This window comes from Furipterus horrens, unplaced genomic scaffold, assembly GCF_987537825.1.
Source record: "Furipterus horrens unplaced genomic scaffold, mFurHor1.1.pri manual_scaffold_17, whole genome shotgun sequence".
Classification (NCBI taxonomy): Eukaryota; Metazoa; Chordata; class Mammalia; order Chiroptera; family Furipteridae; genus Furipterus; species Furipterus horrens.
This window is the reverse complement of record NW_028327187.1, coordinates 97,331,025-97,443,553: the sequence shown is the minus strand read 5'-3', so window position 1 is coordinate 97,443,553 and position 112,529 is coordinate 97,331,025. Positions and strand designations below refer to the sequence as shown.

At 36.7% G+C, this 112,529-nt stretch overlaps 1 pseudogene; it reads left to right on the top strand.

The window, feature by feature from the left end:
* The first annotated feature begins 8,215 nt into the window (after nucleotides 1-8,215).
* On the top strand, nucleotides 8,216-49,646 carry LOC149991669 (glycine N-acyltransferase-like; annotated as a pseudogene).
* The last annotated feature ends 62,883 nt before the right edge of the window (nucleotides 49,647-112,529 follow it).

Below are 112,529 nucleotides of genomic sequence, written 5' to 3'. Positions count from 1 at the left end.
GTCTTTCCAGAATTCGTATGTTGAAACCTAATCCTCCATGTAATGATGTTCAGAAAAGGGCCTTTGGGAGGTGATTACATCATGAGGATAGAGTACTCCTGAATGGTATTAGTGCTCTCGTAAAAGAGAACCCAAGTAGTTCCCTCACCCCTTCCTCTGTGTGAGCAGTTGATGAGAAGACAGGCATCTGTGACCCAGGAAGTGGGTTCTCACCATATGGTGCATTTGCTCATGCCTTGATCGGGGCTTCCTGGCTTCCAAAACTATGAAAAATAAATTCCTGTTGTTTATAAGTCACCAGTCTATGGCATTTTGTTATATCAGCCCAAATGTACTATGACATCTTACATAAGACCCAGATAGAGAAAAGCTTCTTACTATGTGAGGCAGAAAAGTAAGGACACTTAGCAGAAGGCAGTGTCGTCGCTAAATCAAACCTCCAAACAACAGCAAGCATATTCTAGTCCTTTATGGTGTCAGTTTGAAAGTACCTGGACCATATTCAACAGTGCCTAGGGCCTAACTATGTTTGGTTATCCATCAATAAAGTAATTACTTCCCCCAAAGAGCCCCTAAAGTTCTCCTCTGTAGGGAAGTTGAGCAGTTATGCATCGAAACAAAAATATGTCCCATACCTAACATTTTCAAGCAGAATGCCAATTCTGTCACGACCATGCCTAGGCCCTAAAGCACATAGCTCCCTTTTTTCAGCACCACAGATAATTGGAGCTTTGGGCTGTCAAAGATTTCAGCCATTAACTGACAGAACCAAGGGCTTGCCAAAATCTCGTTGGCAGCATCTGTTAGTTGCAGGAGACATTTAACTATTTATTAAGTGACAATTAGGTGCCCAGCCACACATTGTGAGAAAGCATTAGGTATTATCATGAATATAAAAACTCTGGGAAGAATAAGACTCCAGATTCACTCTGTTCTACGGAAGAGCAAAGAGAATTAAGAAGGGTTTGGCTTCTGGAAAAAAAGCTGAGTGTAATCCTAATACTAATTTTTAATTGTGAAGAAATTATTCAAGAGAAACTTACATTACACAATTTGACTAGAAAAACTAAAACAGGGATATTCATATGCCTGTAACAATACCATACCACTGGCAATTCATATGTTTCTTGTAAATATAATTTATTTATCTTATTCCTCTCTGCCCACACCACATATTGCATGAAACACTTGTAAAAATAAAACAAATATATTCTCAATAAATAGTAGGCCTTCAACTGTAAAATCCTGAAAATATTCATTTATCCAACAAACGTTTATTAATTAAACCTTATGTTCTGAGTATTCTGCTATATACTAGGTGTGGTGAGGGAACAGAGTATAATCTTGTTTTCATGCAATACACAGGTTAGTGATGGGGATAATCATGCACAATGGCAGTAAGTGATCTGTCACAAAGGAATAACAGAATGCTATTATAAGTAATAGCTACATATAATTGAGATAATGTGTTCATTGGACTTGGACAGGGACTTCTCAGAAGTTGCTATTTGAAAGGAGTTAGTCATGGATGTCAAAGCACAGGGGACAAGGAAAATAACACTGGTAACAGTTCCAAGACTTTCTCCTCTTTAGGAAATTTTATAGAATCCCTATAATTTGAAAAGGTTAGATGAGATTTTGTTTTAAATGCAAGACATTCTTCTAGGAAAATTTTATAACAATTCTGAGAAGTCCTTTGAGCCTACTTGTTTTACACCTACAGAATGAGAGTAAGGTTAGGAAGCATGAGAATGGAGAGAGAAAGATACCCGCATCTCTTCCCCCTCTTTCTTACCACCCAGTGTTTGGCATTTATAGAAATTTGGGTTGAAAGCAGATACTGGAATTTGCTATCACCAGATGCTGCTCCCTAGTGATTGATACAGGTACCATGAAAAAAAAAAATCAAAAGGTAAGGGCAATGATTTTAGAACTCAAGCCTTTAATCTAGCATCTGCTGCCATTTTTAACAGGATATGCTGAAATCAATTAGTGGTTCCTCCTTACTATTGAAATAGGGTTTCCTTCTAACACTTGGCTTGATGTTGTACCAATATCCAATCTGTTGGTATTCTCTCTCCTCTTCTCTGTGTGGTAGCTCATTCTGTATAAATATTCTCATTTCCAAAATGCTGGAGGACTCACAAAAGGTAAAATTAGGTGCCAATTCTATGAAAGGGGGCAGTGACTCATACATAACTCTTATTCCTTGGACATTGTTACCTCTAAAGAAATTTGGTTAACTGCAGAGTGATTTCTACAGGAAACACAACTTTTATTTAAAATCTTTCTTTTCGGACTTCCGGCCAAGATGGAGGCTTAGACGGACGCGCTAGGTCTCCCTCTACAACTAGAGAGGAATACAACTACTTCAAAACAAAGGATAACTAGAAATTCCAGAAAATAAAACTACACGGAAGCCCAACGTATGAAGTTATAAACCAGCAGTGCCCTTTGGGCAGGTAAGAGCGAAAGTGGGTGGTGCTGTTTGCGGTCGCACCTGGGACAGCGGCGGGGAGAACAATTCCAGCTGCAGTCGAACCCCCGGCAGCTCGCGACCCCAATGCTGGGGAAAGCAGCCACCACATCGCCTTGAACAGTGAGGCCCAGGGGCGCGGGAGGACGGATCCCGGTCTCCTAGCGGAATAACTGTGTGAATCCATCTTGGACCCCCGCCCCCAAAGAAAGCGCCACAGGGCTGCGAAATAGGTCGCGGACAGGCGCCGGTCGCTGGGTTGTGACGACAAAGCACGACGGCACAGCAAGAAAGGCTGCCGAACGGCACCAGTCGCTGGGTCATTACGAGTACACAGGCACTGCCCCCTACAGCCGGCCCAAGAAAACAAAACGCATCTGTCAAAATGAGGCAGACAACTATAGAAATCCCAGTGGCACAGCTCACCAGGCAACAGATGGAGAACCTGACAGATGAACAGATAAGAAACCTGTCAGATGCTCAGTTCTGGGCCATTGTTATCAGGTGGCTTACAGAATTCACAAAAGATCTGGAAAAAGATGAGAAAGACGCGAAAAACACTCATAATGAAAGGAACAAAACCACATACGAGACAGATGGTGAGGAAAAAAAATCCAGAGTTCATTTCAACAAACTGGAATATGGAGAAGGAACAAGCAGTCAACCAATGCAGCGAGAGGAAATGGGAAGCAACGATGAGAGGATCAGAAACCTCTGGGACAGCTATAAAAGACCCAACATAAGAATCATTGGTTTGCCAGAGAGCGAGGAAGATGAACTAGAACTTGAAAAATTGAGTGAAAATATAATAAAGGAGAACTTCCCAGACTTGGGGAAGGGAATAGGCATGCAGGTCCAGGAAGCAAGGAGAGTTCCAAAAAAACTGGACCCAGGGAGAACCACTCCAAGACACATTATAATCAAAATGTCAAAAATTAAAGATAAAGAGAGAATCTTAAAAGCAGCAAGAGAGAAGAAAAGAATTATGTACAAAGGGGTCCCAATTAGACTATCAGCTGACTTCTCAAGGGAGACCCTGCAGGCAAGAAGGGATGGCAAGAAATATTCAAAGTAATGAAAATCCAAAACCTACAACCACGAATACTCTATCCAGCGAAATTGTCATTCAGAATAGAAGGACAGAGAAAGTGTTTCCAGGACAAAATAAAACTGAAAGAGTTCATTAGATCCAAACCACTGTTATATGAGATGTTAAAGGGACTGGTTTAGAAAAAGGGGGATCAAGACAATGAAATCTAAAATGAAAACTGCATCACAAGAAAGAACAGAAGCTAGGGAATTGAAACAAAGGCAAAACTAAACAGGCAACGAGAGTGGAAAAAGAACTATAGGTACGGGGAACATATTGGGGGGAGGTCAACAGGGAGGGGGAATGGGGAGAGGGAGGGAGACGATATAGGAATTAAGGATCATGGTAGGAGGGAATGGAATAGACAGAGAGAGGTTGAGAAGAACTGTATGCACAACTAATGGACATGATCTAAAAGGGGGGGACAACTGGAGGGAGGGGGGCCACCGGGTGGAGGGGAGCAGAGGGAAGGGAAATTGGCACAAATGTAATATTATAATCAATAAAACACATTAAAAAAATAATAAATAAAATCTTTCTTTTCTATAAAAGGAAGGCAGTAGCATGGAAACAGAAAAATCTATCTCTATTTCTCATCGTAAATGCTCAAAATTCAGTAGGTTTTTTTCAAGGGAAGAGAAATTGGGCTTTTCCTCTTTTATTTGCTTTTCTGCCATCGTTTCAGCAAATGTGAAATTTACAGCTGGTCTCTCTTATGCTGTCAGAGTGACTTAGCTTTTCTCTGCGGATTTGACAAGAGGGAATAGTCCTGTCTTGATTGCCATTAATAGCAATGTTACACATGTACATCAACTATGAATGAATCCCAAATGTTTTAAATAGGTCTATGTAAAGGAAGACTTGAAGAAAAAATGAAGAGAGAGTGTTACCAAGGGAAAGGGAGCTGCATTTTTATGCTATTAAGTTCTTAAGCATCGACTGATATTCAAGTTCTTCATAACTTAAAAAAAAAACAAAAAACACAACACTCATCCTCTGTGTATGAGCTGTCAGTGACAATCACCTTAAGACTAGCTTACTTTTTAAGACAAGGATATAAAAGACTCTAAGAATGACAACTTTCATGACTACCTTTGATTAAGAAAAATCCAGTCTCTTATATCAAGTTTAATATTCATAATAAACACCAACATTTATCTTTCTCACATGGCATTCCCTACAATAATATGATACCAAACTGAGCGATGTTTAATTTTAAAATATTAATATATCCCACACATTCAAATAGCACTCCTATTTTAACAACAAGAATAATATTGTTTTTAAATTAAACACAGCGGCACAGCAGAACATTTAGAAAAGACATGCTTACATCTGATTAATGTAACACCTACTCATCAAGGATATAAAACTCTATTAGTAGTATATATGGTCACTGTTTACTGCTTAAAAAGCACCTCTTTGTCCCAGCATCAGGTGGACCAGATAACGTCATTCCTACTCTTAGTAATTTTATACAAGTTCAGCATATTAGATTTCAGCCATTGCTTTCCAGAATACCAAGTCCTTTTATTAAAGAATTTATACTCACATGATAGTGCTTATACATCCCTATTACTTCAATTAGCCTTTCAAGTTCCCTCTCTGGTTATGAAGTGCTTTTTTGTTTGTTTGTTTTAGAGTTGGGAGTATTTAGAAGCGTTGTGTCCTAGTAGTCAACGGTACATTCTCAGATTAGCACAATCTAAATTCATATCTTACATCTGGCTCTTGCTAGCTGTGTTAGCTTTATCAACTTACTCAATCTCTCTTTTACTCAGTTTCCTCATCTATAAATGTGGAAAATAGCAATAACTTCCCTCATGAGGTAGTTGTGAGGGTCAACTAAGGCAACATAAATGAAGTGTTTAATGTAAGGAATAATAGTAAATGTTGTCTTCAATTACCTATCATCGTCACTGTTATTACTATTATCAAAAGAGAAAAGTTGAATGTCATATAAATTAAAGTTATTTTCAGAATGACTGTTTCAAGAATGTATAGTTTACCTACCTGTGTAAAATTTCTACGCAACATACTAGGGAAATGATTTGAAAAAAATAAAGATTTTAAATCATTTGCTCCTGTAGACTTTGCTGAATTTAATATTAAAACTGTTTTTATTTCAGAAGTCAATTTTTGGTAGAATAAGTATCGTCGTCGGCAGCCGTCCGTCTCGAGAGACGATGGTGTAGCTTCTTAAGAGTCTATCTGCACTGCCGAGAATGGCTGTGCAGTCCGACTCGGGAGTGACACGGTATCTGTCTCCTCCCGTGTTGAATCGACATCTTGCGATGACGCTGGAGTGTCCTCTCCAGTGAAGCTGAAGCTACAGAGCCTGGGCAGGGTGATATGGAGGGTCTGCTGTTGCCCATGCAGCAGACCCCCCCTCTCTTCGCAGCTGAAGGGTCCAAGGGAAAGACGGAGTCAATACAGCTTGGCTTCAGGTGCGCCGCAGGAGTTGCCGGTGTTGACTACCAGAATAAGTATATTGTTTGCAATAACCCTCATTTTGCCAATTAAAAAAATCTAGAATATTTTTCAAAGAGTAGAAAATGTTACCAAGTTTCTTATTTCCCACAAAGCAAACAGGTTTCCTTTCATCCATTAACACAATATTCAAGTTTTATTTTCATTTTATAAGTGTTTGTGAATAAATTATGCTAACAAAGATTAAATGGAAATATGAGAAGTAAAATTAGTTTTCTATTAAACATATATTTTAAGTTCTTTTCCAAAGTGAAAGCAAGAGGTAACACTATCTAAATCAGTAATGCTCTTCTAATTTTAGAAAATAAGTTAGTTCTTATTTGATGGAAGCAATAAATATTTGTAAAGATGTGATATCTTTTACATGTTTGTAAATCTGTAAAATTCCTAACAATAACAAGGCAGTACAATTTCAGATATCCCACATAGCAATATTTTTGCTGATACATCTCCTAGGGCAAGGGAAATAAAGAAAAGAATAAACAAATGGGACTACATACTAAAGAGTTTCTGGTCAGCAAAAGAAACATCGGCAAGATGAAAAGGGAACCAACTGCAAGAGGAAACATATTTGCCAAAGATACCTCAGACAAGGGATTGATCTGCAAAATATATAAAGAACTTATATAACTCAACACCAAGAAGGCAGACAATCCAACTTAAAAATGGGCAAAGGACCTGAACAGACACTTCTCCAAGAAGGACATACAGAGGGTACATAGGCATATGAAAGGATGTTCAACATCACTAGCCATCAGAGAGATGCAAGATAAAAACACAATGAGATACCACTTCACAACAGTCAGAATGGCAATTATTACAAATCAACAAACAATAAGTACTGGTGAGGATGTGGAGAAAAGGGAACCCTCGTGCACTGTTGGTGGGAATGCAGACTGGTGCAGCCACTGTGGGAAACAGTATGAAATTTCCTCAAAAAACTAAAAATGGAACTGCCTTTTGATCCAGCAATTCTACTGCTAGGATTATACCTGAAGAATCCTGAAACACCAATTCAAAAGAACTTATGCACCCCTATGTTCATAGCAGCACTGTTTACAATAGCCAAGTGCTGGAAACAGCCTAAGTGCCCATCTGTAGATGAGTGGATCAAAAAACTGTGGTACATTTACACAATGGAATACTATGTAGCAGAAAGAAAGAAGGAACTCCTACCTTTTGTAGCAACATGAATGGAACTGGAGAGTATGAAATAAGTCAGGCAGCAAAAGAGGAATTACCATATGATCTCACCTAATACAGGAAACTAACAAACAACATTAACAAATGAGCAAACTAGAACCAGAGGCATGGAAACAAGGAGCAGACTGACAGTGAGCAGAGGGGAGTGGGGAGGGGGACAAGGGGATAAAGAAGGGGAAGTGTCTAGCCAAGAAATTAGTATAAATGACCCATGGACATGGACAACAAGGTGGGGATTGACTGTGGGTGAAGGAGTGGGCGGGGTGGGGGAGAGCAATGGGGGAAAATGCAGGACAACTGTAATAGAAAAACAATCTTTGAAAAACGAAGAAATAAAAGCAGAAATTTTGCTTAGGAAAAAAGTTAGTATCATTGCCAGAAAGTTTATCATATGAAAATTGTTAACAAAGATGTTAAACACACAGGTCCTACTTTACATGACTATTTTACCGCTTCATTTTTTAAACAATTTTTTCTACTTTGTTGTTATTAATACTCTTTGCAGTAGAAAATGACTTTCTAGTTCTCATTGATAATATGTCAACATAAAAATAAGATACAAGCAACGTAAATTCATAATGGTTGCCCTGCAATTCATAGATGATCACATTTTATGTTCAACCCACTAAACCAGAAAGTATCAATATTGCCCAAATAAAATGATGATGATGACAATTACGGCAGTAATAGGAATGCTAACATGTATTGCAATTTTACTATGTGTCAGGCACAGTACTAAAAACATATATAGATTTTTGTCTGTTTATTACAATAACTTTATAAGGTGTATATGTTTATCAATACCATTTCAAAGACAAGAAAATTAAAGCTAAAAGGGGTGATCAACTTGACTTCAGTCATTTACTAAAAGTGTTATTTGAACCAAGGACTGTGAATCTGTAAGAGTCCAAGAGTTTATTGGTTAATGTCTTATAAGTTATGGTCCTTTGTCAACAATGGGTAGAGGGATGCTCTACAGCTCCTGTAATGAAGAAGACATCCAGGTGGTACAGTATATCTTTAGCCATGCTCACCTCTTCAAGGGTAAAACAGTAAGAGTTATGTGTTGCTTCTTTTTTCCCAGCAACTGGGGGGCCCTGGTACAGTTCCTCTGAGTCTATGTTCTCTTCACATGCCCTTTAAGGCACAAAGAAAAAGGTGACTCCCAGCTGTGGTTACCAGCCACTTGGTTGCCTTAAAGGCTAAGGGAAGAACATACTGTGTCGTGCCGATTGTCCATTCATTGTTCTCTGTGCTACAACAAATGGTTGAGAAGGTTTGCTCCAATTTACAATAATTTAGGAAGTATGATTTATCTAACAGGCAGTGACATTCAAAATGTTAATACCATAGATACACACTAAGAAATTGCTGTCTTCTGTCCATTTCAGGAATTGTCTTCTGCATCTCTACAGCTATTTTATTCCCTACAATATAATCTATCATGATTATATATTGCCATATAATTTTTATGTATGCTTGTCTCTTTTTTTTAAAAAAATACACTATAATTCCTTAACTATCAGGCCTTGGCACTCTAGATTTCTTTCATATCTCCCATATCTCTGTTCTAGGAGACACTATAGTCAAAGCTTGTAGTTTTGCTTCAAAAAGCACATATTTCCTTGAATCATTTCTGTCTTTTATATGGTAGTTTAATTGTACCATGTTGGAGCTGTCTGCTGGAAGTCAAAATTATGTCCCATCATTTACTTGAACCAAGTAATGTGTTATCCAAGAATTAAAGGTCTAAAGGTCTTTTTATTATTTTTGTACAAAAATATTAATTTTAATTGATATCTTGTAAAAATTAATTTTCTAAGCCTTACTGAGGTATAATCAATATACAAAACATTGCACACAATTTATGTATACATCCTGATGAGTTTGGACATATGTATACATGCATGATACTATCACCTTAATCAAGGTACTTAACATATTAATCACTTCCAAATGTTTCCTTGAGTGCACATGTGTGCATGTATGTGTTTCTGGTAAGAACACTTAACATGAGAGCTATCCTCTTAATGTGTTTTAAAATACACAATACTGTTAATCGTGGGTACTGTGTTGTACAGCAGACCTTAGAACTTATTCATCTTGCGTAAGTGAAACTTTATACATATTCAGCAATGATTTCCTATTTGTCCCTCCCCCCACAGCCCCTGGCAACCACCAATACATTCTCTGCCGCTATGGCTTTGATTATTTGTGATACTTCATATAAGTGGACTTATGCCTTATTGTCCTTCTCTGACTGGCTTATTTCACTTAGCATAATGTCCTCTAGGTTCATCCATGCTGTTGCAAATAGCAGGGTTTCCCTCTTTTTTAAGGCTGAGTAATATTTCATTTTACTTATATATCACATTTTCACTATCCATTCATCCGTTTAGGAACATTTGGGTCATTTCCATTTCTTGGCTATTATTAATGATGCGGTAATAAACATGGGGGTTCAAATATCTCTTTGAGATCTTGATTTCAATTCCTTTGGGTATATACTGAGAAGCAGTATTGCTGGCTCATGTAGTAGTTCTATATTTAATTTGTTAAGAAGTACTGTTTTCCAAAGTACCTGTGTTCACTGTTAATAGGAATATGAATTTGTACAGTTACTATTGAAAACTTTATGGAGGTTCCTCAAAAAGTTAAAAATAGAACTACCTTATGATCTAGCAATCCCACTTCTGGGTATTTACCCAAAATGAGTAAAATCAATATCTCATGATAGCCTTTTGAAATCTGAGAATGTCACAGATAAAAGCAAGATCCCTAAAAACTGCCAAAATTGCAAAACCTACACAGATACAAATTACCAACAAGAGAATAAGAAATTACTTATTACCATACTTATGAGCTCTTTTGTCAGTAACTTTCAAACAGAATTTTAGACAGATATAATCTACCAACCAAGTGTGAGGACAATGTAGGGGCATGTTTAGAAATTCAAAAACTGAAGAAAGTTATGTCTCAGGCATCTGCTCTGAAGTAGTTGCCTGTGGCTAAACTAAGCAAATTAAGGATGAAAACCAAGAAACAGAAAGAACATAGGATTTTAAAACGACAAAATTCACTCAACAGTCAAGTGGCAAAAAAAAAAAAAAAGTTCCAAGATGACATCTCTACAGTTAACTTAGAAAGTTAACTGCTCCCCCAGCCAAAAAAAAAAAAAAAAAAAAAAGGGTTACAGTACAGCAACAGACACATGACGACACATGAAACCAAGGAAGTCACACACTTGCTTATATTTTGATAAAAGCCACATTATCCCATTGAGAGTCTGGCAGTGTAAACTATGTGAGGGGAAAATTTCCTTTATCCATAAAAGATTTTCAAATAATCTTACAATAAAGAATCACAGAGTAAAACTTTACAACAGCCTGTTTTCTCTGATGTAAACCACCTCAGCTGAGTTGATTTCTAGATCAATCCATACAATTTAACCAAAGAGCAATTGGCAATCTGAATCTAGTTGCTCTCCAATGTTACTGGTTTATGTCATTTATGTTCTGTATCAGAAAGATCTCTCCAGTCCTTTCACTAGATGTCCAATACATCCTAATCCAAAATTATCATAGTAATGCTCCCATAAAACTGTTTCCTCATTTTTTGGTGGTGGTTTTTCTTCCAAACTGTAGCTTCTTTCAGAGAATACCTCTATGATAAACTTCACAGCCTCCTTATTAAAATGCAAATGGACCATCAAATGTCTCTAACAATACATATTCATGAAAATGATAAATAGACCCTTGACCGGGTTGCGCAGTTGGTTGCAGTGTTAGCTCATATGCCAACAGGTTGAGGGTTCAATCCCTGGTCAGGGCACATACCTAGGTTGTGGGTTTGATCACATCGATGTTTCTCTCCCTCCCCCCACCTCGACTTCTCTCTCTGAAATCAATAAACATATCCTTGGATGATGATGAAGAAGAAAAGACGACAGTAAATAAATGAAATGGATTCTAGAATAAATATAAATAAAATAATTTGATGATAGAGTGTGAATAAGAAGACATAAGTTATTAGTGATGCCAGGAAACAGGCTTCCCCCATCCCAATATTAAAACAGAAAAACAATTCCAGTGAATTCAAGGGTGCAGAGTGGCATGATGAACAAGAGGGTCATGGGTTGGTGAAGCAAACTAAAATGTGTAATGATGGACTTAACTGAAAAAAATTCATTGGACCTGGAAGTAAGAAGTGCTTTCTGTGAAAGGGTTATGAGATTAGACATATGCAGATAAATATAATCTTAGCACATTACTTTGTTGTATAATGAGCCAATGAAATGGGAAATATTTTCTTTGTGAATATGTTGGCTTTTTTTTTTTTTTTTTTTTTTTTTACTTTTCAATGTCATGGGCATAAAAAAAAGATTGGGAACAATTTAATAAATACTTAAAAACAGTAAAGGTACTCATATCTATGAAGGGAAATACCACTCAAAACGACAGGTTCTTTGACCTGGCTGGTGTGACTCAGTGGATTGAGTGCCAGTCTGCAAACCAAAGGGTAGCCAATTTGATTCCCACTCAGGGCACAAGTCTGAGTTGCAGGCCAGGTCCCCAGTTAGGGGGGGCATGAGAGGCAACCATACATTGATGTTTCTCTCCCTCAATTTCTCCCTCCCTTCCCCTCTCTCTAAAAATGAATAAATAAAATCTTTAAAAAAATGAAAAAGCCACAGAGCCACAGGTTATTTAAATATAACTATACAATGACACATAAACAGAGCAATTATACCTCCAAGTGACCTGACCTATATTTTCTCAAAAATCCAAAATGGCAACAAAAATCTGATGGTTCATTGAGAGGAAACAATATTTATGAAATATACTATCCTTTACAACTATGCCATATTTATTATGTAACACGCATACACATGCACACACATGCATACACACATACCTACCTGTGTTTCTAGATTCTCAATTCTATCCCATTATTTGTCTATGTCAGCAGAAATTTTATACTGTTTAAATTGCAGTAGCTCAATTATCATGACCCATTTCTTCTTTAGTTTCAACATTCATTCATTCACTCATTCACTCATATATGCTATTCTTGCACATTTATTCTGTTGATAAACTTTACCTCCAACTTGTCGATTTCTACTAAATGCCTATTAAGTTAGCTTTTAAAAATTATTCATCCAAGTAATTTTCCATCTTTATGGAGATGTAACTGACAATATGTATATATTTCAGGTATGTTTTGCTGTATATTTAAAATTGTTGTATTTTCTTGTTGAATTCACTTTTACCATTATATGATGACCATTTTTGTCTCTAGAGACAGTTTTGACTGAAAGTGTATTTTATAAATATAGCCACTCGTGCTTTCTTTATGCTTATCATTTGTATAGAGTAACTCTTTCCATCCTTTCGCTCTCTGCCTATGAATGTCTTTAAATGTCTTCAAAGTGAATCTCTTGCAAGAGTGGACTGTGTTGTTTTTTTTAATCCATTCAGCTACAATATGCCTTTTTATCAAGGAATTCAATCTATTTACATTTTAAGTAATTAACCATAGGTGAAGACTTAATTATTGCCATTTTGTTTATTGTTTTCTGTATGTTTTGCTTACATCTTATAGTTATGATGATCTATTTTATGGAAATGACTACAATCTCATAAAAAACTCTACTTTTGCTCCTCCCATTTTATGTTTTTGAAGTCAGTTTGATTCTTTGTATATTGTGCATGCATTAAACATTTTTATCATTTAACTTTCACATTAGAGTTAAAGGTGATGTCTGCACTAACCTGGCAGCTCCATCAGCTGGGGTCAGTGTCAGTGAAAACTGCAATGGTCACTGGTGGAGGATTCTATGGGCGCCTGTGGTGAAGGTGGGGGCTGTGGGACCCCTGCTTCTCTCCCTTTTCCATGCTGGGGGAGCAACAACTGCGGCAGCTGGGACTGCAAGATCCACTTCCAAGCTATTTCCATTAATGCTTGGTGCCACAGTGTTGTCTTGCTTGTCTTTGTAGCATGTCATCCCCCAGTCCTTTCTCCATACCTTGGGCTTCTGACAGCATGTTTGTGTCATGACAGAGTTCTTACATAACAGCTGGCTTCCAAGAGTAAAAAATCTAAACAATTTCATCTAAAATCAGGATGTAAGGAGGAAGGAAAGATACAACCTACCTTCAAGTTCTGAGATGCTCTGGTATCTTCACGCCTGGGCCCAGAAACTACCTCCACATCATGTTCACCATATTCTATTGCTAAAAGCAGTCATAGCACTCTCTTCGCTTCAAGGGGATGCTAGGCTTCACATTTCATTGGGAGACATTTCCAACAAGTTGTGTCCCTATTTATTGCACCACAACATCCTAACGCTTCCAGTATAGAACTCAATCTCCATACACACTATTCATCACTGGGCCATTGCATACCTTTCCAGCATTAGTTCATTCAACATCTACCCACCGAAATGTGCTCTCCCCCCCCCACATAATCCATAAAAGGTCTCTTCAATGTAACATACTCTCCCAGCCATTCCTATATACAGTAGTCTTTCTGTATATCATGGTTCACTTATTGCAGCTTCACTGTATTGTGGGGTTTTAAAAAATATTATATTTAATTATTTATCGCTGATTTTTCACTATATCATGGGATTTTGCGGTACTGCATACGTATGTTGTTAAAGTTACGTAGGTTTAAGAGTGTAGAATAAATGTAAGGTTCCTACTTCGCAGGGGGAGGTGTTCTAGAACGTAATACCCATGATAAGTGAGGGAATACTGTATTTAGACTTCCCTGTTCCATTGAAGACAAGAACTAGCTTAATAACCATTCCAACACCAGAGTCAATGTTTTTGCCAAATCAACTCTGTTCGATTTTCCACTTAGGGATATGTGCATATATTATTCCATCTGTATAAAAGCAGTTTTAAATCAGTAAAGTCCAAGCTGTTAATATCAGTATTCAAAATAACAAATCAGTAGTTTGGAATAGGATTCTTCTAGCTATTCCAACAGGGGATATAGAGTTTGGAAAACACATAAGCTTTACGAATGGATATGATGTGCTTTTATAGTGCTACTTTTTTACAGACAATATAAACATCTTCTGAATACACAGGTGTGGAATGCCAGATCAAGTCACCTTGAAATATCCTCAGAAAGCAGAAGTAGAGAAACCCCTGAGTTTAAAACATGTTATTCATCAACTGTGAGGACAATATAAGCTTGTAGAATACTAAGCTTTGTCACTATATAAAGCTTCATGCTCCTGAAAATGAAAATCTGCCATGGAGTTCTCAATAGTGCATCCATAAGTACTAGCCCAGGTACTACACCTTATGGAATACTAAACTTCCTTTCTGTCATTTACCTTTATCACAATCTATACTGAAAGATGACAGAAATGAGTCCTACATAGTTCTACTATGTACAAGAATAACTCAGTTGTAGATTAAAAAGTTCCTGAAAATGGTAAAAACGTATGGGGTAGATTTATTATTTCTTATGAGTGCTCCTGAACTCCTAACAGAAGTTAACCAGAAACACAGCAACTTTCCCTGCTTATGAAGTTTCATGTAACATAAATTCTCCCACCAAGTGTTTCTCTTTGCTGTGAAGATAGCAGTATAGCTACACATATACTCTGTTGAGGAGTCATTACCTACATGGAGATTATGCATATAAATTCTAACTCATATCTGCCCCCAGCATACCCCAAATTCTCTTGTCAGGGTATCTGGTTGTAATGAAACTGCACTGTAGTTCACACTTAGATTTTGAGAAGTATGATCTTCAATTATGTGCACAAATTCTGACACAGACCATAGAACCCATTGACAAAATAAATACACAGGGGAACAATTTTTAACGTAATTCCTGTTGATTTCTATTTTTTTAATATTTTAGACTTAAATAGGCATGCTAATTTCAAAACTGCAGTTAGTTTTCTTCTATTGCATCAAGTTTTTTCTGTACAGCTTATCTTAACGCAACCACTCTAGGCTGGATCAAGCCTGGATGGAGGGAAGCACTCTCGTCGGCAGCCGTCCGTCTCGAGAGACGATGGTGTAGTTTCTTAAGAGTCTATCTGCACCGCCGAGAATGGCTGTGCAGTCCGACTCAGGAGTGACATGGTATCTGTCTCCTCCCATGTTGAATCGACATCATGCGATGACGCTGAAGCTACAGAGCCTGGGCAGGGTAATATGGAGGGTCTGCTGTTGCCCATGCAGCAGACCCCCCCTCTCTTCGCAGCTGAAGGGTCCAAGGGAAAGACGGAGTCGATACAGCTTGGGTTCAGGTGCGCCGCAGGAGTTGCCGGTGTTGACTACAACGTCAAACCGCCTTAGGGACTCCGGCTCCGGATTTTCTGTCGGGGTTTACTCCCTTAGCCTTTCCCCTGAAGAGGTATGCCGCAAGGCAGCGGAGGTTTTTTGGAGTCAGAGTGCTCTCCTATTGGTTAAGAGCAAACCTCTCTCAAGTGGGGAGGAGTGACGGGTGACCTTGAAGACCAGCAACAGGTTCATATTTGTCTAGGCTATTCACTTACATATAAGGCAGTGTAGTGAGAGGTTGTGTGCCGCTCTATATAGTGAATAGTATTCTGAAGTGTGGTCTGAGCTCTTGTCTGTATACAAGGAGTTAGCAGAATTCATTTTTTTAATTTACATACGTAATTATTTTCTTTCCTTCAGATCATGTCTGCCTCTGCTATTTCTCATCATGAGTGCCTAAAAAACCCTGATTTGTTTTGTTCTATTTGTGGCAATTTCACCATTCCCAAAGGACAAACTTCAGCACTTTTGTCAGGCAAGCCTATTTTGCATATTTTAAAGTAAAACTTGGTGATCATTATAAGTCTTGGGCCCCTCACAAGGTGTACAAGCAGTGTGTTGAGAGTTTACAGATGTGGATGAAGGGAACATGTGATAAATTGTCATTTGGTATACCTGTGGTTTAGCGAGAGCCCAAATATCATTCAAGTGACTATTATTTTGTATAGTGAAAACATCAGAATATAACAAGAAAAATAAATAAAAAATTGAGTATCCTAGTCTATCATCAGCTACATGTCCAGTGTCTCATTCAGCTGAAATCCCAGTGCCAGTTTTCACTGAACTAGCCTCTTTGGAAAAGCAGGAGTATGGTGAAGAACTAAGTTACAGCAACGATGAAGGTTTTGAAATTGAATATGACTCAATTCGTAAGGGATTTGATCAGCATGAGTTGAATGATTTGGCATGAGATTTGGGACTATCCAAAAAGGCATCAGAACTCCTAGCATCAAGACAGCATGAGAGAGGACATCCGGCCAAGATGGAGGCGTAGACAGATATGCTGCATCTCCCTCCACAACTAAGAAGGAATACAGCTACCTCAAAACTAGAAACAACCAGAAATTCCAAAAAACCAAACTACATAGAAGTCCAGCAAACAAAGATATAAAAAAGAAATACTCATCCAGACAGGTAGGAGGGGCAGAGCCGGGGCGGAGGGGACGCGATGTGGTGGTGGCAGCAGTGGCAACAGAGGCAGGCCAGTGGAAAGCGCAGTCCCACCTTTTAAAAAGTCAGGAGGGACACCTGGGGAGTGTTCGCAGCTCCTCACAAGACCTAGCAGCTCACCATCCCAGCACGGGGGGAAATCAAGCCTCATTGCTTCCAACTGAAGACCAGTGGGGGTTGGGGTGGAGGCAGAAACTGCTGGTCTTTCAGCAGAGTCCACTTGTTTAAAGGGCCCCCACAGTCCTAGAATGTCCGCAGACCCACTCACTCTGGGAACAACAGCCAGGGCAGCAGCTAGAGGGGTGCCAGTCTGGTGCAGAAGTGGGAGAGGTACCTGGAAAAGGGGCGAGTGTTGGGAAGGCAGCATTGTTCCATCTCGGACCTCTCCCCCACATACAGTGCCACAACGTGGTGAAACAGGTCACCCGGTACTGATGAATCCCTAAGGCTCCGCCCCTCACAACATAAAATTAGTGACAGCTACACCTGGGACACGGAGGCAAACAAACACAGGAGCCTGTCAGAATGAGGAGACAGAGAAGTATGGCTTAAAATGGGAAACATATCAAGGTTCCAGTGGGAGAATTAAGCAACAAGGAGATAGATAACCTAACAGATGCAGAATTCAAAACACTGGTGATAAAGATGCTCACAGGCTTGACAGATATGCTTGAGTATGGCAAACGCATAAAAGAAGTGAAGACTATGCTAAGTGAAACAAAGGAAAATCCACACAAAACCAATGGTGAAGGGAAGAAAACCGGGGTTCAAATCAATGACTTGGAACATAAGGAAGAAAAAGACAGTCGACCAGTGCAGAAGCAAGAATTGAAAAAAATGAGGAAAACTTCCCAAATTTTGCACAGGAGATGGACATACAGGTCCAGGAAGCACAGAGGGTCCCAGGTGAGCTGGACCCAGAGGGGACCACACCAGGATGCATCATGATTGAGATGCCAAAGGTGAAAGATAAAGACAGAGTCCTGGGGGCAGCAAGAGAGAGGTGGAGAGTTGCCTACGGGAGGGAGGTGCCTGTAGGACTATCAGCTGATTTATCAGAGGACACTTTGCAGGCAGGAAAGGACTGCCAAACAGTATTCAATGTGATGAAAGGCAACCTGCAACCAAGATTACTCTATCCAGTAAAGCTATCATTTGGAAAGCAAGGGCAGATGAAGTGCTTCCCAGACAAGGTGAAGCTAAAGGAACTCATCATCACCAAGCCATTATTATATGAAATGTCAAAGGAACTTACTTCAGGAAAAGAAGATCAAAACTATGAACACTAAAATGATAACAAACTCACAACTATCAACAACTGAATCTAAAAAATAAAAACAAAATCCAACTAAGAAAACCAGAATAGAAACAGAATAATAGGTATGGGGATCATTTTGAGGGTTATCAGCTGAGAGGGGGGAGGGGAAGAAATGGGGAAATGGTGCAGGGTATTAAGAAGCATAATTGGTTGGTACAAAATAGACAGGGGGATGTTAAGAATACTTTAGGAAAGGGTGAAGCTGAAGAACTTATATGCACGGCCCATGGACATGAACTAAGGGGGGTGGGATTGCTGGAGGGAAGGGGGTTACTGGGCAGAGGGAAGCAAAGAGGAAAAATTGGGACTACTGTAAAAACAATCAATAAAATATACTTAAAAAAAGACTGCATGAGAAAAACTTGTTTGAAATAGAAGAGAAGGTATCTTACTTTTGATCAAGAGAAAGTGCATTTCTGCAGTACTCTTGAAGTGACGGCAGCTTTGTGTATTGCCATAGCATACATGGTTTAATGGAGGAATTGGGAATTCCAATCTATAACGCAACTGAATGGTGACTGTTCATCGATAGCTCAAAGCGGAGCTTGAAGTGTGTCCTCCTCAACAATGGCAACTTATTTGGTGCAGTCCCAATCAGCCATTCGGTTTGTTTTTGGGAAGAATATGAAGACATAAAGAGAGTCACTGATCTGTTACAATATCGAAAGCACAATTGGATCATTTGTATTGACCTTCAAAATGGTCTACTTCCTTCTTGTTCAGCAACACAGGTACACCAATTATCCCTGTTTTCTGTGTATGTGGGACAGCAGAGTTTGTGAGAAGCATTGGATGGAGTCAAACTGGCTTCCAAGATCTGACCTCAAACCTGGTGATCCAAACATTCTACATGAGCCACTTGTTGACAGAAAGAACATTATATTTCCAACGCCACACATAAAAGTGGGTCTCATAAAGCAATTTGTTAAAGCTTTGTCAACTGAAGGAGACTGTTTCAAGTATCTCATTTTGGCATTTCCTAGGCTGTTGTTTGAAAAGATAAAATACCTTAATATGTATGTTTGGCAGCAGAACTTTACTACTTATACACAATTTGACTTACAGTAACAATATATAGCCTTTATATGAATAAAATAACTCTAAACAGTATATTCAGGTAATTTTTTCTTTATTTTCCTTTGTATGTACATTTTGTATGATTTTTGGGACAAACGGATGGTATCCTGTACCTTAAAAAGTTGATGTGATAGAGAAAACCTGGGGTCATTTTTGCATTCAGATGCCAAAAGTTAGTCAAAAACAAGTGTCAGATCTAACTCAATGAAAATTGTGTTCTCCAATGATATGAATTGACAGAGAATCAGAATAATTTCAACGATTCTTAGTCCCACCATAAATACAACTCACAACTTTTGCAGAGTTTATTTAATTTCTCCAACAATTCAATAGAATGGAGGAGCAGGATATCACTATTTCAATGTGCTCCTAAGATGCAAAACCAAGTTTGAGAACTGTGCTGCTTAGAAACTATCAGGCCCAGGAATGAGAAGGAACAAGTTCAAAATCAGCTTTTGTCTCTTACTGGCTAAGTGAAACACAGCAAATTATTTCAATTCTTTATACCATACTCTCAATTCTAAAACATAGATCATAACATTATCTGTCAGGACATTTTTACATTAAAATAATTCATATAAAGCAGTATCTAGTAAGTATTAATGAACAGTAGATATATACTTACTAGATACAACTTCTCAGAAAAAATTATAAGATGATGTATTTTAAAACGTTTCTTTACTATATAAGCAATCCAAATACATTCTTTTCTAATATTTTAATTTTTTCTGTGTATATGACAAAAACAGTATTCATCAACTCTGAATTTATTACCCCCTACACTATGTGCAAGGTACTGAAGATAATATATCAAGTACAAAAGTACTTCCTCCCAATGAACCCATACCTAACATGTGCAAATTACTTTACCAAAGCAGATTGCTTTAGCTCCCCACTTCCAATATGAAATAAATTGTATTATGACTATTTTACAGATGAGGAAACTGCCTCATACACGTTGAGACTCATCCATGATCTGATAGCTAATAAGAATCAGAAATAGTTGAGGCATTTTATTCCAGCTTACCTTCATTTTATTTCCCCTTTATGGTTTTGACTCTCCCAGTAGAAATAGCTAGCAGACCACCCATACTCATGATCTCCCTTCCAGAAGAGAGGGAGAAGGCTGCTGAATGAGGGCTTAGCGTTCTCACCTCCTCACAATCAGGTGAGGCTAGGTATCCTGTTCTGCCTTCTTAAATGTTAGTAATGTCTATCTCTCGAATAAAAGACAGCTGGAGCCTTCCCTACACTTCAGCAGTAGTCTTGAAGGCCATGTTAAGGAAGGTGGAATAATGGAATAGAAGAGTAAAAATCCCATAACAGCCCTGGCTGGTGTGGTTCAGTGGGTCGAGGGCCGGCCTGCAAACCAAAGGGTCACCAGTTCAATTCCCTGTCAGAGCACATGCCTGCATTGTGGGCCGGGTCCCCATTTGAGGGCATGTGAGAGTCAACCACACATTGATGTTTTTCACCCTCTCTTTCTCCCTCCCTTTCCCCTCTCTCTAAAAATAAATACAGTATTCCCTCACTTATCATGGGTATTACATTCTAGACTACCACCCCCCACAATAGGAGAAAATCCGTGAAGTAGGAACCTTACATTTATTTTAGTATTTATTTATATTTTAAGGCTTTATAAACCCTTCCCACACATTTATAAACTGTTCCCAGTCCCTTATTAACCTTTCCCACTCCCTTATTAATCTTTTTCACAATTTTATAAACACTACTTATGTACTTAAACATATTCTACACTCTTAAAGCTATGTAACTTTAACAACATACATATACAGTATCTCAAAATCCTGCGATAGAGCAAAAAATCCACGAGAAATAATTAAATATAATATTTTTTAAAATCCCGTGATACAGTGAGGCCACAATAAGTGAACTGCAATATAGAGAGGGACTACTATAAATTCTTTTTTAAAGTTCCATAACCAACTGCACAAAATTAGGATGGATAATGCAATCACTCCCTGACATCTAGATAAGACCATATCTTTATTTCCCTAATGCCAAGGGTATGTAGTTTGGGAAGGGTTAGAAAACCAGAAGATTTCAAGAGAAGATGATAAGCACTAGAACGGAGTTGAACACAGAGGGAGCACAGAAAAAGATGATGAACTCTGGGGATTTAGGAAAGATGCTAAAAGAGGAAAGGGTAGAAGAATATGTTGGTTTTGCCAGGAAGATAAAGGAAACAAACACTCAGTGAAATAGCACTCAAGCAGACAGTACTCTACAAGTCTGTGATGGTCATATTTTGAGCATAGTGCTCTGTTTGAACATGGTTGCCTTTATCTATGGAGTGTAACAAACCACAGGAAAATTGAGTGGCTTAAAACAATTATTAATTAGCTGATGACTGTACAGTCAGTAGAGCTGGATAGAGAAGGCTGATGCCTGCTCCCTGTGGCATCAGCTGAGGGGTGGGGAAGGGAAGAGCCATTTCACGGTGGCTTTTCCTTGTGGCTATGACATTTATGCTGGCTGATGGCTGGTGCTCAGACAGGTTGGAGCATCTTCTTCCTCTTCACCCAGGCTTCTTCATGTACTCTAGGGTTCCTCTGGATTGACTGAGTTCTAAGGCCAGAGGTACCAAAAAGAGAGAGCCCATCAGAGGCTGTATCACCTTTTATATGAGACCTAGCCTGCAAAGTCATAGAGTGTCACTTCTGCCATAGTCTATTAGTTGGGATACTAAAAAAAAAAAAAAAAAAGCCCATAAAATGTCAAGAAAAAGGGAACAAAAACTGTATCTCTTGACGCAGGAACGGTAAGGTGCTAAAAAGTACAATCTGAGAAAAATCTAAGGATGATAAAGTGAATTATTATCTACCTGAGAAACCTGGACTAATCCCAAAATGTCTTATCAAACTGACAAAATGAAGCTAAGTATATGTTTCAGCCTGACTGTTCAGAATTTCAGATCTGTTTTGTGTTGCATTTACCCATAGTGCAGGAGGTTGACAATATCTGATAAAGCACTAAAAACCATCAATGTAGAATTTCCCATTTGATTTGAAGCCTAGCCTGTTGCTCTGAGAAGGCTGTGGTAGATGGTTCTCAGCTTCCAAAAGGGCAAAGTAAATGTAATCATTTAACAACTATGTCATGTTGAGTGAATTTACAAGATAAGGCAGTTATAAGGCTCCTGGACACCTCATTAAAATAGTATGAGTTTGAGATACCCTCCAGAATATCTATAAACTCTTTGGTGGAATAGTATCAAATACAGTCTGAATTGGAATCGAAGAGCAGTTGCAATGGCCATAATGAGTCTCTAGAAAGATTCATCTTTCACATCTTCAACGCTTAAACTTTATGGACACACTCTGGAGTCTACATATTCAAGGTTGCGTAAGTGCTAGTCCCTTGCCTTTAGAGTTTCTAGTTTAGAATGGACAGGAAACGAGATAATTGCAAGAGGATGTGACAGGCACTACAACATGGTGATGAACAGTGTTATGGGGGACAGAGACAAAATGTGGTTAATCCTGGGGCTTTTAGAAAAGACTAAGAATAAAAGGACATTGTGCCTGACCCATGAAGAATGAATAGGATCTTCCAGGTAGAGAAGGGAAATGAACAATTAGTACGGCATCAGGCACAAGACACAGACTGCATGCTGCATTGGGTCTCTGTGACAACCAGCTAAATATATTACAAGAAGCAATTTTAGCAACATCACCACTTTTCACCAAATGGTAGAAAGGAAGCCTTTGCCATGAAATTCTGGGACACCGTCAGCTTTCCTGCTCAGAAGCCCTGTTTGACCTGAGTCCTCTCTGTGGTCTTGCACATGCAAATAAGGAAACGCTGTGTGGTGACACCAATGATAAGCAATCTGGACTGTGGAAATGAAATCATATCAGGCAGCTAAGGAACAAAGGCAGGCAGTAAAGAGAGACACACGGTTCAGTCCCTGAAAGAAACTACTCTATTACAGGAGGCAACTGTATGGCCAATTCCGTTGTTGGGAGCAAATACTATATATTTAAAAAATGTACACATGCTGTACATAGATGTATATTGACATGTGTGACAGACACATGGATTCATATCTAGAGATGGCAATTTGTTACCATTCATTTTCTCTCTTTTTTGAGAGAGAGGGAGGGAAGGAGAGATGGGGGGAGAGGAAGGGAGGGAAAGAGAGAGAGAAAGGGAGGGAGGGGGAGAGAGAGAAAGAGAGAGAACCATCAATGTGTTATTCCACTTATTTTGCATTCATTGATTGATTCTTGTATGTGCCCTGAATGGGGATTGAACCCTCAACCTTGGCCTATCTGGACAACGCTCTAATGAACTGACCTACCTGGCCAGGGCTCATTTTCTCTTTGATGTTTAAAATGAGGAAACAGATGAAACCTGATGAAGTTCTAGTGAGAGATTTAATGCTATAGAATGTAGGATATAAAAACATGACAGACTAGTGGTTTTTAAATTGGAGAGTATACCAGAATCATTTGGAGTGCTTCTTAAAATGCAATCTTCCAGGGCTCACCCCCAGTATCAATGATCAATTTTAATGACTCTGGAGTTGGACCCAAGAATGAATATTTATATTTATATTTATATTAGTAGCTCCCCGGAAATGTTGATGCTGCTTGGATTTTAAATCTGAATTAGAATCTTGACTCTATCTATTAGCAATTGTTAACCTATGAGAAAGTTCATCAACCTCTCTGCCTCAATTTCCTGATTTTGTAACCTAAAAATATAGCACGGTGTTGAGGTTCCAACCACATCCCCAGTCTTCACCCCCAAATATGTCATTCTAGTCTATGCTGATCGAGTTCTATTGCAAAAGCCTGCCACTCTCTCTCTAAGGGCCTCTGTTAGGTGCACCCACAGTCCTGGTCCAGAGTGCTAGCAAGGTAACACCCAGGGAGCAGCGCACAGCTCAGCCAATGACAGAGACTGGAAAATAATACCACAGCATCCTGCCCCTCAGCCGAGACAGCCCTTTGGTGCATCCTCACCATGTCTTCTCAAAGTTTGGTCCCCAACAGCTGCAGTGTGAACACCCAGGAACTTGCTAGAAAAATCTCAAATTCTCAGACCCAATCCAAGATATAATGAATCAGACTCTGATGATGAACCTCAGTACAATGTTTAACAAACTCCCCTGGGTATTCTTTTCTTTCTTTCTTAAATATATTTAAAATTTTTTATTGTTTATGCTATTACAGTTGTCCCAACTCTTCCTCCTTTGCCCTCCTCCATTCAGTACTCCCATTCCCTCTAGCAATACCCCCCTTAGTTCATGTCCATAGGTCATGCACATAAGTTCTTTGGCTTCTCCATTTCCTATACTATTCTTAACATCCCCTTGTCGATTTTGTTCCTACTAATTATGGTTTGTAATCCCTGTACCTTTTTCCCTATTCTCCCCCCTCCACCTCCCTGCTGATAACCCTCCAAATGATCTCCATACCTATGATTCTGTTCCTGTTGTTATTTTTTGCCTAGTCTCGTTTTTGTTTTTATTTTTTAGATTCTGTTATTGATAGTTGCCATTTTCATGTTCATAGTTTTGATCCTCTTTTTCTTAAATAACTCCCTTTAACATTTCATATAATAATGGCTTGGTGATGATGAGCTCCTTTAGCTTTACCTTGTCTGGGAAGCACTTTATCTGCACTTCCATTCCAAATAATAGCTTTGCTGGATAGAGTAATCTTGGTTGTAGGTCCTTGCTTTTCCTCCCTTTGAATACTTCTTTCCAGACCCTTCTTGTCTGCAAAGTGTCTTTTGAGAAATCAGCTGACAGGCTTATGGGAACTCCTGCCAAAATTTGGGAATCACTGCTTTTCACCATCTTCTAGAGACCACCAATGAAACTGAGCGCAAGATGCTCTGAGCGGCAACTTGCTTATTAAAATGCCTTGAATTCTCCTCATTTGCTTCTCTATTTTAACTACCCAACTCCCCTATTGGTGCTTCTAGGAACACAAATAAACACACACACACACACACACACACACACAGAGAAATCGTTCTCGTTGGCAGCCGTCCGTCTCGAGAGACGATGGTGTAGCTTCTTAAGAGTCTATCTGCACCGCCAAGAATGGCTGTGCAGTCCGACTCGGGAGTGACATGGTATCTGTCTCCTCCCGTGTTGAATCGACATCTTGCGATGAAGCTACAGAGCCTGGGCAGGGTGATATGGAGGGTCTGCTGTTGCCCATGCAGCAGACCCCCCCTCTCTTCGCAGCTGAAGGGTCCAAGGGAAAGACGGAGTCAATACAGCTTGGCTTCAGGTGCGCCGCAGGAGTTGCCGGTGTTGACTACAACGTCAAACCGCCTTAGGGACTCCGGCTCCGGATTTTCTGTCCGGGTTTACTCCCTTAGCCTTTCCCCTGAAGAGGTATGCCGCAAGGCAGCGGAGGTTTTTTGGAGTCAGAGTTTTCCTTCTCTGATGTGCCCTGACTGGAAGATCGAACCAGCGACACTTAGCTCGCAGGCCGACGCTCAATCCACTGAGCCAAACCAGCCAGGGCCGCACACAGAGAAATACATATATACACATACAGGCACACCTCAGAGGTACCGCGGGTTCGGTTCCAGCCCTCCATAATAAAGCGAGTATCACAATAAAACAAGTTAAAATCTTATTGCTGGTGGAGGGTTTGAAATAAAAGAAACCAACGTCTATGAAGTTCAGTAAAGTGCAAAAAAAAAAAAAAAAAAAAAAGAAAGAAAGAAAGAAAGAAAACCCCGAGGTTTGTCTGTACTCAAATCCCAGTCTCAATATCTGCCTCTATGGGAATTTATTATGTAAAAATGACATTAATGCTGCCTGTCTCATAGGACTACGTGCAAACCACATGTGATAATAAAAAAGTGCTTAGAATAGCTCCTGGAACATGTTACGATGCTAAAGAAAAATAAGTTACAATTGTTATTATGATTACTAATTGAAAATACTAATTTGATAAAAATAGATTCAATATTTGGATCTTCTAAATAAAATGAAAAAAATTTAAAAAAATAATTATCTTTGGCTTTTCAATGTTAAGAACCACCATAATTTAATCATAGGATCTTATTAAGCTTTTTTCAAAAATTTTCATCTGCTTGAGGTATCAAAACTGTTGTAGTTCAATTAACTCTCCATACTCTTTCAGCACTGCTAGTATTTTTTGATTTAAAAATTGTGGCCACTTTCAAAGAATGACACTCCTGGAAACATTCATTTTACAGACTTGTAATCTCATGCCCATCACTATGTATTTAATAATTGGCTTTGTTGGGAAATTGGCCCTTCTATTACTGAGGTATTATTTAAAAACAAAGCCCAGGACAATGTTACTGTGGCTTCCTAGATACATCTCACATTTGGTAATTCAATATGATAATAAGTAGTAATTACCTGATAAGTGAGCCCCAAAGTAGTCACATCTTCTTTCCTGACAGAATGATGCTTTTTTTTCTGCTCTGGCTGTAAGTCCCACACAGACATTTGCCAGAATGAAGACTCACCAGGGGGAGCAGCCTCTATTGGGAGCCTAGAAGCTCTTTCATAAATACAGATGATTCAAAGAAAATGTACTGAATCCACCAAATGAACAAATCCTCCAAATTCAAAAATGGATTTCTGAATTTAGCAGTTTAAATGATATGGAATATGCTAAGGGAGAATTTTTTCTGAAGTGTCAAAACAGTACAATGAACTCATGTATCCCTTCAAATTAGCTTCATTGACTGTTAACTTTTTGTCAAATTTGCATCATCTCCCTCTCTTTACTGAATACACAAATTCACATGCATACATACATAACAATATCGCTGAACCAACGTGAGAGTTAAAGACATCAAGATTATTTACCTCTAAATTCTTTTTTTAATAAAGAGACATATTCTAGTCTCTTTTTTATATTTTTTAAAAATATTTTATTTATTTATTTTTAGAGAGTGGGAAAAGAGAGGGAGAAAGAGAGGGAGAGAAACATCAATGTGCGAGATTTACATCAATTGGTTGCCTCTTGAACATCCCCAATGGGGAACCTGGCCTGCAACCCAGGCATGTGCCCTGACTGGGAATCGAACCAGCAACCCTTTGGGTTGCAGGCTGGCACTCAACACACTGAGCCACACCAGCCAGGGCATTTATCTCTAAATTCTAGACAATTTATTGATTAAGAATAGGGGATTCCTCTTACTTTTAAAGCAATTGACAGGGGTGGACAAAAGTAGGTTAAATTGCCAGTCATCATTACCTAAAAGATATAGTGCAAGTAAGGATACAAAATAATAACAATAATAATAATAAGAGGACACATAATACAAATATATAATAAAAAATAAATAGTAACGTAATAGTGAATTCTTTTCATACTCGCTACTGTAAACCTACTTTAGCCTAACCCTGTATTTTGTAATCTTTTTTGGTATTATCATGACATTCACATATAAAACATCTGCCTGCACATAAAATTAGATAAAAACACTATATAACACCTTAACTGTACTATTACAGGAAAAATATAAGGAAAGTATAATATCACAAAAAAAAATTAAAGGATAATCATCTACACTAGATGTAAGAATGAAAACATCATATTGGTGCTTTAAGTATTATAACCTACACTATTATCATCAGTGATAGTTTCTAAATCCTGAATTTCTGATAAAATTCTGAAACAAAATAAAGTATAAGCTCCTCTGACTATATACAACCATTGAATTATTGGAAAACTCATGGAATATTAAAAGACTGCAGAAGTGCTTTGTGTTGATGTAAAAAATAAGTGCCTGTGTTCACACATATATAAACAGGCTTCCTGCTTACATGGATATGTGGCTGTAGGGTGTCGTAAAGTTGTGTGGAATGAAAGGACAGCTCACTACTGTGCAGGGCTGAGCTGTACACTACACAGTACACCACATACCTGACTTGTCCCTCTTTCCCAGACACCTCTTAGGGAAGTACACAGCTCACAATGAGAACCAGGGACTTACAGCAGAAAAAGCACAGAAATTATTGAAAGCTACATGGCATTAACTTTTATTAACTAAAATATAGCTTTCTAAAACATATTATTTGTATAGATATTTTATTCAACAACTCATTAACAACATCAAAGCTGTACTCATTTGACAAAAACAACAACAACAACAACAACACACATTTGAGGCCTGAGACACCTATGTGTTCATGATCCCTATATACAGATAGCTTCAAGCGTTTTTCTAATATTATAAGTACCAATGATGAGCCTCCAGATGGAGCATTAATACAAAAGATTCAAGAAACTTAGTAGATCCTTCAAGTTACCTTAACATATTTGCTAAGATCATGCCACCCATCCCCCGGGCCCTGCAGCAATTCCTTTGGAGGGTATTATTATAAAACAAAGATAGAAACAATTCTCCCTTTGTCCCTATATAACTCCAATGTCAAAACAGTAATGTCGTCCCACAAATATGGGCAACTTTATATAAAATAGCTCTAGTAATTTCTCAAGAGGACCTTAAGACGAGTGCAAACTGAACTTAAATGCCAGTGAAACATTTTTTTTAAAATTATAACTACATTCCTAGTGATCATGGGTAGCAGTTCAGTATATTGGTTTAAAGGTAAATATACCAGTTATTTGAAATTCACTGTATTTGAATGATGATAATATTTTGTTTCTTCTCAAAAGTGTATTTTACAAAGCTAGTTTTGAAATACAAAATTATTCTATAGTAATCATTTTTTTAAATGAGAAACAGTAAATACACACACAGGGGTGAGCAAAAGTAGGTATACAGTTGTTTGTATGGGAAATAATACAATAACTAATAAATAATAATACAACAATAAACTCTGTAGTTCATGGACTCACAGCTGTAAATCTACTTTTGCCAACCCCTGTGTGTATATATGTATGTATATACACACATGCATACACAATGCATGCAGTAGATAATGCCTCAGTAATGTGCTCTTATATAAAATAGCAAGGGGTTAAACTGTGAAAAACAATATTACAAATACCTACTTCTAAATTCAGTGACTAAAATCACAAGAACCTAATAGAATTGAAACAGGAACCTTAATTACAAAAGGCTAAGAGGTGTCTCTCTGACCTAATTTAGGTATGAGTTTATAGTATGATACAAAGTGTTTCCTGTAACAAATACTGTATTAAAAAAATCACAGGGTAGAGAAAAAATTCTAAGTTTTTTCAAAATACTTTAAAGTAAAAAGAAATCAGTGATGTATTTAGTCACTGACTTCTATTCTTCCCTAGTTATGACTGGGGGGGGGGATAAAAATTACAAATGTAATGCATATCATGTTCTCATTCATTTTTCTCTTTTTGAATAAAGGAGAAAACAAGCTTTGGTTTTACATTCGGTAGTATAAATGCCAATACTTGAGGCATCATATTTTAAATCAATATAAAAGTAAACTATGTGCTCTAGAGCAAAATTCTGTAACAGGAATAGAGTTCCCCAAATTCCTGCTTCACTTTTGACACATATTTTTAAAAAGTCATTTGGCTGCAAAGTGTGTATTAGCTTGATTGAAACATGAAATGCGCTCATATATCCTATACATAGGTGTACTTGTTCTATGTTTCTTCCACTACAAATAGTGAAGATATAAGTATTCAACTTATGTACACCTTCCTAAATTTTCCTGAATGACATCTCAGAAAAACAAAACTATCCAGAAAACATCACCTTTAACTATACGCATACATGTATATGGGTATATATGTATATATGCATGATTGTGTATAAATAACATGTATGTAAGTATGCATATAGAGACAGAGACAGACAGAATGGAAAAAGCACATGATAACTCTGCCTCTTGTAATTCTACAAAGCGGCTTTCTTCATTGATGTCAAATGTGATTATATTTTGTGTAACATGAACATTGAATGGTAGATTGAGTGCAATAGCTTTTAGAATGCAGGTTGTGATACACCTATCACATATCAAATAGTATTACATTTGAATTTATAACCTAGAACTGAAGAGTTTTTTCAACACTTTGAACTGACCACAAGAAGCAAAAGGTTCAGAATGCATTTAGACTTTTGAGAGTTGACGCATTTAGTAAAGCTTTGTTACAGAAAATAGTTGAGAATACACAACATATTCCATGTGATGACTAAAAGAATATTTCCAGGAATCCATTTATGGCAGAATGTCATTTATCACTACAAACAATGAAGATCATATAGATAAAACTTATCACCCAAAAAGAATAATTTTTTAAAAACTTTAGATGTTATTTGTTAAAAAACTTAAATAATTTGTAAGCATAGTCACACAATTATTTATGGCTATATTATTTCATTGTAGTTCTAAAATATTAACATGTTGCCCAGGTTGGTATGGCTCAGTGGATTGAGTATCAGCCTGTGAACCAAAGGGTCGCCAGTTTGATTCCCAGTCAGGGCACATGCCTGGGTTGTGGGCTGGATTCCTGGTTGGGAGCCAGATTCCCAGTTGGGGGCGCAAGAGAGGCAACCACACATTGACATTTCTCTCCCTCTCTTTCTCCTTTCCCCTCTCTCTAAAATGAAATTAAAAAAATATTTTTAAAAGTAAAATAAAATATTAACAGGTTTATTTTTCAGTGTTGAACCTGAAAATGCTAGTTACTGGCAGAGTCTTAAAATAATAAAAGTAAAAATATTACAAAGTAACGTGCAAAATATAATATTTAAAAATATAGAATCTAAAGAGAGTGTGTAATATATAAATGAAATATAAAACATCTATAGAACTTCCATATGGAGACGATATGACAGGTAATCCTTTCCTATGCTTATCTGCATGTTCAAATGTTCTGCAGTAATGTATTACTTAGAAACAAGATAAAAGCAAAATACATAAATATCTATAAAAATGTATTTACTTTCTCTGGATATGTAAACCTGTATGGATATCACTAGTTGGTAATAAACCCAGGAAAAGTGATCAGGGTAAAGGTAAGAGCAATCAGAATTAGACATGTTTTCCAATTTGTGCCTATATTACAGTAGGGACTATCTCGTTGCTTTTGTACCCTTAAAAAAATTTACAAAAAATGATGTTTTAAAAGTCTAATTTCTCACAGTCTCTTCTCTCTATGTCTACTTTAACCCTCACCTCTCAAAAAAAATTAGCTTCCTCATCTTTATATCTTTTGCTAGTCAACTGTTGCCTTTACTTTGACGAGCAAGCAATCTTTCTCACTATTCAAGAGAAAGCCTAAGCAACATACTAAAACCAGAAAGAAAGAAAAGAAACACTATAGATAGGCCTCTTTAAGGGTATGAAGTGGAAGATTAAGTTTTAGCAGTTTCCCCAAAACTGGCCTCAGTATTCATCGCTGGACCATAGGAAAATTGCAGCTGAACTCTGTCTCCAATTACATAATATCATCTAAAGCAGCTCTAATATAACCTGCTGTGATGATGAAGAATGTTCTATAGCTGCCCTGGCCAATAAGATATTCATTAGATACATGTGACCTTTGAGTAACTGATATGTGACTGGTACTGGGTTTAAATGTTTACATTTTCACATGTGACTAGCATATCCAAAATAGTCAACTTAACATTTACTTTATGCCCTTGATGCAAAGGCAACAAGTTAATTTTAGGGGAGAAGTAAAAATTTCAGGGTATACATATGTTTAATAGTTTTTTTGAGGTATAATTTGCATACCTTAAAACCCATTTATTTAAAATGTATAATTAAATGTTTTAGTACATTTAGATAAGTGTACAGTCGTTACCACAATTTAATTTTAGATCATTTCATTATCATAAAAAGAAACTAAAAATTAACAGTCACTCCCTACTCTTCCCCAATTTCCAGCACTAGGCAATTACTAAATCACTTGTATCTCTATACATTTGCTTATTCTGGACATTTCATATAGAATCATGGAGTCTGTGTTCGTTTATGACCTACTCCTTTCAGTTAGCATAGTATTTTCAAAGTTTATTCATGTTGCAGCATGCATCAAAATGTCAGGGTTATTTTTATTGCCAAGTAATATCCTATTATTTGAATATGGCACATTTTATTTATCATTTACCAGCTGATGAACAATTGGGTTGTTTCCACTCTTTGACTAATATGAATAATGCTACTATAAATACTCCTGCACATGTTTCATGTGAATATGTGTTTCCAGTTCTCTTGTGTATATACTTAGGAATGAGATTGCTGGGTTATATGGTAATTCAATGGTTATCACTTAGGGGTCCACTAAACTGTTTGCATAATGACTTTATCATGTTATAGTCCCCCTCTTATTACTAATAATACTGAGCATCTTTCTGTGTAATTAATAGAGCAATTTTTTGGAAGAAATTTCTCTTCAAATCACTTACCCATTTTTAATTGGGTTATCTTTTTAATATTAATTGATATCAATCTTTTATATATTATGGATAGAAGATTCATATCCATTAAAATTTTTGAAAATATACTCTCCATTCTTTGAATTGTCTTTTATTTCCATGGTGGTATCATTTGCAGTACAAAAGTTTTACATTCTAATTCATTCCATCTTTTATCACTCATACTTTTGTTGTTATAGTTAATGAATCATTGCCTAACCAAGGTCAGAAAGATTTACTTTTTGTGCTTTCTTCAAGTGTTCTATAGTTTTCTCTCTTTTTTAAAAAATATTTTATTGATTGCTTTTAAGGAGAGGGAGAAGAAGGGAGTAAGAGAGACAAAAACATTGATTTGTTGTTCCACTTATTTATGCACTCATTGGTTGATCCTTGTGCATGCCTGATCAGGGATCAGTCCTGCAACCTTGCTGTATTGGGATGATGTTCTAACCAACTGAGCTACCTAGCCAGCCTATAGTTTTATTTCTTACATTTAGGTCTAGTATCCGTTTTGAGTTAAATTTCGTGTCTACAGTAAGATAGAGATCTGATGTCATTTTTTTCACATGGATATCCTGTTTGGCACCATTGTTGAAAAGGTTATTATTTCTTTCATTCAATTGTGTTGGCACACTTGTTGAAAATCAACTTATAAATATAATGGTTTAATTTTAGACTATCAAACTCCACGATTACTGTAGCTTTCTGGGAGTTTTGATATCAGGAGATCTGTGGCTTCCATCTTAGTCTTCTCTTGCAAGATTATTTTGTCTGTTCTTGGTCCCTTGCTTTCCATATAAATTTTAGGGTCACTTTGTCAAATTCTTTAAAAAATCCAACTGGGACTCAGGTAGGTAATGCATTGAATCTATAGATTAATTTGAGGAGTGTTGTCATATTAATAACTTTAAATCCCAGATTCATAAACACAAATGTGCATTTATTTAGATATATGATTTTATTTAGCAAAGTTTTACCATTTTCAGAGTACAAGTATTATACTTTATTTGTTAAATCTATTCCTAACTATTTTTATTCTTCTTGGTGCTCTTGTAAATCGATTTGTTTCTTAGTTTTATTTTCCCTTTAATAATTGCTAATATATAAGATCACTATTAAATTTTGTGTATTATTGTTATATCCTGCAATTTTGCTAAACACATTTATTAATTCTAACATATTTTGGTGTGGATTTGTTATAATTTTCTATGTACAAAATAAAAAAACCTACAAATGGAGGCTGTTTTACTTTTTCTTTTTAAAATGGATGTCTCTTTCCCCTCTTCTTTTTGCCTAAATGCTATGGCTACACCTCCAACACAATGTTGACTAGAAGCGGCAAGAGCAGACATTCTTATCTTGTTCCAGACCTTTGGGGAAAAGAGTTGAGTCTTGCACCATCAACTGAAACATTAGCTGTGGGTTCATTATAGATGTTTCTTTATCAAGTTTAGGAATTTCCTTTGTATTCCTGTTTGTTTAGTGTTTTTATCAAGAATGGGTATTATATTTTTTAAATTATTACTGTGAATTTATTAATAGGACCAGGTGGTTTCATCCATTACTCTATTAATATAGTGTATTATATTAACTGGTTTTGGGATATGAAATAACCTTGCACTCCCTGGTAAATCCCACTTGGTCATGGTATGTAAAACCCTTGTTAGATTTGTTTCCCTAGTATTTTGTTGAGGATTTTTGCACCTGAAGCAACATGATGTTTGGTCTTCAGTTTTCACATATCTTTGTTTTTGTTATTAGGGCAATACTGCCCTCATTAAATGATTTCATAAGTTTTCTTTCTGCTTCTGCATTTTTAGAAGAGTTCATAAAATTTGCCATTGGATCATTTTGAAGATTTAGTCTCCTTAGCAAAGCTGTAATCCAATTCTATTATATTATCTCCTTCCGTTTGAAATGGAGTTGTGAGTTGCTGTTGGTAAATAGCTGGCCTATTACAGAAAATATTTGCATTTGGTAGTCAGGTTACAACACAAAGTAACTTAAGCAGTTAATACACCAGCCCTTCTGGAAAGTCAGAAATTTCTTTCTCACTCTTGGCAAAGCTGTCATTCAAAGCTGGGGAAATTCAAAAATAATAAAACACCAGAACAATAGACACACTTATTCTTCAAGAAGCTGTCTAAATAAAGAGACAAAAATTTCATTTGATGACTTGTTTGCTTTTGTAATGCTTTACAAACCATCCTGAGAGATCTGATGGATCTTTAAATGGTTAACATTTAATAGTTATAAAAAAAGGTAAACTTAGAAAACATCTTCACCTGCTGGCTGTTTTAAAGGATACTCTGCCCAAAATCATTCAAATCACTTATGGAACTGATTTTGTGATACAGCCTCGGATCATGTAAGAAAATAAGAAAATATATAATGAAGCATTTTCAACTGGATATAAGCTTAATTTTGGATAATTGGCCCATGCCCTTGTGTGTGTTTAACAAAGACAGAATAGAACACAAACTCTTAGAATGGGAAGAGAAAAAGTAAGTTGTAACAGACTTGTCCTGTCACTGAACAACAATGTAACTTAACAGAACAGATGAGGAAACCATTTTCAGGCACTGGGCAGTAACAAGGGCAGGCCTGTGACACCTCAGAAAAGTGAAGCACAAAGTAAGCAGTAGTAGCTCCCTGTATTTCTGTCTAGAAGCCCATTTTGGCAGTTGGGCAGGATAATCCACCCCAATGTGTTGGCTGTCGTGAGCAGAGGCAGAGTTCTGAATTCTAAGCTGCTGAAGATGCAGAATCCATGCAGTAGGTAACAGAGAAGAGGGAACTGTGCAGAGAGAGGGCCCCAGGAATCTGCATGGGTATACACCATTCTTCCACAGCCAAGAGTAGTTATGAATGTGTAAAACTCTGGGAGCTTAGCAGAAATCACCTGCTGTTCTGTTGAGAGCTTAGCAGTGATATAAGAGGACATTTAATGCTAGGAACATGGCGTTCCAGCTGAAGTCAAGAGGAGAGCAAGACCTCACTCAACACTTTGGAATGAACCCCTTCCTTGGTCCCCCCCAGCAAGACCTTTTCTTGGCAGCATGATCTTGGATATAGCATAAGAGGTGTGGCCTAGGACTAAGTTCAAGTCAAAAATAGTATTGAATAAAAGACTCAAAGAAAAACAAAATTGTGTCAGGCTGATAAAGAATAAAACCATATCTAATACACCAAAAAAGAACTATTAATAATTTAACTAATTGCCTGAGCAAAGCTCAAAGTCCTTTAAATGAGGAGGACTGTCCGTAACGCTTTACTTACCATGTCCATCATACAACGACAAAATTCATAATACGGAAAGAACTAGGGAATGCATCCCACAATCAAGATCTGGAAGAGAATGTGAATGTCCATTCCAGGAAAACAACTCGTGCCTGAGTTCACACATGTACAGTTTCTTCTTCCATTACAGTTCAATCTTTGCCTTTTATGTCTCTGACCATTTTTCAACAGCTGGTAAAAGTACGTTCTGGCAAAGAACTGTATGCTTTCATTCAATGCATTTTATTTTGCTGAATCTTCAGTAACAGATTACTCATGGTACCCCTGAATTCATGTCACATATTCAGCAAATTTGAAAAAGTGATCATACACTAACTTGAATATGGGTTTCATGAGGACAGAACTGTAGCATTTTTCTTTTTTTAATAATGTATTCATTTTTGCGAGATGGAGGAGGAGTAAGGGGAGGCTGCGCTCTCAGGCTCCTGAGAACCATCTGTAGTTTGGACTAATTGCAGACAGAACATCTCAGTGAGCAGCTGGACACTGGCAGGAGTCGAGCCTGGGCACTGCTGGATTAGAGAAAAACCATCTGGGAATGACCTGTTTAGTGAGGATAGCGGAGGAAAAAGGGATGAGACAGGATCCCTGACTGGGGTGGCTGCCTGAGCTGTGGCTGGAAGTACACAAAGACTTTTTGGCGACCACAGGCTTCCCCAGAGAGGAGTTGGGAGGAGAGCAGATCTCTGCCCGCTGGCAGAGACGGGACTCGACCAGGTGGCATTGACGCTGGAAGATGGGAGACAGCGTGCTGTTGTACAAGTGAAAACGTAATTTTTCCTTTGTATTTTTCTCTCGTGAACTGTGGAGGGGGGAAGGAAGTTTGGAGGTAATAGAACATTCTTGAGGAGCGCAGGTGCAGAAGTGCGCTCACCCACTCCCCAACCCTCCCCTTGGGTCTCATGGGAGCACATAAGGAAGTGCCCTCATTCACTGGCCCAGGTGTACAGGGCCACGTGTCCAGGTGCCCCTCGGACACACCCCAACAGACATAAAATCAGTGACCCAACGGGCGCAGGGAGGGCCCACAGGACACGCAGAAGACTGTGCGCAGTCGCCCCTGGCCAGCTCCAATGGGCGCTAGGCCTGAGTGCCAGGCCAGAGCACCAGGCCGGAGCGCAGAACACTTGCTCAGGCTAGGCTCTGCTCCTGCCCGCCCAGGTTGGCGCAGGAACTGTGGGTGGCTGCGGCGTGGGAACAGTGTGCAGCAGCTACTCACAGACACTCACTTCTACTGAGCACAAGTGTCTGGGGCCCAGCCCTAGGAGGGGAGAAACCAACTCCCGGAGAGCGGCTTGGCAGGCCTGAGGTGGGCTCTCGGGCGCCTTGCGCACAGGGGCACCTCAGCCAACTCCAACAGGTGCCAAAGGAACACGTTGTGCAGGTCACTGTGCGCACACCACTGCTGCAAGGAACAGGAACCTCTGACCTGCCACATTAGACCAGCTGTGGACGCAAAAAAAGAAGAGGACACACAAAGGCTGAAGTGAGTAAAAGCATTCCTTTTTTTTTTTTTTTTTCCTTTTTCTTTTCCTTCCTGAAGGGAAAAAAAATTATATCTCTAATTTGTTTCATACAATCTCTCCTTCTCATCCTTCCTCTTTAACTGTTGTTTATTTTTTGTGGGTCTAGTTTAGCCTCCCTTTCACTCTAAATAAATAGAAAATAGTTACTATATAAATCCAATACTATACAATTCCACTTTCCTACTATATTCTGCACTCTTCCTTTTTTTTCTTCTATAGTTATTAACATATAATGTAAATATTACCGTCTTGCACAGTCTCAACTGTTATTAATCTCTTATCCCCTCTCTCAAAAATAATATTTTTCCTCCCTAAAAACAACTCTTATCTATTCTTCCTATAGTATAAAAGCTCTAATCTCTCTACATTTATATTAATACTGGCTCGTTGGCTAACGATAGCGGGATAGAGGGTGGGGCATATTTTTGAGGGTGTGGGTCTCCTGCCTGGGCTGTGTGTTTATGTTTTTAATAGCATCTCCACAAAAGAACTCAAGACAAAGTGGATAGAGTGACTCTCAATCAACTAGCCAGAAGGAAGATCCTAACAAAGAGCACCTGAAATATAACCAGACAGCATAAACAAACGACATAAAGGGTAACCCAAGAACATTAGGCTCAGAAGATCAAAGAGACTGCACCACTGAAACCCCCAGATATCCTACAAAGAATCTCATACCACAAAGGTGGGAAGTCAAAGAAGACAAACCCAAAAAACAAACATAAGAAGAATCCAACATGGTAAGATGCAGAAACAACCTCTCAATGAAAAGAGGAATCCCCAGAAAGAGGTAGATGAAATAGACATAGCCCAAATATCAGACACAGAATTCAAAACAATGGTGGTGAAGAAGCTCAATATACTCGACAACCTTAAAAACAACTATGACAACCTCCAAGGAAGATACCAACAGCTCCAAGAAAATTACAGGGAACTTGCAGAGAACTACACCAGCATAAAAAAAGAGATAGAAACTATGAACAAGAACCAGGAAGAAATGAAGAATGCAATCTCTCAACTGAAAAACACAGTAGAATCAGTCGAAAGCAGACTAAATGAAGCAGGGGATCGGATTAGTGAGTTAGAAGATAATGTAGAAAAAAATTCTCAGACGATACACCAAAATGAAAAAAGATTGAAAAAGTATGAAGAAGAGGTAAGGGAATTACAGGATACCATAAGGAAGAACAATATCAGAGTCATTGGAATTAAAGAGGGATCAGAAGAACAAGGAATAGAAAAACTGATAAGAGAAATAGTGACAGAATATTTTCCTAACCTGATGAGAGAAAAAGTTATGCAAGTCCAGGAAGCACAGAAAGTTCCAATAAAGAGGAACCCCAAAAAACCCACTCCAAGGCACATCATAGTTGAAATGGCAACATTCCAAGACAAAGAGAGAATCCTAAAAGCAGCAAGAGAAAAACAGCAAATAACACACAAGGGAGCTCCGATAAGGCAATCGACCGATTTCTCAACAGAAACACTACAAGCCAGAAGGGAGTGGTCAAAAATATTTCAAGCAATGAAAAACAGAGGCCTACAACCAAGAATACTCTACCCAGCAAGACTCTCATTCAAAATAGAAGATGAAATAAGGAGTTTCTCAAAGGAAGACTAAAATAATACATTTCCACCAAACCAGCATTGCAAGAGATGCTAAAGGGAATGTTCTAAGAAAAAGGAAGAGAAAAAAAGAGTAGAGGAACAGAGGTACAAAGGGAAATGAATAAATACATGTCAATGATAACCTTAAATGTAAATGGATTAAATGCTCCAATTAAAAGTCATAGGGTAACGGAATGGATAAGAAAACAGGACCCAAATATTTGCTGTCTACAAGAAACACACCTCAAAACAAAAGATTTACATAGACTGAAAGTACAGGGATATAAACAAATATTCCAAGCAAATGGACCTGAAAAAAAGCCGGGGTAGCAGTTCTCATATCAGACAAAACGAATTTCAAAGCAAGGGCAATAAAAAGAGACAAAGAAGGACATTTCATAATACTTAAAGGAACAATCCATCAAGAAGATGTAACACTGATAAACATATATGCACCCAACATAGGAGCACCCAAATATATAAAGCAAATACTAGAAGACCACAAGAAGGATATTAACAACAACACACTCATAGTCGGGGACTTCAACACACCATTATGAACAATAGACAGATCATCGAAGCAAAGAAACACCAAGGATATACAGGCACTGAGCAACACACTAAACCACATGGACTTAACTGATATATATAGAACTTTTCACCCCAAAGAAGCAAAATATACATTCTTTTCAAATGCACATGGGACTTTTTCAAAGATAGACCACATGATAGGACACAAAGCAAGCCTCAACAAATTCAAGAAAATTGAAATCATATCAAGCATCTTTTCAGACCACAATGCCTTGAAACTAGAAATCACCCTCAGAGAAAAAAAAATCAAAGACACCCAAACTCATGGATAATGAATAACACGTTATTAAACAACAAATGGGTTAACAATGACATCAAAGAAGAAATCAAGAAATTTCTAGAAATTAATGACAATGAACACAAAACAGCCCAAAACCTATGGGACACAGCAAAAGCAGTCCTAAAAGGGAAGTTTATAGCAATACAGGCATATCTGAAAAGGATAGAAGAAGCTCAAATAAAAAACCTAACCCTAGAGCTACAAGAACTAGAACAACAACAACAAACAAAGCCTAGGGCAAAAATAAGGAAGGAAGTCATCAAGATCAGATGAGAATTAAAAGACATAGAGACTAAGCAGACAATCCAAAAAAATCAACAAAACTAGGAGCTGGTTCTTTGAAAAAATAAACAAAATCAACAAGCCTCTAGCCAGGCTCATCAATAAAAAAAGAGAGAAGATCCAAATAAACAAAATCAGAAATGAAAGAGGAGAAATCACGACTGATACCACAGAAATACAAACAATAGTAAGAAATTACTACAAACAACTGTATGGCAAGAAATTTGACAACCTAGAAGAAATGGACAAATTTCTAGAAACATACAACCTTCCAAAACTGAATCAAGAAGAAGTGGAAAGTCTCAACAGACCAATAACAAAGAAGGAAATTGAAACACTAATCAAAAATCTCCCTGCACACAAAAGCCCTGGACTGAATGGCTTCACAGGTGAATTTTACAAAACATTTAGGGGAGAACTAACTCCTACCCTCCTCAAACTATTCCAAAAAATTCAAGAAGAGGGAAAAATCCCAAACTCTTTCTATGAAGCCAGTATTACTCTAATCGCAAAACCAGGTCAAGACACAACAAAGAAAGAAAACTACAGGCCAATATCACTGATGAACATAGATGCTAAAATCCTCAATAAAATATTGGCAAACAGGATCCTGCAATACATCAAAAAGATCATATACCACGATCAAGTGGGATTCATCCCAGGGATGCAAGGATGGTTTAATATTCACAAATCAATAAATATAATGCATCACCTAAACAAAATGAAAGACAAAAATCACATGATCATATCAATAGATGCAGAAAAAGCATTTGATAAAGGACAACATCCATTTATGATGAAAACACTTAGCGAAATGGGAAAAGAGGGAGCATACCTTAACATAATTAAGGCTCTATATGAGAAACCTGAAGCCAACATCATACTCAATGGACAAAAACTGAAAGCATTCCCCCTGAAATCAGGAACTAGACAAGGCTGTCCACTCTCTCCACTCCTATTCAACATAGTGTTGGAAGTCCTAGCCACAGCAATCACACAAGACAAAGAAATAAAAGGCATCCAAATTGGGAAAGAAGAAGTAAAACTATCATTATATGCAGATGACATGATAGTATACCTAGAAAACCCTATAAACTCCACTAAAAGACTACTCGATATAATAAGTGAATTTGGCAAAATGGCAGGGTACAAAATAAATATAGAGAAATCTAAGGCATTTCTGTACACCAACAATAAAATATCAGAGACAGACACAAAAAAGAAAATACCATTTACTATAGCAACAAGAAAAATAAAGTACCTAGGAATAAACTTAACCAAAGAGATAAAAGACATGTACACTGAAAATTATGCAACATTGAAGAAAGAAATTAAGGAAGATACAAATAAATGGAAGCAAATACCATGTTCTTGAATGGGAAGAATCAACATCATCAAAATGGCCCTATTACCCAAAGCAATTTACAGATTCAATGCAATCCCTATTAAAATACCAATGACATATTTCACTGACCTAGAACAAATACTCCAAAACTTCATATGGAACTAAAAAAGACCCCGAATAGCAAAAAGCAATCTTGAAACAGAAGAACACAGCAGGAGGAATCACGATACCAGACATCAAACAATACTACAAAGCTACTGTGATCAAAACAGTCTGGTATTGGCATAAGAACAGACATATAGATCAGTGGAACAGAATAGAGAGCCCAGAAATAAACCCAGGCCTCTATGGTCAACTAATATTTGATAAAGGAGGAAGGAACATAAAATGGAGCCTCTTTAACAAATGGTGCTGGGAGAACAGGACAGGGACGAGCAAAAAAATGAAAGTAGACCACCAACTTACACCACACACAAGAATAAACTCAAGATGGATCAAAGACTTAAATGTAAGCCGTGACACCATAAAAGTCCTAGAGGAAAACATAGGCAGGAAAATTTCAGATATCCCACGTAACAATATCTTCATGGATACATCTCTTAAGGCTAGAGAAATAAAGGAAAAAATAAACAAATGGGACTACATCAAACTACAGAGTTTCTGCTCAGCAAAAGAAAACATCAGCAAGATGAAAAGGAAACCAACCATATGGGAAAACATATTTGCCAGTGATATCACAGACAGGGGACTGATCTCCAAAATATATAAAGAGCTTATACGACTCAAGATCAAGAAAACACACAACCCAATTAAAAAATGGGCAAAGGATCTGAACAAACACTTCTCCGAAGAGGACATACAGAAGGTCCATAGACACATGAAAAAATGCTCAACATCATTGGCCATCAGAGAGATGCAAATAAAAACCACAATGAGATACCACTTTACACCAGTCAGAATGGCCATCATCAACAAATCAACAAACAACAAATGTTGGCGAGGATGTGGAGAAATGGGAACCCTACTTGCACTGTTGGTGGGAATGCAGACTAGTGCAGCCACTATGGAAAACAGTATGGAATTACCTCAAAAAACTAAAAATGGAACTGCCTTTCGAACCAGTGATTCCACTGCTAGGATTATACCCGAAAAATCCTAAAACCCTAATTCAAAAAAACTTATGCACCCCTATGTTCATAGCAGCCCTGTTTACAATAGCTAAGTGCTGGAAACAGCCTAAGTGCCCATCTGTAGATGAGTGGATCAAAAAACAGTGGTACATTTACACAATGGAATACTATGTAGCAGAAAGAAAAAAGGAACTCCTGCCATTTGCAACAACATGGATGGAACTAGAGAGAATTATGCTTAGTGAAATAAGCCAGGCAAAGAAAGAAAAATACCATATATCACCTAATACAGGAAACTAAAAAACAACACAAACAAACGAACTAAATAGGACAAAGAGTCGAATAGTAGTCAATAGGAGGGAGAGGGGAGGGAGAGAAGGGGTATAAGTGAGGGAAGGGTTTAGTCAAGGAACGTGTATAAATGACTCATGGACATGGACAACGGGGAGGGATATGATTGCGGGAGAAGGGGTGGGTTGGGTGGGGGGGAGCAATGTGGGAAAAATGGGACAACTGTAATTGAAAAACCAAAAAATAAAAGGAAAAAAAAATAATGTATTCAGGTAACACTGGTTAATAAAATTACATAGGTTTCAGGGGTACAATTCTATAATACATCATCTGCATATTGTATTGAGTGTTCAGCACCCCAAGTCAAATCAAGCTTGATTCCATCACCACCACAGTACTGTGGTATTTTTCCCCTGTAGGAATCTTTTTTAAAAAATTCTCACCCAAGGACATGTTTTGATTGATGAGAGTGAGAGTGTGTGTGTGTGTGTGAGAGAGAGAGAGAGAGAGAAAGAGACAGAGAGAGAACGACAGAGAGAAATATCCTCAGTTGCCTCCCATACACCCCGTGACCAGGGATCGAACATGCAACCTTTCGGTGTATGGGACAATACTCCATCCAACTTAGCTACTGGCCAGGACCCCATTGACAATCTTTTAAGCCTCTGATGAGTGCTGAAAATGAATTGGTATCCTTACTTCACACTTACGATCTTCTACTATGATACAAATTTAACAACAGGTTCAATTTAGCTGTAATCATAGATCTCTAACACAGATGTGTATACACTAATACTTATATATCTGCTAATCTCTTCATAGAGTGTGTCTTTTTTATTAATTTATTTTCTTCTTTATTAATGCTAATTGCTGGTCCTATAACTTACTAGTTAATTTTCTCCCATATGCTGTCCCTTTGCCCATATTTGACAAGTCCATAAGTACATAACAACTTTCTCTTTTCCTTTCTCATCTTCAATTATCTTTCATTTCTTTCTACCCAGGAACATTTATGACATGTCTGACTTTAAAGTCTATAGGTAGGATTCAGGCAATAAGACAGCAAGCCTAAATGCTATTTAATAAACTATTTCACTTTTTCTAATCCTGTTGTTCCTATGGTAGACTATCATGCTTAATTTCTGTAGTAAATATCTATAATTCCTTTAGCCATATCAGAAAGAAGAAGGGGGAGGGTCTAGTCAAGGAACTAGTATAAATGGCACATGGACATGGACAACAGGGTGGGACTGACTGTGGGAGTTGGGGGTGGGCAGAGCAGGGGAGAGCAACGGGCAAAAAACTTGGACAACTGTAATAGAACAACAATAAAAAACAAGAGAGAAAGAAAGGAAGAACGTCAGATAAAGTCCAAATTTCTTAGACTGGGAAATCCATGTTTCTACAATCCAAAGTAAACCACATTTTCAAATTTCAGATGCTTCCCAAATGCTATATGCTATCATAATAACACCTAAGTAATTACCATCTCTACCTCTGACCACAGTATTTTCATATCATTACTCTCTAGATTTCTAAAACTTTCAAGGACCAATTCAAATATCATCTTCTCCTGAAGCCTTCCCTTCTATAACCCTCTCTCTCCCCATTTACTCTCCACCCAAACTATAATGAACTGTTCGTATTTTCCCTGATATAACCACTCGGTTGATCATTATGCACATAAAATGTAAGTAAAATTCAATTAAAAAATCTCTCAACACCTGCATATAAAGAACATGAGAACTTGTGTGATAAAGTATCTTGCACTAATGGCTCCTCCTGACATATGCATGCTGACAGAAAGAAGTTGTTAAATTAAGTAATGGCAACAGCCTACGCTTAAGGAACTTTTAATTGATCTCAAGTATGTTTAAAATAATTTCTAAGTAAAAATAAGAATGAGAAACAAAACATTTCGTAAAAATTTGGTTCACCATCTTCAATATTTACTAAATAGAAAGCACCTACTTTCAACAATGTAACATGTTTGTTTCTCTCCTTACCTTCACTCTACATTATTTTTCACTTCTTCGCACCTTTTTATAACCAAAAGCAAATTTTAAAGCTCAAAACTCTAATAATGAGATGGTTAAAGAAGACTGTAATTTGTTTTGATAAATTATCTAAATAGAACAGCTCTGTGACTAGTGATTTACTCTCTTTTGGCACAAAAGCTAAAGGCTAGCTTCATAGTAATAAGATTGTTAGAACTTTTGCATAGTTACTGAAAAAATTGAGAGCTCTGTGCTCACTCTTTGTTCAGTTGTTTCTCATCAGATGACAGCATTTTTTTCCCCCTCTCATCTCTGATCTGCTGCCTCTCGGTAGTTCATCCCGGTTTCAAACATTCTTTGCTGGGTGTCAATTTTATTCAGTGTTCAAACCTCTGATCTGCAGCTTAAAACTAACTTATTTAGTTGCATCTTTTCTGGAAGAAGCATATTGATAAAGGGAGGAATATTGTTTTCTTTTTCACTTTCCCATTGGGAAGACAAAACTCAGTCATCTTTTTGCATAGCAGATAAAAACAGACAAATCTAGTCAAGCCAGAACAATACACAGGAGAGTTCAGCCTGCTGTCTCTGGGAGGGGGGGGTTATGGAAAGTGGATACATGTATTCTCTCTGTTCACCAATTTAGATCCAATCAAGACAAAATTGTACATTTACATGAAAAGACATAGTAGATAAAACAGGACATTTATTTTTCCTCTTCAGATGCTTCTGATGCAGGCAGAACAGGAGCATTAGTCAGCAATATATTTCAGAATATCTATTTAACAGAGCCTTACTATAACACACCAAGTCCCCTCACAGAGAAAATTTTGAAGATTTATAAAAACTATTTGAATCATGCCTTTTAAGTTGAACTCATATGCTTTTTAAAATGCATAGTCTCCAATTAACACTCAATAGTTAATAATCATGAGTATCACATCACATCTAACTATATCCTTTCTCCATCTACCCGCACCCACCCACAAGTTAAATTCTAGCAGAATCATTAACTCAACAGGAGAAAAACAGACCTTTTATGTTTCTTTTATTCCACCTGGGTAAGATCTGAAAAATGTCCATCTCTTCTGCAAGCTTTCTCCAATTCTCTCTTTCAGTAAATTACCATAAAAGCCAAACTTGGATGAATCAATAGGCTTTACCTAACATATCAGAAGTGCTGAAATGGAGACAGATAAAAAAGCAACACAAGTGATCAATAATAAATTAGGTTGTCTGCAGTAGTGACGTCAGGCCAATGTGAGAAAGTATTTCTTTCTGAGCTATTAGCCCCTCCAGCATAAGAGGAGTCCACTGATGAAAGACAAAATGTAAAAGACGATGCGATGTTTCCATCCACTCACTAAAATTATTTTTTTTAATTTTTTTGGTTGCCTACATCAACTCATTACATATTTAAAAAATCTTTAAATTGTTCCTTCCACTCAACTCTTGGTTTTAGGTATTTTGCCAAATGCCAGAAAACCACAGTGGGATAGAAGGATCACAACACAGTTTCCTACACAAATTTCATCAAAGACTCCATGAACTCGAAGAAGAAACCCTGAAGTAGTGAGAGTTTTAGGGTTTCAAAAGGAAGCAAATATATTGAGGAAATGTTGGGCGGAGGAAATATTCATAAAACTAGCTGTAGAAATCCATGAGCCACAGATGGGTAATTAAAAGACATTAGTTTGAGTAAATTATAATATGAAAGAGTCTCTCTGCTCCTAGTCACTGTTTCCACCCTTGTCAGAAATTTTCATCAATGCTGTCTATTTAAACCTGTGAGCACAAACAGAACTACAGACAACATAAGCCTCTGGAGGATGGAATGCATGGACACATAATCACGCTTATCAAGTTGCCTTCAGATCCTACATTCATACATGCTGAGTAATTTTTAAAATAACAAACAGTCCTGTCTGGTCTGGCTCAGTGGATTGAGCGCTGACCTGAGAACCAAAAGGTCACCGGTTCGATTCCCAGTCAGGGCACATGCCTGTGAGTGGACCGGGTCCCCAGTTGGGGACGTGCGAGAGGCCACCACACATTGATGTTTCTCTACCTCTCTTTATCCCTCCCTTACCCTCTCTCTAAACATAAATAAAATCTGTTTTTAAAAATTAAATAACTAATATTAAGTCTGTCCAGTTTCTTTACTACACTTTGTTACTGTTGCAATCCATTTTCATCAGATTTGCCTCCTGTGTCCTATCTCCAGAGTATTTAAATATCTATTCCACAGTAAAAAAAAAAAAAAAAAAGATTCCAGTAACCTCTCATTTATTTCTCAGAATTCTTATTCCCTCACTGTTTTAACTGACTGGCTTTCACAGAAAGACACCCCTTTTCCAAGCATCCCTCAAAAATAGAAGCCCCTCACAGGGTTATGGATCTGCTATTGTGAAACTTTTTAATGTCTATTCAACAGTCTTCTTCTTTTACCCTCATGTAAGTATCTTTCAGAACTTGATCACAGCATGCAAAAATACTGTTCATTGTTCCTTCTCCTTATTTTCATCTTTAGGTCTCTGTTGTTTCATCTCCATCAGGACTTGGATACCTAAGCTCCAGCCTTTCCACCAACTACAAATCCTTCCATCAAGATAAGAGAATTTCAATGTACATTATACTTAATGTATACACGGTCTCAATTGTCATTTAGTCCTCAGTCCATTAAAATATGTTACTCCACACTCCTGGCTTTTTGAAACCCTCCCATAAGAGATTCTGAGACACCATTTTTCTGACGTCCCACCTCTCACTCTGAATGTATCTTCTCATTTCCATTTGCAGACTTGGTTTGTTTCTTATAAACCAGAATGTCCAAGCATTTCATCTTCAGATTTCATATTTATTCAACATGTGCATTCTCCCTTTTTAAAATAATGCATATCCAAGGCTGGAGCAATCACTTCTATGCTTATTACTCCCAAAATATAACAATAGTTTCTACCTACGTTTGGGCCTCTGACACATACAATTTTTCAAAAGGACATCTCTATCTGAAGGGATCATGGAAATCTAGAAATCAATGTGTCCAAAACTGAATTCATCATCCCTGAGTACTCTTTCAGTAAAAATATTCTGGGAATCGTAAGCTCACTGAATCATAATATCTCTAATCATGAAATCATATGGAAAGATTTGGCAAAATATTATAGAAATTAGATTTACGCAGTGTTATGCTTACACACTTTTTATTTTGAAAGAACAGTGTTTATTTTATTATTTTAAGGTTTTATTTATTTACTTGTAGAGAGAGGGAAAGGGAGGGAGAGAAACATCGATGTGAGAGAGAAACATTGACTGGTTGCCTCTCACATGCCCCCAACCAGGGACCACCCAGCACCCCAGGTGTGTGACCCGACTAGGAATCAAACCAGCAACATTTTGGTTTGTGGGATGATGCCCAAACAACTGAGATACACCAGTCAGGGTACCTACACCATTTTCTAATCAACTGATTAGTAAGGCTATCAAAAGGACAATTGGTTAAATATTGACCCTTATTAGTAAAGCCATTATAGATCCCAAGTACTAATAAAGTCATAATTCATCTAATTAAATATAAGAAATATAATGATGGCCATTGGCAGGGAAGTTAGAGGGTGAAGGGCTGGAGCAAAAGGAGAAAGGACTCATGGACATGGAAAACAGTGTGGTGATTGCAGGGGAGTGGGGGTATAAGGGGGTTAAATGGTGATGAGAAAAATACAATAAAAAAAGATGTCTATATCACAAGAAACTACACACTGTATACTCTTCTCATTCCCAGAACCAATCAGACCACATGTAGAAAATAACTTCAACTTCATTTTGGCTGCCGTTTAGAAAGTATGGATAGAATGGTGAATAACCTACCATGTGAGCACTTAAAGGGGTGGCTACTAAAAGGTAGATGACTTTGATCACTATACCAATACTTACCAAATCTACTCCAAGAACCCCAAGAACTGTAAGGAATTGCTTGGCTCACCGGAAGTCGTCAACTGAAAATAGCATTTGCAGATCCAAAGTTCACAGCCCAGCCTGAATGAGGTGATACAAAATCTTGCAGCCACGAAATTCTTCAAAGCTGAACAAACACAGTGCTTTCTCTATGCGGGCTTGACACTGTAAAGAAACTGATTCCTTCCCTGTTGGATGTAAAGAACTTACCACCTGGTGATGACACACCCAAGTTCATGTAAGTCTGATAAATTCTCAGCACCACCCACAACTCTCATTCCTGAAGTATCCTCCCAACTTCTCTTCTGCTTTTACTCTGGCCTGCCTACAGTCAATATTCTTCAAAGCAGGCAGAATAATCATTTTTAGAAATGTAATTTAGACGACAGAAATATGAATAAATATAATAAATACTCATAGACATTACTTTTCTCTTAGAACCTCCAAAGCAAATCAAGAAATGTTTATACTTTCATCCCTGGATGTCACCCATGCTGCCCTGGTAAATAAATCCTGGCATTTTGGCGGCAATGAGAGGAGCTGGAGATTCATTGAGCACTGTATCCAGAACTTCCACACCTTCTGTCTGCTGGGGCCTGAAGGGACCCCTGTGTCCTGGGCCCTAATGGACCAGACAGGAGAAATGCGGATGGCAGGCACTGTGCCTGAGTATCAATCCCAGGGCCTCATCTCCTATGTTGTCTATACCCAGTCCCAAGCTCTGAACAAACCTGGCTTCCTGTTGTACTCTCACATGGACATGAAGAACAAAATTATGCAGAAAATGAGTTATAATCTGAATTATCTCCGCATGCCCTGTACCTGGAACCAGTGGCACTGTGTACCTCTGTGAAGTGTCAAGTGAGCTCAGGCATGTGGCTGGAACAGTGGGTAGATGAGGAGAGAGAACAAATAAATGGTAATTGTAATCATCATAAAGGATTGGGCTTTGGGAAGCAATGTGAATGGTCCACCATTGTGGTCCCTGCACTCAAGTCACTCACCGATGGGCTTCCCTTAGATTTCTCTGCATGGAACAATCTGAAGAACTCCACATTGTTTAGTTCCCCTCACTTCTGGGGATATCAATGACACTTTCATCGGCTACATGTTGCCCAAATGGCTTCTCTTGGAACTCGTAGTGCATGAATCAGTAGAGTCTTGCCAAATTTATCAGGGAGGGGTAATATTTCCTGGGACTTATGACTCATTTCTTTCTCTTTGTATGGCTTTTCTCTTAAAATCAGCAAGTGGACTGTGTTCATTAGGTCTGTAGAGATAATCCTCTCCTCTGATTGCTGCTTTATTGGTACACTAAACAATTATACACAAATATATATGAAACATTAGGTTAAACATAATGTAAATGATATAGCAGGGAGTTATTAAGAAAAAAACTAACTTACATTAACCTGTCCTCTCCTCTCTTCACACCAGGGAAAATAGTTCAATACTGTTTCTAAAAGCAGAGTTTCCTAAATCCATGAAAACCCCTTAACAATAAAGAAAGTGTGTGATTAATCATGAAAAAATACAATAAAATAAAATAAAAGGTAGAAAAGTCTCAAATACTGGAAGGAAGGATATATCTTGCTTCTGGTTGTAGAAAGGGAATCATTAGGACTATTCTACGGGAGGAGGAGATTACAGAAAATACAAGAGTATTGCCATTTACAGTGTCATGGTCTGCCTTATTATCTTCCAGATCTTGATGTTCTAAGGGTGTTTAGACAATGGCTAATCAGCATCTGCAAAGCTCAATGTGGAAGAATTTATTTTTTTCCCTCCGAGTCTAACTAAATGACTTTAATGTCATCTCATAAACAAGGGTTATACCTCAACCCTACACATGGATCCACATCATGTAACTACTCTCCTTCTTACCAACTTGAAACAAAAACAGGTATAACAAACTGAACATTTTCCAGAGATTTTTCATAAAAGCTTTCTTGTAAGCTTAGAAAATAATTTAGTTTAGAACAAAATTTTAGCCACAATTCATGATACTTTGAGGTTTCATCACTACCCTCCTCCAACTTCCCTCACCAATGCTTTAGAACAGCAAACAGTTCCTAACTCAGAATGTGGTCATTCCCTCACTTTATTGGGAAAGGTACAAAAAATAATAGCTTCTCCAACAGAAAGAAGTACCTTTGCCTCTAGTCATTCACTTTACCAGCAATTCCAATATTTCATCAGGACCTATAAACAAAACAGAATGTTCAGAGAAGGCTACCTATTCAATCTATTCCTTCTGCACTAAGGCAGAAATGGCTTACTCAACCACCATAGAGTCTGGAGAAAGTCAAGTTACAGTCCCACTTTACCTAAACCTTAACCATCTGGTGGTTTTCCTTGGCTTTAATCTTGAATCGTTCTGTTTTTTATTTTTTGCATTAGTTTCCCTTGCTAATTCAATGTACCATGAATTTCAATGTCTTTAGTAAGAACAATAAATTTTAAAAAGAGGGGCATTAAGTCTTTGCTTACGTATATTATTGGTAAAATACATAACTTCCCCCACCCCTTTCTAAAAAATCACTCACCTTACTTTAGGAGTCATGGTTTTAAAGACCCTATTTTGTCTTTTGTGAGTTAAACAGACATGAATATTGTCACATCCATTCGTACTGCTGATTCAGATACTTTATAGCACCTGCTGGAACACCTTAGTTTCCTTTCATCAGCTCTGTCCTCCTCCAATCTCCCTCCATCTGTGCTGCAGCCAGAATGATATTTTCAAGCCTGTGGGTCTTATCAAGTCCCACGTTGCTTAAAATGTTTCAGTAGTTTGCATCCCTCCCTCAACGTATCATCACAACCACGTATGGGTTTACCTACCCCACCATATTTATATTCCCATGCCCCACAGCAATCCATGACTATTTCCTCCAACCATTAACTTTTCCATCTGGAACCCTCCTCCCCTGATGCCCTCCTGCCCACAATTCTAGGCACAAAACACTTTATCCTTCAGGAAAACTTCAGTTTATGTCAAATTTCTTCACTATCAGTTCTCATAAAAACCATGTTTCCTATTTTTCAAAGTGTTTATCTTGGATGTTCTCCATTCATTCAACAGGAATTGTTTGATCGATGCCTATTTTATATGATAACAAAGGTCCTCAACTGTGACATCATTGACATTTTGTGCTGGATTGCTCTTTGTCGTGGTGGCCATTTTGCATGTTGTAGGATGCTTAGCAGCATCCGTGGTCTCTTTAACCACTAGATTCGAAGTAGCACCCTGCCTCCTTTCCACCACCAAGTTTTGACAATCATAATGTCTCCAGACACACTAGTATATACTGGGTTATGGCATAGTAACCAAACCATTAACTCCATGAAAGTACTGACATGTGTTTTTGCTGACCATTTTATCTCTATGCTAAGCACAGTGCTGGATTTTAGTGGGTGCTTTATAAATATTTTTAAATGATAAATGCTGGACCATGAAGTTATTTTTATAGCTGGATCTGAAAAGACATTTAGTCAAAACATGAGAACCATAAAAATGCATTTAATAATTTTTTGACTTTTTAAGTTGAATTTATTGGGGTGATATTGGTTAATAAATTTATATAGGTTGCAGGTGTATAATTCCATAATACATTATCTGTCTATTGTATTATGTGTTCACCACCCCGAGTCAAGTCTCCTTCCATCACCATTTATCCCCCCTTTATACTTCTCTACTTCCCCCGTCCTCTTCCCCTTTGATAATCACCACACTGTTGTGTGTCTTTGAGGGTTTGTTTGTTTTGCTTAAGAATTTATTTTAAAAGCTTTCAAATACTAAGGGAAAATATATTTTTATATACACAAAGAATAAATAAGTTGACTTAACTCTGCTTTAAGCATATTTCAAGAAGCTAAGCATCTTTAAAATTGATACATTTGGATTTACACACACACACACATACACACGATATATGATCTACAGTTTAACAATACCTCTCCCTTCACATTACTCTACCACTACCTACAGAAGTGCTCCAGTTGATAAAGGTAAAGTGTTATGCTTAATTCCTGCAAATTTCTTAGCTCAATTTGATTTTAAAGTCATAAGCTGAAACTTATTTTCTATCTGCCTTGATACAGAGATTGAGTTTGGGATACTAAAATTAGTAGCTGGTCTTGCCAGTGTTTAATGTTTTTAAACATTTAACCATTGAACAAAAGATTGATATTATACATGCAGGGAATTATGCCTTTATATTATATCTTCTACTCTTTTAATTCAAAATGGAAGCTCAGCTAACATTCATAAAATATTAATAACATTTCAAATGGCTTAAACCAAGAGATTTTGTTTTGATAAGAACAACTTTAGAAATCTACCTTTAATTCATCACACAAAACCCAGCATTCTGGAGGTGTGTTATTGGGTACATTATAATTAAGTTAATCATGGATATAATAGTTGTGATTTATTTGCATGTATCTGTCTACTTAAATTAATCTCCCAAGCTCTATATCTGTAGTTAATTGATCTATTCTTAGACTTGTTTGTTATTCAGAATAGGATAACCACTTCAGAGGAGACTAGACACAGTGTTCATAAAGGTTACAGGAAGGTTTTGGATACGACATGAAAGCACATATTTTACTGTATACACTGACACAGCCTTTAGAACAACAATCTCCTGAAGTGAAGGGACTCACAAATATCCTTTATGTGTGTAGCTGTCAGGTAGGCAGAAGAGTGAAAGACAGAAGGCAGAAGTTAGAAATTATGTTTTCTTTTCCTTTTTTTACCCGACTTCAATGATTTCCCATTTGTCTCTTGAACATTTTTATTTTCAGTTTAAGTATGCTAACTACAAAAAATGATTCCTGATATAACTGAAGAGGTGCATAATAGCACTTGGAAAGGAAAATATAAGGTAATTAGGTCAAAGGCAACCAAGCTGATTATCAAATGTTCTTTTTAGTCACAATTGCATATTATACTAGATATGTCTGACAAAATAAAAGGGACGGGCAAAAGTAGGTTTGCAGTTGTTCGAATGGCATATAATACGTACAATAGTAATAAATACAAGAATAAACTCTTGTATTTCATGTACTCACAACTGCAAACCTACTTTTGCCCATCCTTATATGTACCCGTCTTTCCTAGAGCTAATTTTACTAGGAAAATACAGTCAGATTGTAACAAAAGAGTTAGTTTCTGAAATTAAACACTAAATATACCCTGATGAGTGTGGCTCAGTTGGTTGGGCATCATCGCTTAAAGCCAAATGTCACCAGTTGGATTCCTGATCAGGGCACATGCCTGGGTTGCAGGTTTGGTTTCCACTTGGGGGCACATGCAGAAGGCAACCAATCAATGTTTCTCTCTCACATTGGTGTTTCTCTCCCTCTCTTTCTCCTCCCTTCATCTCTCTCTAAAAATAAATAAATAAAATCTTTCAAAAAATAGAAATATTAAAAATTAGCATTCAATATTTCTTAGAGATGTATCATGTTGGGAACCAACATTGCTCAATTAAGGTACTGTATTGGGGACTACATCTCACATTAAGTGCCACTAGACAATTTTTCCTTCACCATGGGGACAGCCGGCTGTTTATTCAGTGGGATACCTAAAGAAAGAGTCAATTAGTTTGTTCTTAGGGACCAAGCTGTCAGACTCACACTCAAGAAAGTGAAGTACTCTCATTCTGAGATGCACATGGAAATTCAGTATTCCGTGCGAACAGCAAATTCACATCTCTTGCCCCATCTTCCTCTAGGGTATATGCTCAAAAATGGGAGGAGGATAAAAGGGTCATGCTAATTTTATTTTATGTCTTCGTTCTAGAGTAAACTTTCATTTGTTAAATGCATGTTTTATCTAGCTTGACTCACAGAAATGGGTTTATATTTGTTTACATCCTCCAATCTAACCCTAAATGGACGAACTATATAAATTTACAAATCATTTACCTAGATGAGAGTTTAATCTGAAATGTATGATTTCAAACGTAAATTTGGCTTCACGCAGCACAGAATTTAGTTACAAGATTACAAAATATTAGACCGTAAGTATATAAGGTTTATTATGAATGAGTATTTTTTTCTGATTTCCAGTCTTCTTTCCCTGTAAATCCCACTCACCCATCACTGTTATTTAAGAACATTTATATGCTCTCCACTACCCATAAGTTAGATTTAAATTATGCCTCCAGAGTTTTTCTTTCTGCAATCTGATCCTCGTTTACTTCGAACCTTATATACCACTACTTCTAGAGATATAGTAGTTCTACCCTCTTTACTCATCACCAAAATATGTCATTTAATTTCTTGCATCTTCACAATGTGCTTATCCCATCTATTTGATCCTGAATTGTCTCTCCATCAATAATTTCCTATCTACACCTCACTTTATTATAATCAAAGCAAATCACATGTTTTCTAATTGAGTGATAGTACTTCCCTCCTTTTTCTTAGCTCATATGATGGCAACTATTTATGGTACAGCCTTATCATTATTAAGAATCCATATTGTAGTTGGAGATAGCTATGCTTCATATATTATTTCATTCAATCCTTCTTTATTTTTTTTTTAAGAACAAAGCAAGTTTTACACAGGTAGAGAAAAAGAAAGAGGCCAGGCATGTGTTCTACTGGGAAAGAAGTGAAAAGCATGTGTCCAACTAGACGTGGGCCAACTTGAGGGTAAGTTGCACCTCATTCAATCTTTAAAACAATGAAATAAAAGGATCGCTGTTCTTGTGTTAAAAACATGAAAGTGGAAGCTGAGAAGTAACTTAGTCAAGGTCAAAAATTACTCATATAGAGTAGCTGTGATATGAACCAAGAACTCTTTGACCATAAAGGTATACCCTTATCCATATACCCCAAGAGGTCTCACTCACTCTGTGTGACTTCCATTTTGTTTACTAAATTTGCTTTGTTGTTGTTTGGAATTGGTTTTATGTGAGCAATATCTCATCAGCTATAGTCTGATTAATCAAAATAATTTTTTGAAATTCTTCATAGTTCTGAGAACATGGAAAGTGTTTTTTAAAAATCATGGAACCATCAGCTTCTAAAAGGAATATATTGAGTTGGTATATCTCTCTTTTTTTTTTTTTTTTTGCTTATTTTCTCAGATGCTATCAATGGCAAAGTACAATAATTCATTAAGAAACAAAATAAAAGGTAAAATTCATGTGGAATCAGTTATCAGCTTTACTGTGAAAAAGTTCATTTTTCTCCCGCCTACCTCAGTTTCCTTATTGGTGAAATTAGCTTAATTCTAAAGTCATTTCTACTTTTAAGATTCTGGGCCAAACTTCCATGGTTTTCAGACAGCTCAAATGAAATAAATGTAAACCAATTTTCATATCAAATAGTATAAAAACATAAAGAACTGCTATTAATTCTATCATAGTTTTAATTTGAAAAATACTTCATTTGCAATATGTGCTAATAAGTAGGGGAGTTAATCTATTCAGTGGCTCTAGTTCTTAAAATGTGCCAGAAATTTAGAGGGCTGAAAAGTATTTTATACCAAAATGCCATAAATATATATGACAATCAGATTAAAATTCAAGCAAATATTATATATACTGTTATCAATTTTTTACTTTAAATATTAGGAAACACATTATGCTAAATATTTGTAATAGTTATTTTTCTAAATATTCTAATTATATAATGTATGTGACAAATGATACATTGATAGCACATTGGCTTTTAACATTTCATATTAAGGTTCTGTACTAAGGTTTTGCTTTGTGTTTTTAGTTAATTTGTAACAATATCCTGTGGAAGAAAAAGCCCCAAGGCATCTTTGAGAGCTTGACTTTCCCTTTTGATTTTTATACTTTGCTTATGAGAAAAAAGAACTACTTATGGGAGTGCAGTATTTCATATTTCAGTAATCAATCAAGAGCAATAAATACTGCACAACCAGCATCTTCAGAATGCACTTAGGTATCTTATTGATCCCCAAAACATTAAACCTCTTACCAGTGTTATGACTATATTCCGCTCTTGGATGCATATGCTGTTTGTTCCCAGTGACTTGATTTTTTAAAGAGCTGTGTTCATATAGGCAAGGGCAAAATTGCACCAAAAGATGAACCCTTTAACTGCCTCTAAATGTATTTTAGAAAGCTTTTATTTTATTATCTTTGTGGGATATAGCATACATGTGCTATATTTCACTGTGAGAACCTCAACATCAATACTTTAAAAAGAATGAACTTATAATGTAATGTATACATTCATTTCTACTATGCCATTTGGAGGTTGCCAAATTTGGTTAATATGAAATTATCTGTAAACAAAATAAAGTACAGTAGCCTATATGGATCCTGTAGAGATATTTTCAATATTATATATGTAATAAATTTTATGTTATCTGATTCTGATACAAAATTACCCATAGTAGGTCATAGGAAATATAAATAACACACACTCTCTCGGTGAATTACATTTGAAATCTGGGAAGGAAAAAAAGTTACAATCAGTTCTGCTATAACAGTTTTTTTGAGCACACAAATCTGTTTCAGTGTAATTGATATATTAGAGAACAATATAAGCATAACACAAATTACACGGTGCATTTGTGCAATTTATTCCATAGGAACTACTAGGTGAACTCAGAAAATTGCATCTCAGTGAATGGGAACAATGCAAGAACACACAACACATACGCACACAACTCAAAGGTGCACCAGCTATGTTGGTGCCCATCCATCCATATCTGGGTATTAAAACTGTACTTCTGATTTCACATATCCCCCCTTCTGTTGCTACACAATAACTAACAACTAGAAATCCTTCCCACACTCACTTCTGCAAATACTCAACTTCTTCAGGATGCATTAAATGCTAGGAAATATTGCACAGTGAAAAACTGTGTAATTAAAAACACATGCTCTGCTGGGCCAATAAATCTATTTTAGTAATATCGTAAAGGTTAGAATAATTTGAGTGTAAATATATCATAAGATATATCAAAAGAGATTATTAAAATAGAACAATAAAGTGAGATATTCTTTGCTGATTTAAATATGGATGTTTCAAAAACATGATGATTTATAATCTGGAACTAGATTATCACATATTTAAAATTTCTATAGAATAGTGACACAATTTGAAAACAAAATACTGGGAAAGGTCACAGATATCAGTACATATCTTTTATTCAACTTATGAATATATACTTTTCCAAACAAGATATACAGATGGCCAGCAGATATATGAAAAGATGCTCAACATCACTAGTTACAGGGACATTGCAAATCAAAACCATGCTGAGATACTATCTCACACCTGTTAGAATGGCTATTATCATAAAGAGAAGTAATAACAAGTGTTGGAAAGGATGTGGCGAAAAGGCAACCCTCCCTCACCCACTGCTGAGAATATAAATTGTTGCAGCCACTGTAAAAATCAGCATGGATTTTCTCAAAAAATTTGATAATAGAGCTTCTATATATGACTCAGCAATCCCTCTTCCAGGTATATCTACCAGAAAGTTTTGAAAACACTTATTTGTAAAGATATATATAACCCTGTGTTCATTGCAGCATTTATTCACAGTGGCCAAGGCATGAAAACAGCTTAAGTGTCCTTTGATGGGTGATTGGGTAAAGAAGATGTGGTATGTATTGCCATGACCAGTGTAGCTCAGTTAACCAGGGTGTTGTCCTACAAAGAAAAAGGTCAATAGTTCAATTCCCTGTTAGGACACATGCCTGGGTTGTAGCCTGGTCCCTGGTTGGGGTGTGTATGAAAAGCAACCAATCTATGTTTCTCACATCAATGTTTCTCTCCTTCTCTTTCTCCCTTCCTTCCTTCCTCTGTAAGAAAAAATAAAATCTTAACAAAAAAATAGAAGCAGTAAATATGTACAGTGGAATACTACTCTGCATAAAAAATGAAACACTCCCATTTGCAACAACATGAATGGATCTTGAGAGTATTGTGCTAAGTGAAATTAGTCAGATGGAAAAGGACAAGAATCATAAGATTTCACTCATACATGGGATATAAAATGAAAAGCAACAAATGAACAAAACAAACATAAAAACCACAAACTCAGCTACAGACAAGAGGAAGATGGTTTCCAGAGGGGAAGAAGGGGAAAGAGTGGATGAATAAGATAAAAGGGAATCAAATATAGGGTCACAGAAGAAGACTAGACTTTGGGTGGTGAACACACAATAGAATAAACAGATGTGGTATTATAAAACTGAACATCTGAAATTTATATAATGTTATTAACTGCTGTTACCCCAATAAAATTTAGTAAAATGTTTTTTCTTTTTAATTTTAAGTAATGAGTACAGGAACCTGATATCTATCCAAAGAAGAAGAAAAAGAGAGAAAATACTAATATTATCTCGAAGTAAAAAAAAAAACCCACATACTCAAAACCCTTCCTTCTAAAGTCCTGTAACATTTTCAGAAAATATTTCATTTAAAAAATTTGAAATACAAATTAATGAGCATTCTCTTCTATTGCCACACCTTTCTCTTTCCCATTTTAAACTAGTTACTTATATGGAAACAATATATACTTATCTCATTAATGTTAGGTAAAAAAAATTCAAATGCTATTCTCTGATTTCTAATGCTGGTTTAAGATAGCATTTTCTTGTTTAATGCAAAATTGAAGGGGTTAATCCAATTTTATTACATTAATTTTAAAAATAAAATAGCCTACGGGTATAGTAAAGCATTTATGAGGTGTTTATCTTTTGTTTTTACTATAAGCATTATGGGGGAAATGATAAGTTTTTCAGAGTATTTAAAATGGTAAAGCAATGGATCTCTTAATTTGTTTAGCACAGTAACATTTAACCACATGTTTAAATTCTACAGGTCAATAACAGAAAATCAATCACACAGCAGAAAGTATTAGATACCTATTAAACTTCATATAATTTTAATTTTTTGTTTATAAAGGAATGATTTTACATGTGTATTTATCTTCAAAAATAATTTATTAATTCTATAAATCTGAATTTATTTACCACATAACATATATACTAGGAATAAGCACATCTATATAAAGGCTGATCCACCCTTGGAATGTATATAGTGTAGTAGATTTATATATTTAATGTTACTTAAGATTTTCAATGTCTTTTAACTATATACATTTTTATGTAACCAGAGATCATTCCAACAGAGAAATAAAATCATTGTTTTCCCTGCACTGTTTTAAATCCCCCAGCACTTAAAATAAAATTCATCATATTTTCTGTCACCTACAAGGCCCTATATGACCTCAATATTCAATTTTGCTGTATACCACACTCACTTCCCACTGTCCTGCTATCTTTCCTGTGTAAGCCTCTGTCTCAGTCTCTGAAAACCATGAAGAGTGAGTTTTGTGGTCTTTTGTGGTTTCATATAAGTTTTTGGAATATTTTTTCTAGTTCTGTGAAATATGTCATTGGTATCTTGATAGAAATTGTGTTGAATTTATAGGTTGCTTTGTGTAGTAGAGACATTTTAATGATGTTAATTCTTCCTATCCACAAACAAAATAGGAACAGATTCATAGATACAGAGAACAGACTGATAGCTGTCAGAGGGGAGAGGTGTTGTGGGGACTAGGTAAAAAAAAGGTAAAGAAATTAGGCAAAGAAAAAATACTCATAGACACAGACAACAGTATGGTTAAGTACCAGAGGGAAAGGGGAGTGGGGTTGGTAGAAGAGGGTGAAAAGGTTAAGGGATTAAACAAACAAAAAACTCACAGACACAGACAACAGTATAATTACCAGGGAGGCAGGGGGTGGGGAGGAAGAAGAGGGTAAGACGGGGATAAATGGTGATGGAAGGAGAGGGTAAAATGGGGATAAATGGTGATGAGTGGTGAACAGACACTATAATATACAGATGATGTGTTACAGAATTGCACACCTGACACTTATATAATTTTATCAACCAATATCGTCCCAATAAATTCAATCAAAAGAATAAAAAGCAAATCCGAAGTATATTAATGTCAAAAATAAAAAAATAAAAACCTGATTAAGCCATTATGACTTAAAAAAAGAAAAAGAGTGACGTTCCACATGAATGTTCCAGTGCACATTAACCGCATGCTTTAGAATTGAAATTTCTGTGTCAAAGGTGATAAACGTATTTTCAAATTGGGTGAATAATGGCTAATTGTTTTCTAAAGTGGCCCTTATAATTCATACCACTGTTAGTAATGCCAAAAGCTCCGCTTCCTCATTATCACTTGACCTTAACAGAAACTTCTTAATTTTTGCTAGTCTGATGAGGGTGAAGTGATATTTTCTTTTGGCTTTCATTGCATTCTGCTTTTACAGGCTTTAGATTTCTTCATTGCAAGTTCCCAGTTCAACTATTTTACCCTTTCTCTATAAGGTTTTTGTTAGGAGTCCTTTATACATTCTGGTACTTGTCTACTAGGTTATATTTTGTTGGAAGTATCTCCTGTTCATGATTGGTCTTTCCATTTTTAGTAGTGTCTTTTGATAAACAGAAGTTCAAAAGTTATATTATACGGTAATATAAATTAACATTATGTAATAATTTTAATTATTTTATAAAAATATTTTCCCTGATGCTATTGCTTTTGAACTCTTTTTAGTAAAATACATCTCTAACCTTATGTTAAGAAGTTGATCTAAATACTCTTTTAAAATATTTATAGTTTTAGTTTTCTACCTTTAGACTTTTAATCCATTTGGAATTATTTCAATATTTAGTATGATCTAAGGAGTCAGATTTATTTTTTTATGTCGACAGCAAACTTCCTAGCCAATATCAGAGAAAGAACATTCATTATCCACTGCTCTTCACTGTCACTTCTGCTGAAATCTGTTTCCATGCTCTGTTCTGTTTCATTGATCTACTTGTCTATCCTTGTGTGAATAATGCACTGTCTTGATTACGACAGTTTTAGATGATAACATGCCATGTGGCATTGTAGAAGCTCTTCCTGTTTGTTTTCCTGCAAGAATGCCTGCTTTTCTAGGCCATTTACAGCTTGCTATAAATTTCAGAATTGGCTAGCTGAATTGTAAAGCAAAACATAATAAAACAAAACACTGCTTTATGAGTCTTAATTTTCTTGTTTTACAATCAGCTTTCAGGGAATTTTTATCTTCTGAGCATTTCAATTCATAAACAAGGCAGGTCTGTCTCTCTGTAGTTTTCTCATTCCCTTTGCTATGGTTGTGTACATCTTCTGTTAGATTGTTTCCCAGATACCTGATGATTCTGATGCTCTTCTAAATGGTATCTTCAGAGGCAATTGCTCTTGGCTGTTTCATTTTCTTCCCTGAGAATAGACGATACATATTTGGTTCTTTTAAAAATTTAATTAAATTTATTAGCATGACATTGACTAATAAAAGTATATAGGTTTCGAGTGTACAATCCTATAATACATCATCTGTATATTTTATTGTGTGTTCACCACCCAAAGCCAAGTATCCTTCTGCCATTATATATTTGACCCCTTTATTACCTCCCCTGAGTTTTCTTTCCCCCTGGAAACCACCATACTGTTTTCGCTGTCTATGAGTTTTTTGTCTTGTTTGTTTCTTCAGTTTTATATGCCACATATAAGTTAAATCATATGGTTCTTGACTTTTCCCATATGACTTATTTCACTTAGCATGATATTCTCAAGATCCATCCATGTTATATTATAGTAAATGGCCCACAGAAGACCACAAACAGCCAAAGCAATCTTGAGAAAAAAGAAGAAAGCCAGAGGTCTCACACCCCCTGACTTCAAATTATACTACAATGTGACAATAATTAAAATAACATGGTATTGGCAGAAAAAAGCAGACACATGGACCAATGGAACAGAATTAAGGACCCCAAAATAAACCCACACATAGATGGGAAAATAATTTTTGACAAAGGAATCAAAAAACATACAATGGAGAAAAGAAAGCCTCTACAATAAGTGGTGTTGGGAATATTGGAGAGTCACATGCAAAAGAATGAAACGAGACAAGTTTGTCCCCATGTACAAAAAAATAATTCAAAATGAATAAAAAAAAATAAAAATAAGACCTGAACCAATATAATACATAAAAGAAAACATAGGTACCAAATTTACAGATGTTTAATACACAATTAAAATAATATAATGTGACAACTTTGGAAATGTGATTCTTCTCCCTTTCTGAAGTTTTATAATGCTTGTTGTTTTTCAATGATTTTATTTATTTAGTTTTAGAGAGAGAAGAAGAAAATGAGAAAAAGATGAAGAGAAACATCAATGCATGAGAGACATATATGTCTCTTGCATGCCCCCAGCTGGGGACCTGGCCCAGAACTCAGGCATATGCCCTGACTGGGAATTAAACAGGCAACCTTTCGGTTTGCAGGCTGGCACTCAATCCACTGAGTCACACCAGATGTGGCTTAATGCTTTTTTTTTTTAATTATAATTATTTTTGTTTGCTTGTTTAATGACCTTCCTGAACTATTTTAATCCTAGAAAGCTATGTTCCTCATCACATGCAGCCACTGAGGTCTCTGCTCAGTTAGAATATTACTGGCCAGCTAATGATTGGACAGAGATTTCATCACATGCCTGGAACCAGTAAATCGTCCAATCTTTCTTGATGGGCTCTGTGTGCATTGGGTGTCATCTTTACCATCCAGCAAGGAAGTGTACACCTCTGTCTGATCTTTACTTCATGCATTGGCAGAACCTAAATTCCAGCCCGAAATTGGAGACTAGGGTGTTCTCAGGCATTTCCTGTGTACATTTCTGGGCATGCGCGAAGCTCTATGCATATGCATGACGTTCTTGGTTCCCAGTAAGATATTGGAGCTGTTTAATGTATCCTATGTACATCGTGTTTCCTGGATTTTTTGTGTTTATCTTGTTTTCCTCGACTTTCATCCTCTACTGTAGGTAACTACAATGTTTAATAATTGCCTCTGATTGCTTTTTCAAGAATCATCCCCAGAAGAGGGTGTTGACGCTTTTTGAGATCTGAATCAGGTCAAATAAAGACAACATTATGAGTGAGGTCTTCCATGGACATACTAAGCAGGGGGAAAAAAAAAAAAACAACTCTCTGGGTCTGGGACTTTAAGGAAGCTCCAAACTTATTCGGTCCCTGGGTTGCTGGTTTTAGGCGTTACGTCAGAAAAAAAGAGTGGAGAGTTGCTGGTTTACCAAGATTCCATCATAGTTCTTGAATAAACACTACCTAGATTGCTGAAAGCCTTTGCTTAGTTTGCAGAGTTTGGAAAATTTTAATTCTAAGAATGTTTCCCATGTTTTTATTGCTTTTATGGAGGAAGGACTTGTGGAAATGCTTATTCTGCATTTTTTGTGACAATCACCACCCAATTTTACTATATTGAAAGTTTTAAGTTCAGTAAACTTGTTAAACTTTAACTCAATCTTTTGCTGAAGATTATTTTGTTTTTATAGGAATATAGTGATAGAACCCACAAATTATGTTATTCTCCTCCAAATTGTATAACTTTAATTTCTTTTTTCAGTATTGCACTGATTAGGATTTTTGGTACCATGATAAACAGGCGTAGTGATAATAGCCATCTTCCTTTTTCAATCTTAATAAGAAAGTTTTCAGTTTTGCTGTAACCATTAAGATGAAAAGACTTCCCTTCTCATCCTAGTTTACTAAAAATTTTACCCTGCATTACTACTGAACTTTGTTATCTCTCTGTATCTTTTGAGATGATCATACAGTTTTAATCCTTTAATTTGTTAATATGGTGAATCATTATGTGTGTGTGTGTGTGTGTATGTGTATGTATATATATATATATAATTATTTGATGGTTAATCTCTCTCATCCTTCCCTGCCCCTAACCCATCCCTCCTGAGCCAAGACCCATATATGTTCAGTTGTTAAAACCAATGAACACTTCTGAATCCTCATCACACTTATAACTTCTTCATGAATTACTAATGAACTAGCACAGAGTAATGATTTAATAAGTGAAGAGAACCTCTCTTCCTCTGGCTCTCAGAACAGGAAACTTATATTAGGTCTCTTACTTCAGAACTTTTTCTTTCCAACCACCATACTTCTTTCAAGTCTCACATTTACCAGTTTTAAGACATGGCAAAGTCTTGCTCACCAATCTCATTTCTTCTCATGGCAAGACGACATTACTAAGTTTTTGTTGAAATTAATTTGGGGAAGAACATATGACTGGTTTCTGGCCACTAGACTGTGTGTGAAAGTTGTGTGCTAGCTCTACGTTCCGAGCTTTATCATCCTTCCCTGTTCTCTTTTCTTTTTTCACAAAGGAGCATATAGGACATGTTTTAAAAATGGTGATGGCACATGACAGAAGAAGTCTGAATCCATGAGTCTGTAAAACAATCACCCAGAATTGTTGCCCAAATTTGTCTATAAATTGTACATGAAATAAAGTTTCGTTGTGTTAAGCCACTAAGATTTGGGAGGTATCTGTTAAACCTATTAAGTACTTTGAGCTTAGTCAAGTTACTTACCTCTGAAAGTAAATTTCTTCAAATAAACGATGGACACAATCACATAAATCCTATATATACGTTGTCCTAAGGATTTAAAGAAAATATATGTAGTAGGCAAGAGAAGTAATTTTTAAGCACCAATAATAATAGTCTCATCTACTTGGCATTAAGTTGGGCAAGAGTGCTAGTCCTTTCTAAGTTCTGCTACACACTATCGACTGCATCTTGTCCTTCCCATATTTATTCAATGATTCATCACTGCAAATCTAGGAGATAGATTACTACTTTAATTTTCTGAAGAGAAAGCTGAAGTTGTGTGAAGTTGAGTAACTTGCTGAAGTCATACAGCCAGAAAGTGCTGCAGTGTGGTTTCAAATCAAGCCAAGATTTATCTCTGTGGCTCCTCCCTCTATGCCCTTAATATGGTATTAAGTTCTGGATATATGGTGGCCATTATTATGACACCTACTAACTTTCTTCTATTTTTACACACTCTACCTTGGTGACTTCACATTCAAGCTACAATATAAGTTATCACATCAACAAGAATGGGCTGTCATAGTTGTGTCTTTATTCCAGTGTTTTCCTAATCCACAGACCTCATCACTTTCAGGCTTGACATATGTCCCTACGATGCCTCAAACTCTGTATGTGCTTCAAACTCCCTTCTATTTCCTTTTCTTTTTCCTATTTTTACCTTTATAGGAAAAACATTTTTTAAATTGAGTATAACTGACATATAATATTATATTAGTTTTAGGTGTACAACATAATGATTTGATATTTTATGGATTGTAAAACAGCTATCACAATAAGTCTAGTTATATCCATCAACACGCATAAGGCACAAAAAAATTATAATGAGGACTTTTAAGATTTACCCCCTTAGTAACTTGAAAATAGCAATATAGTATTCTTAACTATAGTCAACATGCTGTGCATTACATCCTCATGGCTTCTTTTATAATTAGAAGTCTGTACCTTTATGCCCTTCGCCCACTCTCCAACCCACATCTCTGGCAACCACCAATCTGTTCTCTGCATCTATGAGCTTGTTTTTCTGTTTTGTTTTGTTTTTTTTCAATTTCCCCATATAAGTGAGATTATATAGTATTTGTCTTTCTCTGCCCAATTTACTTCACTTAGCATATGATGCCCTCAAGTTTCATCTCTATTGTTGCAAATGGCAAATTTTTCTTTTTTATGGCTGAATGTATTCTATTGTATGTATGTATAAGTGTGTGTGTACATACATATACATGTATATAATATGAATGGATACAATATATATAAACATATACATATATACAGACAACATATACGGCGTCATTTTTATTCTTTAACTCTTCATCGGCTGATAGAAATTTACGTTACTTCCATATCTTGACTATTATAAATAATGCTGCAATGAACATGGAGATACATATATCTTTTGGAATTATTGTTTTCAGTTTATTTGGATAAATATTACAAAGTGGAATCACTGGATCATGTGGTAGTTCTATTTTTAATTTGTTGAGGAATTTTGATACCATTTTCCATTATTTAAATGCATCCATGGTTTTAAGATAGTGAGCTATAGTAAATGATAAATCAGCAGGCAGTGATAAAAATGCTTTAGTGTTTTATTTCCAAAGAATGAATATCTGGGTACACTTAATTCCTGCAACCTGTGGTAGATAGCAATGAAAACACAGATTCAATTTTATATAAAATGTCTCCACTAGCAGCCCTAGCAGGTACCCAGAATCAAATAATTATAAGTGATGTTTGGCAAGTCCCAAATTTGTCATATCCTTTAAAAACCTGTGGTGACTGAAAATCATGTCATTACCATTAAAATAGTCAAATAAGATCCAATGATATGTATGCCCCTGCTTTGGAGAGCATATATGCTGTCTACACATTGCCTGGGTTTGAATCCCACATTTGCCACTTAATAGCTTGACCCTGAGCATGGTCCTTTTTTTCCCTGTACTTCAGTTTTCTCCTCTGTTAAGATACTAACAATATCTTCACAGAACCAGTAGAGAGATTATACTGTATATGTTATGTATTTTAAGGGCTTGGAAGAGACCCTCATAATAGGAAATGCTACTAAAATGTTAGTTATTATTATGTATGCCCTGCCTACTTTAAAAGTATTGCTTAATATGTAGATGGGTTCTATCATTGATATTAGCACCTGTTTCTATAACCAACATAGATCTTTAGTCTTATTTATTAACAGTCAACCTATTGCTTTATAGATTGGCAGTATATTATAATGTCTATCATTTAAAAAAATCAACATTGTAATTGGGAATTCATGTTTTTTAATTTTCTCTACTCCACCATTTGCTATGGTTATCTGTAAATGATGTATTGATGAGAGCTTTAGTTGATCATACAGATATATTGTAGAATTTTCAATCTCATTAAAACTTTGGAGAGTCTATTTTAGAATTTCATTCAAAATTAATTATAAGGTAGCATCGAGAATAATAGAATTTTGTTTTTGACTTTAATCCCAGATTATGAGGTAAGCTCTTCTCAAAATACGACTATAAATCATTTCAAAGTTAAGAGGCATCCCTTCATAATCATAAACAATGTTAATGCCACTCATATAAAAAGCAGGAAATAGAGGTGAATGGTCCATTGCATTAATGATGCATAAATCACACATGGAATTATGAATCATGCCAAGAAATCAAAGGATATTAGAAGCAACAATAAAAAGGATGAGGAATCTTGGAAGGTGAGAACAGCACTTGGGGGAAAACTCCCTCTGACTCTGAGTCACTCTTTCACTTTGACTAATAGCAGCTTGGAAGATAATACACCTGCCAAGGTTTCATTCAACCTTCATGAGAAAAAAATAGAAATTGGACACAATGATAAATGTCATCACGGCAGAACTTAAAACAGTGTTGGTAAATTTACAATATTTTATTAAGCATCTGCTATACAGCTGGTGCTAGAGATATAAGATAAAATGACCGACATGGTAGCTTTCCTCATGCAGAAGAGATAGGCAATAAATAATCAACTGACAAGCACACAGATTGAGTGGTTTTTGTAAATACTAAAAATAAAATAATCAGAGTATTTGATAAAGTATAAAACTGGAGGCAGGCATGTATTAAATAAGGTCTTAAAGGAAACCCTCACTGCAGAACTGACAAGGAAAGCGCTTGAGCTGAAACTTGGAAAGGTTAGTTGTAGGAAGAGCTAGTGCTTCTTTGTCAGTACTTGGGTCCTATGTGCCCAGACCTCACATCATCATTGAATCATGACACATTTTCTGAAAATACTGGATGAAAACTCAGTATCTTTCACAACCTCCTCCTCCCAAATCCACAGCACAACCCCGCCGGCATGCAAGATGAAAATTACTTGAATTCTGAGTTTCAATCACTTACAGCAATGATTTCTTTTCACTGATTCCTGATTCTATGTGCTGTTCATTTTCTTGCCCCTGTAAAAACTCTCCAGGAGTAGTCTGTCCACCCACGGTAGATTCTTAGTACACTCTTCTTAATTTTCACACTGTAATGCTACATTTTCTATCAGCCTATCTGGTTCCCTTATTCCTCAGTATCCAAGACTTGACAACTTTGACAAAGAACACAAATGTAAACCAGTTCCTCAGCCCAGTTGATACAGCTATTTTTTTTTTGAAGTATCATACATGCATCTTTCTATCTTAGTGTAATTTTTATAAAATTTGAAAATCAAACTTGTAAGCTTGGAACAGGGTATTTGACTATGCTGCTTGGTACTAGTACCCCTCCATCCTTGGAGGTGGCCCCAGAACTCTGCAGAGGACCTTAATTTTTGATTTTTTTTTTTTTTTAGTTTATTGGGTGACATTAGTTAACAAAACTATATAGGTTTCAGGTGTACAATTCTGTAATACATCATTTGTAGACTGTATTGTGTGTTCACAACCCAAAGTCAAATCTCCTTCCATTTATTTATCCCCCCTTTACCCTCTTCTGCCCCCCCCCCACTTTCTTCCCCTCTGGTAATCACCATACTGTTTTCCATGTCTATGAGTGTTTTTTGTTTTTCTTAATCTTTCACCTTTTCCACCCAGCCCCTCAAACCCACTCCCATCTGACAGCTGTCAGTCTGTTCTCTATATATGAGTCTATGTCTATTCTTTGTTTGTTTCTTTTGTTCATTAGATTCTACATATAAGTGAAATCATATGGTATTTGTCTTTCTCTGACTTATTTCACTTAGCATGTTCTCCAGTTTTATCCATACTGTCATAAAAGGTAAGATTTTCCTTCTTTTTCACATCCAAGTAGCATTCCTCTGTGTAAATGTACCACATCTTTTTTTATCCACTCATCTACTGATGAGCATTTGGATTGTTTCCAGATCTTGGCTATTATAAATAGTGCTGAAATGAAAGTAGGGGTACATGCATTCTTTGGAATTAGTGTTTTGGGGTCTTTGGTTATATTCCCACAAGTGGAATTGCTGGGTCATAAGGTAGTTCCATTTTTAATATTCTGTGGAAACTCCATAGTGTTTTCCACAGTGGTTGCACCAATCTGCATTTCTACAAACAGTGCATGAGGGTTCCCTTTTCTCTATATTCTCACCAACACTTGCTGTTTGTTGATTTATTGATGATAGCTATTCTCACAAGTGTGAGGTGATACCTCATTGTGGTTTTAATTTTCATTTCTCTGATAATTAGTGACATTGAGCATCTTGCCATCTGCATGTCCTCTTTCAGGAAGTGTCAATTCAGGTCTTTTGCCCATTTTGTAATTGGATTTTTTTGGTGTTGTGTTGTTTAAGTTCTTTATAAATTTTGGATATTAATCCCTTCTCAGATGTATCATTCGTAAATATGTTCTCCCATTCAGTGGGTGGCCTTTTCATTTTGTTGATGGCTTCCTTTGCTGTACAAAAACTTTTTAGTTTCATTATAGTCCCATTTGTTCACTTTTCTTGTTTCCCTTGCCTGGGGAGATGTATCAGAAAAAATATCGCTATAAGAAATGTCCAAGATTTTACTATGTTTTCTTCTACAATTTTTATGGTTTTGTGGCTTACATTTAATTATTTAATCCACTTTTAATTTATTCTTGCATATGGTGTTAAAGAGTGGTTTATTTTCATATTTTTCTATATATCTAGAGGGTCTTAATTTCTATGAACACAGTTGCAAGCCACAGCTCCATGTATAAATTACCTTTATATATTATTCTACACAATCAGATTCAGTAAGTCACATTAGGTGTTATGTACTCATACTGGCTTAGTAAAAATAAGATATATCCTTAGGATATATCCTGTTGGGTTTGTCAGAGAGATGTTTTTGAGGGCTTATTCAGTCTATTTACTTTTACTTGAAGCCTTGTGTACAAAGTTAAAAAAAATGTTTTCTGTACTCTTTCCAACTAGAACGTTCTAATATCTTCAATGATTAAGAGGTACCTGACTGCATCTCCCTTTGTTTTGCTTTGAAAAACTCTGCAAATATAATCCCAAGCATGTTTGCATGTGCTGATATAGGCCTGCATGTATAAATTATATTTTCCTTTTCTGCTTTGATTTGTTTATGACTTACATCATATATTTTTATCCAAAAACTGTTTACTGAACACTCACTATGTACCACAGACTGTGGTACTGACCACTGAAAACCATGTTTTTCAGGGCATGATCTGGCTTTCAGGGGCAAACTTAGAGACCATAGAGGAGGGGTGACCAATCAAATGAAACGCAACAGTTTGCAAGTGCTTTGCGTTATTTATATTTTTAGTTTTGCTCAGAGGATGTGTATGAGGGGGTGGTCCTGGAATGTCTGTGGAAAGGTGGGAAAGGAAGCAAGGTAAGCTCAACAGCCTCTACTGGCCCGGGGGACAGTCTGAAGCAAGTAAATCCCATTGGTACTGTTATATCCCCATGTGGATAAGCCTGTAAGTAGGATGCAGTGTTGAGAGAGAGAGGTTCTTTGCAGCTGAGATAATCCCTGAATGTTCTCTCATTGAAGGCTATCTGCTGGCAGCTCTCCTGCAACTAGGACAGCAAGTGCCTCCTTGGAGGGGGCTCTGGGTGGCATATATTTACGTTCAGACTCTACATAAAGGTTATGTCCTCAGAGAGTCCTTCTGATTATCCATTAGAAAACAGTATCCCTATTCCTAGCCCCCAAACACTATCCAGACCTTCTTTCCCTTACCCTGCTTTATTTCCACTTGATTTAGTATGCATAATATATACTTTTAACTGAGGTATAATTGACATATAAAATTATGTTAGTTGCAGGTGTATAACTTAATTATTTGATGTTTGTATACGTTGCAAAATGATCACCACAATAAATCTAGTTAACATCATCACGGTCTGTAGTTACATTCCTTTTTTCTTTTTTGGCAATTGCAATGATGCAACCCCTCTCAAGTGCTGTGGTATGATCTTCTGAATTTCACAATTTGAGTTACTCCTTCTCTGTCTAGCCCTGTCCGCACTTTGCCCTTGCCCCCGCCACCAGTTTCTGGAATATCTGTCCCTTCTTAGTAAAACAAATATTAAACTCTGACTTCTGAAGTATTTGTGGATATGTTGCTAAAATTTTGACCCAGTAAACCGATGGTTCTGCAAACTTACCAGCTTTATCAAAAGTCAAATTGATTTATAAAATCCACCCCACAGTCTCTCCACTGCAGACAAAACTCACAGTTATCAACAAAATGTGCTGAATTCAGAACTTAAAAATAAGGAATAGACAAAGATAATTTCTTCTGGATTTGCTCAAAGGCCTGCCTCGTGTCAGACAAAGGGTCTGTTGTTTGTGTTTATTTCCCAGAAACTGTGTCAGTAAGGGTGTTTGTTTTGTTCTGGGCACTCTCATATAGAGAATTCATTTTTACTAGGATTGTATGGAAGTACTGTCCTTTTCACTGGTTTCCCTGCTTCTCCTGTTGCCCACCTTCACAAGGCTTCACACTGCCCTCGGGACATAATATTTCATTAGAAAAGGATCAGTAACAAGAAGACCAGTGACATGGCAGCAGAATCCGGTTCAAAGCACCTCTGCGTTAGTGGATGAATATAATAAACCTTGCCTACCCAGATACATTTTAAATAGTCCAAACCCTATTTCTGTCTCACATAAGCTACCCTAGTTTTAGTTTTTAAATGCAAAGTTCCCATTAAATAGAGCTTGATGTAGTAGAAAGGAGAGAATCATTAGAGCCTCTAACCTGGCTGGGACATGTCCTTCTACAGTATAATTGGGCCATTCCCCCCTTGGGTACCTGTACCCATCACAGCCCTGAGAGTACACGGTCGGCACGACACATAGCGGGATAAGGGAAGGCATGTAGGCAGGGGTAAATCAAACAGCAAGGATTATGAATCACACAGAACTAACAATACCAGAAGGCCCTTACCTGCTAAGGCCTGAAGGGAGATTGGGAAGGCATGTTAATACTGGAACCCAGTAAGAGTTGAGCTTTCAAAGAGGTGTTACAAATCAAAAAGGGGGCTCTTTCACATGGCGCCTTGGTGTAAAACCCAAAAATTAGTGTTGAGGAAAACAGGTTTTTATTTACAGTACTCCAAACTTGAGGGAGGGCTGGGAGCATTTCAGTTTGGAGCCCTGTTCTCCCACAGTACCCAGCACTTCTCTTGCTCCCCAAAAGGCTAAAAACCAAAACCAAGCCCAGAAGTTCCCCATCCCTTATATGTCAGCTCTCTCCTTCAGGATCTGGGGTATGTTGTCATCAGCCTCTGAATAACAGTCCAGCAAAACATGCGCTGTGTTGCACTGGATCATGGTGAAGTCCCAAGTTTTAACAGAGTCATTTCTGCCTGTCCCGAGTTCCAAAAGTTTACAATTCCAGGCTTTGGAGTCCACTGGAGTTGGCACAATTAAAGCAGCAGCCAGCCGGCTTTCTTACTAGCCAAGGCCACAATGGCTTCCTTTTCCTTCTTTCTGACTGCATGGCCCCGTACCCTTTCAAAGCCGCATGGTTCTCCCTTCCCTTTCAAAACCACATGGATCTCTCCCTGAAAATGGCGGCTGCCTTATTTTTAAATTCCTGACCATGGCCTGCAATGCAGTGGGCGTGGTAACTGGTTCTGACCATTCACAGAACCTTGCGCAGGCCCAGTAAGCTCTCTCCTCACCATTCTACGGCCAAAGCCCCTCCCATCTCCTTGGGGACCCCGCTCTGTAACAGAGAGGCTGCAGAATAGTAGTTAGAAAATTTAGGAACCCTTACCCTGCAGGTTAGCAGAGAGTGAGCCAGGGTTACGAAAACCTCTTTGTCTTTCTATGCTCCCCTTCTCTCTTGCCAGTGACTTCCATTGCATCAATGTATCCAGAAGCCAGAGTACAGAGAAGCTGGTTGACAGAGCTCACAGAAGTCAGTCTCCCAGTATTAAACAAAGAGCATGGCAAAAGGCAGAGAAGAAAATTGTATGAGCAAGCAAAAAAAGAAAAACCTTGCCTAATAAATCAATTCTATTATCCAAGCAATAGTAAAAATAATAACACTCTTAGTTGCTTGGCTTTTAGATTTAAGACTAAAATGGTAGGTTTAGGATAATAATTTATAAACTCTAAAGCACTTCACAATAATGAAGTGTCAAAAAACCTGCCTATTTAGAATTTCAGAAAAAAACAAACCAAAGAAAATTAGTTTTCTTACTCTAAGTCTACCTTATTTTTTATAATAAAGAGCTTTAAAAACATTGACATATTTTGAAAACCATGGTACTAAAACACTCCTTGTTATTAGGTATTTGAATTGTTTCTTTTTTTAAGTATATTTTATTGATTGTGCTATTACAGTTATCCCAATTTTTTCCCTTTCGCCTTCCCCTCCACATAGTACCCTCTTCCCTCCAGCAATCCCTGCCCCCATAGCTCATGTCTATGACCTGTGCATCTAAATTCTCTGGCTTCTCCATTTCCTTTACTATTCTTAACACTCGCCTGTCTATTTTGTTCCTACCAATTATGCTTCTTAATCCCTGTACCTTTTCCCTCATTCTCCCCCTTCCCCCTCCCAGCTGATAACCCTCCAAATGATCTCCATACCTATGATTCTGTTCCTGTCCTGGTTGTTTGCTTAGTGTTTTTGTTTTTTAGATTCTGTTGATAGTTGTGAGTCTGTTGCCATTTTACTGTTCATAATTTTGATTTTTTTTAAAAGTAAGTCCCTTTAACATTTCATATAATAAGAGCTTGGTGATAATGAAGTCCCTTACTTTACCTTGTCTGGTATTTGAATTGTTTCTAATTTTCATTTGTGTTAATGAAGCAATGATAAACAGCTTAGCAACTAATTCTTGTTTCTTTGATTTCAATTGCTAGGCATTAGACACCCAATGCCTTTTTTTTTTTTTTGGTAAAGATTGTACCTATTAACACTTTTTTAAACACAGAATTGGTATCATTGGTATTTGCTTTATTAGACACTGATTTTCTTATATATGTGTGTGTATGTGTGTGTGTGTATACACACACACACATACACACACATACACAATTATCATGTATTCTGTTCATTTGATAACTAATTTCCCAAAATATTGTCACTTTATTGACTTTTTATACCATTTACCTGTAGCAAGTTGTATCTGCTTCAATTTTACCATATATTTTCCCCATAGTTTTACACAGCAAAATTTATCCTTTTTCACTATTAATCCATATGTAATTTATTTTGGTATGAAGAAAAGGTCTAAGAGAAACGATATAATATTTTACTAATTAGCCAAATCAGTTTCTTAGTGTCACAACTGAATATTTTACTTTGTAACAGATCTGTCGGTTTATTATATTATCGAAGAATGTATTTGTATTAGTTTCATATTATAGATAAATAGCACTTTATTTTGATTCATCTAGAAATCAAACACAATATACTGTGATTTTGCTTTGCATTGAGTCTATATTTCTTTTTTCTGAAGCATCATCTCAGGATGTTTGTTGATTTTAGAGTGAGAGAGAGACAGAGACAGAAAGAGACAGAGAGACAGAGACAGAGAGAGAAACAGGGATTGGCTGCCTCTTGTGAGTGTCCCAATCAGTGATTGAACCCACAACCTAGGTATGTGCCCTGACCCGGAACCGAACCTATAACCTTTTGGTGTATGAGATGGCACTCCATCCAGCCACCTGGCCATAGCTGATTCTATATTTCTTGAGTCACTGAACATCCAAGAAGATCTGTGACATTTATAAACAATTAAAATACATTTTAAGATTATTTTTCAATTAAAATTTACATTGCTTTGAGTATTATGGTATGGAGAAGTCTAAGAGCTCCTTGACTTTTGTCCTTAAGTACATACATTTTGTTGGTTTATTCTAGTGAAAAGTTTGCAGAAAATAAAATTTAAATATCAAGATTATTCTTCAAAATTATGAAACATTTTTTATAGTTAAATTTTCATCTCTTCCACTGGTTGTGGTTTTGTCTTTGGCAAGCAAAAGTGCACAATAAAACATTCTCCTTCATTTTATTTTCCATATCACTTTCAGGTTTATAATTCCTTTTCTGTTGTCTGCATTGCAAAAGGATTAGTTCCTCAATTTCATCCTCTATAGATTCAATTTTCTCTTATGTTATTTTTGTTAGAATCACCCTGAAGTTCTTAATCCCACCATTATGTTGTTAGCTTCCTTGTGGTCTTTACTTAATTTTATTCAAGATTTTTTTTTTTACTCTCTCTATATATTTTACATGATTTCAAATCTAGGCTCTCTATGTGACATTTTGAAATTTATTCACGGAGACTAGGTATGTGTGTATGTGTGTGTACACGAATCTTATTTCCTTAAGCTTTACTTTTGAATATGTAAAACATTAATTTCCTAAAACATTGAGACTTTTCTCATGGACATCAGGCTGCTTTATTTATTTCTCCTATTCATCCTTCCTTCCCTATGAAACAATGAAATATATCCAGACATACCATTTGCCAACCTTTGGATTGTCCTTGGAACCGCTGATATCCAACAGGATGTTGACACAATGTGGTCTTAAGTTGAAAGCTGGAATGTAGATGGATGTATGCATTTTCTGGACCATTTAGGGTTTCGATCAGAAGTTTATCACCCTGATTTTGAGGGCCTGGGGTAGTTTTCTCCTGACAGTGCTCTAAATGGTTTTCACAGTGTGCATTGTGGATCTGTAGGAGTTTTTATAGACGCTCTGGGTCACCCCAAAGAACAAGGAGGGGCTTTGATTAGTGTCGTTCTGGGAATTCTACCTCTGCTTCAACCAGATATGGTCCATTTTTACAGTTTATAGTTGATTTGGACATAGGATTTGATGGAAACGTTCTACTACTAAAAAGCAATGTCTCACCGAGCAAAATTGTTCAAAGTCAATATCAATCACCTAGTAAGTTTTTTAAATGCAGGTTTTGGTTTGTATGCCTGACTGAGGTCAGAATTCTGCATTTCTAACAAGCTCCTAGGTGGTGATGATGGCACATTTCTATGGACTACACTTCAAGTAACTAAGTGGCCTGAGAGTACAAGGAATCTCAGCTCTGCTTTAACTAGTTGTTATGTATATAAAACAGTATACATACCAGGATGCACTCTTCATAGTATTTTCCATGAAAATTACATGTTTTTAAAATGCAACATGTTGATAGTCCTGTTCTTAGAACACTATGGTGTTCCTTACCAGTATCTGTAATTTCCTTTTAATTTGTTTGCTTTTTAATTTGTTTTTGTTTTTGGTGCTGATTTGTTACAGTGGAAGCTCTCTCTCTCTATCATCTCTTAATCAGACCTACTAAGTGTGGGGTGAAATTCACCCATGAATTCTGTCTTCTAAGATTGAAGCCAATTAATTTGCAGCCTCTTTAAGAAAAGGAAAATCAGTAGATATTTTTCCACGTATAAAATTCATGTAAGTTGAATTTGGTCCATCTGCCACTCTACAACATCTTTTTATGAAAAAGGGTATCCTGCATTGTCAAGGGCAAGAAGTTCAGGGAACATAACTTTCTTTGTTTTGCAATAAAATCATTGGGTTCTCCACTTCCAATTCTAGTCAGCTTTTCTTAAATACATTTGTAAAGTGATTGAAGGTCAGCAGATTCCCTCTCTTTCCATAATAGCATTTCTAAAACAACTAAATTCAGAATGACTTTGTATATAAAATGTATACCATAGTAATTTAATGAGCAAACCAAATCATACACATTTATTTTTTGCTCTGAAAATTAAAGTAGCTTTCCATCAACGGAAGTATAAATAGTATCTTAAATATACTTTAAGTTATTTTATCTCTAGCCAGAAATCAAAGGGATAGTGAGCACAGTAGAAATATTTCTGAAGTAATGGACAATGATCTCCTGAATCTAAAAGAATGATAGAAGATACTTATTATAATCACACTTCACTCAGCTCAAGTCCACTTTCATTTTTCCTTAAATTATGTGGAAGAAAAAGAGGTACAAAGAAATTATAAAGATACATCCGCTTTTCCTTTTAAAGGTAGTCATCAGTAAAATCTTTTCCAAATTCCTGTTGTTTTTGCGAACTCCCAAGTAAGATATTATTTAAAGCAAAATTCCTATAAAGACATCACATCTGTGTCTATGAGAAAATTATGTTGTATTCAAAACACGTCATTTAACATTTCTAAAATAGGAAGAAAAATTACTCGAAAAATATTTAACCATCTATGTGCACCTGTTTGGCTATTTTTCTCAAAGTAAACTGAGATTTTCAAGTTAGGTGAAGAGTACACTTTCCATGCTATATGTTTATATGTTATCTTTTGAAGTACAATCTATGATCTATCTAATGATTCCAGAATTTTTATCATTGTCCTATTAATCATACATTCAAAATATAAAATTGCATAAACTATAAATAAAACCTGATTTCTATTCTGATATTTGGCTACTCCTTTGGAGACATAGCTCATGTGTATTTCCATATGATTCTGTATGAAATGCATGAACACTATTTCCACTGTGGATTCCTTCCATGGATGAATCTGTTAAAGGGTGTTTTGTGCCTACTGAACTGCGTTACATCACTGTTTCTTCTTAAGGTCTGTCTTAGTGTGTAGTCTTTGCAGGAGACACACATGAAATTCCATCTTCAGATTAGAGTTAAAAGTCTGTCTAGACATATTCTCACCTAATTTAAGAAAAAAAATTATAATCAGGGAGGAAAATGGGGAACTTATCTTCATTGGGGTCACATTTCAGTCCTCAGAAAACTAGAAATGGGTAGAGGATCAAATTGTGCAGAAAAAAAGCTTTATAGTTCTGTAAAACTATAAAATAAGAGGTTTTGTTCACAGAGAGCCAATAAAAATAGGTCTAAAATGTACACATACTTTTTTCACAAATAAGAAATCTCTGTGTCAAGATTCTTACAGAATAACAAGCCATTGACTATAAGTACTCTTTAAATTTCTTACTAGTTTTATCTAATAGATAAAAATATTAAACTATGAAATGATACATCTAAAGCTAATTTTTAAGAATATTTTATTTACTGAAGAAGATATATTAGCAGTTAGCAGTTTAATAAGCTTGTTTAATTCACTTTTAAAAGATAGCTAAGTAAAAAATGTCAAGACAAATGATCAAGTTTTGTTTTTTAACAATTATGCTAAAAATTAATGTGATTTTTGTATTATCCACCTAAGCTTGTATTGTATAAGTATAAATAAGATCAAATGTAATTTTTTCCAAAAGTCTTTTTTAGTTTCCAATTCTGTATTTCTTTTCCTTCCCATTTTACTCTGTAAACATGACACTCATAGTCTCTCTTGTAATATTTGTATTATTATTCCCTTAAACAATCAGCACCCTGAAGGCATGTCATAGATCTGATTCTTTAGTTTCTTTTTTAGTATCACCTGTTTGTGACAGATTTCCACCAATGGCCATGATTTATTAACCCTTCCCTATAACCACAATCCTTGCTAGGTAACTGCATATCCCTCCAGTCAAGGGCAGAACAACATGTCCTGCCAATTGACCTTGCACTCAACTATGAGACTTGCTTTGAGCAAGTGAGTATTAGCAGACATGGAACAAGGAAACACTTAAAACAAGCTCACACATGGGGCTGCCCTCTAATGTCTTTACCACTGACATGAAAACATGCCCAGGCTTAGTTTCTGGAGAATGAGAGGTGCAAGGAGCAGAGCTATATCATTCAAATCATTGAAGCCAGCCTAGTTACTATGGTAAAAATGATAGCTGACCTTCAGATTTGTGAAGAAGCCCAGTCTAAAATAGCACAGGTGTCCAATTGATCCCAGCACAGAAGAGCTAAACCCTTCAGGAAAATGAGGAATAGATGTTTACTTGAAGCTAACAAGTTTTGGGATGGTTTGTTACAAACCCACTGGTAACAGATATTTTAGAATATGTTGTAAATAGGTCGTGCTAAAAAAAATGTGGAATGAAAATTACTTTATTTAGAAAATTCATCTTAGGGAACAACATGGATGCAATACCTAAAATGAGCGATCAGACCTAACCAAATGTTTGCATTAGATTGTGGTTTGAATGAGTTGTGAGTCCTTTGTGATACATTCCCTCACATACCGCAGATATTACATTTCAGACCCCCACACACGAAGTAGGAACCTTACATTTATTCTACACTCTTAAACCTACATAACTTTAATAACATACATATACAGTACTGCAAAATCCCGCGATATAGCGAAAAATCCGCGATAAATAATTAAATATAATATTTTTAAAAGTCTCACCACGATAAGTGAACCACGATATAGAGAGGGACTACTGTATTGTATGGCTTGGGCACATTCAACTACAGGGATATCCAAATGACCCTTTCTGACCAGGGTACTCCAACACCCTCAATATGCTCAGTGGTTTGGGGGCAGATAGATAACCTAATAAAGGTTACGAATAATTTTTTGAGATTTATTTATCTTTGAGGGTACAAGCAAATGGAAAACATATAGACGCTAGAAGTAATTTTTGACACTTCAATGAAGAAGCACCATTAAATCAGAGCTATAAAATATGCCTCCTGAGTGCTGTTTAGTCATTGAATAATAAACAGGGCTATAATATTGGGTTGTCCAAAAAGTTCATTTGGTTTTTTCTGTATGGAGGCTCTAGTAGTGTTTAGTTGTCTTTAACTTCATTCAAAACAATTTAGTTTGATTGTCAAACTGTCATAGCAGCATGCATTTACAAGAAAAAAGAAACATCAAAATTGGTGAATTTTTGTGCAGCTATTTTAATATTGAATATGGAAGAAGATATACAACATTGTTGGCATTTTATGTTTTATTATTTCAAGAAAGGTAAAAACTCAGCTGAAATGCAAAAAAAACTAATAATTTGTACAGTATATGGAGAAGGTGCTGTGACTGATCAAACATGTCAAAAGTGGTTTGTAAAGTTTCTAGATACTATTGACATTTCGGTCAAATAATTTTTTGCTGTGGGACTGTCTTATGCATTGGAAGATGTTTAGCAGCACCCCTGCCCTCTACCCACTAGAAGCCAATAGCGAGAGATAGTTGACATACTCAAAATCTCCAGATCAATAAGGTTATTGGTGAAAATGAAAAATGTGTCTTTTATGGAAAAAATTAGATGCACTTTTTAGCTAACCCAATACATGACAGAATATGATGAGTTATAGTATATAATGGGAGACAGGAAAAGAAATGACAACATTCAAAGATAATCAGTGTGAGTCAAGATGAGAGACACATAGAGAAAAGAATTTACATGATATCATTTCAGGCCCTGTATCCAGCCTTGACTGAATTATTTTATACGTTTCATGAGCTAATACAGCTCCTTTCTTTTCACGAGCTGGCTAGTGAGTGATGAGTGTTACTGAACCAAATGGATGGTTTTCATTAAAATGAACTGGGGTTCAATTCACTATTCTTTAGTCCATAACCAGTTGATAATGTATTATGTGACAGGCTACAATGCAAAGTTTTAATTTCCAACCCCCACATTCATATTTAGAAGGGTTAAATGTAGAACAGATAAACCTTGATGCAAAAAGAAGAATTTGGGAAATGTACAATAGAAGTCCAGAGTTCAGCCCTAGAATCATAAAACATAATTGACTGATGCAGGGCCCAGTAAGGCATGTATGAAATATTTCAACACAATGACTTTACAATCCAGTTGTACAGAAAAAATATTATAAATCCACCAAACAACTAAAGAAGAATGCAAGGTTACATATTTTAAAGGATTTATTCCTGTCCAAGAGAATATGATAATTGCAAACTCCTAATCTCATGGGAGAGAAAAATAAGTAAAATGTAACTTGATGAGGGCTATTTAATAGGAATGTGAACATAATATTGGGTCCTGGTATCCAGATCTTGATTTCAAATACCTTTCTCTGATAAAAGGATCAGGGCTTTAAGAAATGGCTTATTCTTAGTATGACTGAGGTGGGGAATATTCGAGACAAGTCTGGAAACAAAATGTAAAGTGCCTCCCAAAACACACACACACACACAGGAGCCAAGTAAAAGACATTCCCTTGGTCAAAGCTTGAAAAATTCGAGCAACAAAATAAAAATATATATATTAAATTATAAACATAAATATAAAACTAATATCCACTATTATATAAACAATTGATTAAATAAATAAACAGGGGGGAGAGTAGACAAATAGCCCATGCAGAAGAATTCCAAATAATTTATGTAGATACTTCATCTTCAAGGAGAGGAAGCATAATTCTTCACTCAATTGTGGGCTGCTCAGAGTGACTCTTCCAAAGGGGACAGTATGGAAAAGGGTAAAAAGTGACTTTCGAGTGGAGAAACCTGACAGACACTACCTCAGCCAGCTAATCAAGGGCAACATGACAAAAAGTCATGTTGACGGCACATATCCTTGATATGTGATGAGACCGGCGCTTGACCTCTGTGACAATACATACCCCCAGGAAACCTGTATCTCCACTCTTATTGAGAGAAAAACATCAAGACAATCCCAACTGAGGGGCATTCCACAGAACATGTGACCAGTGCTCTTCAAAATTGTCAAGATAATTAAAATTAAGGAAAGTCTGAGAAACTGTCACAGCCAAGAAGAGTCTAAAAAGACACAACAACTAAAAGCAATGTGGCATCCTGTATGGAATCCTAGGACAGAAAAGGAGCAGCTGGGGAAAACTGAGAAACATCTGAATAGAGTATGAACTTCACTTAGTAATAATGTATGAATACTGGCTTGTTATTTGTGACAAATGTACCATACCAATGTAAGATGTTAACAGGGGAACAATGTGAGGTGTGTGGGACCCCTCTGTGCTATCTTTGCAAGTTTTCTGTAAATCTAAAATTACTCTAAAGTAAAAAAATTTATATAAAAATATAATGTCAGGACAGCTCAGAAGAAAGTGTGACCATCTGCCTAGAGAGGGATCAGGGGAAGGAAAAGCACTTGATTCTTTATTTCCCTCTTCTTCTTCTCCCTTTTCTTTTTGTACCGCAGGAAAAGATTTGAAAAGTGGTAATGTTTGAGTTTGGCTTCACAGAGGAATTGGAGCTTGCTGCAAAGAGAAAGTAATTATAAGTGGGAGAGACAGGTAAGGACATGAGATATTCAGACAAGGAGGACATATTCAGGGCTACCAGATTTATGAGGGCTGCTGTAAGAAAATTGAAGAAAAATTTGTGACTAGAATACCAAAGGCTTTGCATAACATGATAAGGAGTTTGGATTTAACCCCGAGGACAGCAGACTAGACAGAAATATTGAAGCACAGGTGCAGCCTGTGTTTGCTTTAAGGACAGTAACCCTGGTGGTATTGTTGGAGATGATATGAGCAGAATCTGGAGGCAAGATTGCACTTAGGAAGATTTTATTGTTTTATGAGCACAAAATACACAGGATGTCAACTACGTGGGTGCCAACCAGTGGGCTAGACTGGGGAGTCATTTCATAAATAGCATGAATTTTAGTGGCAACCTGAATGTTAAAGGTGAGAGAAGAGAAAAGTAAGCTCAAGACGATTCTGAGTTCCTCAGTTTGATTTACCAGGTAGACAGAACTACAGTTATCTGAAGGAAAGACACAGACACTAATATTTTGAGGTTATAACAATAGAGGTAAAGAAGAGATCACAAAGTTTTACTATAATAATCACAAGGCTTGCTTATTTGATGTGCATTTCCATTTTTTCTCACTGGTGTTTCTGTGCCTCCATATAGGAAAACACCCATTTTTATTTAATAAATATATACTAATATCAATATTTATTTTTATTGAGTTTATTGGGGTGACATTGGTTAAAAAAACATGCAGGTTTCAAGTGTACAACTCAACAAAACATCATCTGCATGCTGCACCGTGCACCCATTGCCCCAAGCAAAGTCTCTTTCCATCCCCATTTATCCCCCCTTTGCCCACCCCCACCTACCCTTGCCCCTTTCCCTCTGGCTTTCACCACACTGTTGTCTGTGTATATGTGTTTTATATATACTTTTTTGCTTAATTCCTTCACCATTTTTCACCCAGTCCCCCAACCCCCCTCCCCTCTGACACCTGTCAGTCTCTTCCATAGATCAATGCCTCTGCTTCAATTTGCTTGTTACATTATTTTGTTTATTAGATTCCACACATAAGTGAGATCACATGGTATTATTTGTCTTCCTCTGACTGCCTTATTGCGCTTAGCATAATATTCTCCAAGTCCACCAGTGCTGTTGCAAAAGGTAGGATTTTCTCTTTTTTTTTTTTTTTTTTTAATGGATTTATTAAAGAGAGACTTTATTTTTTTTTTTATTTTTATTTTTTTGGTTTTTCAATTACAGTTGTCCCCTTTTCCCCCAATTTCTCTCCCCCACCCAACCCACCCCCTCTCCCACAATCATATCCCTCCCCGTTGTCCATGTCCATGAGTATTTCATACAGGCTCTTTAATTAATCCCTTCCCTTACTTATCCCCCTTCTCTCCCTCTCCCCTCCCCCCTATTGACTGCTATTCTGCTCTTTGTTCTATTTAGTTCCTTTGTTTGTGTTGTTCTTTAGTTTCCTGTATTAGGTGAAATCATATGGTATTTTTCTTTCTTTGCCTGGCTTATTTCACTAAGCATAATTCTCTCTAGTTCCATCCATGTTGTTGCAAATGGCAGGAGTTCCTTCTTTCTTTCTGCTACATAGTATTCCATTGTGTAAATGTACCACAGTTTTTTGATCCACTCATCTACAGATGGGCACTTAGGTTGTTTCCAGCACTTAGCTATTGTAAACAGTGCTGCAATGAACATAGGGGTGCATAAGTTCTTTTGAATTGGGGTTTCAAGATTCTTCGGGTATAATCCTAGTAGTGGAGTCATTGGTTCAAAAGGCAGTTCCATTTTTAATCTTTTGAGGTAATTCCATACTGTTCTCCATAGTGGCTGCACCAGTCTGCATTCCCACCAACAGTGCAGTAGGGTTCCCGTTTCTCCACATCCTCGCCAGCACTTGTTGCTTGTTGATTTGTTGATGATGGCCATTCTGACTGGTGTAAAATGGTATCTCATTGTGGTTTTTATTTGCATCTCCCTGATGGCTAATGATGTTGAGCATTTTTTCATGTGTCTATGGACCTTCTGTATGTCCTCTTCGGAGAAGTGTTTGTTCAGGTCCCTTGCCCATTTTTTAATTGGGTTGTTTGTTTTCTTGATGTTGAGTCGTATCAGCTCTTTATATATTTTGGAAATCAGTCCCCTGTCTGTGATGTCATTGGCAAATATGTTTTCCCATATGGTTGGTTTCCTTTTCATCTTGCTGATGTTTTCTTTTGCTGAGCAGAAACTCTTCAGTTTGATGTAATCCCATTTATTTATTTTTTCCTTTATTTCTCTTGCTTTAGGAGATGTATCCGTGAAGAGATTGTTACGTGAGATATCTGATATTTTCTTGCCTGTGTTTTCCTCTAGGACTTTTATGGTGTCACGGCTTACATTTAAGTCTTTGATCCATCTTGAGTTTATTCTCGTGTGTGGAGTAAGTTGGTGGTCTAGTTTCATTTTTTTGCAGGTCCCTATCCAGTTCTCCCAGCACCATTTGTTAAAGAGGCTCTTCTCACTCCATTTTATGTTCCTTCCTCCTTTATCAAAGATTAGTTGACCATAGAGGCCTGGGTTTATTTCTGGACTCTCTATTCTGTTCCACTGATCTATATGTCTGTTCTTATGCCAGTACCAGACTGTTTTGATTACAGTGGCTTTGTAGTATTGTTTGATATCTGGTGTTGTGATTCCTCCTGCTGTGTTCTTCTGTCTCAAGATTGCTTTTGCTATTCGGGGTCTTTTCTGGTTCCATATGAATTTATGGAGTATTTGTTCTAGGTCTGTGAAATATGTCATTGGTATTTTAATAGGGATTGCATTGAATCTGTAAATTGCTTTGGGTAGTATGGCCATTTTGATGATGTTGATTCTTCCCATCCAAGAACATGGTATTTGCTTCCATTTATTTGTTTCTTCCTTAATTTCTTTCTTCAATGTTATGTAATTTTCAGAGTACAGGTCTTTTATCTCTTTGGTTAAGTTTACTCCTAGGTACTTTATTTTTCTTGTTGCTATAGTAAATGGTATTTTCTTTTTTGTCTCTGTCTCTGCTATTTTATTGTTGGTGTACAGAAATGCCTTAGATTTCTGTATATTTATTTTGTACCCTGCGATTTTGCTAAATTCACTTATTATATTGAGTAGTCTTTTAGTGGAGTTTATAGGGTTTTCTAGGTATACTATCATGTCATCTGCATATAATGAAAGTTTCACTTCCTCTTTCCCCATTTGGATGCCTTTTATTTCTTTTTCTTGTCTGATTGCTGTGGCTAGGACTTCCAACACTATGTTGAAAAGGAGTGGAGAGAGTGGACAACCTTGTCTAGTTCCTGAGTTCAGGGGGAATGCTTTCAGTTTTTGTCCATTGAGTATGATGTTGGCCTCAGGCTTCTCATATATAGCCTTAATTATGTTAAGATATGCTCCCTTTATTCCCATTTTGCTGAGTGTTTTCATCATAAATGGGTGTTGTACTTTATCAAATGCTTTTTCTGCATCTATTGATATGATCATGTGATTTTTGTCTTTCATTCTGTTTAGGTGATGTATTATATTTATTGATTTGCGAATATTAAACCATCCTTGCATCCCTGGAATGAAGCCCACTTGATCATGATGTATGATCTTTTTGATGTATTGCTGGATCCTGTTTGCCAATATTTTATTGAGGATTTTAGCATCGATGTTCATCAGTGATATTGGCCTGTAGTTTTCTTTCTTTGTTGTGTCTTGACCTGGTTTGGGGATTAGGATAATACTGACTTCATAGAAAGAGTTTGGGATTTTCCCCTCTTCTTGGATTTTTTGGAACAGTTTGAGGAGGATAGGAGTTAGTTCTTCCCCGAATGTTTTGTAGAATTCGCCTGTGAAGCCATCCGGTCCAGGGCTTTTGTGTGCCGGGAGATTTTGGATTACTGTTTCAATTTCCTTTTTTGTTATTGGTTTGTTGAGACTTTCCACTTCTTCTTGATTTAGTTTTGGAAGGTTGTATGTTTCTAGAAACTTGTCCATTTCTTCTAGATTGTCAAATTTCTTGTCATACAGTTGTCTGAAGTAATTTCTAACTATCATTTGTATTTCTGAGGTATCAGTCGTGATTTCTCCTCTTTCATTTCTGATTTTGTTTATTTGTGTCTTCTCTCTTTTTTTCTTGATTAGACTGGCTAGAGGCTTGTCGATTTTGTTGATTTTTTCAAAGAACCAGCTCCTAGTTTTGTTGATCTTTTGGATTGTTTGTTTAGTCTCTATGTCATTTAGTTCTGCTCTGATCTTGATGATTTCATTCCTTCTTCTTGCCCTAGGCTTTGTTTGTTGTTGTTGTTCTAGTTCTTGTAACATTGTGGTTAGGTTTTTTGTTTGAGATTCTTCTAGCCTTTTCAGATATGCCTGTATTGCTATAAACTTCCCTCTCAGGACTGCTTTTGCTGTGTCCCACAGGTTTTGGGTTGTTGTGTGCTCATTATCATTAGTTTCTAGAAATTTCTTGATTTCTTCTTTAATGTCATTGTTAACCCATTCATTATTTAATAGCATGTTATTCAATCTCCATGAGTTTGGGTGTCTTTGATTTTTTCCTCTGAGGTTGATTTCTAGTTTCAGGGCATTGTGATCTGAAAAGATGCTTGATATGATTTCAATTTTCTTGAATTTGTTGAGGCTTGTTTTGTGACCTATCATGTGGTCTATCTTTGAAAATGTCCCATGTGCACTTGAAAAGAATGTATATTTTGCTTCTTTGGGGTGAAAAGTTCTATATATATCAGTTAGATCCATGTGGTTTAGTGTGCTGTTCAATGCCTGTATATCCTGGGTGTTTCTTTGCTTTGATGATCTGTCTATTGTTGATAATGGAGTGTTGAAGTCCCCTACTATGAGTGTGTTGTTGTTGATATCCTTTTTGTGGTCTTCTAGTATTTGCTTTATGTATTTGGGTGCTCCTATGTTGGGTGCACATATGTTTATCAAAGTCATATCTTCTTGATGGATTGTTCCTTTAAGTATTATGAAGTGTCCTTCTTTGTCTCTTTTTATTGTCCTTGCTTTGAATTCCATTTTGTCTGATATGAGAACTGCTACCCCGGCTTTTTTTTCCGGTCCGTTTGCTTGGAATATTTTTTTATATCCCTTTACTTTCAGTCTGTGTAAATCTTTTGTTTTGAGGTGTGTTTCTTGTAGACAGCAAATATGTGGGTCCTGTTTTCTTATCCATTCCGTTACCTTCTGTCCTTTAATTGGAGCATTTAATCCATTTACATTTAAGGTTATTATTGACGTGTATTTATTCATTTCCCTTTGTACCTCTGTTCCTCTCCTCTCTTGTTTTTTTCTTCTTTTTTTCTTAGAACAGTCCCTTTAGCATCTCTTGCAATGCTGGTTTGGTGGAGATGTATTCTTTCAGTCTTCCTTTGTCTGAGAAACTCCTTATTTCACCTTCTATTTTGAATGAGAGCCTTGCTGGGTAGAGTATTCTTGGTTGTAGGCCTTTGTTTTTCATTGCTTGAAATATTTTTGACCATTCCCTTCTGGCTTGTAATGTTTCTGTTGAGAAATCAGTTGATAGCCTTATCGGAGCTCCCTTGTATGTTATTTGCTGCTTTTCTCTTGCTGCTTTTAGGATTCTCTCTTTGTCTTGGAATGTTGCCATTTTAACTATGATGTGCCTTGGAGTGGGTTTTGGGGGGTTCCTCTTGATTGGAACTCTCAGTGCTTCTTGGACTTGCATAGCTTTTCCTCTCATCAGGTTCGGAAAATTTTCTGTCACTATTTCTCCTATCAGATTTTGAATTCCATGTTCCTTTTCTTCTCCCTCTCGTATTCCGATGATCCTTAAATTATTTTTCCTAATGCTATCCTGTAATTCCCTTACATCTTGTTCATATTTTTTCAATCGTTTTTCATTTTGCTGTATTGTCTGGGAGTTTTTCTCTACATTATCTTCTAACTCACTAATCTGATCCTCTGCTTCGTTAAGTCTGCTTTTGACTGATTCTACTGTGTTTTTCAGTTCAGAGATTGTATTCTTAAGTTCTTCCTGGTTCCTGTTAACAATTTCTATGTCTTTTTTTATGCTGGTGTAGTTCTCTGCCAGTTCCCTGTAATTTTCTTGGAGCTGCTGGTAACTTCCTTGAAGGTTGTCATAGTTGATTTTAAGGATGTCGAGTATATTGAGCTTCTTTACCACCATTGTTTTGAATTCCATGTCTGACATTTGGGCTATGTCTATTTCGTCTATGTCTCTTTCTGAGGATTCCTCTTTTCTTTTCATTGAGGGGTTATTTTTGCGTCTTACCATGTTGGATTCTTTTTGTTTGTTTTTATTTATTTATTTATTTATTTTGGGGGGGTATTCTGCTTTGAATTCCCTCCTTTGTGGTGTAATATTCTTTATCGAAGGTCTGGGAGTTTCAGTGGTGCAGTCTCTTTGATATCCTGAGCCTGATGGTCTTGAGTTACCCTTTATGTCGTTTGTTTATGCTGTTCGGTTATATTTCAGATGTTCTTTGATAGGATCTTCCTTCTGGCTACTTGGTTGAGAGTCACTCTATCTGCTTTGTCTTGAGTTCTTTTGTGGATATGCTGTTAAAGACATAAACACACAGCCCAGGCAGGAGACCCACACCCTCTGAAAGTATCCCCCACTCTATCCTGCTATCGTTAGCCAACTAGCCCGTATTAATATAAATGTAAAGAGATTTGAGCTTTTATACTATAAGAAGAATAGATAAGAGTTGTTTTGGGGGAGGAAAAATATAATTTTTGATAGAGGGGTTGATAGATTAATAATAGTTGAGACTGTGCAAGCCAGTTAGTAATATTTACATTGTATGTTAATAAAAATAGAAGAAAAGGATAGAAAAATGCATAGTATAGTAAGAAAGTGGGATTGTATTGTATTTGGGTTTATATAGTAATTATATTATATTATTTAGAGTGATAGGGGGGCTAATCTAGACACACAAATGAATAAACCACGATTAAAGAGAAAGGATGAGAAGGAGAGGTTATATGCAACACGTTAAAGTTTGTTATTATTGGAAGAGGTGAAGGAAAAACACCCCCCCAAAAAATCCCCAAGAAAATAGAAGAAAGAAAAGAAGAGAGAAAGAGAAGAAAATAAAAAATTTACCACAAAACCCCCCCTAAAAAAAACCCCAAAAGGGAAGAAAGAAAGGAACAAAGAAAGATAGAAAAGAAAGAATAAAGAAGAAAGAAAGAAAGAAAAAAGAGAGAAAAAAAATTTAAAAAAACATATATATATATATATACCTCCCCAAAACCCCCCAAAAGAACCCCAGGAAAAGAATAAAGAAAGAAGGAAAGAAAAAAAATAATTAAGAAGAAAGAAAGAACAAGGGAGAAAAAATTTGGGAGAAAAAATTTGGAAAAAAAAATCGATGTTTTTACTCCGTTTTAGCCTTGGTGTGTTGCCTTCTTTCTCTGGGTCCGCAGCTGGTCTAGTGTGGCAGGTCAGAGGTTCTTGTTTTTTGCAGGACTGGTGTGCGCCCCCGGTTGCCGCTACGGTGCGCGCCCGCGGTTGCCGGCACGGCGCGCTCCCTTGCTGCTTGCTGGAGCCAGTTGAGGTGCCCTTTCGCGCGAGCCCCTGCGCGCTCGCTGCGCGTGTCCCTGCCTGCGAGGGCGGCCCGAGCGCTTTCCCCGGGATTGGCTCCTGCTGTCGCTGGGCTGCGGCGGTTCCGCGTTCGCGCGCCAAGGTGTCCCTGCGCGCGTCCCTGCACTCGTGGGCGGCCCGAGAGCTTTCCCCGGGATTGGTGCCCACTGACCCCGGGCTGAGGTGCTTTTGCGCTCGCGCGCCGCCCCGTGCCCTCAGTCCCGCTGAGCCGAGCTCCGGGAGTTGGTCTCTCGCCTCTTAGGGCAGGGCCAGGGACACTTGTGCTCAGTGGAATCGAGCGTCTGTGGGTCACCGCCTCCCGCTGTTCCCGTGCTGCAGCTGCCCACCTTCCCTCACCCATCTGGGCGGGCACAAACAGAGCCTGTGCTAGTGGTCTGCTTTCCGGCCTGGGGCCCTGCGCCCACGGGAGCTGTCTAGGGGTGTCTGTGCACAGTCCTCTGCGTGTTCAGTGGGCCCTCCCTGTGCCCGTTGGGGCACTGATCTTATGTCCGTTGGGGAGTGTCCGAGGGACGCCTGGACTCAAGGCCCCGCGCACCTGGGCCAGTGAGTGAGAGCACTTCCCTATGTGCGCCCCCGCGACCCAATGGTAGGGTTGAGGAGTGGATGAGCGGGCCTCTGCGCCTGGGCTCCTCCAGAACGGCCTACCACCCCCAAACTTTCCTCCCGTCTCCACCGTCCACTAGAGAAAAATATAAAGGAGAATTATGTTCTCACTTGCCCGGCAGCACGCTGTCTCCTGTCCTTCAGCGCCAACGCCACTTGGTCGAGTCCCGTCTCTGCCAGCGGGCAGAGATCCACTCTCCTCCCGATTCCTCTCTGAGGAAGCCTGTAGTCCCCCAAAATCCTTTGTGTACTTGTAGCTGCAGCTCAGGCAGCCACCCCAGTCAGGAATCCCGTTTCGTCCCCTTTTTCTCCGCTATCCTCACTAAACAGGTTGTTCCCAGATGGATTTTCTCTAATCCAGCAGTGCCTTGGCTCAACTCCTGCCAATGTCCAGCTGCTCACTGAGATGTTCTGTCTGCAATTAGTCCAAACTGCAGACGGGTCTCCGGAGCCTAAAACCGCAACCTCTCCTCACTCCTCCGCCATCTTACCTCCCCCCTTCTCTTTTTTTTTTACAGCCCAGTTGTACTGTTATTTAGGGTATGTTGCTTCAGCTCTCAGTGTCTCCCTTTTCTCATCTGTTAAATAAATCAACCTTCATTGGCTATTGAGATGATTACAGTATTGCCAAGAACATATTAATTGATCACTACATAGTAGCCATTTAATACTATAAATATTACTCATCCTTGAAATTTCCTTCATTGGGAAGAGAGAAAAGCTAGAGCAGTAAAAGATGTTGTAAAAGCAAATTTTGACAAAGCTTCGTGATATAAAATGCACTTCAACATACATAGAATTAAAATTTTTTCCAACAGCTTTATTTGATATGTAAAATGGATTGTTATCTCCAATAAATAGGTATGGAAATGAAAACTCTGAGTACCTAAGATACAAAGACAGTAAGTCACAAAGCCAGTCAGAGACCCTATGCCTTCTGGGCCCTGTTCTATCAGCATTGTTTCCGCGTTAAAATTTGATGGCATCACTGGTACCTGTGTAGGCAGAAATGAGTTCAGATTCAAGCTTTGCCAATTATTTATCAGGATGATTTTGAAGGTATTACTTCTCTAGACTGCAATTACTTAATCTGAAAAATGGAATAATATCTGCCTTTTAAGGTAGTCAGGCATTAATAAGAGTAATGCATATAAATCACTTGGCAAGTTGATGGTATACAGAAAAATCTCATAATCTATTTGTTATTCTTATGTGAGTCTTCTGGCATAAATCTTATCTCTATGGTTCCTGGCTGGTGTGGCTCACTGGATTGAGTGCCAACCTGTGAACCAAAGGGTTGCTAGTTCAATTCCCAGTCAAGATACATGCCTGGGCTGCAGAACAGGTCTTTATTTGGGGTCACAAAAGAGGCAACCACACATTGATGTTTCTCTCCCTGCTTTCCCCTCTCTCTAAAAATAAATAAATAAATATTTTTTAAAAATCTTATTTCTATGGAAGGACACTAATAGATTTGCTGAAAGAAAGAAATAAAGAAGTTGCTTAGTTCTAAAAGTAAAGTATTGTAACCCAATGCACCAATATCCTTTACAAGATTAGGGTTGTGTTTTCAAGTGGCCAGTCAGGTATTCTGATTTAACAATGATAAATCATAATTGGTATGATCACTCTCACTGCTATTATTATATACAAGAGAATTATGGATTGCTTGTAGCCAGGAAAGTCACTGTGAACATGAAAATAACAAGCTGTACAGTACACGGCCTCCACTTTGGTACTTCAAGAAAACAGCAGTAAAGCCACTTAGGCTCATTAGCATTTCAGTTTGTATCACTAGGCACTTTGCCACTGTCTCTTCTTCAGTTATCTTACTCTGATGAAATGTCAGCTTAGAGGCGGCATACTATATATTACAGCTATACTTATTTCAAGATAATATCTCCTTCTTACCCCCGCCCCTCCAAAAAAATAACACCCACAGAAGTGGATTTAATCTTATTCTTTTGGCAACTGTTGATAAGACCACAAGTTTTAAAACTTAACAATATAGCAGATCAGCACATAGTACTTCCCCTCTCCTTGACTTATGAAAGATATGGTGAGCACCTTTTATTTACCAGGTCTTATATTATACATTGTTTTAAAGATGCCCAAGACACGTCCCATGAAAAGGGCTCACCACCTAGGTGGGAAGACAAAAAAAAAAAAATACAGTGATAAGAGCTGAGATCAGAAAAATCAACTTTGTTTACATAAGAAAGGGGTTCTCTATGCCATGTTAATGGACCTGAACTTATTCATTTGTTCTTTTTTTGGTTATGTTTTAAAACTAGGACAGGTCTTAGTTGACTATCACAGGTAACACAATCAATTCTCATTGTAAACAGAATGTGTGGCCATTTTTTTTTTTTTGAGACTGCATCTTAATGACAGCCATAAACATTTGAGTGCTCGGTGTGTGCCAGGTACTGTTCCTAGTGGATCATTAGCTCATTGGAGTCTTACAACAGCTCTGTGAGGTTCACATCCTTAACATTTCTATATTAAAGATGAGTAAACAAAGGATTCAAAAAACGTTTTCAAAGTAGATAGGGGAGTCAGGATTTTAAACCACAGAGTAGAACTCCAGCACTAAAATGTTAATTTTCTGGTGGATAGAGAAACGTTTACAATATCGGTGAATATAGTAAACAAAAGAAATCAAGCAGATCCAACATGGTATGCTTTCTGAGCCCACAGCTGATTGATCACGTATGAGATCCAGACTGCTCTGGCTCCCCTTGTTTGTTCACCAATAGGAAGAAGTGATATGGCTCTTCCTGTTCCCCTCCCTTCATCCCCATAGGTCTAGTAACAGGCACTGGAATGAAATTTAAGGTGTATTATGTTCCTCTAATACCTCATCATCTAGACAGCATTAAGTAATAGCATTGGGCCTTCTGCGGATTGCTACTTCCATAGGCTATATCCTGGTCTGTGTAAAAATAGAGCTCTATTGTAAAATAAGCTCGGAAATACCTAGAAATAACCAGTTTCTCATACCTCCTCCTCCCAGCAACATTCTTCAGACCCTTTCATATACATTGTCAATGTTCAATGGAGGGGGTATACAATGCAAGATATTCCAAAATTATATAAGCATAGAATTTTTATTTCTTCATGGACATTTAATTGATCTAGTGTTCTATGTGATGCATCTTGGGGGAGAACATTCTAGAAAGTTCAATATCATTTCAGAAATCACAAGCATCTCTCTCTCTCTCTCTCTCTCTCTCTCTCGTAAATCAGGTGTCTTTCTATAGGCCTTGTTGCTTAGCTACAAAGTAACTAGAAGAGGTCAATGAATCATCTGAAAATGAAATTATCAATAAAGTACATTATCACATTCTATTATTAGGATAGTCATTTGGCTTTTTTCAAATGAGGAAGGAACAATCCTATTTAAACCCTACAAGGTAACACAAGCTTCCTGATAACTTGATTAAGTAAGCATTAAAGCACATTTTGGGATTGCTTTATTGTAAATAACAGAATTGACAGCCATGTTACAGGATCCTACGTGAACCATTCCTGTAAAAGTGCCTCCCTCGAGAAACTCAAGCAGCTGCTTACCCAAATATAAAATAGGTATTCCTCATTTTCTGAAAGGGGAAAAAGCTATCAGAAGCATTATCTTACATTCAGGATATGAATGATTTGCTTCCATTAACTTTTTATTTTTAACTTGTCAGCAACGTTTCCCTTTTGGAAAATATTTGATGGTTCCTATATAAAGCATCAAGATTGTTTTGGCTAGTTTGGTCATTTCCCCCAATCCTGTATTTCATCATAATTTCTTAGCTCAGTACCTGACAAGAGTAGGTGCCTAATTAATATTTACTGAAGTAATATATAAATTTGTACTTTTTGAGAGAAAAGTAAACCTTTACTAACTACTATTAACCAAATGGTTTTCTCTCTTCTATTCACATTGCCCTGTCCTCAATTTTCACACCTATTAATGCTTATCCAAGTGCTTCCTCCTTCTCTACATTCAGTCATATCTTAAGGAATGCTCCCAGCTTCTCCTAACAGTCACCATCAGCACCAAATTTGTTTATGTATCAGTAGCAACAGCATTCTCCATAACAGCCAAGAACTTGAAACAAACCAAGCATCCATCAACTGGTGAATGGATACATATACATGTTTTAAAAAATGAAGTACATGCTACAACATAATAAAACTAGAACATCACACTATGTGAAAAAAGCCAGCCATGGAAAATCATGTATCTTATGATACCATCTGTATGCCATGCTCAAAAAAAGAAAAAATCGATAGAGATAGGAAGAAAATTAGTGGCTGCCTAGGACTGGGGGGTCAAAACAAGGATTAATTGGAACTGGGCATGTGGTGAAGAAAATGCTCTAAAACTTCATTGTAGTGTTGGTTGGACAACTTGATAAATTTCCTAAAAATCATTGAATTGTAAACGTACATTAACACATTTTATGGCATGTACATTATACCTCTAAATGTTGTTTAAAAATAGTAGTGAGTACCACTGGGCTTTCTCAAAATGAAGCTTTCCATCACCATCAGCTCATGAGCTAATGTATCTTTGTTTTACACACAACTCCTTTTCCTACAGAGACATTCATTCTGTACCAGAAGTGCTTTCAACATTATTATTATTATCCTAGCAACTATTTGTGATTTGTGCTATTTTAGAAACACTCATTTAGTGACTATGCTTTTACCATTCAGAGATACACATTTCCTTTTCATCATAGCTAACTGTATCACCTTAGACTAATCTTTTTTTCTTCTCTTTTTAACCTGAAAATATATGATGCTCCCCTTTATAAAGTTTTTAAATGTTCACATTCAAATGCAATATCTTTTTTAAGTATATTTTATTGATTATATTGTTACAATAGTTCCAATTTTTTCCTCTTTGCTCCCCTCCACTCAGCAGCGCCCCTCCCCAGCAATCCCCCCCCAAGTCCATGACCATGGGTCATACATACAAGCTCTCCCACTTCACCCTTTCATATATTATTCTTCTATTTGTAATAAATAAATTATTAATTAATTAACAATAAAAAATAACAATCCCTCCCTCTCAGACTTAAGACCCTTTATAATCTTATAAAGGACAATGGGCAAAGGTCTCGAGCTCCTCTAGCTGCTTCAAGCTGGACATGGTCATCATCCTACCTACCCTTGGGTCCAGAAATCCCTAATAAGAGTGGGGGTGTGGAGGGGAGGGTGGCCTTCCCACATAGGGAAGGATCTTGCAGACTCCAGGTCAGTTGGCTGTCCCTGGACAACGGCGTGCTTGGAATATCTTTTAAATACAGAATTCTTAAGAGTTAGCTATTTAAGTAATATTCTAAGATGATTATTGCTTGAAGAAAACTTTTTAGCAAAGTTTAGTTCCATTTTGATTTTGTTAAAATGCACTGGAAATTGCTACGTTGCCCCATTATAAACATTTCAAACCTTCACTCATATTTTTAGAACCTGTAGTTTAAATGTAGAGAGTTTTCACCATTCCTCTCATTTTATATTTCTCATCAGGAAGAGCTGGATGCAGTTGTCTTTTGGTACATGTTATTTTCCAAAGAATCTGCTTCTCACTTATTATAAAATGTTTTCCCACCTTATTTTTGAAATTTTTCTTAGCCAAAATAACATTGACAATTGCAATGACCTAAAGGTTCTTCTGATAGCCTCTGAATGCTTTAAAACAAAAGATATCATTTTGAATTAAACTAAGTCATAGAGAATAACTATTAAGGGACTTTTATCTTTAAAGTAATAAATCTGTACAACTCGGAGGTTAACAAAGCCACATTTTATAAGGGAGTCACTTAGTTTTCTTACAGTACAATATTCGGCTGAATTCTAATTTATCTTTGAACCTCTGTTCTTTTTCCTTAATATTAATGAATCCTTGAGTTAGAAAATATTTAAACCGTAAAACCCAAAAAGAATCAGTAAAAGAGTAGCTGAGAATATCAACTTGAGGCCAACCTGGATAGGTTAAATTAAATAAAGTATTTAAATTAAATACTCCTTGGTTGCATAACCCTGGAAAAGTTTTTTACTATGTTTGAGTGCCAGGTCATTTGTAAAATGTATTAATAATTAGAACAGGAGCAAATAAGATAACATATTTCACATATTTTGCACACTGCCCAATACATAGTAAGCGGTCAATAAATGAGCAAGAAACTTAATAATCCTATATTTGCACAGTAAGTACCTGAATGCTAACCTAAAATAATGGTGATGTTATCAGCTATTCTATATTTCTTATGATTTTCTACTTCAACTTGGACAACATAAAGAACATTGAACTTAGTGAATATTTCTAAACAGTATTCTCAAATTTTATCCAAACTATTCATTGAAAAACCAATACTAATGATTGGCATAAATGGACAACTGAAGCTAAAGATTTTCCTTCAGGAGTGAAGAGTCAATGACCTCTAGTTCTCATGATTTCATTATCCTAGCTTCTGCCTCTGCCCTGCTCAAAGACCCAGTCCAACTAATCCAGTGACTTTTAGATATGGTAGGTGACATTAAATGGCAATATTTTGTTCACAATTTTGTTCACCATATTTTGCCTTATAATTTAGGAGTCCTAAATTACATGCTTTGTGGAATATATTATTAGAAATACTCTGCACCAGGCAATCTTTAAAAACCACAATTCTATTCCATAGTTATTCTTTATTTTCCTGTGACTGAGACACCTAATAAAGCATTTCAAAAGAATCCCAATCACTACAAGGGACTGAAGCCATGAAGTACTGTGTATTCCTTCTTCAGGCACTAGTTTTATTGAATGATCAAAAGTTTATGTGCCTGGCTGCTGTGGCTCAGTGGATTGAGCGTCGGCCTGTGAGCCAAGGGTCACGGGTTCGATTCCCAGTCAGGGCACATGACTAGGTTGCACATCAGGTCCTCAGTTGGGGGCGCATGAGAGGCAACCACACAGTGATGTTTCGCTCCCTCTCTTTCTCCTTTCCCCTCTCTCTAAAAATAAATAAATAAACAAATAAATTATTTTTAAAAAAGAGTGCACGAGTCAGAAAATAACTGTTTCAAAAAAAAAAAAGTTTATGTGAATGATATTCCTGACAACCACAAAGAAATGGGAAACAGCAGACTCTCAACTTACGATCTGTGAGCATAATGTTGGTGTGATTTACACACATACAGCAACATTTCATGCTCGGTGATAAACAGTAGGTTCTAAGATGCCCACTCAAATGATGGGCCATTTATGTTAAGTCTATATGCTCAAAGTGATGCAGTGACCCAGAAAAACCACCCACTAATGTGCTTTAAAGATCACATTAGGATTGTTAATGTGATTTATACAGCCTTTGTTTCTAAAGTTGAGAGGAAAGTTTTCACTTTCCAAATCGATTGTATATGATCTTCAGTCTACTTGTCCAACTAAGTATGAATTAAAAGCTGCGTGATTAAGTTTTCCAAGCATCTTATGAGAAAGCAAATGGACGCTAATTCAGAATTCCTGTACTTTACACCATTGCTTTTCAATCCTCAATGTTCATAAAAATCATCTGGTGATCTTATCCAATTTCATATTCTTATTCAGTGGATTTGGGACAAGGCCCTGAGATTCTGTACTTCCAATAAACTCCCTAGTACTGTAAGGCCACCAACCCAGAGAACATACCTTGAGTAGCAAAGGTCTAAAGTTACCATCATATTGACAAGGAGAGGCTTAAAAATTATAAGATAATTTAGAGAGTTCATTATAATATAAACTTTAAATCCTGCAGGGAAATGAAAGAAAAAAAGAAAGAACTTTGTGACAGGAAATAACACTGTATGCTAAAGGGGCTAAGAATCTTTAGGCCTTTAGAATCACTCTGCAGGACTAACTATAGATGTTTTCTTTTCTCTCTGCCCACCTGCAGCTCACCTTAAATCCATTCTGCAACCTCTATGTAAAGTAGAATTAGATCTGGAGGGGAGAGGGCTGTACACCTAGATGGAAATAAAATTTACACCTTTATTTACATTAACCTCTAACCTTTCCTTCAATTACAAATGTTAACAACATACTTTTGTAAAAGCAGTGTCTGCAATTTTATCAGTATAGACATCATAAACATAATACAATTTATGGACTACTTCAAAATTATAAGTTATTAAGTCTGTGAGTGGCTACATCTAGTAATGTAATACAATAAAGTATATATCATTATATTACAAATTTGATTTAATATTCTTCTAACTGTATTACTATTTATATAATTTCATTTATAAGTCTTTGTACTCTATTTTGTGCATTTAAAAGCATTTTTCTTAGAAGGGATTCCTGGGTGTTATCAGACTGCCAAAAGGATTGATGTCACAATCTTCTCAAGCATAACCTACCTGCTCTACATCTCTTCTAACTCCAATTAGATTATAATTCAGCAACAATCTGATGCACCCTCACCCATTCACAGGTGGGACCAGGCTTTTGTCCTTAATTCCCCTATAGAACCCTCCACATATCGGCATCATTGCGTTTATCACTTTCTTTTGAAAGTACAGGTTCTTGAATGTATCACTACCACACTTCAAAAGTGCCAAAGGAAAGGCATTGTGACTATTCCTCAGGTATCTTCCACACTTGGCACATAATAATCACTTTGTACATTATTGCTGAACACTGTTAGAAAGGAAAGAAAACTTGCCATGTAATGTAAAGGATGCAGAGAAACTGAATGTGCTGTAGAGGAAGACTTCCAGTAAGAAACAAGATACTCAGGATATCCTTTGTAATACATTAAGAGTATTAAATCAGCCTGTTGTATACTAAACTTGTACAATGCACAATGTTATATGTCAATTATGCCTCAATAAAGCCAAGGGGGAAATAGAAGGTATGGAGAACAGTACTAAGGCAGGCCTGCTGGAGACATTGAGAGTGGACAGTGTTTGTATGATTGGAGAAGTGGAGGCAAGGCACTGGGTCCCACTGACAGTGAGCTGTCTTAATTGGGTTATAAGTGCTTTCCTGCCATAACATATCCTTTATCTTCACTGATTCCTACGTAGGAGGTAAAAGAAGAAAGGGGACTCCCTATGACTTCACTCTTTTAATTATAGCAAGTCTACTCTATGAAGAGCTAGAAAGTTATTGCTGAACCATTTGGTGAAAACAAGGCAGGAATTGCTTTGTACTGTCTCCAGGTAACAGTTTAACTTCAAAGTTTCCAGAAGTTTTGAAAATATAAATGTTTCCTAAGACTATTTATAATGCTGGCTCATTCTGCTGGAAGACCTTTAGCATCCTAACCAACTGAAAATATACTCATGGACCTAAAAAAAGATCAGCAAAAAAGTTTAGCAAATGCCAAACTGATGTTTTAAAGTACAGGCGCTGAATTCATAGGGAAACCTGTGTTTAGCCACCACTCACAATTCACACACTAGAAAAGCATATATGAGCTCAGAAAAATGTTACGCAACTCCAGTTTTCCTAACCACTTCTAAGTGATTGTCTAGTTTCTAAAACAGCCATCCGGCTAGTCTTCCTGATTCTTTATTTGTCCCTTTTATTCTTTTCTCAACACAATACCCAGGGTTAGTGTTGAAAACTAAAACACTGGTACTGCCACTCCTTAACTCAAAACTCTCCAATGATTTCCTCATCCAATGAGAATAAAAGCCAAAATCTTTACAATGCCCACCCAAAGCCCTAAACCAGCTGGCCCCTTATTATCTCCTGCTTTCATCTCTTCTTCTCCCTTGCTTCACTGTTCTGCAAATGCAATGGTCTTCTTGTTGGCCCTCAGTCCACCAAGCTTCCTTCTGCCTTTAGGTCATTTCCCTTGCATTCTCTCTCAATGTAGAGAGCTCTTCCTTCTGATCTCTACATGATTCCCTCTTCCACTGACTTCAGATATTTGCCCAAAATACTATCTGAATAAACCTTCCCTGAAACAGTTTTTGAAGGGTCTAGTGAAGGAACTAGTATAAATGTCCCATGGACATGGATAATGGGGTGGGGATTGACTGTAGGAGTTGGGGGGGGTCAGGGCAGTGGAGAGCAATGGGGGAAAAATTGGGACAACTGTAATAGAACAACAATAAAAACATATTTAAAAATAAATATATTATTAAATTGGAAAATAATTAAATTATCCTCATCATTTTTGAGATCCCTTACTCACCCCCCTACTTTAATTTACTCTGTAGTACTTATCAATAGTTGAAATATCATCTATATCATTTGGCAAATATCAACCTTATTCTACATGAATGTAAGCTTCATAAAAACATAACTTTTTCTCTTTGTTATTGTTGTTTACTTCTGTTATCTCAGAAATCTAGACTAGTGCTTGTTCTTGACAATGGACACTAAGTATATATGTTTTTCCTAGAAATGAAGGAAAGAGCCCTAGCCAGTTGGCTCAGTTGGTTGGAGCATCATCCTGTAAGCGAAAGGTTGTGGGTTTGATTCTGGGTCAGAACACATGCCTGGGTTGCAGGTTTGAGCCCTGGTCCAGGTGTGTATGATTCCTGGTCCAGGCATGTGCAGGAGGCAATAAATTAATGCTTCTCTTCTCTCTTGCATCATTGTTTCTCTCTCCCCCTTCCTCTCTCCCTTCCTCTCTCTCTAAAGCAATGAAAGAAAGAAAAATCCTCAGGTAAGGATAAAAATAAAAGTGAGAGAAATGAAGGAAGGAAATAAGAAAGCAAGCAAGAGGGAAACAAAGAAAGAAGAGTTCCATGTGTGAAGCTTTTATAAGACATACATACTACTGAAATCTTGATAGGGATTTCATTGAGACTACAGATGGCTTTTGGTAGTATTGCTATTTTAACAGTATTAATCCTTCCAATCCATGAACATGGGATACCTTTCCATTTATTTGTATCTTGCTTCATTTCTTCTATAAATGTCTTGTAATAACAGGTAATTCCAGCATATGGAAAAGTCCATGTTATATCTGAAATGCACATTAACTCACCAATATTTCTGTCACCTTGGTCCATCTCTAAGTTAGAGCATTGTAGGTGTCAAGTATCCTGTATAGCTAATTTGAAAAGGGAAATACAGTAAATTACTAACAAAATGTTACTTGAAAGTCAGGCATCTAATAACATCATCATTTTCCTCATAGTGTCCCCTAATTGTACTGATAGAAAGGGACTTTGGTCAATTTGCTTCCAGTTTTGTTCCCAATATCATACTTACTGGAGTGTATTTTACAATAAAATGTATGTGCTTAGGATGTAGAGTGTTATGAGTTTCAACAAAATGTATTCAGTTCTATCACTTTGAAAAAATTCAAAATATATTTCCATCATCTCAAAACATTTTCTTATACCCCTCTGTGCTAATTTTTCAGCTCTACTTCCTGCTGTTAGGAACCACCAATCTGGTTCCTGTTCCCATAATTTTGTCTTTCCTGGGATGTTAATGTAAATTGAGTCATACAGTATATAGCCATTGGTATCTAGAGGCTTTCACTCAGCATAATACTTTTGAGAGTCATCTATTTATTGTAAGCATCATTACTTTGTTCCTTTATATTGCGAAACAGGTAAATTCTTTTTAAAAAGTTTTATTGTAGTAAACAAAGAAAATTGCAAAAACACATACAGCACTATGATTTAGTACAAAGGTGACAGATGGATGTAAATATCACTTAGGGCAAGAGAAGTGCTCAGTCAGCAGTGCAGCAGAAGTCCCAGTGGAATATGGGAGCTCAAACCCAACAACCATCCTCCTCTGCAAAGGTAACCAGGATGCTGATATTTAAAAGCATATGTTTTTATTTGTGATAAGGAAACTTTTATTATTTATTTTTGATTTAATCTTTATTATATTTTTCCATTACCATTTAGTTGCCTCATACCCCCTCCCCCCAGAAATCATACTGTTGTCCATGCCCATGGACTGGTGCAGTGGCTGCACCAGTCTGCATTCCCACCAACAATGCAGAAGGGTTTCCCTTTCTACACATCTTCACCAGAGCTTGTTTTTTGTTGGTTTATTGATAATAGTCATTCTGACAGGTGTGAGGTTGTGGTTTTAATTTGCATTTCTCTGATGATTAGTGGAGTTGAGCATCTTTTCATATGTCTATTGCCATCTGCATGTCCTCTTTGGATTAGTGTCTATTCAGATCCTTTGCCCATGTTTTAACTGGGTTGTTTGTTTTTTTGGTGTTGAATTTTATTCTCTGACTTGGAGAGCAACAGCAGCAGAATGGCGGACTGCAATGGAGACTAGAAGGCTCCAAGCTCTCATGCCTCCACAGAAATGAAGTTGGAGGGTTTACATTACCAGGTTGGAAATTTTATCATTTTATTTTAAAATTTTGTGATCTGGTAGTTTAAACCCTCCAGTGCACACATGCACAAAAATACATTAGTCAGCAATAAAAGGAGTAAAATTCTGACACATGCTACAACATGGATGAATCTTAAAAACATTATGCTAAGTGAAATAAATCAGAAACTAAATGTCAAATATTACATCACTTATTTGAGTTACCTAGAGTAGGTAAATTCATATAGACAGAAGGTTGAGCAGAGGTTGTTAGGAGCTGAGTAGGGGAAGAAGGTCGTGGGGATCTATTGTTTAATGAATACAGAGCTTCTGCTTGTGATGATGAAAAGTTCTAGAAATGGATAGTGGTGATTGTTGCAGAACATTGTAAATGTACTTAATGCCATGAAAGTGTACAATTAAAAATGGTTAAATTGGTAAATTTCGTTATGTATATCTTATCACAAGAAAAAATCATAGTTGCCTCATTTAAAATTACATAAATTGAGTCACACTGACTATACTTTGTAGTGGCTGTATTATTTTAGTCAGTGGTATTTGTACAGTTCATCCATGTCGGTACACATAGTTGCTGTCCACTCACTTTCACTGCTATATAATATTCTACTCTGTGCATACTGTACTATTTATATATTTATTCTACTGCTAATAAATATTTTAGCTGTTTCTGGTGCTGGGCTATTACACATAATAATATGAAGCAATATTTTAGCTTCCATAATAGGAGAAAACCTTTAAGTTGTTTTTGCCATCACAAATTATAGATAAATGGAACAAAATACCATAATTATTCTCAGTGGTTGTCAGCGTGAGAAATCTTAAAGTACTTTATGTGTCATGTATTTACAATATTTTCAATTATTTAAATAATCACAACTTCCTTTCAGCCTATACACGCCTTTCATTAATTTCCAGCTTTGCTCATACCTGAGTGCTATTTGTGCATGAGAAATGTAAATGCCTTCCATAGGTACTTTCTTTTGGCCCAAATGCCACATACAGTGTTCTGCAAATAAAGTGCAAGAGGCTATTTCATTGAGTTGAGTCAAATTCTCCCTGTTTCAGGACTCAGACAAGCACTGTGCCTTTAGGAAATATTTAAGTATTATAATAAAGATTTACATATATGTCTAAGAATGTATATAGACACAGTTCTATGGTTACTTAAGCAAAAGTTAACTATATCTGTCTTTTCAAGTAGAAAATTTTATACCATGTGCTTTTTAGAATTCCTCTAAATTTTTATTTCAAGATTGTATATTACTAGACAGGATTTTTGAGGACATCCTGTTAAATATGTGTATAACAAATTTAGTTTCCTTTTTCCAGGTTGTTATGAAATTACCTTTCCAAAAGTGAGAAAGTACCAACTTCTTAGAAAAGTATTTTATTCAGTTAAATTAGCTTTTGAAATTTATTGCCTTCACTTTAGGCTAAGTCTGCTAAGTTAATATTGGCACACCTATGCAAACACTTGAATGATGATAATTTGGATAAAGTGTATTGACTTTCAATTCTAAAGTTACTCCACCTGCAATCCCTGATCTGCCTGGTATCCATGGATACCATAGGCTGACCACAGCATGTTCCATCATCTCAGTAAATTCACATGAATGGAGATAACTATATTAATTACCAATACAAGAAAGTTTAACCAAAGCAAACAAAGAAAAGGGTAATTCTACATTTTTAAAAATCACGCTGGTAATTCATGCAATGTTAGAAGTTTATACAGTATGTCATACAGGACTAAATATATAAAACATTGGAGTTTAGGGAAAGATTAGAACATTGTTTTCAGTATTAGTATAAGAAAGTAAACATGATTAAAAATAAATAGCTAGGACATGAGTTCTAATGATCAAAACTATACAGATATACTACTTTTGCCTTTTCAAATTGGAATGAAATTAAATTTTAATATACTAATTACTTAGCACTCATGTAAATCAAATAGTTTCTAACATGCAAGACATTTAAATGTCCACAAATGATAGCTGTGCATTTCCATGTTTGGAAGACTAATTATAAGTTTTGTTATTGTGATATATAAGTTAACCTTGGTATTCCTATCTTTTCAATACTTAAATAGAAATGGAATCAATTGATTATGAGTCCTTGAGCATTTGCTCAAAATGTATTTTAAGTAATTATAGCAAAGGCAATAAAGAACATCTGCAGTCTTAGAATAAAGTGATTATTAATTACATTTTCCAAGAATCTGATTTCAAACACTAAACCTATTGATAAGGATATTATTGTTTAGCCTGGCTGCTGTGTATCAGTGGATTGAGCATCAGCCTGTGAGCCAAGTGTCCCTGGTTCGATTCCCAGTCAGGGCACATGACTATGTTGCATGTCAGGTCCCCAGTTGGGGACACGAGAGGCAACCACATGGTGATGTTTCTCTCTCTCTCTTTCTCCTGTCCTTTCTCTCTAAAAAATAAAACAAACAAATAAATAAATAAGTTATATTTTTTTAAAAAGAACATAGGGGTTTATGAAATAAAAGGATATTGTTTAAAATTGTATGATTTACTGGCAAATATAAGCTGCTAAATAACTTCCATATAAAATTATACTGGCACGCTTTTGGACATTATTAATTGCATCAGATATTTATCTGAACACAAGTATTGCAGCCCTGGAAAGTGTGTAAAATAGCCTGACAAATATAGCTACAGATCCTCTGATTGTAGACAACAAGAGGTGTTTAGTGGCAGAAACAGCAAACATCTTTTTTTGTACTTATGTTTTCTTGATTATGCTATTACAGTTGTCCTAATTTTTCCCCCTTTGACTCCCTCCACCTAGTACTCCCACTCCCTCAGGCTATCCCCACACCCTTGTCCATGTCCTTGGGTCATGTGTCTGTGTTCTTTGGCTACACTATTCCCTATGTTGTACCTTACATCCATGTGACTATTCTGTAACTACCTATTTGTACTTCTTAATCCCTTCACCTTTTTCATCCATTCCCCCAACACCCCTCCCATCTGGCAACCATCAAAATGTTCTTGGTATCTATGATTCAGTTTCCATACTGCTTGTTTATTTTATTTTATAGATTCAATTGTTGATAAATAAGTATTTGTTACCATTTTACTGTTCATATTTTTTATCTTCTTCTTGTTAAAGAAGAGCCTTAAACATTTTATATACTGTTGGTTTGGTGGAGATATACTCCTTTAGCTTTTTTTTTTTTTTTTTTTTGTCTAGGAAGCACTTTATCTGCCCTTCCATTCTAAATGATACCTTTGCTGGGTAGAGCAATCTTGATTGTAGGTTCTTGCTTTTCATCACTTTGAATAGTCCTTGCCAATTCCTTCTAGCCCAAGTTGAGCTAACAGTCTTGGGGGGGGGGGCGTTCCTTGTAGGTAACTTTCTGCTTTTCTCTTGCTGCTTTGAAAATTTCTTAGACCTTTGGCATTTTAATTATGATGTGTCTTGATGTGGGCCTCTTTGGGTTATCTTCTTTGGTATTCTCTACACTTCCTGATCTATCTTCTTTATCAAGTTAAGGAAGGTTTATGTCATTATTTTCTCAAATAGGTTTCCAATTTCTTGCTTTCTCTCTTCTGGCATCCCATTATGCAAATATTGGTACATTTAAAGTTGTCCTAGAGTCTCCTTACACTATCCTCATTTTTGAATTCTTTTTACTTCTTACTGTTCTGATTCGGTATTTTCTCTTCCTTATATTCCAAATAGCTTATTTGCTTCTCAGCTTCCTCCACTCTACTGTTAATTCCCTGTAAATTGTTCTTTATTTCAATTAGTGTATACTTCATTTCTGATTTTTTTTGTAGTTTCCATGCCATTTTTATGGGAAATAGAATATATCTTATTAAACATTCTATACTCTCCACTTCAGCCATAGTTCTGTGTACAACACATAACATTATGTCCTATTATCACCTACATCCATTGGTTTGTCATTAATGGGATGAAGGAAAAAATATATATAAAAACTTACATTACTATACATCTTGAGGCTTATTGATTTTTCTTAATTTTTTCCAATTACAGAGCATCATTTTCTGCATAGATGTGGTGGTGTCCAACAATGATGTTTTCAAGGGCAATGGGGTAATTGATTACCCTGCTAAATGACTCAGGAATAACCTTTATTTATTAAAGTGCATTTAGGGAGATGTTACTAGTTATTTCCATTATTGTTAGTTTTCTGTTGTCAAATAGATTTGAAAATTCCATTTAACTCTAAATCTTGGCCATTACTAGAGCCTACTGAACTCTCACAATTATTTATAATAATACATAATTCTATTAAACTTACATATTTTTAAACATATTTAATGTTAAATTCCCTTTCATCAAATAGCATTACAATTTTGTAAAACACTCCAGAATTCCAGTCATTTACAGAGAAATGTTTTTTAAATTATCATGTCCTCCAGATTATTAGCGACCACTAACAATATGAAAAAATAGAATTATACCCCAATACCTAGTGCATAAAATAATCACCATACACATGTTAGCTGCCTTTGGGCTGATCTTGGCTGGGATCAGGTAAGTCAGCTCTGCTCCATGCATCTTTCATCCTCCTGAGACTAATGGTTTAGCAGAGGTCATTTTCTTATGATTAAAAATCCATCCTATGTAGTGGATAACTTGGTGACACATAGTTCGGACTGCCCAGGGTATCTTTTTGTTAACTTCCTGCTTCCTCACCCTTGGGAAAAGACAATGAGTGAGCCCTAGGTTGAGGTAAATGGAATGTTTTTTACTGTCAATGTATACTTCGTTTTCTTATAGGTAATTTTTCTCTGCTTAATTTATTATTACTATTCAAAAAAGGACAGATCATGAAAGAAGTCAATCCATGGCTAATTTTAAGAACCATTATAGTAAATAGATATAAACCAACTAACTCTGGAGACCACCAGGATATGGTGTAGATTATTATGTGTGTTTTTTTTTTTTTTAATATTCACTTTATCCTTCTATTTAGTTAAGAGTTGTTTCCACTCTACTGACTTTTTTGGACAGCAGAAAATGAGCAAACACAACATTTAAAACATCTACACAGAATGTTTAGAGGCATTACAAATTTTCAGCCATCTTTTTCCTCTTGGTTCTCTGCATGAAATTACAAAATTTCAAGTCGAAACTCACCCTTGAGTCTAGAGCCTGGAATGAAAGGACATATGAAGCAGTCATGATCCCAACTAGGAGTCTGAAATGAGTTGTGCAATAGGCATATATGACCAGAGAGAAAAATAAATACCTGATTTTATAGGCTACAGTGATTTTATGGTGTGTATTATATATCGTAACCTACAACACAGGCTAACACATAAGATGAGTATATAAATGTTTGAGAATTCTTAACTAGCCTGAAACTGAGTGCTTAATTAGTACAGAACTATAAAAACAGAGAAACCTTATATGACTAAAAGGATCCTCATCCTTCTTAACCATTTCACTGCTGGTTTTGTAAACTGCTTGGGTTTTGCGATTCTTGACCCCTTGTTCAAAACTGAAATATGAACTAAATGGGGCACATATCTGAATTACTGGGAAGTAGCTTTTTAATAATATTTTCGTCCCATTATACAAACATAATCTAAACATACTTCAAGAATTCTAGTGTTCTGACTTTATAGTCCATGCTTTAGGCTTCTCACAGTTAGAAGCAACCCAAAATAATTGTCAGACATGATTTGTCACACACTGCTTATACAATTCAATGTCTTTATGAACTTTTGCTTAGTAACAAATCCATTGTACATTTATAATCTTTTCCATACGTATTAACTAAACTCTCTGACCTCACTGCTCTCCAGTACTAAGAAACAAACAAAACAGAAAATGGTAAACAAGCTGGAATTTACCATATACATACACTGCTCTACTTGAAGAAAAATTCCCATGTACTTAGTTTTCAGTTTGGGGCTGAGTGTGGCCCAATCAAATTTTCTGCAATATGAACTTTATGAACATTACTAAGAAAATATTAAAGTGCATCATTTGTTAATTTAAGTATATTAATAATCAAGGTTATATATATATAGCTTAATATATTTTGCATTGTATATTAGCATCATTGGAAGCAGATTAAACCAAAGAGTCCTATGGGTCAGTAGTTCTTAACCTTTGGGGATTAGCCATCCATTTGAAAATATAATAATATACCCTCTATTCCCCAGCCATGGGCTTGAAGCAAGGCTGAAGTGTTGGAAGAAAGAAGGCCATATAGGAAACTCTATATAATCCTTTGAAATTAGAGCTCAGGAGACATTTTCCTGGCTACTTCCTAGGTAGGGTGAATATTGGCCACCCCTTATAACTAAAGCCTGGCTATTTATGTTACTACATGCCCCTATGAAAACATACATTATTTTACTTGCTGGAATTCTCCTGTAAAATGTAAAAGAGAACATTTTAATTAAAAAGCATATAGATCGATCACCCATTCATCTAAAACACCCTTACAGTGCATATAAGATTACTAAGTTACTCATTATTTTAGCTTGTGATGCTAGGTGCTAAATCCCACATGCTATTTCATTGTGTAAGAAACAAAGAAACTAGTGACTTTCAAACCAGTAGAAAATAATTAACAGCAAAGGACAAATGTAATTGAATCTTCAGTTAGGGGGTTGGTCTCTGAGTCAACAGTAAAGCAAGGGAAAATATTAGCATACAAGTCAGGAAAGAACATTCTGCAGCTCATCACAAATGTCTCTTAAGATCAAAGGGGGAAGATACTCAGTCCAAATGCAGGGACTCTGGGACTCTTCAAAGGAGAGATAAAGATAGGTTTATCACCACACCCAAACACAGATGGACTCCTTAAAGGAGACCTAGGGACAGCTTTATCATCAAACCCAAACACAGGGGAAGGGAGAGCCAGAAATGACCCCTCACTAAATTGCCCTTACCCTTAGTTAATTGCATTAGATTGTAACTCCTGACTACCTAGTAATGGAGAAAAGGGGGAGATGGGGGTGGGGGTGGCTACTCGCATTAATATAAAACCAGTTTGCTTTTTCTGTTTCAGCACACATGCCCCTGGCTGTGCCCAGTTCTGCAGACCTGTGAATAAACACCTTGGCTACTGCTGAAGTCCTGCATCCCAGTGCTTTTATTGTGAGCATTTCTCACAATTGTTTCCCTACACGAATATATGTCATTAACTGCATACATTATTTTGAACTGATTTACAGGTGATTATGCAGTATTACTGCTCATATAGCTTGAAAAGTATTGTCTGAACCATTGTCATAATTCACTATACATAAGAAAATAACACTGGGGAACACAATTTTCATTGAGTTAGTTCTGACACACTTGTTTTTGACTAACTTTTGGCATCTGAATGCAAAAATGACCGTAGTTTTTCTCTATCAATCAACTTTTTAAGTTAAAGGATACCCTCCCTTTGTCCCAAAAATTATACAAAATATACATACAAAGTAAAATAAAGAAAAAATTACCTAAATATGCTGTTTATTTAGAGTTATTTTATTCATATATTGTTACTGTAAGTCAAATTGTGTATAAGTAGTAAAGTTCTGCTACCAAACATACATATTAAGGTATTTTATCTTATCAAACGACAGGCTAGGAAATGCCAAAATGAGATACTTGAAACAGTCTCCTTCAGTTGGCAAAGCTTTAACAAATTGCTTCATGAGATCCAGTTTTATGTGCAGAGGTGGTAATAGAATGTTCCTTCTGTCAACAAGGGGCTCATGTAGAATGTTTGGATCACCAGGTTTGAGGTCAGATCTTGGAGGCCAATTTGACTCCACCCAGAGCTTCTCACAAGCTCTGCTGTCCCACATACACAGAAAACAGGGATACTTGGTGTGTGTACCCACGTTGCTGACCAAGAAGGAAGCAGATCATTTTAAGGTCAACACAGATGATCCAATTGTGCTTGTGATACTGCAACAGATCAGTGACTATCTTTATGTCTTCATATTCTTCATAAAAATAAACTGAATGGCCCATTTGGACTGCACCAATAAATTTCCATTGTGGAGGAGGACATACTTCAAGCTCCGCTTTGAGCTATCGATGAACAGTCACCGTTCAGTTGCGTTATAGGTTGGAATTCCCAATTCCTCCATTAAACCATGTATGTTATGGCAATACACAAAGCCACTGTCACTTCAAAAGTACTGCAGAAATGCACTTCCTCTTGATCAAAAGTAGGATGCCTTCGCTTCTTTTTCAAGCAAGGTTTTCTCATGCAGTCTTGATGCTAGGAGTTCTGAAGCCTTTTTGGATAGTAACAAATCTCGTGCCAAATCATTCAACTCATGCTGATCAAATCCCTTACAAACTGAGTCGTCTTCAATTTCAAAATCTTCATTGTTGCTGTCACTTAGTTCTTCACTGAGATTTCAGCTGAATGAGACACTGGGCTTATAGCTGATGGTAGGCTAGGATACTCTATTTTACATTTATTTTTCTTGTTATATCCTGACATTTTCACCATACAGAAGTAACAGTCACTTGAATGATCTCTGGGCTCTCTCCAAACCATAGGTATACCAAATGGCAAATGATCACGTGTTCTCTTCATCCACATCCATAAACTCTCAAAACACTGCTTGCACACCTTGTGTGGGGCTCAAGACTTATCTTGATCACTAAGTTTTACTTTAAAATATGCAAAATAGGCTTGCCTGACAAATGTTCTGATGTTTGTCCTTTGGGAATGGTGAAACTGTCACAGATAGAACAAAATGAATCAGGGTTGTTTAGGCACTTATGATGAGAAATAGCAGAGGCAGACATGATCTGAAGGAAAGGAAATAAGTATGTATGTAAATAAAAAAATAAATTCTGCTAATTCCTTGTATACAGACAAGAACTCAGACTACACTTCGGAATATGATTCACTATATAGAGCGGCACACAACCTCTCACCACACTGTCTCATGTGTAACTGAATAGTCTAGAGAAGTATGAACCTGTAGCCGGTCTCAAAGGTCATCCCCCACCCCTCCCCACTCGAGGGAGGTTTGCTCTCAGCCAATAGGAGAGCACTAGTGCTTCCCTCCATCCAGGCTCGATCCAGCCTAGAGTGGTCGCATTAAGATAAGCTGTACAGAAAAAACTTGACATGATAGAAGAAAACTAACTGCAGTTTTGAAATCAACATGCCTATTTAAATCTAAAACAGCTGAAAAATCTAACTCAGCAGGAATTATGTTAAAAATTGTTCCTCTGTATAATAATTTTAGATAGATTTCTTGACA